At 42.0% G+C, this 144,179-nt stretch overlaps 1 pseudogene across 1 annotated transcript; it reads left to right on the forward strand.

Annotated features, from left to right (window-relative positions):
- Positions 1 to 21,091: 21,091 nt before the first annotated feature.
- Positions 21,092 to 79,273, forward strand: LOC308279524 (adhesion G protein-coupled receptor A3-like; annotated as a pseudogene). Its single transcript has 8 exons — positions 21,092 to 21,253; positions 47,403 to 47,660; positions 47,706 to 49,524; positions 49,922 to 49,982; positions 57,976 to 58,224; positions 61,389 to 61,410; positions 75,734 to 75,867; positions 79,037 to 79,273. The product of its transcript is annotated as an adhesion G protein-coupled receptor A3-like (transcript).
- The last annotated feature ends 64,906 nt before the right edge of the window (positions 79,274 to 144,179 follow it).

Consider the following 144,179-nt stretch of genomic DNA (forward strand, 5'->3'; position numbering starts at 1 on the left):
AACTACATCTTATTTTTTGGGGGAGGGGTTGTGGGTCTGGGGATGAAACCCAGGGTATTTGACCTCTGAGCTATATCCCCTGCCCTATTTTTTTATTCTTTATTTTGAAACCAGGTCTCACTGAGTTGCAAAGGGCCTCACTAACTAGCTGAGGCTGTCCTTGAACCGTGAACCTCCTCTCTCAGCCTCCTGAATGCTGGGATTTACAAGCATGCGCCACCATGCCTGGCCTAGTTTGTAGTTTTGAAAACACTACTGAAATTATAATTTTAACTTGAAGGTCTTAGTTTTCTTTGCTGTTCCAATACATTATTTATTTATTTATTCATTTATTTTATTACCTATTTATTTTTATTAGTGCATCATAATCATTTATCTTAGTGGGGTACATGATGGAAAAGGCACATACAAACATAACTCACTTAGTACTCCCCAAATTCCCACTGATTTCCACACAACTTTTTTTCTCATGTTAAGCTTAATTATTGATTTTGATATGTTTGTGCATGTAACTCCTGCATATTAGAAAATTTTCCTCTTCTTCTCTCAATCCCCTTAATTAGGCTGCCTTATTTGTCTAGAGTTCCTCCTCTGACCCTTTTTCTGAATAAATAATCAGAGAGCATCCAATTATTTATTTTTTTGTGAATGACTAATCTCACTTAGTATAATGTTCTCCAGTTTCATCCATTTCATCTTTGCTGGCTCAACTCTTGGGCAATTGTGAATTATGAGGCTATGAACAGAGATATGCATATATTAGTTTGGTATTTTGGATTTCATTCTTTTGGGTAGATACCCAGAAGTGGTATTGCTGGATAATGTGGTAGGAAAAATTATACTCAGCAATATAGATAATAAATTATGTCATTTGGAAGAAGATAGGCCTGGAAAACATAATGTTAATTAAAATTAGCCAAACAAAAAAGAGAAGGGACATGTTTTCCTGAATATGTCTGAACTAGAGATTTTTTTGGTATCCATCAACAGTTTAGTAAACTATAAAATTATAAAATAAATACACAATGAAATTCTACTCAACAATAAAAAATTACAAAATTATAACATATGGAAAAAAAAAGGCTGGTACTAGATTATATGTTAAGTGAGATTAGCCAGTCACAGAAAGTCATATATTTGTTTCATATGTGAAAGCTAGGTAGTAATCAGGTTACAAGCGAAACTTTAGACAATGAAGGAGCAACCCCAGTGGATTAAACCCCAGTGGATCTGTTGAAAGGGGTAGGTAGAATGAGTGAAGAAAATGCTTCAATAGACATTATGCACATATTTAAAATTATTAATTGCCAATTTTTTTGGCAGTACTGAGGTGCCTGGAACCCTTCTACCTCCGGGCTATACTCCCAGACCTATTTTATATTTTTATTTGGAAACAGGTCTCTTAAGCCAGCGTGGCTGGCTTTGAACCTGCGTGATCCTCCTGTCTCTGCTTTCCAAGCTTGGGTTGTTTCTGGAAGCCCTACTACCTCCAGTCTACACTCCCATGGGCTACACTCCCAGACCTATTTTATACATTTTTTGGTGTGTGTGTGGAAACAGGGTCTCTTAAGCCAGGGCGGCTGCCTTGGAACCTGTGCTATCCTCCTGTCTCTGCCTCCCAAGCACCAATATTCCAAGTGTGTGCCACCATGCTGTGGTAGAGAGCTTATTTTTTTAAACTCAAACTTTTATTTTATTTTACATTTTTTTACCAAGGAAATTTTTTGTAAAATCAAAAATTGTTTTGTAGGACCAAAATTTTCTTCTTAATATTGGAACTTCCTTTTTTATATCAGCTCTTTGTTATTATATTGGAGCTTTAGGTGCTGAACAGCTTTAGCTATTCTTTCTTATTAAGAAGGTGCAAGTGAAAAATTGTGAATACAACAAGGGAAAGTATGAGGAAAAAGCCTTCCATCTTTGGCCCAGAACTGAAAAAAATTGTGAGTTTTAAAAGTTTATTATTCTCTCTCTTGCTGTGAACCCAAGCTGAACTTACAAGGGTTTTTAAAGGTGAAAGTCATGCACAGGTGGCTGAGGGTAGGGAGGAGGCTCATTGTTTTTGTCTGTCAAAACTGCAACTTTGAAGAGTGTGTTATTCTCTGATTGGCCTGTGTCCGGTGTGTGGGGGTGTTATTTCTGGAGTGGAGCTCAGTGTTTCAGGATGTTGACCATAGGGTAAGCACAATGTTGGTCTATGCTTGCTACATTTAAAATAATACTCTCCACTGATGTTATACATTCTTCATGAAAAGTGTTTAAAGGCTGGTGTATAATGGGAAGCAAACTAAACAATTTTGGCTTTGGGGGCACAGTCAGGGAATTCTAGTAACTGGTAACTGTGGGGTCATAGCTGGATCAAACATAGAGTCTCTCTTTTTACTAGATCCTAACACCTAATACTCCCTAGTTTGGGCATATTAGAGAAAACATTGAGATTTCATTTAACCCCAAGCAGAGTTGCAAGCATAAAGAAGTCAAATAACAACAAATGCTGGTGAGGATGTGTGGAAATAGAAACTCTTTTACACTGTTGGTTGGAGTGCAAACTAGTTCAGCCACTATGGAGAGCAGTGCAGAGATTCCTTAGGAAATTGGGAATGGATCCACCATATGATCCAGCTATACCACTCTTGGGTATCTTTTCAAAGGAGTTAAAATCAAAGAACTACATTAATATATGCATACCCATGTTCATAGCAGCACAATTCTCAATAGCAAAAATATGGAATCAACCTAGGTTTCCATCAACAGATGAATAGATTGAAAATTTATGGGAAATACACACAATGGAATTCTACTCAGCTATAAAGAAGAACAGAATCAAGTCATTCTCGAGAAGATGGAAAGACCTGGAGAACATTATATTAAGTGAGATCAGCCAAGCACAGAAAGAGAAAGGACATATCTTTTCCCTATTATTCTTTGTTTTGAAACAGGGTCTCTTTGAGTTGCAAAGGGTCTCACCAAGTACCTGAATTTGGATTAGTTGCCTACTAACCCAATTTCTCCTTTGTCAGCATTCCAAATAACTGAGATTACAAGACTGCACTACTATACACCAGGATTTATTATTAATTTTATGATTAGTATGTTAAAATAAAATTTGAGATCAAACTAAATTTGGGGGAAAAATTAGAGCTTAGTCATGCAATAATTCTTTGCAATCTCTAAAAATTAAAGTAGTGTTTTTAAGCCTAAAATATTTAAAACCATTCTGCTGCCACTATATTTTTTGCAAAAATGTTTACTTTAAATACCCCTTTAGAGTATTCTGCATTTATTTATTTATTTATTTATTTATATATTTATTTATTTATTTATTTATGTGGTACTGGAGTTCCTAAAAGCCCTTCTACCTCCTGGCTACACTCCCAGACCTACATTTTATATTTTTATTTGGAAACAGGGTCCCTTAAGCAAAGAGTGTGGCTGGCTTTGAACCTGGTCAATCCTCTTGTCTTCACCTTTCAAGTGCGGGGATTACAGGTGTGCGCCACCATGCCTGGCAGAATTCTGCTTTTAAAAACATCACTATAAGCTGGGTGTGGTGGCGCACACTTGTAATCCCCGCTCTTGAAAAACTGAGACAGGAGGATCATGCAGGTTCAAAGCCAGCCTCAGCTGGCTTAAGAGACCCTATTTCCAAATAAAAATAAAAAATAGATCTGGGAGTGTAGCCTGGCAGTAGAAGGCCCCTGGGTTCGATCTCCAGTACCACCAAAAATAAAAAGTAAAATAAAGTAAAGCATCACTATGAAACCTTGAGTCAGTGTAGTTATATATTCTGTTCAAGATTTTTTATAAATTGTTTAGTTTTTAAATGCTTAGTACATCTGATATTGTTTTAAATATTTGTTCCATCTCAATTTTAGAACAATGATGGCAATAGGCATTCATATGGCTGAATTTTCAGAATTTTGTCTTTTACTCTGCATCTAGTACTAAATTTAATTAATTAACATAAAATCCAGGAGGAAACCTTTGTGCAATGTGAAGTTTTAGCATCCTGTACAAACCTCCAACTGCCACCAGAAAGTGAAGACTAAGTTGTCCAGAACCTGCAGCATCCCTGGCAGAGGCACAGAGTACTGGTGGTCAGCAGAGGACTGGTGCCATCTTCCTTGATTGTGCAAGTACTTGAGGACCGAGACACAGAATTCATTGAGGATCAAGATTCATTCTTGAAGTTTGATCACAGAGCCCCCCTCATCTGCTGTGTGAAGGCGAATGAAAAATTTGCAACTACACTCTGACCACAGAGAGAGAGAGAGAACATAGGGAACATTGCAGATAAAGTGAACACATGTTTAATTCAAAAAGCACATGTATGTTTGTTTGCTTCTTTTCAGCACTAGGGATGGAACTCAGAGGCATTTTACCTCTGAGCTACACACCCACACTAATTTTTTCTTATTTTTTATTTTGAAACAGGATCTCACAGAGGCCTGTACCCTCCTCCCACATTCTTGAGTGATTCTAGACTTCTGCTATCAGTTATTTATTATGTAAATCTGTTTTTAGAATGTAAAGGCTGTATGTCCCAACTCTTCTGTCTACTTGCTAATTACTGTTAGTGAGGAAATTCTGCATTATAAAAGCTACCTGAGTGCCTGGTAGTAACAAGGCCCTGACTGCTTTTTACATTTTAAAACCAATTTTTGATACATTAATACCAAATTCATTGTATTTTTTTGGTGGTACTGGGGTTCCCAGAAAGCCTTTTCCCTCTGGGCTATCCTCCCAGACCTATTTTATGGTTTTTTAAAATTTGGAGACAGGGTCTCTTAAGCCAGCATGGCTGGCTTCAAACCTGTGTGATCCTCCTGTCTCCTACTCCCAAGCAGGGATTACAAGCATACACCACCACTCCCAGCTCAAATTTATTTTTAATACATTAATACTAAAGTCATTTTCCAATACCAGCACATTAATATCAAAGCTATTTTCAATACATTTTGAAGCCATTTCCCAATATCAGCACATTAATACCAATGGTATTTAGAAATACATTTTGAAGCCATTTCCTGGTATTGGCACACTACATATCTTATTTGTGAAAGACCCCCGAGTGGTCTTTCCCTCAGAAGTGGGGACCCCGAGACCCAGAGATCAGTCCGAGACCACTGGCTGCAAAAGCACGAGGATTTTATTGCGGGACACAGGTACCTGTGGGCGACAGAGTCTGCACAGAGACTTGCGCACCCTAGGTGAGTTTTAGGTAACTTTTATAGGGGGTAGGGGGCAGAAGCGGGGGTACAGAAGCGGAAAAGCATAGTTACAGGAGGTTTATTGGTTCAGGTTAATGAGGAGCTGAATTACCTTTGCTTGCCTCCGACTTTTCTGGTACGGGCCTGGTGGAAAGTCCCGGAGTTATCTCGTAACTGCCTTCTCTTATCGGTTAAGCCGCAGGTATGCAGTTAACTACCGACCCCATCCTGTTTTACAGGCTTACTGAATTCTGTAACTTTCCCACAGTTACATTTTAACTTCCTGGTACTTGGGGGGGCCAGTAAAACATGGCGTCACTTCGGCTAAGCTGAGTTAGGTCTTTCATTTGTTCTAAGACTAGAATTTTCTAAGACCTTTTATTTTTTAGAAGTAAATTAATTTACAACACCTTTTCTTTCATTAAGTCAGTTTAGTTAGCAGTATATTCATTATGAAATCCAAAATACCTGCTGCATACACTTTGACATCTTACATCTTTGATTGTAAATTATAAAACAAATTTTAAAAAATCACATTTTAATTTTTGTTTCAATTTTTCTTTTTAAAATGAAAGTAGAATTTATTAATTGTTACATATTTAGCTATAAGTTTTTATAGTTCTAAGATGCATTCTAGTGGCTAGTGGGAGATCATCAAGCCTCTTCTAATTTAGATGGTAATTCTATTCATACTTTCATTATTTTATCATTATTTTAATATGTATTTTTGTAGAAAATCTCCAACTAGATACATTGCTAATCCAACATTTTCATTTATGATTAGCTATGTTGAAATAAAATTTAAGTTTAAAGCAATTTTGGAAAAATTTTAGTCTTCAGAGTGGAGGGAAAAAGATGATTTTGGACCAGTCTTTATTTCTGAAGACTGACAATGGATGCCCTGTGTACCAGTATTGGGAATAGCTTAGGAAGATTTGAGAAATCTCTGATTATTAATAGATGTATTTCAGAAATAATTGTGTCAAAATGGCCGACCTGGAGAGAGAAATGCTTGGCTTAGGTCAGGAAGCAAACAGCTATTGAAACTTAGATTGACTTAGCTAAAAGTAATTAGCAAGTCAAGAGGAGATGGTAGCTAGGGCTTCCTCTTTCTAAAGACAAATCTACATAATAATCTACCTAGGATAAACATTCTTGAAAGTGAAAGGAGATACCTTGCCACACCTTGCTGGGGAAAGTACTTTACAGGGTAAGGGGAGGTACCTTACAGGGACATTTACTATGTCAGGATTACATGAGCAAAATGGAGGTCAAGTGTATAAAAAGAGCCAGGTCCATGTGTGGTCCCTTTGGTGTATTTGCTCGAAACACCCCCTGTGCCATTCTGGAATGGCATAGGGCTGTAACTATCTTCTGTATTTCTATCTTTTTAATAAACTTTTTAAAATCTAAAGCAAGAGTCCAGGCTACAGTGTATTGACCCTTAGCTCAGGACAAGAACCTGCAGTTTTTCTGGTTTTTGTTTTTGTTTTTGTTTTTTGTTTTTTGTTTTTTGTGGTTTGAGGGAAATTGTGTTTGGAATCCTAACAGGGGTCCTCGGGGACAGTTTCCCCCAACCATAACATATTTCACCATAACATCCTGTCCACTGCATGAAAGTGAGTAACTTTGCATCCAGGCCCTGACCACAGGTACAAAACTTTTATGATAGTGTTAGGTTGAGAGTTAGAATAAGGGTTAGAGTTAGGAGAGGGTTCAATTTGGGCTTAATATGAGAATTTGGAAAGGCTAGATGGTTGGTTTTGTGGTTAGGATTTAGTCAGGGTTAGGAATTTGGGTTGAAATTATTATGTGTACTGTTAGAACTTTTAGGTTTACTATTAGGTTGGATTTATTTATAGTAGGGTCATAGTGTTGTTTGGTTACAGTATGGTTAGGAGTAGAATTAGTGTTAGGCATAGAGCTATGACTAGGCTTTGGGTTTGTGATAGGCTTGACATTAAGACTAAGTTTGGGTATAATTCAAGAATTACTGGTTACTATTATTGTATTAGGATAAATATTAGGATAAATGTTAGGGTTTTTTGGTGTTTTTGGTTTTTTTTTTTTTTTTTTTTTTTTTTTTTTAGTTAAACTTAAAAATTTAGGGTTACTATATTAAGGTTTTGCCGCTTTCAAGCACGACACCGGAGACGATCTTCTTCGGACTCTTTATTATCCCAGGCTCTTACATACTCTCCTCCTCTCCGCTCCCCGCTCCCCGCTTATATATCCCAAGCAGCCAATCAGCACTCAGATCACTCGCTCCATGCAAAATTAGCTCATTTGTTACAAACAGTGGTATGTTGTGTTCCCATGCGCCCCATGCTCCGGTTACCGGACTTCCTGAAAGTTGTTTACTGCTTAATGGGCCTCACAGAGCTTCCGCTCGGCGCTATTTTTAGGTCTTCGAGCTAGCAGGCAATGGGTGGGGCTCTTCACAGTTCCCCCTTTTTGTTTTTAAGCAGAAGAGGATAGAGGACTCAACCCCTGCTATAGTTTATGCAATTATTTGCCACCACCTTTTTTGCAGGGACGGGCGAGCAATACAGTGGTAACCCGTATGCAGCTGAGCATATCCTCCTTGGGATGCACCCTCCCGGGGTCCCAAGTGCAGTCCTTGCTGACATTCTGCTTTATGATTTTTCCATTGCGGCTAGCCAAACAGTAGGCGATTGTCCTGCTTCAACCGCCATGAAAGCCTGAGCTAGGAGTATCTGATCCTTGGCCCTCTGCAGAAATAAACGTCTCAGGCAACAGAGACATAGAATGCACAGGAAAACAAAACAAAATCCCAATGCTCCCAACCCGGCCCATTCTTTTAGATGGAATGCTGCCTTCTGGATCCGGGACGCCAGCGTTTGGGCCACTTTGGGGTCGATTCGGGTGGTGTTGACCTTGATGATTTCAGCACGTAATTGTTCGGTCGATTCGGGTGGTGTTGACCTTGATGATTTCAGCACGTAATTGTTCGGTGAGTTTATCAAACTCCCAGCTCCAGTTGCCTGTAAGATGTTGGGAAAGCTCCCGAGAAGTTCTAGAGATGCATTTGTAGTAAAATTTCTAGGGAAGGTCTGGGAGGAGCAACTCAATGGTAATGGAAATGGAAAAGCTGTAAAAATACCCCATTGTTGCTCACTCCATACTGGTTTTGTCCAGATCAGCATGGTGATCAGGTGTATCCATCCCTGAGGCGCCATCTTGCGATATTATTTGACGAGTCAGTCTCTCTGGGATCCAAATCGGATCGGTTCCGTCCTGTGGGAAAACACAAACAGAGCCTCTGGCCCATGTGAGTACCGGATCAGGTCCCTTCCATTTTCCGGTGAGGACATCTTTCCATTTTACCATATCATGGGGAATACTAGAAGGACAAAAATGGCGATCTGCGGCCGATTTGCCATTAATATCTAAATTTAAAAAATTTAAAGTAAAAAGTGCCAAAGATAATCGCTGCCTTGGTTTCAGATTCTCACCTATTCCCCCTTTTTGTTTTATTAGACATTCTTTTATTGTGCGATGGGCGCGTTCAACAATGCCCTGTCCTTGAGGATTATATGGAAGGCCATGTTTTAATGTTACGCCCATCTGTTTACAGAAAGACTGAAATTTTTGTGAGGTATAAGCCGGACCATTATCAGTTTTTATTTCTTTTGGCACATTCCATGCTGCCCAAGCTTCAAGACAATGAGCGATAACGTCACGAGCTTTTTCCCCTGTGTGAGTAGAAGCATATATAATTCCAGAAACAGTATCAACAGAAACATGTACATACTTAACAGAGCCAAATTCAGGTATATGGGTCACATCCATTTGCCATAAATGTAAGGGGAGCAACCCACGTGGGCAAACACCAACATTAGAAGAGGGGATAAAGGGTGCACAAGTACCACAGGCCTTGATGATGTCACGGGCTTGACAACGAGGAATTTTAAATTTAATCTGTAAAGTTTTAGCATTTACATGAAACTGGCGATGAAAATCTTGTGCCCGTTGAAGTGGGGTGAGAGAGAAAATCATGGGCATCTTCGTAAGCTTATCTACATAATCATTACCTTGGGCAACAGGCCCTGGTAAGCCTGTATGTGCCCTAATATGTTGTACATAAAAGGGATTTTTCCTCATCAAAATTAAATGTTGAATTTTAGATGCCAAGTAGTGGATGGGCGTATGTGTTGATATTTGCCCCGCACATTCAAGGGACTTTATCATCTCTACAGCATAGGAGGAGTCCGATAACAAATTAAAGGAAGAATCATATCTCTCAAACACTTCTAATATAATATTTAGTTCAACTAGCTGAGGTGATATATGCTGATATTGAACAACTATGGGTTTTTGTCCTTCTATCATAAAAGCTCCAAGGCCAGATTTTGATCCATCAGTAAAAATATTGATAGCGAAGGGTATAGGTGTTCTTCTGGTTATGGTTGGAAAGATAATAGGATGTTGAGTTGCAAAATGTAATATAGGATCTTTAGGTAAGTGATTATCTATCTCTCCATTAAACACACATCGTAATATAGCCCAATCATCCAGGGAGGTTTGTAAAATTAATATTTGGTGTTTACTATAGGGAACAATAAGCTTATTAGGGGTTTGGCCAAAATGTTGAATACATTGCTGTATGGCAAGAACAGCAACCTTTGCCACCATAGAGGGATAATACTCAATAACCTTTTGAGGAGATAGTTTAGGATGAATCCATAATAGAGGTCCTTGTTGCCATAAGACCCCAGTGGGTTGGAGCTCAGTAGCCAGTATGCATGCCCAAATAGAATCCCTCGGTGAAATGCGCTTAAGGGAAGCCTTAGTTAAAGCTTGTTCTACCAAACTTAAGGCTTCCCGGGCTTCAGCAGTCAGCATTCTAGGAGAGGTTAAGGAAGAATCTCCTTTGAGGATATCATATAAAGGTTTTAGCATAAAATTTGGGATTCCTAAAGCAGGATGTATCCAATTAATATCTCCTAATAACTTTTGAAAATCATTTAAAGTGTGTAACTGGTCTGTACGAATGGTGACCTTTTGAGGCGTGACAAAATTGGGATAAAGAATATTTCCCAAAAAATGGGTGACGGTGCCCTTTTGAAACTTTTCAGATGCTATAACTAAACCCTTTTCCTCAAGGGCTTTAACAAGCACACAATACGCTTCATCCAGTACCTTTTCATTTTCACAGGCTAATAGGATATCATCCATATAATGGAGACAACGCAATGGAGGGAATTTATCCCTAACAGGTTGTAAGGCAGCATCCACATATAGTTGACAAAGAGTGGGGCTATTACCATACCCTGGGGGAGCACTCTCCACTCATATCTCTGGTCAATTTGCTCTTGGTTTAGGGATGGCACAATAAAAGCAAAACGTGGGGTATCTAGAGGATTTAATGGTATAGAGAAAAAGCAATCTTTTATATCAATCACTATAATTGGCCAGAATTTTGGAATAGTTGAGAGAAGGGGGAGTCCACGTTGGACTGGTCCCATAACTTGCATTTGTTCATTTATGGCTCGGAGATCATGTAATAGTCTCCATTTTCCTGATTTTTTCTTTATTACAAATATAGGGGTATTCCAGGGTGATGTGGATGATTGGATATGTCCTAATTTTAGTTGTTCTTTTACTAACTCTTTTGCTGCTTCCAATTTTTCACGGGGGAGAGGCCACTGGGAAACCCATACTGGATCCCCCATCTTCCAAGTGATGGGAATTGCCTCCCCAGTGGCTACTCCACAAAACCCAATCCCTGTTTAGTGTTTTGTCCTTCAGTGGGGACAGGGCTCCTCCGTCCCTGTAGGTTTCGCCCTAATCCAAATGATGGATGAAAACCTTGCTTGTTAAACATATGTAGCGCCTGGGGAGAATATTCATTATGTAATCGGAATCCCATGTCCAGAAGTAGATCTCGACCCCACAAGGAGACCGGAATTTCCAGCATATAGGGTGTAAAGGTCCCAGAATGTTTTTCTTGGTCCTCCCAATGAAGGGGTCTAGCACTAATATCAGGTGTTTTAATGTATCCTAATCCTCTAAGCTGTGTGTCAGCCTTTTTTATGGGCCAGGCGGGGGGCCAATCCTTAGAAGCAATCACACTAGTATCTGCCCCTGTATCAAGCAATCCTAGAATCGGCTTTCCCTCCACTTTCAAAGTAATTAAAGGTCGTTTTCCCATATCAAAGGCGAGAGATATTATATTAGTACCAGAGGACCCAAACCCTTTTTCTCCTCGCTGTTCCTTTTTTGAAGGGAAGAGAGAATGTAGACTAGGTAATAATAACAGCTGCGCTATCCGATCACCAGGAGAGATGGCAACAATTCCTCTGGGGGTGGAGACCATAACCTTTATAACGCCCTCATAATCTTGGTCAATAACTCCAGGATGATTTATTAGGCCTTTCATGGTGGATGATGATCGCCCCAAAACTATGCCCACCGTTTCTGGGGGTAATGGCCCTGACATATCAGTCGACATAATTTGAATTCCCATTCGAGGGGTTAATACCAGCCGGGTGGTGGCACAGAGGTCCAATCCCGCTGAACCGGGAGTGGCTCTCCGGATTCCTTGGGCGGTTGGAGATTGGGCCATTGGGGTGTTTGGTGTGTCTCTATAGCATTGTACATTTGTTGGCCCCCATACTTGTAAGGGCCCTGGGGATGGGGGCCCCGTTTCCCGTTTTTTGACAGCGGGCGACCCTGTCCCGACTGATCATGGGATGGTAGGATATTGCCGTCAATATCCTTAACGGACCGGCACTCTGAGGCGGGATGTCTGCCTTTTCTACATCTCTTACATAGGTCTGGTGGGCTCTTTTGAGAGAGAGAGCCTCATTTTGGGCAGTCTCTTTTTAAATGCCCTGCCGCCCCACATGAAAAGCAATTTCCTAGTCGGGTGTTGTTATTGCCCTTTTGCCTGCCAGATGCTTGCATGATAGCCGCAGCGAGCCCCGATTTGGTTAAAGGTCCGCCGAGTTCTCTACATAACTTCATCCATACTTCTAAACCTTTACTTTTATATGGATTTATAGCTTGTTTGCATTCAGTATTACATTGTTCGAAAATAAGCTGTTTAACAAGTGGCATGGCTGCATCGACATCCCCGAATATTCGTCCAGCAGCTTCTACCATCCTAGCCACAAAATCAGAAAAAGGCTCAGTGGGACCTTGAATTATCTTAGTAAGATTGCCTGACACCTCCCCTTTATTAGGCAAACTTTTCCATGCCCTGGTGGCCAAATTGTTTATCTGATCATACACTTGTTGAGGGTAACAGGTCTGGTTGTTAGCAAATTGTCCCTGTCCCAAAATCATATCCAAATTCCAGGCAGGTTGTCCTGCGGCCTGATTCACCGCTGCTTGCTCTGCTGCGAACTCAATAAGGAAAGCCTTCCAATCTAAATACTGTCCTGGGGTCAAAGCCGCTCGGGCCAAGTTCTGCCAATCTCCAGGGGTCATGGCATACCTGTAAATGCTTTCTAAGGTGGCTACGGTGTATGCAGCATTGGTACCATAAGTCCGCACGGACTCAGCAATATGTTTTACAAGCTTATAATCTAAAGGCTCATGATACCGAGGTCCTCCTCCTTGTGGTTGAAACACGGGGAAAGCCTGTCTGGATAGTAACATTTCCGGCTCACGCCATACCTTTTCATTAAAGGAGCGGCCTCCGCTTTGTCCTGGAGCTGAGGGATTATAGGGCGGAGGAACAGAGCCCTGCGAGGGGCCCGTAGCTAGGGTTAATCTGCTGACTTCCTCCTCTATTGCCGCAAGTTCCTCGTCCGAGTCCCCCTCCCCTTCAGAGCCTAGTTCACTAGCTGGGTGAGAGGAAGTGGACCGTTCCTCTTTTAACAGATCAAATGCCACTTGTCCCTCTCGCACTAGCGGTTTGTAGTATTTCTGCTCCAAACATGCCCTGACGAGGCGCCACAAAGGATAAGTTCCTCCCGTGACTTGATTGTTTTTCTCTGCCCTTTTAATATCCTTCCCTAACTTATCCCAACTTGCCAGGGTCAAGTTTCCTGATAGTGCAAACCAAGGGGCCACCTCATCCACTTGGCTCAAAAAACCCTGAATAGTCTTATCCCTAAGTTTTAACCCCTTTCCGTTTAATAAGGCTTTTAAAGCCTTTTGTATTGGATGAGATGGATTATTTCCCATACCTATTCAGCCTCAGGTCCAGCCTGAGAGTATACTACCCTATAAATCCTCCCCTCAAAGGAGCTCCCCTTCGTCCTCAAACGGAGTTGGGAAAGAACAATCTTATGATCCTCTACTTTGTAGAGCCTCCCTCTTCACAGGAGAACTTACCAGCCGGCTGCCCTGGAAAGTCCAAAGTTCTGACCGTCTCGTTGAGAGAGATTCCCCGTACGGGCCACCACTTGCCGCTTTCAAGCACGACACCGGAGACGATCTTCTTCGGACTCTTTATTATCCCAGGCTCTTACATACTCTCCTCCTCTCCGCTCCCCGCTCCCCGCTTATATATCCCAAGCAGCCAATCAGCACTCAGATCACTCGCTCCATGCAAAATTAGCTCATTTGTTATAAACAGTGGTATGTTGTGTTCCCGTGCGCCCCATGCTCCGGTTACCGGACTTCCTGAAAGTTGTTTACTGCTTAATGGGCCTCACAGAGCTTCCGCTCGGCGCTATTTTTAGGTCTTCGAGCTAGCAGGCAATGGGTGGGGCTCTTCACAAGGTTTGAGTTCTGTTGAGGTTTAGGGTGAGAGCTGGGGTTGGGGCTGAGTCTTAGTCTGTTGAATGATTGGGATTGCCATTTTAATTTGGGTGAATTTTAAATTATGGATTAGGGATTATCATTAGAATTTAATTTGGGATTTTGTTTTGGTTTGTATTTGGAGTTTGGGTCAGGTTTGGATTAATGACAAGGTTGTTGTTAAGAGTTAGCTGGGTGTGGTGGCACATGCTTATAATCCCTGCACTTGGGAGGCTAAGACAGGAGGATCATCAGGTTCGAAGCCAGCCTGAACTGGTTAAGAGACCCTGTTTCCAAATTTAAAAAAATATATAAAATAGGTCTGGGCATGTAGCCCAGAGATAGAAGGCCCCTGGGTTCCATCCCCAGTACCACCAAAGGGAAAAAAAAGTTAAGAGGGGAGGATCATTTCTGTTGTTAATGTTAAGGTGTGGTCATGGTTTAGTTGATTTGAAATTTAAGTGGGTTGGAGCAAGGGTTAAGTTTAGTTTATAATTAGGTTTATGGTTAGATTAAGGGTTATTGTTATGGTTAGGTTATTGTTATGGTTAGGGTTAAGGTTATTGTTAAGGTTAGGGTTGTTGCTGAAGATAGGTTTTAGGTTCATGTTAGTTTAAAGCAGGGTTATAGTTATAATTAGGGTTCAAATTACTTTTGCAATTTGTGTTAGGTTTTGTTAAGGTTTGTTTTAGGTTTGTGGCTTATTTTTAGAGTTAGGGCTTTATTGATATTTGGATATTAAAGATAGGTTTAAATTAGTGTTAGTGGTAGGTTTAGGGTTGGTTTGCATTTTTAATTTGGAATGTGGTTATGCTTGGTGTTGGTATAAGGTTGACAATAGAGTTATAAGGTTCACATTGACATATAAGGTTAAGGTTTATAAGGTTAGGGTATTTTGAAGGTATAATTATGGAGGCATAAGGTTGACACTGAATATAATGTTAAGGTTGACATTGGAGTTAACATTATTTTCAGATCTAGTTTGCTAGGTATAGTGCCATTGTTAGTGTTTAGAGTGAGTTTAGTAGTTGAATATGATATGTTTAAGTACATTGTGTGTTTTCAGAGTTTGAAATATGTTACTCCAAGCCCTTCTGGCTTTCATGACTTGGTTTGGGAAGTCTGGAGTGATTCTAATTGGTTTGCCTCTGAATTTCACTTGGATTTTTGTTTTTGTTGCCTTTAAGATTCTCTCCTTGGCTTCCACATTGGTCATTATGAAAATCATGTGGCATGGGAAACCTCTTCTCTGATCCTGTCTAAAGGGAGTTCTATAAGTTTCCTGGACCTGTATTGACCTCTTGCTCTATGTTTGGAAATTTTTCTACTATTACTTCCTTGAAGAGATTTTTGATCCATTTGGTTTTACCTTCTTTTTCCTCCTCTATTCCAATTATTCTTAGGTTATCTCTCTTAAAATGGGCCCATATTTCTTCAATGTCAAGTTCCTGCTCTCTGATTTTTTTTCTAAATTATAAACTATGCATTCATTTTTGGAGTGATCATCTTCTAGGAGTAAGATTTTTTATTTTTTTATTTTTTATTTATTTATTGGTGGTACTGGGGTTCCTGGAAGCCCTTCTACCTCCGGGCTACACTCCCAGACCTATTTTTACATTTTTATTTGGAAACAGGGTTTCCTAAGCCAGCGCACATGGCTGGCTTCGAACCTGCGTGATCCTCCTGTCTCTGCCTCCCAAGTGTGGGAATGACAAGCGTGCGCCACCATGCCTGGCTTTTTTTATTTTGAAAGAAGGAAGGGCTAGAAAAATTGCTGACAGTTTTGTTAAGTTGCTTAATCTGACCTTGAAACTGTGACCCTCTTATCTCATTTCCCAAATATGGAAATATAAGCAAATGTCACTCTTTTGTTTTTGTTTTTTATGTGTTTATTTTTAAAATTATTTATTGATGCAATACATTCATACATCATAATGGGATAAAAACTTGTGTATACATACATGCACACATCACCCAGTTAGACCCTCTCTCTTCCCCCCATTCCCTCCCCTTCCCTTCTTCCTATGCTTGGTTTAGTAGTTGACATGTATATGTTTGTTTAAGTATATCTTGTAATTTAGAGAGTTTTCTTCTTCCATCCTCCCATCCCCTCATATAGGTTGCCTTCTTTGCTCTTCTATAGGATGGCCTTTTCACCAGAAGCTCCTCCTATGACCCATTTCACCTTAGCTTTCACATATTAGGGAAAGCATCTGATTTCTTACTTTTTGCGACTGACTAATCTTGCTTAGCATAATTTCCAACAGCTCTATCCACTTTCTTGAAAATGATGAAATTGTGTTACTTTTATGGCTGAATAAAATTCTATTGTGTACATACCCCACAGTTTTGTAATCCATTCATCTGTTGATGAACATCTTGGCTGGTTCCATAGTTTGGAAATGGTGAATTGTGCAGTTATGAACATAGATATACATGTATTAGTTTGGTAGTTTGGTTTGTTTCTTTTGCATAGATCCCCAAAGTGGTATTGCTGGGTCAAATGGTAAATTAGTTCCCATTCTTCTTTTTTTTAATTTTTTTAAAATTTTTTATTTATTTATTTTTTATTGGTGCACTGTATTCATACATCATAGTGGGATAAAAAAAAACTTTTTTTTATATACATGCACACATTGCCCAGTTAGCCCCTACCCAATTCCCACCCCTTTCCCTCCCCATCCCTCCTTCCCATGCTTGGCTTAATGGTTGACATCTAGTATTATAGCAATTTATACAAAATTAACAATAATAATCTAATATAACAGTTTCATTTGTCTGATACAAAGCTTTTGATGACTTAAAGATAACATTCAATATTTCTTTTTGCTTTCTTTCTTACCAGAGAATATTTTTCTTTTTTTCTTTAGGTGAAACTATCATACATTTATTTATTTATTTTTCAGAAAAAAATATATCCTATAATGGAATATGGACTCTAGATACCCAAAACAATCTCGAGAAAGAAAAAAGCTAGAAGATGTATATTTTCTGATTTCAAACCTTAAAAAGCTACAATAATTGAAACAGTGTAGTACTGTTATAAAGGCAGATATATAAACCATTAGAGTTAAATAAAAGCCTAGAGATAAATTCTTCCATATATTGTCAAGTTATTTTTGACGTTTCCATGAACCTATTCATGGCAAAACTCTTCTCCCATTCTGTTGGCTCTTAGTTGAAGATCTTGACAGTTTCCTTTGCTGACAGAAGCTCTTCAGTTTCATGCAATCCCATGTATTGATTCACCTTTTAATTTGTTGTGCCTTTGGGGTCTTGTTGAGAAAGTGTTTATCTGTGCCTATGTGTTGCAGTGTTGGACCTATGCCCTCTTCAAGGACCCTCAAGGTCTCTGGTCTAATTTCCAAGTCTTTGATCAATCTTAAATTGAATCTTGTGCAGGGTGAAAAAATGGGATTTATTTCCATTTTTCCACATATGGATAACCAGTTTTGCCAACACTATTTGTTGAACAGACTATTTTTCCCAGCATATGTTTTTTACCCCTTTTTCAAAAATAAATTGGCTGTAAGTGTGTGGATTTGGTTCTGTGTCTTCTATCCTGCTCCATTGGTCTATGTATCTGTTTTTGTTGCAGTACCATGCTGTTTTTAATACAGTGGCTTTGTAGTATAAAGTCAGGTATTGTGATTCCACCTGCATGGTTTTTGTTGTTGAGAACTACTTTAAATATTCTGGGCTTTTTGTTCAACCTAATGAATTTAAGAACTGATTTTTCTATGTCTGTAAGGAATGATCTTGGTTACTTAATGTGTATTGCTTGAGATCACTTTTGGGAGTATGGTCATTTTGATAATATTTATTCTGCCTATCCATGAACATGAAAGGTGTTTCTGTCTTCTAAGATCTTCTTTTATTTCTTTTTTTCAGTGTTTTTAAATTTTATTTGTAGAGGTTTTTACCTCCTTTGTTAAGTTTATTCCTAATTACTTTCTTTTTTGTGGAAAATCCTGATTAGAAGTCTTTTCTGAAATTTTTTCAGTAGATTTATGGTTGCTAAGATTTCAATTCTAATTACATTCTTTTTTCAAAATATGATTATTTCAAGGTGTATGCACATATTTTGGGTTTTACTGTGAATGTAAAATGCCAATAAAAATAATACCTCTCTCAATAATCATACCTTCCTCCTATTTTTTTTTTTTGTTCACAGAATATCTTTCCATGCCTACATTCTCCTTTTACAGTACCTCACTATTCATTTAATTCACTTTAGACCATCACCTCTGATATTTTTCTGCATTTGATGATCCCAGACATTGACCCCACTAACTCTATAGACTTACATACTCAATGAGTCAATGTGATAGAAAACAAAAACCTAGTATAAATCTTGGCCTAAAGGCTAAATACAACATCCAATCATTTTTAAACACATTATCATCCTGGAATATTATTCTAATTAATTTAGCCTTGCAGATTTAAAAATATTTCAATACTTCTACCTGCCTTTTACATTACACACAAGCAGTTGCATCTTAGTTTTGGACATTTTTGTGACCATAACTTAAATAAACACATATAATATTTTTATAATGCACCTATACTAAACAGGTCTAAATTTTTTTCTTGTATCTCCTTTAATTCTTGTTATTTTTCAGGAGAATGAAACAGGGGGACCACAAGTTCAGGCCAACTTGGATAATACCCTATCTTAAAATAAAAAGTTAAGGAATGCAAAGCATGGTGGCATACCTTTAAGCCCAGTGCTGAGGAAGCTGAGACAAGAAAGTTGCAAGTTCAAGAACAGTTTCAACAACTATCAAGACTCTCAGGAACCAACCAAGATCCTGTTTTAAAATAACAATAATAATAATAATAATAATAATAATAATAATAATAATAATAATAATAATAATGAGCTGAGGATATAGCTCAGAGGTAGAATGTACTTGGTTTCAATTCCTAATCTAATACGCACGCACCCGCGTGCGCACACACACACACACACACACACACACACACACACACAGGCTGGGAATGTAGCTAAGTGGTAGAAATATAGGGTTCACTAGACTGGATGTTGACCAGCTTCAGGTCACATGGCTGAGGCTTTGGAAGACCCAAAAGGAACTTCTATTAAGGTCAGTTCAAACAGTTTAAACTGCAGAGGAAAGTTAAGAAGAGTTTTTTGTGAAAAATATGTGCTTATCAATGAACACTTTGCTGAAGTTATTGACAGAAGCATTTTGAGTTTGGGGGAATATATAGCAGTTTCTTTTCTGGGGTTCACTAGTAATATAGAATAATAAAGTGTGTAGATGGGAGAGATAAAAGGCAGAGTTCATAAATCTTTTATATGTGTTTTTAATTTGTTTTAATTTTTTATTTATTTATTTTTGTGGTTCTGGGGGTGGAACCCAGGGCATTCAACACCTGAGCTACACCCCCTACCCTATTTTTTATTCTTTATTTTGAAACAAGGTCTCACTAAGTTACAGAGGTTCTCACTAGGTAGCTGAGGTTGTTCACAATTCATGATCCTCCTGTCTCCGCCTCCCAAATGCTGGAATTATAAGCATGAACCAGCAAGCCCAGTTATATGTGTGTTTTTTAGATGTTACTGAGCATAAAAATGTGCCAAATATTCTGATAGAAGTTTGGAATGCTTAAAACAAATTTGTTAGAGTGATCATCTCTAGGAGTTAGAATTTTAAAAATGCCAAGTAATGCAGAAATCAAGAAAGAAAAAAAAAAAGAAAAAAAACCCTCTTGTAGACACAGTGTTTAGTGGTAAGAGTTAGACTTGGAAATGAGTGATAATTGGCTTGGAGCCTTGAGAGTCACCTGAGAATCCAGAAAAGAAGCACAAAACTGACTTGTGAGAATAAGGTCAAAATCAGGAGTGGTAGACACAGTAGGAGATTCCCAGGGTCTCAGCTTCAGCATCTACCTGTCTTTCTCCTGTGATATGTGTGGGATTGCTGGATCAGCTGGTACATTCATTCCCATTTTGAGAATCCTTCATACTGTTTTCCAATGTAGTTGTACTAATTTGCAACCCACCAACAGCGTGTAAGAGTTTCCATTTCTCCATATCCTCTCCAGAATTTATTATTGTTTAAATTTTTGATGACTGTTACCCTAATTTTAGTTTGATAGAACCTCAGTTTAGTTTTTTTATTTGAATTGTTTTGATCACTGATATTGTTGGGCTTGTTTTTATGATTTTAGCATTTCTATTTCTTTTCTGGTGAAGTGTTTATTTAACTCAGTTTACCATTTCTTAATTGAGTATTTTTAATAGTTAAGTCTCTTAAGATCTTTGTATATTCTGAAAATTAGTCTTCTATCAAAGAGCAGCTGGCAAATATCTCCCTTTCTCTATGATCTATCTGTAAACACTTGATTTATTTTGCTGAAAAAAACTTTTTATTTTAATGCATATCCTTATTACTTTTTGTTTTAATTTTTCAGGTTTGTAGTTCTTAATGAAAAAGGCACTGCCTGTGCCTTTATAAATATTGGTTCTATGTCCTCCTTTAAAAATGTGAAATTTTATTTATATAATTTTAGATCAGTTGAAGAGGACTTACTTGTCATGGGTTTGGTTTAGTTTTGTTTTCTTTCTTTTATTGGTGTGTTATACTATTTTACTTTAGATAATGTTTTCAAAATAATGCTCTCCAATTGGATTCAAAATGGTAACTCTGGGGCATAGTACATCTCAGTAGTTGTAACAAATCAAATTTAACTACCAAGAAGGCAGTGTCTTAAAAAAAATCAAAGCAGTGGAAGATACTTATGGACAGAACAAAAACACAAAAAAAGGAAACCATGCAGAATGAAGTCCAATCTTCTGAACATGAGATCCATTGCAAAGAGTAAGGGTATGCAATTGACTTGCTGTAGTGGTTGGTGCCATCTCAGGCTTATGGCCTGAGCTGAGATGGCCAGATCCATCTCCAGCTCTGCAGCCCCAAGAAATCCAGACAAGTAATCCAAGAACTTGAAGTGCAGAATGTGGCAGCAGAGCTCCAATATCTTAAATGACAAGCACCACACTTCAGGGATGCAAAAAAAAGATGCAACAGCACTCACAAGAGGCCAGCACTTTCAGTGGTGCATTGTACCCTCCAGAGACCCATTCTGCAAGAGAGAAAGGTAACCACATTGCATTACATGGCAGACTGCCCAGAGCAGCTATGGGGAACTTGGTGAACAAAGATCTGTCAGCCCATTCTGGAGATAGTTCAGTTAGAACCTCTACAGACACAGAAAAGGCCCATAGTGCTCAGTGTGTTGTACCTACAAAGGGTCACAGTAGTTTGCTCCAAGACTACACTGGATGCCCACTTCTAGTGCAGGTAGGGAGATGCAAACCCAGGGCTGGAAAGGCACAAAGCTCAGTGTGTGAAAACAGAACTTTGAGCTCACACAGAATTCATTTTCACTGGCACCTGACATCCTAACACCTGAGCATAAAGGTTTCAGAGCTGAGAAAATGGCACACTCATAATGTGGGTCCAAAAGCTGATAGTATGTTTTGGAGCAAATGAGAGACATTGAAATATACTCCAGAATCTACCACAGTGAACAGACATACAGATATTATAAAGGCCTTGGCCCTATGTATGTAAATTAGTAGGACTGCTGTTTTAGTTTTTTTTTTTTACACTGTCACTAATCCTTTTTATTCTTTTCATTTTTTGTCTAACTTATAATTATTAGTTTTTGTAAATTGATTTTTTACTTTATGCATGTTTGTTTGCACCCTCCCCATTCCTTTTATAAGCTTCCTCCCTCTAGCCTATCTACTCTCTTCTCTCAAAAATTTTCTCCTACTATATCTTCCTGTTTTATGTTCAAGCTATTTTATATTTCCATGCCTGAATACTCTGTACTAACTACAATAATCCTAGTACCTAACCTCTTATTTTCAACCAGATACTACCTTATTTACTTATTTTTTTACTCACTATATTATATTCTTTACTTTACCTGACTCCTGTGCCGATCATCCCAGTTCCTCTCTTCTTACCCGTCACCATTGAAAAAAACACTGCTTATCCATGTATGAACCTGCTGATGCCTCTAAATTTCTACTGTTAATATTGGATCAGACAGATTATCCACAGTCACACACAACAAAGAAAATGCCAAGACACTATAACAACAAACCTGAGAATCCTGAAAATATGAGAACTAAAAACAGTGAGGAAATAAGGGAAAACATGAACACTGACCTACAAGAAATGCAAAAAGTAGAATTCCAAATCCTGATCTTCAATAAGATGAAAGGCCTCACAGTAAGTGTAAAAGAATCACACCCAAGTCAATAAGAAATAAGTATTTGAATTATTTGTCTTCCTTGTTGCCCTACTTCTGGCTGTCTCTCTCTTGGCTATTTACTATTTTAAAAGCTTACATAGCACAAAGAAAGGAGAAGGATACTAGAAAGAAGTTTAGGGGCAAGGCTGGGTAAAGAAATGATAGTGTAATACTGGGTGTGTAATCCCAGTACTTGGTAAGCTGAGATAGGAGGATCGCAGGTTCAAAACAGCTTTAACAACGAGGTGAGACAGTGACTTTGACTCTGTTTCCAAATAAAAACATAAAGTAGGGCTGGGGATGTAACTCAGAGATAGAATAGTACGAAAAAAAAAAGAAATGAAAGAAGAAACAGACATTAAGAAATGAGAAGAATAAGAATGAGGCCAGGAAAGAAATGAAAAACTCAATAAATGAAATGAAGACAGCAATAAAAAGAAATTCTAGAATACTAAACAGAAAACAGAATATCCCTGTTAGAACACAGTTCATTCAAAACTGAAAGCATAGTCAACAGCATACAGAAGACATTACAACAAAACCTAAACCTCTAGCAACTATGGAACAACATGAAACATCCTAACTTATGAATAGAAGGCATTGAAGAAGGAATAGAGGTACAAACCAAGGGTGTTTATAATCTCTTCAGAACAATAATTTCAGAGAATTTCCCAAACATGGAAAGAAACTTGTACATATACATACAGGAGACATATAGAATACCATTAAGATAATATCAATGGAGGACCTCCCTATGCCAGGGAATAATCAAAAAGACCAACATAGAGGCCAAGGAAATAATCTTAAAAGCAGTGAGAACAAAAGAACGGGTGACATACAGGGGCAAAATAAAAAATCACCCCAGACTTTACAACCCATTATGGGTGCCAGGAGAGACTGGTATGATGTAATCCAAACCCTGGAAGAACACAATTTTAAACCAAAACTGCTATATTCAGCAAGGTTATTATTCAAAATTTATGGAGAGACCAAAGTGTTTCAAGATAAGCAGGATCTCAAAAAACTCATGAGTACAAAGCCAACACTAGAAAAAATAAAGAAATCATCCAAAAAGAAAAAAAAATGACGCTTATTTCAGAACCAGAGAAGAGATTAATTTGATCAGCATGGCAACTAAGCAAAGAAGAAATAAAATTATGTCAAACAGAAGATAGAGCACTAAATGGCAGGAAACAAAATCATATTTTAATAAAACAACATCAAAGGACATAACTTACCAATTATAAGACATAGAATGGCAATGTAGATTTAGAAACATAACCCAAATATATGCTGCTTGCACAAAACTCACCTTACAGCCAAAGACATTCATAGGCTGAAAGTGAAAAAATGGAAAAAGATATGTCATGCAAATGGAGACCAAAAATGAGCAGGGGCAGCAATGCAGATAAAAACAAACAAACAAGACAGACTTTAAGCTAAAACACATCAGAAAGACAAATCATATAACTTTCTACTTTCTCTAATTAAAAGGAAAATTTCATCAAAAAGATAGGATACTAAATATTTATGTCCCATGTAGGTTCACCCACATTTGTAAAACAAACCCTTCAGTACATCAGATCTCAAATAGACATAAATAGACATAAATACAATGTACATATACACACAACATATACACAACACACACACACACACACACACACACACACACATATATATATATATTTTTTCTTTTTCAGAAATATATATTATAATATATATAATAGGTCCAGGAGTGTAGCCCAGAGGTAGAAGGGTTTCCAGGAACCCCAGTACCACAAAACAAACAAACAAACAAACCACAAAAAACACTGGTTTTTTAAAAACATTAGTAAGATTGACAAACCCCTGGCCAACCTAACAGAGAGAGAGAGAGAGAGAGAGAGAGAGAGAGAGAGAGAGAGAGAGAGAGAGAGAGAGAGAGAGAGAGAGAGGGAATCAACTCAAATAATTAAAATCAGAAATAAAAAAGCAGATATCAACAGAGTGGTGAAATTCAAAGGAATATCAGAAACTATTTTGAAAATGTATACTCCAAAAAATAACTGAAAACTATGAAAGAAATTGATGGATTTTTAATCTACTAAATTAAACCATGAGGACATATCAAGCATAAATCAACCAGTAGCAAGAAAAGATATAGAAACAGCAATAAAAATTCTGCCATTAAAGAAAAGCCCAGACCAAGATGGGTTTCCAGCTGAATTCTGCAGAACCTTAAGAGAAGAACTAATCCCAATACCTCACCACTTGTTCTGGGTAATCTAAAGATAAGGAACACTCCCAAACTCTACTACATGGACAGGATCACATGAATACCAAAACAAAATAAATATACCTCAAGAATAGAAAATTACAGGCCAATATTTTTGATGAACATAGATGGAAATATTCTAATAAAATACTAACTAAAAACATTCAAAGCCCTATCAAGAGAATTGTACACTAAGACCAAGTTGGATTCATCCCAGAAAAGTAAGGCTGGTTCAACATATGCAAATCATCACATGTTATTTGCCATGTATGGGAATGGGTCTTCTCCTACTCTGTAGGCTTTCTCTTTAGGTTCTTGATGATTTCCTTTACTGAGCAGAAACTTTTTAGTTAGGTGCCATTCCACTTATTCTTGTTTTAATTTTCTGAGTTCTGCAAGTCTTGTTAAGTTACTGTTTGTTACTATATGTTGAAGGATTGAACCTATACCCTTCTCTAATGACTTTAGAGTTTCTGGCCTAATTTTTATATATTTGATCCATCTCAAGGTGATTTTTGTTGCAGGGTGAGAGAAAAGTATTTAGGTCTTTTTTTTTTTTTTTTTTTTTTTTTTGGTGGTACTGGGGTTCCTGGAAGCCCTTCTACCTCAGGGCTACACTCCCAGACCCATTTTATATTTTTATTTGGAAACAGGATCTCTTAAGCCAGCGTAGCTTGCTCAAACCTGCACAATCATCCTGTCTCCACCTCCCAAATGTGGGGATTACAAGCATGCACCACCATGCCCAGCAGGTCAATTTTTTTTTTCCTAAAAATGGACAGCAACTTTTCTCAGTACCATTTGTTTAAAAGGCTATCTTTACTTCAGCATATGTATTTGGTCCCTTGGTTGAAGATCAATTGACTTCAATTGTGTGGATTAGATTCTGTAACTTTTATTCTGTTCCATTGTTTAGTGTGCTTGTTTTGATGCCAATACAATGCTTTTTTGATGACTATAGCTCTGTAGTATAATTTGAATTCAGAAACTGTGATGCCTACTGCATGATTTATAATGCTGAAAATTGTTTTGGGTATTTGGGGTTTTTTTATTGCTCCATATAAAACTTATGACTGATTGTTTTAGGTCTGTGAAGAGTATAGTTGGAATTTTTATAGGCATTGCATCGATTCTGTAAATCACTTTTGGTAGAATGACCATTCATAAATGATATTTATCCGATTTTCCAAGAGCAAGGCAGAACTTCCCCTAATCCAAGGACTTCCTTAGTTTATTTTTTTCAGTGTTTTATAATTTTTTATTGTAGATGTGTTTTTACCTCTTTGATAAGATATATGCCTAGGTATTTTATTGGTTTTGAGGTTATTATGAATAAAATTATTTCCTATATTTTTTCTTCATGGATTCATGGTTGGCAAATAGAAAAGCTACTGAATTATATAGGCTGATTTTTTATTTTGCTACTTTGCTAAATTTGTTATTTAGGTCCAGAAGCCTTTTGTTTAAATTTTTTTGTTCCTCTACATATAAGATCACACCGCCTGTAAACAATATAATTTTATATTTTGTGCTTTTATTGGTGGATTATAGTCTCACAACATATGTAAATGATTTTACTTTTGTTTCCCCCTCCTCATTTTCTTTTCTCTCAATACGGAGTATCCAGATTGACATTGTTATATATTTACATGTACACACATAGTAATATTATTTATATTAATGAACTTAAGTATTCTTCCACCCCTACCCTTATAACTTCTCACAGGCTCCTCTGAGATGTTTCTCTATCTGTAGTCTCTCTTGTATAACAATTACTTCCTATCCTGTATATATTTTAAAAAATGCATATGCCGGGCATGGTGGTGCACGCTTGTAATCCCCGTGCTTGGGAGGCGGAGACAGGAGGATTGCGCAGGTTCGAAGCCAGCCGCACGTAAGAGACCCTGTTTCAAAAATATAAAATAGGTCTGGGAGTGTAGCCCGGAGGAAGAAGGGCTTCCAGGAACCCCAGTACCACCAAAAAAAAAAAAATGCATATGACTCATCAATTTCTTTAATTAACTATTCTCACATAACAATGTTTTTCAGATCCTTTCATTAAAAACATACTTTTAAAAATTTTTATAGAAATTTCTTTTTTCTAATTGTTTATGGGTAGATTTTAGTCATATATCTAAATGGCATACAAAATGGTAGAGTCATACATGTACATCTCACCCATTTATCCCTTTTGCAATTTCTATCCCATTTTTTCTCTCTCCATCCCTCTTTCCTTCTTATGTTTGGCCTAGTGATTAATTTTGATATGTTTGTGAATGTACATCATGTACATTGGGGAATATCTCTCTTTCTTCTCCCATTTTTCCCATTCAATATCATGTTGAGCATTTTGTCATAAATATATTGGTTATTTGAATTTCTTCTCTTACATAGTGTCTATTTAGTTCACTTGCCTAGTTTTTGATTGGGTTGTTTTCTTAGGACTGAGTTTCTATAGTTCTCTGTATATTCTACATATTAGTCATCTATGGGAGAAATAGTTGGCAAAAATATTTTTCATTCTGTCAGCTCTTTGTTGAAGTTCTTGATTGATTTCTTTGCTGTACAGAAGCTCTTGTGTTTAATGCAGTACCATTTATTGATCTGCCTTTTAGTTTATTTTGTCTTTGGTGTCTTGCTAAAGATTTTTTGCCAGGTGTGGTGGTGCACGCTTGTAATCCCGTCGCTCAGGAGGTGGAGACAGAAGGATCATGCAGGTGCAAAGCCAGCCTCAGCTGGCTTAAGAGACCCTATTTCTGCCGGGTGTGGTGGCGCACGCTTGTAATCCCGGCGCTTGGGAGGCAGAGACAGGAGGATCGCGCAGGTTCGAAGCCAGCCGCGCGCGCTGGCTTAGGAAACCCTGTTTCCAAATAAAAATGTAAAAATAGGTCTGGGAGTGTAGCCCGTAGGTAGAAGGGCTTCCAGGAACCCCAGTACCACCAAAAAAATAAAATAAAAAAGATAAGAGACCCTATTTCCAAATAAAATATAAAATAGATCTGGGAGTGTAGCCCGGAGGTAGAAGGCCCCTGGGTTCCATCCCCAGGACCACCAAAAAAAAAAAAAAAAAATTTCTTTTTACCTGTCCCTGTATGTTAAAGTGTTAAAGCTATGCTCTCTTCAAAGAGTTGCAAATTCTCTGGTCTCACTTTCAAATCTTTGATACATCTTGAATTAACTTTCATGCTGGGTGAGAAAGTGGGGCTTATTTCCATTTTTCTTAATATGGTTAACCAGTTTTGCCAACTCCAGTTGTTAAAGAGGCTATTGTCAAGTGTATATATTTGGTCTATGTGTCTGGTTTTGTGCCAATACCATGCTTTTTTTTTATCACTATAGCTTTGCAATATAATTTGAAGTCAAGTTTTGCAATGCCTCCTGTATGATTTTGTTGCTGAGAAATACTCTGGATAGTCTGGGTTTTTGTTTTTCCAAATAAATTTAAAAACTGATTGTTCTTTTTCTGTGAGAAATAATCCTGGAATGGCCATTCTGAAGAGGATGCAATGAAGAAGGAGCCACAGGGAAAGCTCACCAAGTGCTGTGTACATGTATGTCCTTACCACTCTGAACTATATAATGTAAAAATACATTGAACCAATAAAATTATATTAAAAATAAAAAAATAATAGAAGAAAAGATGGCGAGTTTTAAAAAGATAAAAATGAACCTCAGAACTAATTTGTCTACTTCTGCCATTGCTGTCTATATCTGATAGAAAACATAGGTGATTTTTTTCCCTCCAGCATATGTGTCTTTATAATGTTCCACCAAAACTTTAGGAACTACTACATTCTCAGACACAGGCCCCAACACCATGTTTTCTATAAAGGTTCTTGAGTGGCTGTATAAGATACCCATTCTGCGGAACTGAATGAGCTGGTGTTGGGATCAACAAAATATTCAATAGCTTATCCTCACATGATATTTTACTGAGAAGGTTAAGGACCAAGGTTCATCATACATGAACTTCTCTTAAACCCATAAAATATTTATTATTTTTAGGTGGTACTGGGGGTGGAACCCAGGGGCTTTTCTACCTCCAGGCTATACTCTCAGACCTATTTTCTATTTTATTTGGAAAAAGGGTCTCACTAAATTGCAAAGAGCCTCACTAAGTAGCTGAAGCTGGCTTTGAACTGTGTCAGCCTACCAAGCACAGGCATTACAAGCATGCACCACCACTCCCGGCTTTATTATTATTTTTATCCCATGTGTTACTGGAATTTGAACGCATTAGTGTTCTATCTATGAGCTTGAACCCTGTTTTTTAACAGGTCTCACTAGGATGTTGAGAATATTGCTACATTGCTGAGGCTGGCCTCAAACCTGAAATAAATGAGTAATGTGAGTATGTATGCCTCTACTGTCTTGTATTCCATTAAGATATATGAATACAATGCACAAATAAAAACTTATAAAGCAGTATATACATTCTATTCATTTTATACTAAAGAGTTTATTGCCCAGACAATTTTTTGTACTACTGGTCATTAATGTCTGAGTGATTCTCCCTGTAAGCAACACTCCTAGAAATTTGTAATGTTTATTTAAAACAGGATCTTTCTAACATATATAGGCTGGCCTCCAGTTTTTGAACTCCTGTCACAGCCTTAATAATAATAGATTATAAGCATAGGACAATATTCTTGACTTTTGTGGACATTTTTAAGTCAAGTCAGTAAATATAAAGAGAACCTCAAAACTTTAAGGCAACACATTATATATACACAAATGAAAGACATTGTATTTCCATTTTATTTTGCTTCATTTGTTTTGTTCATGAAAGTTATGAGTATTATATATTCTAGCAAAAACTTTACTAGTCCTTAAATACTCAATTATGTGCCTCTGAATTTTTTTTAAAAATGACTAAATGAACAGGATGATTTATTTATTTATTTATTTATTTATTTATTTATTTATTTATTTATTTATTTATTTATTTGTGGTACTGGGGTTCCTGGAAGCCCTTCTACCTCCACGCTACAATCCCAGACTTATTTTATACTTTTTAAATTTGGAAACAGGGTCTCTTAAGCCAGCGTGGCTGACTTAGAGCTTTTGCAATCTTTCTGTCTCTGCCTCCCAAGTGCGGGGATTACAAGTGTGCACCACCACGCCCAGATTTTTATTTTATTTTATTGTTTATTATTTTTTTAATTAATTTATTTTTTAAATTGGTGCATTGTAGTCATATATCAATCACATTGGAGTACAAGACCTGAGAGGATATACAGGCACACATCATCCAATTAGCCCTCCTCCAGCCCCCATCCCATTCCCTCCCCCTCCCTCCATCCCACGCTTCTTTGGTGATTTACTTTGATACATTTGTTTATGTACCTCCTGCGTTTTAAAGAGGCTCCATCCTCCAGTATTACATACCCTCTGAGTGGTCACATTTGTTGCTTCACTATAGGGCCCTTTCTATAGCTCAACCTCTTCCTGTTGCCCTTTTCCTCCTAGTTATTGCTAATTAAGAGAAGCATCTGATTTATATTTTCTGCGATATTTCTCTGTGCATGCTGTGTTGCAAGTACCGATCCCACTCTTGATGGTCCCAGTAGTGACCTGGCTACTCATTGGACTGATCCAGACCTCGCTGGCTCAAGCAGCAGCCTTGCCTCATGGGAGGCCCCAGTTCTGGTCTCGCTGCCCCTGCACTGGTCTAACCCCTAAGCTGGCTTTGGTCCCGGCCTTGGAGGCCGCAGGAGTGAATTTGCCTCACGCCAGGCTCCGATGCTGGCCATTGGCCCCTGCACCGGCCTAACCCCTTGGCAGGATTCCAATCCCGGCCTCGAATGCCCCAGCACCGGCCTAGCCTCACAGCAGGCTCCAATGCTGGCCTCGTTGGCCCCAGCACCGGCCTAACCCCTCAGCAGGTTCTGTTCCCGGGTTAGGAGGCCCCAGCACTGGCCATGTCTCACGGCAGGCTCCGATGCTGGCCTCGCCTCATAGCAGGCTCCGATGCCGGCCTTGCTGGCCCCAGCACCGGTCTAGCCCTTCAGCAGGTTGTTATCCTGGCCTCGGAAGCCCCAGTACCGGCCTTGCCTCACAGCAGGCTCCGATGCCGGCCTCGCTGGCCCCAGCACCAGCCTAACCCCTCGACAGGCTCTTATCCTGACCTCGGAGGCCCCAGTACCGGCCTTGCCTCAAGGCAGGCTCCAATCCCAGCCTTGGAGGCCTCAGCACCGGCCTTGCCTCACGGCAGGCTCCAATGCTGGCCTTGCTGGCCCCAGCATTGGCCTCACCCCTCGGGAGGCTCCAATCCCGGGGTCAGAGGCCCCAGTACCGGCCTTGCCTCATGGCAGGCTCCGGTGCCAGCCTCGCTGGCCCCAGAACCGGCCTAACCCCTCGGCCGGCTCCAATACTGGCCTCGGAGGTCCCAGCACTGGCCATGCCTCACGGCAGGCTGCAATGCCGGCCTCACTGACTCCAGCACTGGCCTAACCCCTCAGCAGGCTCTTATCCTCGCCTAGGAGGCCCCAGTATTGGCCTTGCTTCACGGCAGGCTCCGATGCCGGCCTCGCTGGCCCCAGCACCGGCCTAACCCCTTAGCAGGCTCTTATCCTGGCCTCGGAGGCCCCAGTACCGGCCTTGCCTCAAGGCAGGCTCCGATGCTGGCCTCACTGGCCCCAGCACCGGCCTAACCCCTCGGCAGGCTCCAATCCCAGCCTTGTAGGCCCCAGCACTGGTCATGCCTCAAGGCAGGCTCCGATGCCGACCTCGCTGGCCCCAGCACCGGCCTAACCCCTCGGCAGGCTCTTATCCTGGCCTCGGAGGCCCCAGTACCAGCCTTGCCTCACGGCAGGCTCCGATGCCAGCCTCGCTAGCCCCAGCACCGGCCTAACCCCTTGGCAGGCTCTTATCCTGGCCTCGGAGGCCCCAGCACCGGCCTTGCCTCAAGGCAGGCTGATGCCAGCCTCGGAGGCCCCAGCACCGGCCTTGCCTCAAGGCAGGCTGATGCCAGCCTCAGAGGCCCCAGCACCAGCCTTGCCTTACGGCAGGCTCCAATGCTGGCCTCGCTGGCCCCAACACAGGCCTAACCCCTTGGCAGGCTCCGATCCCGGCCTTGGAGGCCCCAGCACTGGTCATGCCTCATCGTAGGCTCCAATGCTGGCCTCGCTGGCCCCAGCACCAGCTTAACCCCTCGGCAGGCTCTTATCCTGGCCTCGGAGGCCCCAGTACCAGCCTTGCCTCAGGGCAAGGTCCAATCCCGGCCTCGGAGGCCCCAGCACTGGCCTTGTCTCACAGCAGGCTCTGATGCCGGCCTCGCTGGCCCCAGCAGCGGCCTAACCCTTCGGCAGGCTCTTATCCTGGCCTCGGAGGCCCCAGTACCGGCCTTGCCTCAAGGCAGGCTCTGATCCCGGCCTCGGAGGCCCCAGCACTGGCCTTGCCTCACGGCAGGCTCCGATGCCAGCCTCGCTGGCCCCAGCACCGGCCTAACCCCTCAGCAGGCTCCGGTCCTATCCTCGGGGGCCCAGGCACTGGCCTTGCCTCATGGCAGGCTCCGATGCCGGCCTCGCTGACCCCAGAACCGGCCTAACCCCTCAGCAAGTTCCGGACCCAACCTCGGAGGCCCTAGCACAATCTTGCCTCATGGCAGGCCCCAATGCCGGCCTTGCTGGCCCCAGCATCAGTCTAACCCCTCTGCAGGTTCCAATCCCGGCCACGGAGGCCTCAGCAGTGGCCTTGCCTCACAGCAAGCTCTGATGTCGGCCACTGGCCCCGGCGCCCGCCTAACCCCTCAGCAGGTTCCGATCACTGTCTCTGTGGTTATTATTTCAAAGGTTCCAGGTGTAATGTATCAGATCTCTGCCTCCCCTGAGTATTGGCCACTGGCATTGCCACTGCCTCCACCGTTTCAAATCCTTCCCAGGCTCTTTTTCCACTCTGAATGTTGTCCAGTGTTCCTAAGCATGCATGATGGTAGCATTTGACATTTGGTGTAATTTCTCCAAAAAAATAAAGTTGGTAATATCCGGTTTCTGCTTCTCCTGAATACAAGTCTCCACCACCATTGCAGAGAACTCTTTCAACACGGCATTTCTCCTTGGTCTCCGCTAAACTCTCTCCTTACATGTGATGTCTGAGATTCTTAACAATATAGAGAAATAGCAGTCCTCTTTCACGGCGAATTTTTCCATAAGTTCCAGTGCATTTAGATAAGTTTTGTCTGCATCTCCAGTGTCCTGGCATCCATAACGGCTTTCTTACCTCCTCTCCGATATTTTTCTTTATCTTTTTCTGTTCTGGGCCCAGTTTCTCCAGGGGTCTGGCGTGCTACTCGCAGTTCAGCCTGGGGCCCAGAGTCCCATGTCCCGGGCCCCAGCTGGCATGCCCCACGCGCGACCCCTGCCCAGAACCCAGCGTCTTACTGGGCCTGGTTTCTCCAGGGGTCTGGCGTGCTACTTGCAGTTTGTCCTGAGGCCCAGAGTCCCGCGACCCTGGCCCCATCTGGCGTGCCCCGCGCGCAACCCCTGCCCAGAACCCAGCTTCTTACTGGGCCTGGTTTCTCCAGGGGTCTGGCATGCTACCCAGATTTTTATTTTAAACTGTAATAATTTGTTTTTTCCTAGTCTCTGCCAATTTGTAACTTTTTTATTAAGCATTTATACCTTAGTATCTTCACTATATTATCTGAACATCCCCAGGTGTTTATTAAAGGCATTTGCTTTTTGAATAGTGACTTTTACCACTGAATCTCAGCCAGTTGAGAAACTGCCACACTAATCCAGACAGAAGCTCCCACAAAGAGAGAGTAGAAAATGCTTCTTTTGAGCTGGAAGATCATGGTTTTCCTGTTGGTAGTGGAAATTTTACTATTTTCCCCCAAATGTTCAAAATAGATATTAAGGAAATCACAAGAAAAAAACTTACAAAAAAGCATTTTGGCAAGAAAATTTAATTATGAAAAGAAGGATGAAAGTACCCTGTGTGGGCATCCAATCAACTTTTTATCCTCTAATGCTTAGCCCAGTGAATTGTTTCCATTGGTTAAAGTATTCAAAATCTAGAAGCTGCATACTAAAAGCACTTGTTTCAGGGCATATTTTGTCCCTAGTGCCTGTGGTTGAGGGTGACATGGGGTGATTCCTGCATTGCAAAGTCTTGGCTGAGAACAGAAGCTATAAGTCCACTCCAGAAGACAGCACCAGGCAATCCCCTTTCCCACACAATAATCCCACTGTCCAGTTTTAGCCTTATATACCGAGGTAACTCATGCCACTGGAATTAGAAAAAAGCAGTAGTATCAACTATGATCAACTATGATCAACTATGATATCAGACCAAGCTTATCATGAGAGACTAAACCTGCCATTTTTATTGGTAAAAGAAACAATCTAAAGATTGGAAATAATGATAGTGAACATTTATGTCCCAAATATAGGTGCAGCAGTGTTCAAACAACAAACTCTTTGTGACATTAAGTCACACACAAGTATCAATACAAAAATACTAGAAAACTTCAACACCCCCCCCAAAACCCTAGAATGATCTTTTAGACAAAAGGTCAGTAAAGATGTCTCAGACCTAAAGAATACCAAAAACCAAATGGATCTGTAATACACATATAGTATATTCCACCCAACTACAGAAGAGTTCATATTTTTTTTTTCAGCTGCCTACAGAACCTTCTCTAAAACAAATCACATTCTGGGCCACAAAGTGATCACTAGCACATTTAAAAAACTGTGACACAGTTCTCTGTGTCTTTTCAGAGCATAATGGAATGAAACTAGAAATCAACTATAAATATACTCAAAGAAATCACATAAAAATGTGGAGACAGACCACCACAGAGCTGAATAAAAAAATGGGTCATAGAAGAAGTCAGGGGTAAAATAAAATAAATCCCCAAACAAAACAGAAGTAAACAAAAATAGAGAGACAACATATCAAAACCTCTGAGATGGCTTTAAGCAGTATCAAGTGAAAAAATAATAACACTGAGTGCCCACATGAGAAGAACCGAAAATCAACAAATAACCTAATGAAACACCACAGACCTCTTCTAAAACAAGAACAATCTAACCCCAAAACATTATTAAAGTAAGACTAAAAATCAATGATGTAGAAAAAAATCAGAAAATCAACAAAACCAAAAGCTGGTTTCTGGGAAAAAAATTAACAAATAGATAAATATCTAGCCAATTTAACCAAAAAAGAGAGAAACATAAAATAAATATGATTATATTATATTAAAATTATATATTTTATATATAATATTATTAATATTACATAATATTGTGTTGTATTAATATATTATTATTAAATAATATTATATTGCATTCATAATATAAATTATGAAGATAAGAAATAAAAAAGAAGATATTACCACTGACATTGTAGAAATCCAGAGGATTATTAAGAAACTACTTTAGAAAACAGTAGAACAAAGTGTAAAATCTGGAAGAAATTGAAAACATGCTAGATAAACAAAACATTCCTAAACTGAATCAAGAATAGAAAATTTAAACCAAAGAATATCAATCAAAGAGATTGAAGCAGCAGTAAAAAAATCTACCACCACAGGCCGGGCGTGGTGGCGCACGCTTGTAATCCCTGCGCTTGGGAGGCGGAGACAGGAGGATTGTGCTGGTTCGGAGCCAGCCTCGCTGGCTTAAGAGACCCTGTTTCCAAATAAAATATATAAAATAGGTCTGGAAGTGTAGCCCAGAGATAGAAGGACTTCCAGGAACCCCAGTACCGCAAAAAAAAAAAAAAAAAAAATTCTACCACCAAAAAAAAGCCCAGGACCAGATGTTTCCCAAGTGAATTTTATAAAAACCTTTATGGAAAATTAATTTTTAATATTTTAAAATTTTATTTTGTGAGAGAGAAAGAAACAGGACTTTTGCCAAAACATTCTTTGAAATCAATATCACATTAATACCAAAACTAAATAAAGACAACTAAAGGAAGAAATATTATAGGCCTACATCTTTAATAAACTTAGATTCACAACAGCTAAACACAATACTAGAAAAGCACATTCAAAACAACATCAATAAAATCATACACCATCACCAATAGGGTTCATCCCATAGATGCAAATGTGGTACAACATACAAAAATCATTCTATGTAATTCATCACAGAAACAGAAACAAGGACAAAGATCACATGATCATTTAAAAACATGCTGAAAAAAGAATTTGAAAATCCAACATCCATTTATGCTAAAATCATTGCAGAGAATCAGAATAGAAAGAACATACCTCAACATCATATAGGAAATATATAATAGGGTCACAATCAATATAAAATCAAATGGGAAAAATCTGCAAGAATTTCCCCTAAAAACAGAAACAAGAGAAAATATGCTTTATCACTGCTTCTATTCAATATAGTAATTGAGACTCTACACTGAGTAATAAGCAAAAAAAGAAAATCAACTTTTGCTATATGTAGATGATAAGATATTTACCTCATAGACACAACAAACTCAGCTGACAGGTTTATAGAACTGATCAACAAAATCAGAAAACTACAAAATCAATCTTAAAAAATTTAGATGCTTTTCTGTATGCCAACCATAAATTCACTAAAAAAAATCAGAAAACACTTCCTCTCAGGATCACCCACAAAAAATAAAATATTTAGGAATAAACTTAATCAATGGTGTAAAAAAATCTTTACAAATAAATTATAAAACAGAGTGAGGTGTGGTGGCACACACTTGCAATTTCAGAATTTGGGAAGCTGAGTCAGGAGAACTGTTGTTTGTGGAAAGTCTCAGCTACTTAGTGAAGCCCTCTGTAAAACAGTAAGACCCTGATTTACAATAAATAAAACAACACTGGGGGTGTAGCTCAGAGGAAGAATGTTCCTGGGTTCCATTCCCAGTACTGCAAAAAAATATGATAGGGAAGCGATGAGAAAAAGGCGATGAGAAATGCAGCATATCTCACTAACTAAAGCAAATTAAGTTCAACTACTGAGAAGGCAGTGTCTTAATCAAATTAAAGTCAGCTTATGACCCAAAACAGACTCAGGGTCTATGGCAGGAGAAATCCAGTAACTCTGATCTGTGAGATTCACTGCAACACAAAAAAAGCACAAGCAAGCTGGAGACATGGCAGCCGCTGATGCCATAATGGGCCACTGGCCCAAACAGGGTCTTTGGGCATGGCAGCCCCAAGAAATTCAGAAAAAAATACCCCAAGAGTCTGAAAGTGGCCATAGAGCTCCAATATCTTAAGCTGCAAGCTCACCCGAGAAGCTGAGCAGCAACATTTGCTCACCAGAGGTGGCACCCACAAAAGCATAGGGAGACTTTCAGGAACCCAGAACTGGACCTGCTAACCATCTGCATAGAGAATCAGTGGGATATGAAAGAATTGCCAGCCCTTCAGAACTCCAGACTAAGCTGCCACATAACAAGGTGAGCTCAGATGAGCTATGGAACCCAGCAGGCACACAGTGAGTGCCACCAGACACGGTGATAACTGTGTGTGCTGAGGGGGGCAAGTTAAAATACAGTGCCACAAGGGGTCACTCCAAGTAAATACGAGACATTGGAATATACTCCAAAAACTATCACATCAATCTGACATTCAGAAATTACACTAACCCTCCCTATATTTGTAAAGTAGTAGGACTATTTTTTGTTGTTGTTGTTGGTGGTGGTGGTGGTGGTGGGTTTTTTTTTTTTTCTGTTTTTGTTTGGTTTTGGGGGTTTGGGGTTTTTGGGGGTTTGGGGGGTTATATTTTTCTTTTTTCTTTTTTTACTTTTAACTGAGTTTCTTGTTTGCTTGGTTCTTTCACTTTATCTCACACAGTTGCTAGTTTGCTTATTTCATTTTATTTTTATCCTGTTTATTCACTTAACCCTTTTTGTTCTCTCTTGGTGGTCTATTTTTGTTTTTGTTGATGTTGTTTATATTTGAGGTATAATAGTTAGCATTTGTACCTTATTTTACTTTATTCATTTGTGTTTGCTCCTTCCCCCCACTCCTACAAAAGTCATCAATTTAGACTATCTACAATCTTCCCTCAAAACTTTTTCTTTGTCCCCTAACTGTATCTCTTTGTTTAATACACAAAGTTTCTCACAGCTCCATACTTAAGTATTCTAATAAATATGAGTCCTACTATCTAACCTTCTCCCATTTTAAACCTTAAACCTTATTATACTAAAATTCTTCCACAACCTAATTATATCCTCTACCTATTCTGACTCCTGCAGCCAACACCCTAGCTAATCCACCATCACCCAACACTCACCACTCAAAAAAGTACTTCTTACCTGTTGACTCTTCTAAATTCCTACTTCTAACACTGGACTAAACATAATACCCACAAATGATGGGAGGACATCAGAAAAAAGGCCTGAGAACTTTTAAAATATGAGAACCAGAAATAGTGGAGACATAACAGAAATCATGAATACTGACCTACAAAAAATGCAAGAAGGGGAGTTCTGAATCTTGATGTACATTGTGATGAAAGGATATAAAACAAGTCTAGAGGAGATGAAAAATGAATTAGAAATACTAAGAATCAGAGGGAGGTCTGCAATGAAATGATAGAGTCAAAAAATGAAATAAAGACAGCAATAGAAAGGAATTCTGGAATATTAGATGAAATGGAAAGTAGAATATCACTATTAGAAAACAGTTCATACAAAACCAAAACCACAGTCAACAGTATACAGAAGTCACTATAGCAACTATGGGATAACATGAAGTATACTAACTCATGGATAAAAGCCATTGAAGAAGGGATAGAGGTATAGACCAAGGTCATCCATAACCTCTTTGGAGAAATAATTTCAGAGAATTTTCCAAATATGGTAAGAGACTTGATTCTTCTTGTCCAGGAGACATACAGAACACCATTAAGACAGATCAAAGAAGGACATTCCTATGCCACATAATAATCAAAATGACTATTATAGAGGTCAAGGAAAAAATCTTAAAAGCAGTGAGAACAAAATGAGAGGTGAAAAGTAGAGCAAAACAATAATAATCACCCCAGATTATACAGCCCAGGTCACGAATGCTAGAAGAGACTGGTATGATGTGATTCAGACCCTGGAAGAAAACAACTTCCAAATAAAACTACTATATCCAGCAAAACTACTATTCAAAATTGATGGAGAAATAAAAGTATTTTAAGATAAAATCTCAAAAAATTCATGAATTCAAAGCCAACACTTGAGAACATACTTAAAGAAATAAACCATAAAGAATAAAAAAGAAGTAGAATTCAGAACCAGAGAAGAGAGGAAGTTGATCAGTAGGGCATTTAAGTAAAGAAGAAAGAACAAGCTACCAAACAGAAGACAGGACACAAAATGACAGAAAACAAAAATCATATTTTAATAATAATTTTTAACATCAAAGGACTTAGCTCACCAATCAAAAGACATAGACTGACAATATGGATTAAAAAATATAATCCAAATATATGCTGTTGGCAAGAAACTCACCTTACAGCCAAAGATGATTGAAAGTGAAAAGATGAACAAAGATATACCATGCTATTGGAGACCAAAAAAGGGCAGGGGTAGTAACCCTAATATCCAACAAAACAGACTTTAAACTAAAACACTATCAAAAGAGACAAAACAGGGTATTTCCTTATATTAAAAGGAATAACACACCAAGAAGATATAATGATAGTAAATGTTTTTGCCCCAAATGTGGGTGCATCCACATTTGTAAAATGAACCTTTCATTTCTCAACCATCAAATTTCAAATAGACCCAAATACAATAATTCTGGGAGATTTTAACATGCCTCTCACACCACTGGATCAATCTTCAAGGCAAAAGATGAGTAAAGACTTTTTAGAACTAAAGAAAACTATAAACCAAATGGACCTAATAGACAAATACAGAATAGTCTAACCAGGAACTACAGAATACACATTCTTCTCAGCAGCCCATGGAATATTCTCAAAAATAGATCACATTCTGGGACACAAAGAAGGCACAGCACCAGCATATTCAAAAGGTGAAATATAATTCCTTGCATCTTTTTAGACCATAATGGAACAAAAATAGAAATCAACAACAGGAAACCCAAAAGAAACTATTTAAATGCATGGAAATTGAATAATACATATTGAATGATGAATGTGTAAGAGTGGGAATTAGGGAGAAGTAAAGAAATTTATAGAAATAAATGAAAACAGAGAAACAACTTACCAAAATCTATGGGCCACTATGAAGTCAGTAGCAAGAGGAAAGTTTACTGCATTGAGTGCCCCCATAAGAAGAACAGAGAATCACCAAGTAAAGAACCTAATGACACAACTCAAGGACCTATAAAGACTGCAAGAGTCTAATCCCAAAGCCAACAGAAGACAGGAAATTATTTAAATCAGAGCAGAAATAAATGAAATAGAAAAAAAAAAAAAAACTTCAAAGAATCAACAAAACAAAAAGCCGGTTCTTTGAAAAGATTAATAGAATTGATAAACCTCTAGCCAACCCAACAAAAGGAAAGTGAGAATCAGCTCAAATTAGTAAAATCAGAAATGAAAAAGTGACATCACCACAGATAGTGGAGAAATTAAAGGGATTATTGGAAACTACTTTAAAATTTTATACTCCAAAAGACTAAAAAACATGGAAGAAATTGATAGATTTCTAAGCTCATTTAACCTCTCTAAAATGAACCAAGAGGGCATAACATGCTTAAACTAACAAATAGCAAACAAAGAAATAGAAATGGTGATAAAAATTCTTCCATCAAAGAAAAGCACAGGCCCAGATGGGTTTCCAGCTGGATTCTACAAAACCTGCTGTGAAGAATTTATACCAATACATCATAGCTTGTTCCAGAAAACTGAAATTCCTTCTAAGAGGCTAGTATCACAATAATCCCCAAACCAAATAAAGATAACTCAAGAAAGAACAACTACAGACCAATATCCTTAATGAGCATAGATGCAAAAATTCTAAACATAATACTAGCTATATGTAATCAAAACCATATCAAGAGAGTAAGTCAACATCACCAAGTTTGTTTCATCCCATAAAAACAAGGCTGGTTCAACATAGGCAAATCAATACATGTCATTTGCCACTTAAATAGAATCAAGAACAAAAACTACATCATCATAGCAATAGATGCTGAAAAAGCATTTGATAAAATCCAACACTCATTTATGTTAAAAAAAAAAAAAACTGCAGAAAATTGGAATAGAAGGAGCATACCTCAACATCATTACGGCAATATACAACAAAGACAAAGCTAACATTATATTGAATGGGGAAAAATGCAAGAATTTTCTCTAAAATCAGAAACAAGACAAGGATGCCTATCACCACTCCTCTTCAATATAGTTCTTGAAACTCTTGCTACAGCAATAAGACAAGAGAAGGAAATCAAAGGAATTCAAATAGGAAGAGAGGAATTAAGATTATCCTTATCTGCAGATGACATGATCCTTTATCTTCAAGACCCTAAGAACTCAACCAAAAGACTTCTGGAGCTGATTAACAATTTTAGCCAAGTTGCAGGTTAACTCAACCTAGCCAGGCATGGTGGTGTACACTTGTAATCCCCATGCTTGGGAGGCAGAGACAGGAGGATCGCGCAGGTTCAAAGCCAGCTGCGCGAGCTGGCTTAGGACACCCTGTTTCCAAATAAAAATGTAAAAATAGGTCTGGGAGTGTAGACCGGAAGTAGAAGGGCTTCCAGGAATCCCAGTACCACCAAAAAAAAAAAAAAAAAAAAAAACCTCAACCTAAAGAAATCAGTGGCTTTTCTTTACACCTAAATGAATCCACAATGAAAGAAACAAAGAAAATAATTCCATTTACTATAACCTCAAAACCAATAAAAAATACCTAGGAATAAACGTAACCAAAGATGGAAAAGACCTCTACAATAAAAACTATAAAACATTAAAGGAATAAATTCAAGAAGACCTTAGAAGATGGAAAGATCTCCTCTGGTCATGGATTGGCAGAATAATTATCACCAAAATGGTCATTCCGCCAAAAGTGATCTATAGATTCAGTGCAATTCCTATTAAAATACCAATGACATTCTTCATAGACCTAGAAAAATCAATCATAAACTTTATGTGGAGGAAAAAAAGACCCAGAATAGCCAAAGCAATTCTCAGCAATAAGAATCATGCAGGAGGCATCACAATCCCAGACTTCAAATTATACAATAGAACAATAGTAGTTAAAACAGCATGGTACTAGCATAATAACAGGTATACTGACCAATGGAATAGAATAGAAGGTATAGAAACAAACCCACACACCTATAGTCAATTAATCTTTGACAAAGGGGCCAAACTCAAATGCTGTAGAAAAGACAGCCTTTTCAACAAATGGTGCTGGGAGAACTCAGTATCCATTTGTAGAAAGATGAAACCAAATCCTTACCTCTCACCATGTACAGGAATCAACTCGAGATGGATCAAAGACTTGGATAGGCTCAACACTCCAACATATAGGTAAAGGCAGTAACTTTCTCAACAAAACCTCCAAAGCTCTGGAAATCAAAGCAGAATTAACAAGTGGAACAGCATCAAACTAAAATGTTTCTTCTCATCAAAGGAAACCATCAATAACAAAAAGAGGAAGCCAACAGAATGGGAGAAGATCTTTTCCAGCCACAACTCTGCTAGAGGGCTACTATCCAGAATATACAAAGAGCTCAAAAGTCTCTATGCTAGCAAAACAAACAACCCAATCAAGAAATGGGCAACAGAAATGAATAGACACTTTACAAAAGAAGAGATACAAATGGCCAATAGATACATGAAAAGATTTCTACCTCATTAGCCATCAGGGAGATGCAAATCAAAACTATGCTGAGATTCCATCTAACCCCAGATTGGCAACCATAAATAAATCAAATAAAAACAAATGCTGGTGAGGATGTGGGGAAAGAGGAACTCTTTTACACTGTTGGTGAGAGTGCAAACTAGTTCAGCCATTATGGAGATCTGTGTCGATATTCCTTAGAAAACTGGGAATAGATTCATCATATGATCCAGCTCTACCACTCCTGAGTATTTTTCCAAAGGGGTTGAATTCAGAGAACTACAGCAACATATCCATACCTATGTTCAGCAGCACAATTCGTAATAGCCCAAATATGGAATCAACCCAGCTCCCCCTCAACAGATGAATGGATTGTAAAATTATGGGAAATGCACATAATGAAATTCTATTCAGCTATAAAGAAGAACAAAATCATGTCATTTGCAAGAATAAGAAAAGTCCTGGAAAGCATTATGTTAAGTGAGATCAGACTGAAAGGCTCCATTTAGAAGAAAAAATCATAAGCCCCTAGCAGCCAGCTAATAGTTAAAAAGAAAAATATATTTTACTGCAGCTCACAGCTTAGGAATGTAAAATATGCAATAATCCCACCCCATCTTATCTATACTGACTGGGTCAGAGCGCCTTGACCCGGGAGCTTACTGACTACACTTGGTATCTTATCTAACACTTGACTACAGAATGTACTTTTCAAATGATTCTGTAATTTTCTGTAAACACATGCAATCTGGCCCAAACCCCTACCCCCCCTAACTGGTGGTCTTTTCCCTATAAATATCCACACTTTCAGTTGCTCGGGGCCAAACTCCTATATGAGTTGGCCCCAGTGCACTGGCTCCTTAATAAACTTTTACCTTTTGCTTTTGCATCAAGGAAAATAAAGTCTCTCGTGGTACTTGACATCGCTTATCCCGAGGTTGATTGAGGGTCTCCCCTCGGCGGGGGTCTTACAAGACAAGCACCAAAAGAGAAAGGACATATCTTTCCTTTAATATGCTCAAACTAGGGAGCATTGGGGATACCAGAGCAACTCCAAATATTGAAATGGAAATCTCAGCAAAGTTTGAATGGAAGGATAGGAGAGGAAGAAGGCTGAACTTGATTAATGAGGGGCTACACCTGAATATGTGTAAAAGCATGGTTACCTTGGACATTCATTGTTGGGAGTGGGGAAGGGAAAAATGTGGTGGTGTGGAGAGGGAACCAAGTACAGTTCAAATATATACCATTTATTTTCAATAAAAATATATAAAAATATTATAAAACATTGAAAAAATTGGAAGGCCTTTGAAGTTGAAAAGATCTTTCTTGTTCTTGGATAGGCAAAATAAATATAATCAAAATGTCCATTCATTCAAAAGTGATCTATAGATTCAAAAGATTTCCCACTAAATTACCTAATTCATTTCTCAAAGACATAGAAAATATATTCTTTAAATTCATTTGGAACAACAAAAAAACAGAATAGCCAAAATAGTTTTAAGAAATAAAACCCAAGTAGGATGAATCACAATACCTGACTTTAAAATACACTACAAAATCATAGTAATAAAAACAGCATGGTACTGACAGAAAAACAAATACATAGACTAATGTAGCAAAATAAAAGTCTCAGAAACCAATCTGCACAATAAAACCAATTGATTTTTGAGAAAGGAGGCACAAACATGCACTGAAAAAAACGCAACCTCTTCAGTATATGGTTTTGGCAAAACTGGTTAACCATATGCAGAAAATTAAATAAAACCCAGTTTCTCACCTTGCATGAAAGTCAATTCAAGATGGATTAAATTAGTCCAGAAATTTTGGCACAAATAAAATCTTTCTCAACCAGACACCAAAGGCACAAGAAAGTAAAATGTGATTAAAACATTGGATTTCATTAAACTGGAGAGCTATTATAGGACAAAGAAAACTATCCAGGACCTCAACCGAAAGCCAACAGAATGGGAGAAAATTTTTTGCCAACTATTTCTCTGATAGAGAATGAATATCTAGAATATACAGTGAGCTCAAGAAACTCAGCACTAATAAAACAAATAATCAAAAGTGGGCAAGTGAACTAAATAGATACTTCACAAAAGAAGAAATTACATGTCCAATAAATGCATAAAAATGCTCAACATCATTAGCACTCAGAGAAATGCAAATCAAAATTACCCTGAGATTTCACCTAACTTCTACTAGAATAGCAATCATTCAAAACACAAACTACAACAAATGCTGGAGAGGATGTATAGTAGTAGAAACTCTTAGTACATTGTTGGTGGGATTGCAAATTAGTGCAACAAGTTTGGAAAACAGTATGAGGGATCCTCAGAACAATGAGAACTAGTCTACCATATGATCCAGCAATACCACTTCTGTATATCTACCCAAAAGCATGAAAGCCAAACTACAAAAATGCATACATATCTAAGTTCATTTGGTGCACAATTTACAATTGCCACACTATGGAACCAGCCAAGATGTCCATCGACATATGAATAGAAATCTATGAGACAGGTAAGGAATGGAATTTTACTCAGTCAAAAAAACACAATTATGTCATTTATAGAAAAATGGGCTGAGCATGGTGGCACATGCTTGTAATCCCAGCATTTGGGAGGCTGAGACCAGAGGATCGCAATTTGATCACTTAGTGAGGCCCTGTTTAAAAAATAAAGAATAAAAAATAGTGCATGGGGTATAGCTCAGAAGTTGAATGCCCTTGGGTTCCATCCCCAGACCCACAAAAAAATGGGTGAAAGTGGAGAACATTATGCTAAGTAATATTAGTCCGTCACAAAAAAATTTAAAAATGGATGCTTTACCTAATATGTGGAAGATAAAAAGAAAATTGGTCATAGGAGGAACTCAAGACAAAGAAGAAACTAAGATGAGTAAACAAGGCAACCTAAGAAGATGAAAGGGAAAAATATTTCTTAATGTATATGATGTACATTCACAGACATAGTAAAGTCGACCACTAAGCCAAACATGAGAATGAGGATAGGGGAAAGAAATGGGATGAGAATTGTGAAAATGTCAATTGAGTAATGTATGCATGTATGCCTCTACCATCTTGCACTCCATTAAGATGTATGATTAAAATGAACCAATAAAAAGTTAAAAAAATAACATGAGTATCATAACACAAAAAAGAATAAAAAGCAATACAAACAATTAACAAAACAAAAAGTTGGCTCTTTAAAAAAATTAACAAGACTGATAAACTCCAAGCCAACTTAACTAAAGGAAAAAATTAACTCAAATTATTAAAATCAGAAGTGAAAAAACAAAAATAACCACCGACAGTGGAAAAAAATTAGAGAATCATCAAAACTATTTTAAAAAATTATACGTCAATAAACAAGAAAACATGAAAGAAAAAAAAAACAAATTTCAAAGCACATGTAACCTACATAAATTGAACCATTAGGACAGAGAAAACTAAAACTAAACAATAGCAAGCAAAGAAATAGAAATAACAATAAAAATTCTTCCATCAAAAAATTCCAAGCCCAGTCAGGTTTTCAGCTGAATTCTGAATAACTTTTAGAGAAGAATGAAACACAATATTGCAGAACTTGTTGTGAGAAAACAAAAAAGATGGTATTTTTACAAAATCATTCTATGAAACCAGTATCACATTAATAAAAAATAAAAAAAATCCTCAAGAAAAAAATTGACCAATATCAAAAATTCTAAAAAAATGCTAGCTATGTACTTTAAAACGATATCAATAATATTGTATACAACAATCACATTGATTTTATCCCAGGAAAGCAAGACTGGTTCAACATATGCAAATCAACACATGCTATTTACTATTTAAATAGAACTGAGAACATAAATTACTTGATCACATCAATATATGCTACAAAAACATTTGACAAAGTCTAACACCAATTTATGATAAAATAACTGCAGAAAGTTGAAATACAAGAAATTTATCTCAACATGATTAAGGCTATATACAATAAACTGATAGCCAATATCATATTGAATACAGAAAGTTGCAATAGGTATCTCTAAAATAAAATACAAGACAAAGATGCCCACTATCAGTGCTTTTTTTAAATACAGCCATTGAGACTTTTGCCAGAACAATAAGATAAGAAAAGAATGTCAAATAAATTCAAATTGAAAAAAGAATTAAAACTGTCTTTGCAGACAACATGATCCTATATCTAGAAGACCCAAAAATCTCAAACAAAAAACTACCTGAACTGATTAGCCAATTCTGCAAAGTACTGGGATACAAAGTAAACCTAAATAAATCAATAGGTTTTCTATATGCCAACCATAAATTCATAAAGAAAGCAGTTCCATTTACAATAACTTCAAATTTCATTAAAAATAACTTCAAAACCAATAAAATCCCTAAGAATAAACCTAACCAAAGATGAAAAGTCCTCTAAAATGAAAATTATAAAACATTTTTAAAAATTACAAAAGACTTCAGAAAAGGAAAATTTTTCTTTGCTCATGAATAGGCAGAATAAATATCATCAAATGGCCATTCTGTCAAAAGTGATCTACAGAATCAATGGAACCCCTATCAAAATACCAATGACATTTATCATAGACCTAGAAAAATTCACCACAAATTTTATATGGAAGAAAAGACCAGAATAGCCAAAGTAATTCTGAGCAATAAAATCATGCAGGAGACATCACAATTTCTGATTTCAAAAGATACTACAGAGATCTAGTAATTAAAACAGCATTGTATTGGCAAAAAAGGCACACAGATCAATGGAACAGAATAAAAGATCCAAAAACAAACTCATACACTTATAGTTAATTGATCTTTGACAAAGAAGACAAACTCAATCACTGACAAATGGTGCTAGGAAAACTGGCTATTCATTTGTTGAAAAAAATAGGACTAAATCCTTACCTCTGAGACTGAACAGAAATCAACTTGAGATGGATGAAAGCCCTGAAAATCTGACCAGAGATTTTAAAGCAATTAGAGAGGAGTATAGGTTTAACACACCAAGATATAGGTACAGATAATAACTTTTTCAACAAGACTCACAAAGCTCAGAAAATTAAAACATTAATTAACAAGTGGGATGGCTTCAAACCAAAATGTTTCTCTTTATCAAAGGAAATAATCAATAAACTAAAGAGAAAGCCTACAGAATGGGAGACTCTCTCTCTCTCTCTAATAGAAGGATAACAATCTCATCAGCAATATAGATCCGGGTTCCTTTTGGGGACTGTCATCACTAAAATAATTGGACATGATCAACAATCTGATAGAATATCTGAATTCAGACATATTTGGAGGACTCACCAATCTAGTTTGGCTAAACTTTTCAGGGAATTTGTTTTCTTCATGGTCTCAAGGAAATTTTTATTATCTTGGTTCATTACTCTCTTTAGAACTTCAGATTGAATATCATTTGTGTGACATTTTATTATCTTGGTTCATTACTGTCTTTAGAATTTCAGACTGAGTATGATTTGTGTAGATGCATTGCTGGGTCAAGGAAAGGAACATCACTGTATAAAACACCAGATCCTTCTCTGGAATTGCCATCCTTCTTCATGAACCCATCTCACCATCCAGCGTTTGAAGGAGACAGTGTCTCTTTCAGTACATGGCTTCTTATATTGATCAGGATATGAAATTGTTATGGTATCAGGATAGGCAAAGAGTTGCAACGGATGAATCACAAGGTTCATTGAAAAGAACATGATTCACAACTGCTCCTTGATTGCAATTGCCCTTACCATTTTTAATATTCAGGCTGAATCTACTGGAAATTGGGTCTGTCATGTCCAGGGCAAGTGTGGGAACAGTACAAGAACTGTCGATATAGTGATTTTAGAAAGCTCTGCACATTACTGTCCTCCAGAGAGAGTAGTGAACAACAAAAGGAACTTCAGGTGCCCCAGGACCTTGGCGGGCATTACTGCCTATCTGCAGTGCACTCGGAACACCCACAGGAGTAGGATATATCCTGAGAACCCTCAAGATGAAAGAAAGGATTGGCACAGATGTGATAGTGGTGGCTTTTAGGAAGATTATGATTATTCTCATTGCCAGTATGCAAATGATGTATGAGAGTTATTTATATGTTTCATCAGATGCCCCTCAACCTCACAAATGCCATGTCCACAGCTCGGCAGCTGCTGGCTTACACCGTGGAAGCAACCAACTTTTCTGACAAAGTGGATGTTATATTTGTGGCTGAAATGATAGAAAAATTTGGAAGATTTACCAAAGAAGAAAAATCCAAACAGCTGGGTGATGTGATGGTTGACATTCCAAGCAACATCATGTTGGCTGATGTGTGGCTGGCACAGAGGGAGGCAAAAGCCTGCAGTAGAATCGCCCAATATCTACAACACATTGTGACTTACCAGCAGGCCAAAGGGGATCATGTGTATTCAACATATTCGCCCAATATTGCTCCGGAAGCCTATGTCATCAAGGCTACGGGCTTCACTGGAATGACCTACACTGTGTTCTAGAAGGTTGCAGCCTCTGACCACACAGGACTGTCTAACTATGGGAGGTGAGAATCCAGACAGAAACCTGGACAAGCAGCTGAGCTTCAAGTGCAACATCCCTGTTAATGTGACTTTGCAACATTGCACATGGAGCAGATACTGTCGTGGCCCAGTGGGATTTTGATTTACTGAATGGACAAGGAGGCTGGAAGTCAGATGGATGCTGTATACTCTACTCAGATGAAAATATCACCACAGTCCAGTGCTACTCCCTTAGTAACTATGTGTTTTAATGGATTTGATGGGATCTGAACTGTACACACAGTCAGCCAGTCTCCTGCACCCAGTGATTTACACCATGGCCATAATTCTCCTCTTATGTCTCCTGGCCATCATTTACAGCTACATGTACCATCACAGTTTGATTAGAATCAGACTCAAGAGTTGGCACATGCTTGTGAACTTGTTCTTTCATATTTTTTCTGATCTGTGTAGTCTTCATGGGAGAAATAACACAAGAAATGCCTGTGTCTGCCAAATTGTTGGGATAATTCTTCATTATTCCACTCTGGCCACAGTCCTGTGGGTGGGAGTGACTGCTTACAACATCTATAAACAAGTGACTAAAAAAGCCAAAAGCTGTCAGGATCCTGATGAGCCACCCCCTCCACCGAGACCAATGCTCAGGTTCTACCTGATTGGTGATGACCTCAGCACCTCAGAATGGAGCATAGGAGGCCAGTTATGTGACTCTCGACTTGGACTTGTCCTATCTACTACTTCTGAGTTGAATCTCCCTAAGGATATATTTCTAGAGAGCACCTGTATTGCAGAGTGTGAGGCAACATTTCCTCAAATATCCTAAATTTTATGTTTCTGCCATCCCCAGCAATGAGCCATAAGATATATTTGGGGAAGTCTCCATAATTTCAATCTGTAAATGCCTTAAGACCTTTCTGCATTATTGTGTGTTACTTGAGTGAGGTTATCAATGTTTTTGTAAATATATACTATGTTTTTGTATGTAGCTTAATTTCAACAATTTTGTACTTAAATAAAATCTTCTAAACATTGCAAAAAAAAATAAGTTCAAACTAAATTTAGAAAAAAATAGATTTTTCATGCAATAAATTTTAGTAATCTCAAAATTAAAACAGTTTTTGTTAAAACTAAAACATCTAAAACAACTCTGCTTCCACTTACATTTTTCTGATTTCATCATTTTCTGCAGAAATTTTACTTTCAATGCCTCTTTAGAGGACTCTGCTTTAGAACCATCACACTTCTACAATGTGAGATTCCATGACAAAGTTTGCCTACTAGCTTCTCATTAAGTAAAAAATGCCATTGTCAAATAGGATCTCCCACTAATAAACTCTGGAATCCATAAACCTAGAAAGAGCAAATAATCCACTCAGGTGTGTGTGTGTGTGTGTGTGTGTGTGTGTGTGTGTGTGTGTGTGTGTGTGTTGCTTACCTGCACAATGTGGTTTTTTTGGCTTTTGTGTTTTGACTTTTTAGGTGTAACCATTTGGGATGCTGCCAAGTGTTTTTGTTCTTAGGTATTTTAGAAAAAAATAGTCAAGCCGGGCATGGTGGGACAGGCTTACAATCCCCATGCTTGGGAGGTGGAGACAGGAGGATCACACAGGTTTGAAGACAGCTGCGCTGGCTTAAGAGACTCTGTTTCCATATATATATCTATAGATATATAGATATATATAGATATAGATATATATATATAGATATATAGATATATATAGATATATATAGATATAGATAGATAGATATATATATATAGATATATATAGATATATAGAGATATAGATAGATATATATAGATATAGATAGATATATATAGATATAGATATGTGTATAGATATATATAGATATAGATATATAGATATATAGATATATATAGATATATATATTAGATCTGGGACTGTAGCCCGGAGGTAGAAGGGCTTCCAGGAACCCCAGTACCACCAAAAAAAAAAAAAAGATAAAAAAAGATAAAAAAATAGTCAAAACTGCACTGCTGTAAGTCAAAGTTTTATTTTTATAGGTAGAAAGGGGAACAGAAAAATTAATGTACTATATCAGAGGTTACACTGTGGGGTGCCTTTTGTGCATCACAAAAAAAAAGGTTGATGTCTCAACTCAGGATTTTCTAGATCATTGGCTACTGTAAAGGAAACTAATTTCAGCTAATAATGTCACCAGATATAGACAGAGATTAATCTAGCAAAGTAATAAATATATATTCAAGTGAAATATCAGGTGCTACCTGCCTGTTAGTATTGGAAGGCTGAGAAAGGGGATAAAAATTTCTTGGACAGCCTCAGAAACTTAATGAAACTCTTACCAAATTAGAGTGGTGATAGTTTTAAATAAATAAAATAGGACTGGTAATGTAGCACAAATGTAAAATGACTTTGGGTTTATTTCACTGCACTCCTTGATAAAATAAAAAAAAATACTTATTCAGGAGAAAATGCAGGTAGAAGAGAGAGAGAGAGAGAGAGAGAGAGAGAGAGAGAGAGAGAGAGAGAGAGAGAGAGAGAGAGAGAGAGATCATCCTCTAATTACCACATAGAAGGACATTGAAAACCAAGACCAATCAATATCATGCAAAGAAATAGAAACAGCAATAGAAATGCTCCCACAAAAAAAATTCTAGGCCCAGACAGGATTCCAGTTGAATTCTAAATAACTTCTAGAGAAGAATTAAACCAAATACCCCCACATTTGTTGTGTGAAAACTGAAAAGATGGAAGTCTTATAAACTCCTATGAGGACAGAATTGTAACTGCATTCTGATCACAGAGAGGGAGACCATGGAGAATATTGTAGAGAAATGAACACATGTAAAATTCAAAAGGAGCATGTGATTCTTAATATAAATGTAATGTCTATACTGTGATATAATATCTGCACAATGTATTGGGTTTTTTTTTTGCTTTTCTGTTTTATGTATTTAAATAGGTATTTGAATCTCCCAAATTTAATGTGACTTATCTGATAAACAACTTTTCTTTAGTATTAGCTTTTTTATTAATAAACATCAGCCTTCTTCCTCCCAAACCTTTCTTCCTGGGTGTGCTAAGGTTTCTCCTTCATTATCTGAAGTCCCCCTGGTATCTTTAATACTCCTAGCTTGAGCATATCAGAGAAAATATGTCTCTTCTCTTTCTGTGGTTGGATAATCTCACATAACATGTTCTCCAGGTCTTTTCATCTTCTTACAAATAATATAATTTTGTTTTTATTTATTGCTGGGTTGAATCACATTGTGTGGCATTAGAGCAGTTTAAAACATTACTCACACTTTACATTTACCCAGCTTAATAAATAAGTTATAGATTATCATAAAAAAATTAAGAATCAGGTAAGCATCACTAGTGCCTTAAAACATTTTTTGCCAAAGAAATAAAACTAAAGGCAATGAATATTGTATTTTATAACATCTCACAGAGGTCAAAGTATTACAGTGGCCTGGACAGCTTCTTAGATGTTTACATTTTAGCTAGAAATGGTTGAAATAATAATAATAAAACTTGAGAGTACCTTGTCTTAGTATAGCCAGCAAAAGAGACAAAAAGAACAGCTTAAATTCTTTTCTTTTGTGGCTTTCCTGAAAGGATGAGACAAAACATGGTATAATTTTAAATAAGAGTAAGGGAGAGTCTTACACCCAAGCTAGTTTGATTTCCTGACATCATATCACCCTTTTAAATAGAGGAGCTGGAGTCTAATAAAGAAAGAATGGAGACGTGGAGGTTACCCCAGGAGCAGCCTAAATCTTGAATAAAGAAACAATTTGGGGGCTGGCATGGAATGCCCCAAACTGGTCACCAGGATTTTTCATGGTGTTTTTCTCCTCATTTTTTCTTTTTTAAGTCTCCATTATCGTAGACATATTTAGCAGCCTGCATTAATTGTTCCAGTGTGTATTCTAGCAAAAGTGGCTGATGGACCAGTTTGGCATCTTGTTTTCTTTGTTTTAATTGATCTTTATATTCTATTTTAGCCAAGACTGCCAAAAATGTCTTTGTATCTTTAAATAAATCTCTTCATAAAGTTTAAAGTAACACAAGTCTTTTAAATGGGTTTCTAAATTGTGTAAAAACAACATTGTAAAATGGTATTGTTTTGGGGTTAGCTTTTATGCAGGAACAAAAGACAGATGTAGAGAGTATTAGTATAGAAAGTTTTGGTGAAGGAAGGATATAAAGGAAGAAAATTTTGTAAAAATAAGAAAGCATTTTGTATAAAGTAAGGTTTATCCTAAGATTGTCCCAAATGGAAAAAGGACTAGGATAAAAATCAAAGTATTAAAGCAAGTTGTAGAAAATTTTGTGAAATGTTTGTAAAAGGATAAAGTTTATGTCATATGATAAAGATGGTTTTACATAAAATTTAGTTAAAAGACTTAGAGTGTTTCTATTAAGCCTATCTCTTTTAAGACCTCGGAGGCCACACTATTATATTTGGCCCATGGCTGCAAAATTGTGTGGTTAACTTTGTCTTCAACAGAGTTAAGGCCAGCAAGTTCCATTCATTGATTCATGTTCTGGGATCTGTTGTCTTGTAATGGAGTTGAACATGACTTAGTAACATTGGGTTTCCTCCATGGAATCGGTGAAAGGAAAAGTCTTGCACTGGAAAATTTTTGAGGCTTGAGTAGCATCTGAAAATTGGTTACAACAGTGAAAATGAATCTCTTTGTAGGATGATGTTCTATAGGCTGCAGGCTGGAAGCAGAATAAGAGACACTTGCCTGAGTAGAGTTTGAAAAACCCAGAAGGCTTTATTCATTAATGCTGCAACCTTAGACTTGACCTATGTTAGTAGAAGCAGGTTGGGCACAGTAAAGGGCCTTCTTTGAATCAGTGCCTGATCTACTTAAAGTTTGTCAAGATGCAGAAAAGACCAAGTTATCAACTTAACATTTTTATATGGTGGCAGCTCATACTGGAATGGAGTTGTACATTCTTTTTCAGAACTGCTCTCTAGTTTATGGGATTTGGCTTGAAATTGCTCAGAACCTCTAAATTCATGTTGGAGTATCTTGCTGTAGTTTGAGAGCCAGAAATGTCTGGAGGCTTTTTTACTGCTTGTCTTTTCCAATGTCTGGAATAAAATGAGCCCAGTTTGCTTATCATTCTTCTCCAATGCAAACCTGTACAGACTCCAATGTCTTTGAGACCAGAGAATTTCAACGCTTTTTAAAAGTTTTGGGGCTAAACTAAGGTTGATTTATCTTCTTTTTGGTCTTGGAACAATGCTCAGTGTTGATTCAGGCTTAACTTTGTTGCTTGGCTAATTATTGTCTTTGACTTTCTTGAGTTTTTTACTCTGGTTCTTTTGATCCTTTTCTGATAATGGAGTTTTAACTTTGCAGGTCCTTTTGAATCCAAAATTTTTAGGTAATTAGACTAAACTGTGCTCAAAGCATCAAGCTCTTTTAAAAAACATAGAACTAGGAAAGATGAATATCTTCCACCAATATTATTAATATATGCTAGTTCACTGCTGTACTTACAGTCTCAAGTATCCATTGAATTTCCAGACTCAGGCATTTTCCCCTTAACTATCCCACAGTAAGCTTCTCTTGGCATACAGATCAATGCAAGTCAGAGGATGATATATGTCATGTATTTTTATTTACTTAGGGGAATTATTTTTTGGTGGTACTGGGTTCCTGGAAACCCTTCTACCTCTGGGATACACTCCTAGACCTATTTTTAATATAATTTTTAATTTGGAAACAGGGTCTCCTAATCCAGCAAGGCTGGCTTCAAACCTGTGTGATCCTCCTGTTCCCACCTCCCAAGCACGGGGATTACAAGCATGCACCACCACGCCCAGTTATTTGGAGGAATTTTAGTCATACATCAAGAGGTACAGAATGGTAGAGGCATACATGCACACATCACTCATTTAGCCCTTCATTTATTCTGGAATGGATTTGGAGAATTACTCACTATTACCATATTTAGCAAGCCATTCCAGTGGGAGACAATTCTGCATGGCCAGAGAGACTTTCATGACAAGGGAATAGTCTCCCAGGCATCTGAGACTTTGAGAACCCCACCCCTTTTAGAGATAGGAGTGGGGGCTACTGTTTGAACATAGCAAAAATGAAAATGAATTTCTCTTAAATGCATTCTAGTAGTAGGGACATGCAGTCCACGTTTTCCTAAGCTCTTGTATGACCTCCAGGGAACATCACAAAACACCCAGCTGTGTTATCTGAGGTAAATAACAGCCTACTAAACTGCAGGCTTAAAAAGCACTAAGTCTGTGGCTGACCATGTTAAGGAGCTACTAACATTATAGCCAGAGCCCAACAAGGGCTCATATGATTATAGCCATACAGAGCAGCAGCCATGTTCCTGGGGCTAAAAATTAGCCATCCAAGCCTAGGCTTGGATATATACATTCTCTTTCTGCTAGACCTTTGGTCTTGAGCAAAGAGAAATAAGGCTTCTGTTTGGCCAGGCTGTGCCTGGGGGCTGAGAGGTTAGGGGATCTTCAGGGTTACTGAAATACAGCTACAGGCTGGAATTCAACATTGTCGTCATCAGCAGAGCTTATGCATGATGTGCAAGCATGCTAGTGACTGTATCTCATGTGATTGTAACAAGTAATTCAGTGGCTATTAAAGCTTAATTAGCTGGGCCAAAATATCAGAAAATAAAAATCACTGGATTTGCTGAGCCTTAGCACACTGGTCACAGAGGTTAGATGTTAGTGATTTGCAGTATTGAGGCAGGGCAGAGAACCTGGGAATGGAAAGAATTAAAGCAACAATCTTTATTTTTCTTTTTAAGACATTGGGGACATAAGCAAAAAGGCAAGACTAAATGGCATCAGAGAATCAGACCCTGAACATTCATTCAAAATAAGAATCAAAACTGTGAAAAGTCATTGGTCCTCCCAAACTGAATTCAAACCAGTCATAAAAGAACATATAATAAAAACCTCAAGAAAGTTTAAAATCCCAGCCCTCAAGGGCTTCAAGGCCATTCTCTTTCTACCTGCCCTTTTGGGGAGAAAATGCCCTGTCTTTCATCTTTTCACAACTCAAACTTTTATATATCTATACTTTCATTAGTCCTTGAACTTCATTCATAGAGATACTCTGGACAAGATCCCTAATAAGTTCACATTATGTGCTTACAAACATTAAAATAACACCTGAACCTGTGGAGCCATAAATTGCAACCAGCAGGCTTAAGGGTCTAAATAGAACATCACAGTCTTTGGCCTAGCATCTAGGTCAACTCCATGGCCTAACTGCCATGGAAAGCATGGAACTTCTAGCAAATTAAAGACCCTTCTCTGCCTTCACTAGGAACTATATCTAATTATAGAGGCTTCAAGGGATAAACTCAAATTATTTGTTATAGAGTCAGATTGATAGAGGCAAATATATACCTCCATAATAGATACTGTTATAAAGGTATACCAAATAGAACAGGAAAAGATCAAGCACACAAAAAGTAAGATGATAAGACAACAGAAACATAAACCTGAGAACTCTGAAAATATGGAAGTGAGAAACGGTGAGGAAATGATTACACAACTCAATAAGAAATATTACCAATATTGATCTGCAGAAAGTGTAAGAAGAATAATTTCAAATTTTCAGCTTCAACATGATAAAAAAAACTTCAAAAAGTATATAGGAGATTAAAAAATTGAGACTCTAAGAAAAGGAAAGAGACTGTGAATAAAATAAAAGAATCAATAAATGAATTAAAGACCATGATGGAATCCAAATTTGGCAGGCTAGTCCAAATGAAAAAACAGGGTATCATTTATAGAACACATTTCATTCAAAACTAAAACTGCAGTCAACATTATACAAAAATCATTACAAGAGCTCAACCTGAACATTGAAGAAATATGGCACATTATGAAACATTTTACCTTATTGATAAAAGACATTGAAGACAGTATAGAAGCACAAACCAAGTGTATCAGAAATTTCTTCAAAGAAAAACTCTAAGACTTTTAAAACATATAGAAATACTTAGCATTTCATATATAGCAGACATACAGGGCACCTGAAGTCAAGATCAAAGAAGGACTTTATCATGCAATTTGCTAATCAAAATGAATAAAATAAAGGCCAAAGAAAGAATCTAAAGTAGAAATTATGCCAGGCGTGGTGGAGCATGCTTGTAATCCCTGTGCTTGGGAGGCTGAGACAGGAGGATCGCACGGGTTTGAAGCCAGCCTCAGCTACTTAGTGAGGCTTTCAGCAACTTAGTGAGACCCTGTTTCCAAATAAAATATAAAAAAAGGTCTAGGAGTATAGCCCGGTGGTAGAAAGCCTCTGGGTTCCACCCCCAGTACCACCAAAGAAAAAAGAAAAAAAAAGAAAGTAGAAATTAACAATAGCAAGACCAAAAGAATTACATGGAGACTGAATGACTCTTAAATAAGAACTAGACTATAAAACAAATAAGGGGAAAATTTTTTAAATTGCTTATAGATGTCCAGAAAGATGAGAATTGAGTAAAGCAGCACATCTCAGTCCTGCCAATATTCAATTTCCATTACTGTGAAAACAGAATCTTGACAAAAGAAAAAAATTAAACAAAGCAACAAAAAATTTAAATGTGGTGAACACAAAGCTAGGACAAAACAGAAGACAGAAATGTCCCCATCTTCCTCCAATGTCTGCAGCCATAGAGGCCACAATGGCCTAGGTGGTGCCATTTTGTCTAACCAAATCAGAAATGCTGGCACTGAAGTCTCCAGAGACCCCAAACAAAAAAGCCAATGACTTGATGCAAAGTAAGCAGCTGTAGTTCATTGGAATTGTAAGTAGTCAGTAACTTGTTTTCTACTTTATAGAAATCCTATTGCCTTCATGCCCAGCTAGAACCAGCTGCAGCAGCAGTTGAGCTCACTGCATCCTCCAGATATCAAAAATGGTGCTTAACAATATTTCATTGGTATTCATCAGTGAACTAGCAGTCCGCACAGAAAACCACCCATCATGGCCATAGGCAATCATGCAGCAAGCATGAGTGTTGGTGAGTGTTGGGGTGGAGTCTGTCATTGTACACAGCAGAGGAATAAATAAGCAGACAATCTCCAGAGTAAATTAGGCAAAGAGGCCTACAGCCCAAAGGGTTTAGCAACCTATACAGACCTCCAGAGATCTCTATGGACTGCATAATCTTGGAGATTAGGGAGAATTCAAACCAACCCAGACCTATGTGTGAAAAACTCAGGCTTCTATGTTTATAATTGGTTTTTTCCAAGCTGCACTCACCACCTACCAAGGTGGAAAGAGATGTAGACTTGGTATTTGTGGAAAGCATGAATATATATTCTTATACTAGAGCCAATACCAGTAATAATGACCACATGCATAGACAGAGACTCCAGAATAAGCCCTGTGGAGAGTTCAAAGACACAGGCTTGCAGCAGGAGAGGGGACAGTGGGATTCAGTGTCTACACAGAAAGAAATAAACCAGGCTAAGATTCAAATCATTGAAGGAGACCAAAAAGTGGGGCTATAAACTGACATTATTGTTATAGGTTACATAGCAAATGAGAGCACTTGTAACCTACTTAAGCACCAATGTAGAATTTAAACATTAAATGGATGAATATATCCATACAAACTCAAGAGGACTGTAGAGACCAAGTCTGCTCATCATTTATATACTTGTAGGGTTAACTCATTGTGTTGTTGATGTGTATATGTGTGTGTGTGTGTGTGTGTGTGTGTGTGTGTGTGTTTATATTCTTGTTTGTTTTCTTTTTTGCCTCTTTTACAATCTTTTGTTTTTCATATCTACTATATTCTACCCATCTCTTATTTTCTTTTTTTCTCTTTTTTATTAAATTCACTTTATATCTCTTTTTTATTAAATTCACTTTATAGCATTTCTGATTTGATTCACTAAATACTATACACTGGTTAGTTAAATCCTCCTATATATTTCTTATCTCTTATCCCTGGTGCATACTACCTTTCTACACTTAAAATTTAATTCTACTCAATTCTACCTGCTACATTACCATATTCTTGCAATTACTTTGCCTCCTGTGGAGTCTGTGTGACCCTGCACACATGACGTGGCACAAGCTTCAAGGAAGCAGCCCTGAGGAAGAATGGTTCCTGGTCAGCGTAATCCCTGTTCTTGGATGTTCTTTCATAGCTATTGTCTTTTTGGTAATGATTCTATTAACTTTTCACAAACATGACTCTAGTAATGCAGGACGAGGTCCCAGAATCAAGACTGTAGGAACATGTGAAACTGATTCCGTGATAAGATAAAATTTCTGATATGTCTGAGCTCTCAGACACCCCCTGCCTTGGTCCAAGCTATAATAAAATTGGCTAGAGAAGAAAAAGGGGGGCTCCAGCACATTAGTGGATGCATTGCAACAGCAAGATATACTTCAGGAAAGCCCCAAAGAGAACTTAGTCATACAAAAAGCTTAAGCAGTTAGAAGAAAGAAGGAGGCTAAGGAGAAAAGGCCCACGCCTCCCACTATTATGACTAAGTTTGGTCCTGCTTACATTATGGGGAATTGGCTGTGGAAACCCCCTAGGGAGAAAGAAGCTAATTGGTACCATTTACTGGAGTTTACAAAGATAGGGGATAGATGGGTTAATATTGATGGTAAAAAGGTATCCTATTGTAAATTACTAGAGCAAGACCGGTTTGGTGTTTATTAACAAATGCCCAGAAGAAAAGCATAACAAAGCAATTAGAAGAGGAGGTGTAAGCCGGGTGTGGTGGCGCACGCTTGTAATCCCCAAGCTTGGGAGGCGGAGACAGGAGGATCGCGCAGGTTCGAAGCAAGCCGTGCTGGCGTAAGAGACCCTGTTTCAAAAATATAAAATAGGTCTGGGAGTGTAGCCCGGAGGAAGGAGGGCTTCCAGGAACCCCAGTACCACCAAAAAAAAAAAAAGAAGAGGAGGTGTTTACTTACTAGAAAAGGAGGCCATAAAAAGCTCCCTGATTACATTGGACTTTTTTTTTTTTTTACAATGTTTGAAAATAGAATGGAAAGAGATATTCAGATATATATAATGGAAAGGAGCTTATTGCAATATATGAAAAATATATAAAATAAATCTTAACGATCACTTCTAGTTATAGCTTTGACCTCTTCATACAGGAAAAATGTTGTACCACAAGTCTAGCAGCTGGTCAGCATGTGCTGCCAAATTGAGACGTGTGCAATGATGGGTATCCTAGTCAGACTGTGCATTAGAAATCATTGATCTAAAAACAATAACTTGTATATAAGCCAAAGTTATCCAATGATGTAATCAATTTCTTTAGACTGTATATATTCCTTGCCCACTACCTTGCAAATTACACTCAGATACAACATCCTAGAGTTGTCTGTGTCTGTTTGTCACTCATCACCGAATCCTTGCTCACCTTCCAAGACCCATGTCCCAGTGGTCCCAGTGCTCCAGCCAAGCTGGTTCATTGCAACTACATAAGCACTTTTTTCCTTACTAAACCTTTACCATTGAGTATAGCACAACTTGCCTTTTTATAGACGTGCTGACACCTACAGAGTGAAAGAAAGCTATCAAAAGCTAAAAAGCTAAAAAGATAAGAAAACATATCATTAGAAGGAATAATAAAAGGAAGTATTGAGATCTCTTAACCTCACAATAACAGAATAAGACAACAGAATTGCAGATATTGAGAAAAAAACATTTCAGAACTTTAGTAGTAGAAACAATACAGAAATTCCATACAGAATTTAGATACAGCCTGAAATAAATAAACAAAAATAAAATCTAAGCCCTGAGAAGAAAGCAGAAAAAAGCTCAGAAGAAGGTGAATAAGTGAATGCATCAACACAATACATAAAAAATAAACTAGAGCCAGGTGTGGTGGCACATGCTTGTAATCCTCACACTTGGGAGGTGGAGAAAGGAGGATCACGCAGGTTCGAAGCCAGCCATGCTGGCTTAAGAGACCCTGTTTCCAAATAAAACCAAAAGTATAAAATAGGTCTAGGAGTGTATCCCAGAGGTAGAAGGGTTTCCTGGAACCCAGTACCAAAATAATAAATAAATAAATAAATAAATAAATAAATAAATAAATAAATAAATAAATCCATTTAAAAATATTCTTCTAGATAGCTGAATAGAATTCCATTGTGTATATTACCCATTCTTTTGAAATCCATTCATCTCTTGATGGAGATTTAGGCTGGTTCCATATTTTGGCTATTACAAACTGTGCTGCTATGAACATATACATATGTTAATGTAGTTCTCTGATTTCAACCCCTTTGGAAAAACACCCAGGTGTAGTATAGCCAGATCAAATGGTAGATCTATTTCCAGTTTTCTAAGGAATCTCCATACTGATCTCCATAGTGGCTGAACTACTCTGCACTCCAATGAACAGTGTAAAAGAGTTACTCTTTCCCCACATTCTCGCCAGCATTTGTTGTTTGATTTCTTTATGCTTGCCACTCTGATTGGGGTTAGATGGAATCTCAGCATAGTTTTGATTTGCATCTCCCTGATGGCTAGTGATGTTGAACATCTTTTCATGTATCTATTGGCCTTTTGTATCTCTTCCTTTGTGAAGTGTCTATTCATTTCTGTTGCCTATTTCTTGATTGTGTTGTTTGTTTGGCTAGTGCAGAGTCTTTTGAACTCTTTGTATATTCTGGAAATTAGCCCCCTCTCAGAGTGATGGCTGGTAAAGATCTTCTCCCATTCTGTAGGCTTCCTTTTTAGGTTCTTGATGGTTTCCTTTGATGAGAAGAAACTTTTTAGTTTGAAGAGATCCCACTTATTAATTCTTGCTTTAATTTCCTGCACTTTGGAAGTCTTATTGAGAAAGTTACTGCCTGTGTCTATATGTTGGAGTGTTGATCCTATGCCTTTCTCTAATAACTTCACAGTCTCTGGTCTAATTTCTAAGTCTTTGATCCATATCGAGTTGGTTCCTGTGCATAAAACCAGTCTTTTAAACAAAGTCAGTAAAAATGCCTATGACCTAAAGGACACCATAAAACAAAAGGATATGTTACCCAAATACATAGTATTCTACCCAACTAATGCAGAATTCACATTTTTTTTTTTTTTTACTGTTCAAGAACTCATATCAAAAAAAACAAAAATCATGGGCCACAATGTTAGCACAAGCAATGTCAACAAAAGTTACATACTCTCTTGCTTTTTTTTAAACCACATGGAATTAAACTAGAAAACTATAAGAGAACCCAGAGTAAGGATTGGGTGAGAAAAGAACTAAGGGGTAAAATTAAGAAATTTCTAGAAAGAAATGAAAGTAGAGACACATCATATCAAAATCTCTAGGATACTTGCAGGCAGTTTTTAAGACAAAAATTTATAGCACTAAGTGTCCATGAAGAACAGAAAATCATCAAATATATAACCTAATGGCACACCTTAAAACACTTGAAAAGCTAGAAGAGTCTAATCCCAAAGCCAGTAGAAGGAAGGAAATTAATTAAATAAGAGCAGATAATGAATTAGAGAAAAATATTAAAAATTAACAAAATGAAAAGCTAGTTTCTTAAAAAAATTAACAAAATAGATAAACCACTAGCCAACCTAACTAAAAGGAAGCATCAAAATAAATTACTAAAATGAGAAATAAAAAAGATATTACTTCTGACAGCTTTAAAATTCAGACCATTATAGAAAACTTCTTTGAAAAACTATACTCCAACAAAATATAAAATATAAAAGAAACTGACAAATTTCTAGACACACACAACCTTCCTAAACTGAGTAAGAAGATATAAAAATATAAACAGACCAATAGCAATTGAAGAGAGTGAAACAGCAATAAAGAGCTGAAAAAGCATTTGATGAAATCTAACATAAATTTATGTTAAAAGAACAGCAAAATATCAGAATAAAAAGAACATATATCAACATCAATAGACAATAGGCCCCCGTCAACATCATACTTAGTGAGAAGAAATTGGGAGAATTCTTTCTAAAAACCGTATAAGAAAAGGATGTCCATCATCACTACTGTAGCTAGAACAATAAGGTAAAAGAAAGAAATCAAAGATGTACAGATAGATATTCCTCAACATCATAACTTCAACATCAACATACAACAAGAAAAGGATGTCCATCATCACTACTGTAGCCAGAACAAGGCAAGGGAAAGAAATAAAAGATATACAAATAGAAAAAATACTAAAACTATTTTTACTTACAGTTAAAATATTTTAATAGAGTACTCTAAATTTTCAACCAAAGGCTTATAGAACTGGTCAACAAATTTAGCAAAGTATTTGGATACAAAATCAATCTTAAAAAAATCAAAAGTTTTTTGAATGTCAATCATATATACACTGAAAAAAGAAATTCAAAGAATACTTCCACTCACAATTTTACACAAAAAACTTTTATGAATAAACCTAACAAATACAGTAAGAGACCTCCACAAGAAAAATTATAAAATATTGAAAATAGAAATTGAAGAAGACCTTAGGAGATGAAAAGATCTTTAATGCTCTTGGATATGCAGAATAAATTTTATCAAAATGAACTACAGATTCAAAGCAATAACATATTATATTACCAATGTTATTTCTCACATATATAGAAAAGTCAGTGTTTCAATTTATCTGGAACAACATCATAGCCAAAGTTTTCAGCAACAAAAAACATGCATAAAAATCACAATATCTAACTTTAAATTCTAATATAACACCATGGTACTAAAAACAGTCTCTTTAATAAATGGTGTTGGCAAAACTAGTTAACTATAGGCAGATAAATTAAAATAAACTCCACTTTCTCACCCTGCCCAAGAGTCAATTTTAAGATGGATCAAACTTTGGAAATTAGACCAGAGACCTTGCAGCTCTTTTAAGAGTGCATAGGTTCAACACATAAACACATAGCCACAAGAAATTGTTTTCTCAACAAATGGCAAAAGGCACAAGAAATTAAAAGAAAGATTAATATGTGGAATTGCATTAAGCTGAAGAGCATCTGTACATCAAAGAAATTACCAAGAACCTCAACAGAGAGACAACATAAAAGAAAAAAATTACAAATACTTCTCCAATAGAGAACTAATATCTAGAATATAGAGAGAACTCAAGAAAATCAGCAATAAGAAAACATTAACTCAATTAAAGAAAAATGAGCACATGAACTAAACACTTGACAATAGAAGAAATTCAAAAATTAATAAATTAATGAAAAAATTTCAACAATACTGATGATCAGAGATGAAAATCAAAATTATTCTGAGATTTTACCTAACTTCAATTACAATGGCAATAATTAAAAACTCAAACAACAAATGCTGGTGAGGGGGTGGAGAAGTGAGAACTCTAGTACTCTTTTCTAAAGTGGTTGCACTAATTTTTAATCCATCAACAGAGTATGAAGTATCCTTAGAAAAACTGGAATGAAGGTACCATATGATCTATTAAATCTACTTCTGGGTATCTTTCTAAAAAATGCAAACAAAACTGCCAAACTAATGCATGTTTATATATGTCCATAGCCACAAAATTCACCATAGCCAAAGTATGGGACCATCAACAAATGTCCATCAACAGATGAATGGATTTTAAAACTATGAGATATATATTTGATTAAATTTTACTCAGCCATAAAGAAGAACAAAATTATGTCATTTGAAAGAATATAAATAGAACTTGAGATCCTTATGCTAAATAAAATTAGTCACAAAAAGAAAATGAGATGTTTTCTCTAATATCAGGAGTTTTATCTAATATGCAGGGGGTAAATGCATCAGAGGAGAAAATCTAGATGAAGAAGAGCAAACACAGATGAGCTAATATGGTAGCCGAACTAAGGGTGATAGAAAGGGGAAGGTGGAGAATTTCCTAAAATAAAAATGTAAATTCAGAAAACATATCAATGTCAATCACTAAGACAAAGCTGAGAAAGAGGGAAGGGAAAGAAATGAGGTGAGAATTAGGGAAAGGTAAAATGAATGATGTGTGCATGTATGCCTCTACCATCTTGTAACTCATTAAGATATATGACTAATATTCAACAATTAAAAAAATGAGCTAGGCGTGGTGGCACACCTTATAATCCCAATGCTTGGGAGGTGGAGACAGGAGGATCACGCAGGTTCAAAGCCAGCTGTGCTGGCTTAAGAGACCCTGTTTCCAAATAAAAATATAAAATAGGTCTGGGAATGTAGCCCAGAGGTAGAAGGGCTTTCAGGAACCCCAGTACCACCAAAATAAATAAATAAATAAATAAATAAATAAATAAATAAATAAACAAACAAACAAATAAATAGTAAAAAATAAATGAATACTTTATTTTATTCAATTATTTTCCAAACTTCTTCTACTACAGGCAAATATCATTTATGAACATTGATGAAAAATGTTAAATATAATAGTACCCATGCACATTCAAACAATATCAAGAAAACTGTACATCAGGATCAAGTTGGTTTCATCCAAGAAAGCAAACCTGGTTCAATATACACAAATAAATATGTTATTCAATACACAAATAGAACTAAGGACAAAATTTACATGATCATCTTAATAGACACCAAAAATAATTTGATAACATCCATTTATGTTAAGACACTGTGGAAAATTAGAATAAAATGAATGAACTTCAATATCATTAAACCAATGTAAAATACACATCAAAGCCGACATCATATTGAATAAACATACAACTGTGGGAAACCTCTTTAAAATCAGGAACAAAATAATAATTTTCACTATTACTCCTTTTTAATATAGTTCCTGAAATTTTGCAAAAAAATTTTAAGTAAGAAAAGAACTAAAATTATTTTTATTTGCAGATGCCATGATCCTATAAGACCCCCCCCCAAAACTCAAAAGACTACTAGAGATGACTAAAAAATTTAGAAAGGTAGCAGATTAAAAAATCAAGTACATAATGTGATTTAGAGTACTTGATATACTTGAACAAACATATCAATCACTAAGCCAAGCATGGGAAGGAGGGAGAGCAATGGAATTGGGTGGGAATTGTGTAAGGGCTGGCTAATTGGTTGATGTGTACATGTATGTCTTCACCATCTTTTATGCTATTAAGATGTATAACTACTGCTGGGCATGGTGGCGCATGCTTGTAATCCCCATGCTTGCGAGGCAGAGACAAGAGGATCGCACAGGTTCGAAGCTAGCCGTGCATGCTGGCTTAGGAGACCCTGTTTCCAAATAAAAATATAAAATAGGTCTGAGAGTGTAGCCCAGAGGTAGAAGGGCTTCCTGAAACCCCAGTACCACCAAAAAAAAATGTATGACTACAATGCAACAATAGAAAAATTGTTTAAATATTTTAAAAATACTTAGTGCACATAAGCATATTTCTACACTTAAAATATGGCTTCTAAATGTATTTAAAATAAATTAGCACTGATGAAAAAGTGGTATCAACTCTATAAGAACATGAGCCTTGTCATTCTTGTAACAAAGAATGGTGTAAAAAAATATTTTAAATATTTTTGTCCTAAGGGAATAGAGATGTATCTCAGTGGTAGAGCACTAGCCTAGCATGATTGAGGACCTTGGTTCAAGCTAAACAGGAAGGAAGGAAGGAAGGAAGGAAGGAAGGAAGGAAGGAAGGAAGGAAGGAAGGAAGGAAGGAAGGGAGGGAGGAACAAAGGAAGGACAAGGAAAAGGAAAGGATGGAGGAAAGAAGGGAGGGAGGGGGGAGGAAGGAAGAAAGGAAGGAAGGAAAACATTAAAAAGATAAGGTAATAGGGAGGGTGCATATGATCAAAACCCATTTTATGCACTATGAAATAGTCACAATAAAATCCATTATTTTGTAAATTAATATGTCCTAATAATTATAATAAAAAGGGAAAAGCAGTTTTTTACTTCTAAGGAAAAGTGTATTAGTGCTTTTTAAGGGACTGTTCAACATTTCCACTAAATGAAACTGCCATTTTTAACAACATATTATGAATTAAAATTTTACTCACATTTATCACCAAAATAAGAGTGTATATAATAAAAAAGCTAACGATTAAAAATAAAAAATAAATCTAAAAATTAGTGGCTTTTCTATATGCTCATCATGAATCCAATGAGAAAAAAATTCCAGAAAACAATTCCTCTTGCAACAAACTCAAAACCAATAATATACCTAGGAATAAACCTAACCAAACAGGTAAATAATCTCTACTAAAACTTTTAAGATGTAAAAGAAATTACAGAAGATCTTAGAATATGGCAACATATCTCTTGCTTTTGAATAGGCAGAAATGGTGCCTGACTCAATGTCTATTGGCATGAAAACAGCATCTTGACAACAGAAAAAAAGCAAAAAATAAAATTTTAACAAATAAACAAAAATTAAAAGTTGGCAAAAACAAATTCAGAAGACAGAATAAAGGACAGAAATATATTCTGCCTGCCTCCCTTGGGAAAAGCTTGTGGCCACCAGGGCTAAAGCAGCACTATCGTCTTGCCTAACCATGTTGGGAATACTGGCACTATTCCCCCCCAGAGACTGCCAGCAAAAAGGCCAATCACTTGATGTGAAGTAAGTGGATGCAGCTCAGAACTGTAAGCACCACACTCCACAGAGATCTTATTGCCAGGACACCAGGCTAGAACCTGTGGCAGCACTGGTCAAGCACTGGTCATCCTCCACAGATCCAAAGGGGCACTGAACATAGGGACTCATTCAGCAAGTGATAGACTCAAAAGGTTTGAAACTTGGTGTTTCATGCTGGTGAAGGTGGGGGTGGAGTCTGCTTTCAGACACAATAGAGGCATAGATTATCAGACAGTTCCCAGGACCAATCCTACACAGAGGCCTACAGTCCACAGGGCCAGCACTTTAGTAGGTGTCTACCACCATAGACTACTCACTTGTTGTTACCAGGAAGAAATCAGACCAATTCAGCTTTATCTGTGGAGAATACATACCAATATACATATATACTAGGTTTGAACTCAAGTGACATCGGCTACCAATATAGGCCAGAAAAGACACAGGCTAAGTGTGAAAAACATTAAGACTTGGACCCTCATTGGATCCTGCTGCCTGTATAGACAGAGAGAGAGACTCAAAGATAGGCCCTGAAGAGAGATCAAACATTTTTGTGGAAGAAGCACCAGTGGCACTAGATGCCTGTACAGACAGAAGGAGACAATAGGCCAGAATCCCAATTATTGAAGGCGACCAAAAAGAGGAGCTACAAACTACATCATTGGTATAGTTACAGAGCAAATTAGAGTGTTTGAAAAATGTTTCAGATTCTACTATAAACAGTAAATTTTAAATGGCTAAAAATCTATGCAGACCCAGGAGGACTGCATGCAGAGAAAAAGTCTGTTCAGTTTTCATATATATATATATATATATATATATATATATATATATATATATATATATATATATATATGAATGTTTTATTTGTAGTTATTTTTTGTGAATGTGTGCTTAGTTTTTTTTCTGTCTTCCCCATACATTTTACAAGCTTCTACTCTCTTTCATGTATTCTCTTTCTTCATTTCTTTTTTCTTGACTTTGTCATGTCTTAAATCAACTTCATCACTATAGCTAAATACTCTGCATAGGTTACTCAAATCTTCCTATATATTATCTGTAATCTCTACTATATATTAGCTAATGACACAAAAAACTCTCTTCTTTATTCTATCTGCACCTTTATATATTCTTGTATTTACTACTTCCGTATCTTCCTCCTCACTGAACCTTCACCACTTAAAACAACACATTTTTTCCTTGAATACACCAGCAGACACCTCAGAGAAAAAGGGAGCTTTCAAAAGCAACAAAGAGCTGGGTGTGGTGGCACACACTTGTAATTCCCATGCTTGGGATGAGGAGACAGAAGTATCATGCAGGTTTGAAGCCAGCCTTGCTGGCTTAAGAGACCCTGTTCTGGGAGTGTAGCCTGGAGGTAGAAGGGTTCCATTCCCAGTACCACCAAAACCAAAAAAAAAGCAACAAAGATATAAACTTATGCAATCTAAAATTATGAAAAGGAAGAATAGCAAGAAAGCAATGAGCACCCACACTACAATAACAAAACCCATCAAAACAAAATTGCAGAGATCATCAGAATGACAAAACAGAACTTTAATAATAGAAATAACACAAAATATCCAAAAAGAATTTAGAGAGAGCCTTAAGCAAATGAAGGGACAAGTGAAAAGGAATTTGACACTCTAAACAAAAGTCAGAAAATAGCTCTGAAGAAAGTGAAGAATGCAATAATTAAAGTGAAGGCATCCATATAAACTATTCACAGTAGACTAGACCACATAAAAAAATAAAATCTCACTGTTAGAAGATAACCACTCCAAAAATAAATGTATAGTATATAATGTAGAACTAAACATTTGACAGCATGAATTGAACATTCAAGAAATATGGGCTTATTTTTACAAAAAGCTAACTGAGAATAATAGGCATAGGACACTGAAACTAAAAGGACCAAAAAACTTTTCAAAGAACAATATCAGGAAAATGACAAAATGTATAAAAAAGGTTGACACATATTTACAGAAAACATAAAAAACTCCCTTTAGACAAGGTCAGAGGATAGCTAAGTTTGGTGGTACATGCTTGTGTTTCCAGTACTTGTGAGGCTGAGACAGGAAGATCACATTTGTTTGAAGCCAGCCTGAAACATAGTTGCAAACAATTTCCTAAAACAAACTTCTTTTGACATTAAGTCACACATAGATCCCAACACAATAATATTGGGAGACTTTAACACTATTCTCACACCACTAAGCCAATCTCCTGGACAAAAAAAAAAATCAATAAAGATGCCTCAGACCTAAAGAACACTATAAACCAAATGGATTGATTAGACACCTGCAGAATATATCAACAAACTAAAGCAGAGTTTTCAGTTTTCTCAGGTTCTCACAGAGATTTCTCCAAAATAAACCACATCTTGGGTCCCAAAGTGAACACTAGCAAAATAAAAAAAAAATGTGACATACTCCTCTGTGTTTTCTCAGACTACAATGGAATAAAACTGGGAATCAACTATAAGAAAACCCAGGGTAACCACATAAATACATAGAAACTGAACACCACACTGCTGAATAAAAACTGGATGATAGAAGAAGTAAAAGATGAAATTAAGAAAATCTTAGAAACCAACAGAAATAAATGCAAAATAACAAGACCTCTGGGACAGATCAAAGGCAATATTTTAAAAATATATAGCACTGAGTGCTCACATAAGAATAGAAAATCATCAAGTAAATCACCTAATGACACACCTCAAATTTCTTGACAAAATGAAACAGCCTAATCACAAAGCCAGGAGAACAGAAAAGTATCACAATCAGAGACTGAAGGGATGGGAAGGGGAAGAGAAAAATTCCCTAATGAACATGATGTACTTTAACATACATATCAAAGTCAATCACTAAGCCAAACATGAGAAGAAGGGACAGGAAGGGAATGGGGCAGGAATTGGGTAAGGGCTAATTGGATTATGTGTGCATGTATGTTTTCAACATCTTGTATCCCATTAAGATGTATGACTACAGTACACTGATAAAAAAAAAAGTAAAAAAAAAACAGAAGCTTTTCTTTATGCTCACCATACATCTAGCAAAATGAAATCCAAAAATTACATCCACTCACAAAATTACACAAAATTAAAAGACTTAAGAACATACCTAAGAATATAAAAGACCTCTACAAAAATATAAACCATTAAAAATAGAAATTAAAGAAGACTTTAGGAGATGAAAAGATCTTCCATACTATTGAACAGGGAGAATATATATCATCAAAATGATTATTTTTCCAAAAAAGATCTACAAATTTAATGCAATATTCATTAAATTACTCAGGTTATTTCTCACAGACATTGAAAAAATTACTCTTAAACTTATTTGGAAATAAAAATTACCCAGAGTAGCCCAAATCCCTCTTAGCTACAAGAACCATACAGGAAGCATCTCAAAATATGACTATAAACTATACTAATAAATCATAGTAATAAAAACAGAATTGTATTGGCACATAAACAGACACATAGCCCAATGGAGCAGAAATTCACATACTTAAGGCAGTTGATTTTTGACAAAGGGGCCAAAAATATACTCTTTAAAATAAATAGCATCTTCAACAAATGGTGTTGGCAAAATTGACTATGTGCAGAAAAATTGAAATAAACTCCACTTTCTCAACTTGCACAAGAGTCAATTTAAGATGGATCAAAGACTGAAATTGAACAGGAGACTTTGCAAATTCTTGAAAAGAGGCTAGAGTCAACACTTCAACACATAGGCACAGGTAAAATCTGTCTCACCAAGACCAAAAGGCACAAGAAATTAAAAGGAGGACCAATAAATGAGATTACATTAAACTGAAGAGCTTCTGAACAACAAAAGAAACTATTAAAAACCTCAACAGGCCGGGCATGGTGGCACAAGCTTGTAATCCCCATTGTTGAGATCGGCGCCCCGCGCAACAACCAAGGAGGACCCCAAGCCACTCTCTTCATGCAAAAGCAAAGGTTTTATTCTTCCAGCATGCTGGGGCTCAAAGCATGATCAGCAAAGCTGAACAGAGGCTGAGAGCCCCGAGCTTTGGGCGCAGGGGTTTTTATAGGTCTTACAAACAAAGGAATGAAGGTTTGGCAAACATCAGCAACCTTGTGGTTGTTCCAAGAATACAGTGATCCTTACACCAGATCCAGCTTCAAGCACGTCTGCATCCTTAGTTTAGTCTCAAGGCTATCTCCAGGTTGTAACTGTCGAGGTCAGCCGGCTATGCAGCTGGAGCACAGTTCTCCCTTTGTTAACCACAAGTGTGGTGTCAGCACAAGCAGGATAAGGGGAGAGGAGTGGGGGAGAAACAGGGGAAAGATCCTGTCCAGCTGTCTTAGTTATGTCTGATTCCCCTTTCAAGAGCAACACATACTTTTCAGAAAAAAATTATACAAGCATAAGAGGTGCAGAAACTTATGCTTCTAAGTCAAAATTAACAATATCTTATTTATCAGATATCAGGATTTTAAAACTTCTACATATGGGCTACATGTGTCAATTCTACAACATTCATTCTGTTTTGTTGTTGTTTGTGTGTTTGATTTCTTGCAGCTTTGGCAGATCGAATTTCTCTGAGATATACTATGCCTTGGCAGGCCATGATCATAAGCTGTGGTAGTCAAATTTGCAGTGGCTCCATAATTAGCAGTTCTTGGGTTCTCACTGCTGCCCACTGTGTCAGGAATATGTAAGTTTATGTTCTATCACTTCCATATCATACAAATCATTGCCTTAGATTAGACTTGTAAAGACTTATTTCAGTAAATTCATTTTCATAATTTTTTATTCTTGTCTCTTACCCTAATGATATCTTTGTTTCAGGCTAAACAAGAAATTATTTCACTGTCTTTGGTTGATTATTATGTCGGCTCCCTCTGCAATGCTATGGTTTATAAACTCTGACTTCCTCAATAGGCTTCTGACTTCTCTGGGGGTGAACTAGAACCTTTTGTACCAAAGTTTTAAAAATACCATAAAAATGTGGCTATAAGGGCCCAGAGTGCCAGATGAATCTATTCTAACTAATCTTTACCTACAAAATAGGAATCCTGAAGACACTGTGGTGATACTTGACCTTAGGCATCCTGGGGCACCTCTGAGACTGGTTAAGGTGTCTACTATTCTACTGCATGAGAAATTCCGGTTGGTGAGTGGGGTAGCAAGAAATGATCTAGCACGGCTTCTCCTTCAAGAGGCCACAACTTCCATTCAGATCTTAGCACCGCTGGGCCATCTAAAGAATCTAAACAGATCAGAATGCTGGCTATCTGGGCCACAAATTCTTAAACCTGGTTAGTAATGACTTTTCTTATGATTGTTCTAAAACAAACAAAATTATACTTTTAATATTAAACTTTAATGATGAGCTTTAACCTTGATTTCCTACACTACAGATTTTAAGATTTAAATTTTTATCCAAATCATAGACCTACCATGATATTTATTTTTGGTTAAAAACTTTTGGTGCCTGGTGTAGACGCTTGTAACCCCAGCATTCAGAAGGCGGAGTCTGGAGCATTGCAGTTTGCTGGCAGCCTCAGGCGAGGCCCTTCGCAACCCAGTGAGACCCTCTATCAAAAATAAAGAATAAAAAGTAGGGCAGGACGTGTAGCTCGGAGGTTGAGTGTCCCTACTTCCATCCCCAGACCTGCAAAATAAATAAGTAAGTAAGTAAGTAAGTAAGTAAGTAAGTAAGTAAGTAAGTAAGTAACGAAAGAAAGAAAGAAAGAAAGAAAGAAAGAAAGAAAGAAAGAAAGAAGGAAAGAAAGGAGGAAAGAAAGGGAGAAATAAAGAAAGGTAACAAAGAATCAAGGAAAGAAAGAGTGGTGTGTGGTTTGTACGCTTGTAATCCCAGAATTTGTGAGGCTGAGACAAGGAGGATCTGGGTTCCTGACCAGCCTCAGCTACTTGTGAGGCCCTCTGCAACTCAGTGAGACCAGGTTTCAAAATAAAGCATTTTTAAAAAGGGCTGGAGCTATAGCTCGGAGGTAAAATGCCCCTGGGTCACATCCCCAGACCTGCAAAAAAAAAAAAAAAAAAAAAATAATAATAATAATAAAATAAAATAAAATAAAATAAAATAGGACTGGGGGTGTCTCTGAGGTAGAATGCCCCTGGGTTCTATCCCCAGTACCACACACACACAAGAATTGTTTTGGTGATGATTACACAGGATTTAAGACGTAAAATAGTAATAGAAGGGTTTTTCTATGGGCAAAATGTATAAACTAGATAGAGATGATGTACCTCCTACTTATAACCGTGAAACAAGGAAAAATTACTTTATTTTGAGATCATTAGGAAAATAAAGGTATTTAAATTGAAACGTGAAATTTTACAAATCAAAATAGACTTCTTAGCTGGGCACACCTGTAATCCCAGTAAGATTGCAGGTTCAAGGACAGCCTCAGCAATATTAGCGAGACTCTCAGCAACCAGACAAGAGACTCTATTATTTCTTTTTTCAAATTTTTTATTGGTGCATTATATTCATACACCATAGTGGGGTAAAAGACTTGTGTAGACCTACATGTACACATCGCCCATTTAGCCCCCTACCCATTCCCACCCCATTTCCTCCCCCAAAGAAGACTTTTTCAAAACGACGACAACTTTTTCAAAGCACGTGGTGGCACATGCTTGTAATCCCCGCGCTTGGGAGGCGGAGACAGAGGATCGGGGAAGGTTCAAAGCCAGCCTCTGCTGGTTTAAGAGACCCTGTTTCCAAATAAAAAATATAAAATAGGTCTGGGAGTGTAGCCCGGAAGTAGAAGGCCCCTGGGTTTCATCCCCAGTACCACCAAAAAAAATAAAATCAATCAATCAATCAATCAATAAAATAAATAAATAAATCAACAACAACAAAATAAAAGGCTTGGGGATGTAGCTTGGAGGTAGAATGCCCTTGGGTTCAATCCTAGTACCAAAAAAAAAAAAAAGAAAGAAAGAATAAATAATAAAATTTAAAAATAGCCTTCTCTTCCAGGCATGGTGGCACAATACACTTGTATTCTCAGTAAGAAATTGGGAGGCCAAACTAGGAAGATCAAAGGCTCAAAGTCAGACTTGGCAACTTAGCAAGTCTGTTTCCAACTAAAATGTACAAAAATCACGCTGGGGCTACAGCTTAAAGATAGAATACCTTTCGCCTCCACCCAAATAGACTTCTTAATTTTGAAGAAGTGGCACTGAAAATGTAATTAAGTCATGTATGGCAAGCACGTATAATCCCAGTACTTGTAAATCTGAGACAGGAGGATCACAAGTTCAAGGACAGCCTCAGCAATGTAGCAAGACTCTCGGCAATTGAGGGAGATCCTGTTTCAAGTTAAAAAACAAAATAAGGCCGGGGTTGTACCTTAGAATTAGACTGTCCTTGGATTCAATCCCTACTAACAAAAAAATACAATAAAAATTTAAATAAAATAATTAAACTTGTTAAGAAAAAGTTAGTAAGGATTTGAAAAGGAGCTGGGCCTGGTAGCATATGCCTGTAATTCCACTATTTGGGAGGCTTAAACAGGAGGTTCACAGGTGTAAGGCCAGTGTATATTAGCTCAGCAAGACCTGTTTCAAAATAAAAAAAATTAAGGTGAATTCATTCGAGTCACCCCTCCATGCCAGTCTGGTATGGAGCTGTACCTATCCTCTGTATTTCTATCTTTCTAATAAACTTCTTTAAATCTTCAAAAAAATAAAAATAAAAATAAATTAAGGAGCTGGGATATATCTCAACATTAGAACACCCCTTGGTTCAAGCACAAGTAAATTAAAAAAAAAAAAATTAAAGCCGAGCCTAAAGGCTCATGCTTATAATACCAGTAATTGGAGGGGGCTGAGACAGGAGGATCCCAGGTCCAAGGACAGTCTGAGCAAGCAGTGAGACTCATCAACCTAGTGCCACCCTGTTTTCAAAATAAAAAAATAGGGCTAAGGGCTTAGCTGAGAAGTAGATTGCCTCTGTGTTCAATTCCCAGTACCCCCCCACACACACAATAAATTTTAGATTGATGAAATCAAATTATTAAATTTTAAAACTTATTTTAATTATAATTTATTATATTTGTTTTTAATTATTCCATAATTTAAAATATACAGAATAAATCTGGGGGATAAGATACTAATGGTTAAGATGAAATACAATTGCCGGCCATTATAAATTGGATATAAATATGATTGTTGATACAAATCATAGTTTTTATTTTTATTTTTCCTGTGGCACTACTGGGGATTGAATTTAGGGGCATTCTACCTCCACGTTATACCCTCAGCCCTATTTTTCATTCTTTTTTTGAAACAGGGTCTCACTAAGTTGTGGAGGGCCAGCTGAGGCTGTCTGCTAACCCTGATCCTTCTGTCTCAGCCTCCCAAGTACTGGGATAACAAGTGTGCGCCACCACACCCGAACAGATCATGGTATAGTTTAATGTTAGCTGTTTCAATATAACATTTGTACTCTAGGATTTTCATATCCCTTCTGTTTCCTAGGAGAGACAGATGAGAATCCAGAAATGTTACAGATTCAGGTGATGGGACCTTCACGCTGTTCTTACCTCTACCCTGGCATAGGTAGTTCTATCCTTTGCTTCATGATTCTTGCCAAAGGCCCCGACACAAGTATGGTGAGCAGATCAGTTATTTTCTTTCCTCTTTTTTCTTTTAGCGTGATAGACATAAAAGCTTTTCCTTATGTAACATGGCAAATCACTTGTCCTTAAATGATAACAATTAAATGATGATAATACTGTGCTTACCTCCATACACAGAGGCATGCTTCCTCTCTCCCGTGTGTGTGTGTGTGTGTGTGTGTGTGTGTGTGTGTGTGTGTGTGTGTGTGTGTGTGTGTGTGTGGTGTATTCCTACTACTTAAAACTTTAATATGTTGTTTTTAACATATCTGACAAATTTTATTATTCTCTGTCCACACTGAAAAGTTGAGTTGGTATCCTCAAAAAAGGATAAGCATTTTATATAATCTATATCCTTAATAATACTATCTTTCTTCTTACGGCTGGCTAAATTCAAGTGTTTTATATCCCCCTGTTGTAAAAGGCAACTTTATACTTTAAACCTCAAATATTTTATTTGTTCTAGTACATGGTATAATATAATTTGGTAATAAGGATGATATAGTTATGTACCTGCCTACCTTTTTGTTTTTGTTTTTTAAAACTTCCTGTTTTTTTGTTTCGTTATTTCCCACACTACAGAATCCAAGGTTATATAAGAAGTTGGTATAAAGATTTATTTCTAATTCTGTGCTTGTCTTCACAGGAGCCAGTGAGTCCAGGCAGTGCTGTTATGTGCAGACCAGTATCTGGTAATGGCAAATGGACACAAATAGGAATCACCAGTCTCAAAGCCCTAGGAACCGTCTTGAACTCACACATCTCCTGGATCTTATCCACATCAGCAAAAACAGGAAATCCCCTAAACCAGGAACTCATGCCTTGGGTGGAGAAGCCCAAGTCCTCTAGTATCCTTAAAGAGCCAACCATACTGCCACTTTCTTTAATAATGATTATTACAGCCCAGACTTTTCTGTAGTCTAAGCCTGGAGTAAATATTGCTAAAAATCTGTTCATATTATAATAAATAAGACAACACACGAGAAAGAGAAATTACTGCGTTATGACCGTTAGGATATAATACCAATATCTTCCTTTAATAAATAGTATTTCCCTCCACAGTAACTATCTTATGCTAAAGAGTACCTTTCACTTTGTTATATTTGAATAATTTAAAAAGTGCATATTATACAAGAAGTTGAACACAATATGTATCTGTTGAATATAAATGTATTTATTTTTCTATCAACTGAATACTTGATAGGGTGACAATGTTAACTACATATACTAGGGAATGACAATATACACAAATACAGTTTTATTTTTTTGCAGTGCTGGGGATAGAACCCAGGGGCATTCTACCTCTGAGCTACACCCCCAGCCCTATTTTCTAGTCTTTATTTGAAACAGGGCTCCCTGGGTTGCAAAGGGGCTCACTAAGTAGTGAGGCTTCTGCGAACCACGCTCCTCCTTCTCAGCCTCCCAAATGCTGGGATTACATGCGTGTACCACACACCTGGCTTAGAAAATAATTTTTTGAGTGGTAGTAGGGATCGAACTCGAGGGCAGTCTACTTCCAAGATATACCCCCATATTGATTTTGTTTTTTATTTTGAAACAGGGTCTGGCTGAGTTGCTGAGGCCACTCTCGAGCCTGTGATCTTCCTGTCTCAGCCTCCAAAGTACTAGACTTACAAGCATATGCCACAATGCCCAGCCTGGAAACATTTTTAAAAATATACTTGATTTTGCTGGGCGAGGTGGTGCACGCTTGTAATCCCCGCGCTTGGGAGGTGGAGACAGGAGGATCTCGCTGGCTTAAGAGACCCTGTTTCCAAATAAAAATATAAAATAGGTCTGGGATTGTAGCGCGGAGGTAGAATGGTTTCCAGGAACCCCAAGTGCCACCAAAAATCAATCAATCAATCAATCAAAAATTAAACCCACTGTTTAAAAAAAAGAAATAATAAAATTACTCGATCTCAATGAAGACCTGACAAAATGTACAAAAGATAGAAAACTACATATAAATAACTAAATACATAAAATATATGACAAAATAAAAATAAGAAATGAAGCACACAACACATAAACGAACAGAGAAAAATCCCCTCCCCAAAAGGTGAACTCTGCAAAATATTTTATTGTGAAATAATGATACACAGAAGAGTGACACACAGCACAAAGGAGGAGTTTGAAATTGTGGACATATATGTGATTGATATATCATGAAGAAAGAAACCTGAGTACAACAATAAAGACAAGAATTATACTATTATCAAACATGCAAAAAGTAATTGTGTGTGTGTGTGTGTGTGTGTGTGTGTGTGTGTGTGTGTGTGTGTGTCAGACAGACAGACAGACGGACGGACGGACGGACAGGGGATGGAACCCAGGGGCATTCTAGCTCTGAGCTACACCCCCAGCCCTACTTTTTTATTTGAAACAGGGTCTCACTAAGTTGTGGAGGTCCACCAATCTGTACACTTCTGTCTGTCTTGCACTTCTCATAGAATGCGGAAATATACATGTTCATATACTGCCAAATGTCTAGTACACCACATGAAATTTTGTATCGTCAGAGCAGTCCACATTTGGTCCACATCAGCAAAAGCAAAGTCTTACTTCTCTGGGTTGCTATTCATACAAACACAAGACCACCACAAGCAAGTAAATACCCTAGATAGAATGACATGCTGGGTATGTGTGGGCGAGTGACTGTGTGGATGGGCATACGATCACATATGTTTGGGGGTACCAAGCAATACATACCAAGCATGTATGTGCATGCACACTGAATTCCAATACAAGACATGGGTAGATACACAAATAAGCTCCAGTAGCATGCTCTCTTTGGGCACCTCCTGAACTTTTCTCTGATCTGAATATGACCATGAATAAATTTGTTCCATAACATAAACCCTGATTAATAGGGGCTCACCTACCCTTCTACACAAGCAAGCAAGCAAGCACCAATAATCACCATGACCAACAACAAAACCTGTTGGTTTTACCACTGTCCTTGGGCTAGGCCACAAAAGGGGAAAAAGGAGGTTAGGCCCATAGCCCTGACTGAAATCCAACAACCTTCCTCTGTATTTGGTGAGATGGATGGGGAAATGCTTACGGGTGGGTCTTGGTTTGCTAGACTAAAAAAAATAAAATAAAAAAAAAAAAATCTGCACACTGCACCGTGTGCCTCACGCAATGTGCCCTTCTGCAGGCCTGCCGAGGACAGTGGCACATGGTCCAGACCTCAGGCACAAAACCTCCCAAGGCCAGCCTTTGTGCTAACCAACCATATCCCAAACAGCATAACCGATGGACTAACCAGGCTGGAATGATTCAGATCACATTCCAAAACTGGCTCACCTTTTCGGACTGCAGCCTGGTCCTCTTGAATGGCTACCTCCTTTGTTCTGAAAAGCAAGAAGAAGCATGGGTTGGATCCCTGATTTGAGCAAAAGGCATCCTGAAATGGGACAATACTCCTATTCGTTTTCTGTCCCGACCCTCCACACTTCTCCTTCCATGTGCTGTGCATGGAAAAGGGCAACCTAACTAAGACCAAGTTGAGTGCGCCTCCCAGGTGCCCTGTGGTGGTGACAGTCTCCTTGCTGGCTCACAGTTAGGAAAACGGAGGAGTCCAAGAAAAGGCCAAGAGAGCTAATGCTAAAGACTACCGCCTGCACAAAAATCCAGAGGTCCAATCCTCCTGCCAACCCAATCTAAGAGCCACCTGATTTTCCCCTTGCAGCCTGCCTGGAGCCGAGACTTCTGCCATAGGCACCGATTAAAGTTAGGCCTTCACACCTAGGAGAGGGGGCAACTGGATCTGCTGCAAGTCTCTGGGCCTCCTGTCACATGCACACTCATCCACTGCCTCCATCCCAGCCCACACCTGACCCAGCGCCATTCCCGTCACAGGTCCTGTGGGAAGGCGTGGATGCCAGGCTGCAAATGCCGGAGAAGCAGCGCGCATGGGCCCACGCCGAGCCCTTCCGTGGCCGAGGCTAGGAGGAGTGAGGCCACGCACAGTTGATGGACTGCAGTAGTTCACCCAGAGCCAAGCATTCCGTCGACCTGCATCCTTTCACCGCACCGCAGCGGGGACACCGGGAGTGTGAGTTTCTCGAGAACTACTTGGGGGAGGGCGGGTGGTTGGCAGCCTCGTTGCCAGCATTCCTTCTGCGCTTGGGCAAAGAGGCTAGCGAAACGGGCAGCTCATTTCTTAGAGGCTTTCCCCAAGGACAACTGACCGTGTCGGGGGACAGGTCTGCCTGGCCGCACCGAGGGTCCTCCACCTACAGGCTGCTCCAGGATAACAAGACAAGTACTAAAATAAAAAGGCCGGGGATACCTGGGCGCGGTGAGTGGGGGTCTGGGCTGGGCACTGGCAAGCCCCCCACGGCCCGCGTCCTGCCGACCGTCTGGACAGGCGACCCAAGGTGGGCTGAGTCCCCCTGAACTGACCTTTGTTTGTTTGTTCTCTGTGGTCCTGGGGGTGGGACCCAGAGGCTTTCTACCTCCGGGCTACACTCCCAGACCTATTTTATACTTTATTTGGAAGCAGGGTCTCACTAAGTCGCAGAGAGCCTCCCTCAGCAGCCGAGGCCGGCTTCGAACCTGCGCGATCCTCCGGTCTCAGCCTCCCAAGCGCGGGGATTACGCGCGTGCGCCGCCGCGCCCGGCCTGAACTGACTTTTGACAGGCCAGGTGCGGGGCTGTGCCCGCAAAGGCCTCGCCGGGGTGCCCGCGCCGCTCCGCCGGTGACCCCGCTTTACTTCACGGGTCCTGCAGTTCCCTGGTTTCCCACCGCCGCCCGCAGGTGTGTAGGCAAACCTACTCCTTCTTCTGCCCGCTGCACCCCTCTTGGCCTCTCTCCTGCACCCTGGGGCTTTATTGTCCAGGGTCATCCCAGAAAACTCGGAGATTCAATTAAATAATTCCAGTTACGCCGGTGCTCCTACTGCGTGCTTATTGCAAATATTTCCTTCTTCGAGTTCTTAAAAAGAAAGGCGAAGGGAAGAAAACAAACCGTGTTTTCGCTTTCACTGCGCAAGGGGTAATTGATAGGCGCCACCGAGGTCAGAATTTGCATAAGAATTAAGAGCAGTAAATTAATTTAATATTCCGTGCACATCTCCAATTATTCCTGAAGACCTTTGTCTCTGCGGCTGCCAGAGAGGGGATTCAGCTGCTCTTCAGCCAACCAACATGTGTGCGGTTAATAATTTGATAAACAGCTCATACAAATAGTTTCTGAATTATCTGAAGACAGCCCAATGTCTATTCAGTTTGGAAACGGTTTGGCAGGGCCTCCGGAGTCCTCTGAGGGCCTTGGGCCACCGAGGCTCTGACAAATGTCTTCTTATCTTGTAAACATCAGCAGATGATGATGTGTAAAATAAGCCTTTATCATTAATAACCTTAACCCTTAAAACAACAACAACAACACAACCTGGGCCCTCAGGGTGTGGCAGGCCCTGGGTTAGAGACCTGGGGATGTGCAGGCTGGGGTGTGGGGCTGGGCTTAACAGGCTGCAGAAGGGACAGCCTGGCTGTCAGGAGCAACTGGCTTTGGTAGGGGCTATTTCTCTTTAACTCTTGACACTGAACGGCTGGATGTGTGCACAGAAAAGCCTGCAAGGAAGGGGGTTCTTGGGGATTGCTTCCGGAAAGGCACCAAGGTAGCGGGCTAGAGGGAGACCAACTCTCTACCCCATTGCTTCCTGGACCTTTCGCGTTCCCCCTGACATGAGCTATTCCTTAGCCCCAAATAAACCTGAAAACCAGCTCAGCGGCCAGAACACAGGGGTGAGTTATTTTGGCTGGCAGTAGTCCTTCACGGACTTGACCTGGTCCTCCTCTTTGATTATACTGCCCCCCCCCAGTGCCCTCATCCTGAAAGCAGCTCCCCATAGGCACAGGTAGGAGGGAGGCATGTGGAGAGGGCACGCGTAGGACCACCGTGCCATCGTGCATCGAAACGGGCCCAGGTTGAGACACCTTGCGATTGCCATCTCTAATACTAAAGATTCTCTGACTCTGATTATGCCCTTTCATCTTTCTGCCACCCCGGCAGAGCCTGTTCCTGGTAGAAAGTCTGGGAAGGGACCGTTTGATCTTGAATGAGACTTGGGCCTCTCTAATTCGTGCAGCCTGTGCCATAGCTCTGTCTGCGACAAATCGGTATTTGCGCTGGAATTGTTGAGCAGCAGCTTCAATAGAGCAGGATGCCGGTAGAGGCTCTTTATCTCTACACATTCCCACCTGTTTCATGTGTACGTCTCACACATTCAATATCCTGCTTCCTGCTCACAATCTAAGCACTTGAAGCCCCTGAACACTACCCAGAAGTTCCAAGTAGTGTCACAGCAGTAATAGGACTGAGTTTCATCCTTGTACTCTAATGAGCCCGGTAGCACTGAGCTGTAAGGACAGGCAGCCCTCAGGATACAGGCCTAAGCACACAACTTTACAATGAACACAATGTGAGCCTGGGCTCAGTTGAAGAATTACTTTTTCAGAAAAGAAGTCATTGTATCCCACAAACAGGACAATGGTATGTCTACCAGGCACACCCATTTCTATATGTAACATTTTCTTCTTGCATTTCATTACACCCCCCTGTAGAACTATAGCCACTGCAGGGCTTTGCAGACTTTTATATGCATACAAATCATCTCTGTTATTTATTTATGATGGGGGGGTCTCTGTCTGTATCCTTTTATTAATTTCTGACTTTGATTCAGACTTCTCTAGTCTAGAGAGGGATCTGAAAACATTTCTTTTCTTAAATGGAACGTTACCAGTTCTTTGGGGAGCCATTCCAATTCAAACACCCCACATTCAGTTTCTTAATCCGCCGCTCTGGCGTTAACTCATTTTTATGCACACGACCTGCCCCCTTTGGCGCTACCTCATTTATGCTCCATATTTATCTTCTTTACATTTGTTTGACTATTTTTCAAAGCAGTATATGGGCAGGAAATGGCTATTAAACAAGAAGGCAAGGGACTCTGATTATATTTTTTGACTGTAACTAAAACCACAGAATATGAACATTCTGAGAATTTTTTTTTCCTGCTAATGAACCCTCTCCAGAGGCCGTCTGGATACCATTAAAGTTGATGAGTTTGGAAGGATTATCTTGATAAATGCTGGTTTTTATTTTTGGTGATTAGACACATATTTTTAACAGTCTATGGAGACTGAGGTCTACATGTCGGGGGAAGTTTGTTGAGCATAACAAGAAATTATTGAAGGGTGGGTGAGTAGGAGTAAAATGCAAAGTGCCATCTTCCTGTATAGGGCTCAAATCTGAGGAAACTGCCCCTTAGACTCACATGGACTAGAAATATTGGGAATATAGTAAGAGGCCTTCAAAAATCACACAAACCTTGGCAAGTTCCAGCTTATCTGTAAGAGATACATATTTATTTTTTGCAATACTGGGGATTGAACCGAGGGACATCCTACCTTCTAGCTACACCCCCCAGTACTATTTTTTATTCTTTATTTTGAAACAGAGTCTTACTAAGTTGTAGAGGGCCTCACTAAATAGCTGAGGCTGGTTGTGAATTTGCAATCCTCCTGTCTCAGCCTCCAGAGTAATGGAATTACAAGCATGTGCCACCTCGCCTGGCTGACACATACTTTTTATCTTGGTGAAGATTAAAGAATGCCCACGGGAAAGAGTAATGTTTTAAAGACACAGAGCAATCTCTGTAAGGATAAGGGTAATTTTTAAAAAGTACTGGGGCTTTATGCATGAATACTCTACCACTGAGCTATATTCTCAGCCCTAGAATTTAAGAGGTACAAGAAGCTCAGATCCATTAAACAAATTCTTTTTAACACATTCTTCCAATTTGTTTATTTTCATTGCCATTAAAAAGTACAATTTCGCCGGGTGTGGTGAGCATGCTTGTGATCCCAGCATTCGGGAGGCTGACGGGAGGATCGCGGTTCGCGGACAGCCTCAGCTACTTAGCGTCTTTATTTAAAAATAAAGAATAAAACATAGGGCTGGGGTTGTAGCTAGGAGGTGGAAAGCCCCTGAGTTCAATCCCCGGTACTGCAAAAAAAAAAAGTCTCTGATCCCCGTGGGTGTCAGCGAGCTGTGGGTCCTTGGTCCTTCACTCCCTCTCCTTGGCAAGATCACAGCCAGGCAGGCTGAGCCTCACACGCCATACTCAGTGCAGATTTCTAAGGTTTGCAAGCCATCATTCTGTATGAGGCAGTAGAGTTCTTTGGTGAACAGGTGCCATTTAAACATCTGTACCCAGATGCTGAGCAGGCAACCATGGTAGCACATGCCTGCAGTCCCACTACGTGGGAGGTGGAGACAAAAGGACCATGGGTTCAAAGCCAGCAACAGCCACTTAGCAAGGACCTCAGCAACTTAATGAAATTTTTTTTCCAAATAAAAATCAGAAGGGCTGGAGGTACGGCTTGGAGATAGAATGCCTTGAGTTCAACCCTCACTACAAAAAAAAAAAAAAAAAAAAAAAAAAAAAAAAAAAAAAATCTGTACCAAGGAATAACTTGGGCCAGGAGGGAGGCGGCTGCTCTACTTAAAAGGAAAGGTTTGGGGTAACAGGGACTGTGGCCCTCCTGTGCTACTTTGCTTTGGTCAGAAAGTCTAATTCCATTGACCCAACCTGAGAGGAGCCCCAGGGGCATATTCCACTTTGCTGCCACTGCAGTGAGAAAAGGTAGACCCTACAGAACCCCAGAGGCTTCACCATGACGCTCGAGACCCGCTGTGGTCTGGTTAAAGTCAAAGGAAAAAAGGAACAGTGAGCAGAAACATTGCAGGTGCGGGGGCAATTGCCTCATTTCTCTGTGTTAAGGCTCCCGTCTTCCACTTCTCACGAGTTTATTTTCCTCTTTTGGGGCATTTTCCTACCTCCTCTGCTCTGTACTGTGTCCATGTGACTGAGCCCCCATGGCACGCAGCAGGAGGACGTGCAGACTTATCATCATATATGCGAGCTCTTTCTTCCGTCTTGCGGTTTGGGAATGATGCCAATGGAAATTGTCTATTGAGGATGAGTTCCTGGGGCAGAGGCTGCCCTCCCACTCTGGATTGTTCAACGGAGACGAGTACAGTTCCACTTTGATGCTTACAGCACCCAGTCAGAGGAATCTACTTCCCCTCCCTCCCTCCCTCCCTCCCTTCCTCCCTCCCTCCCTCCCTCCCTTCTTTCCTCCCTCCCTCCCTCCCTTCCTCCCTCTCTCTCATCCTTCATTCCTTCCTTCTTCCCTCTCTTCCTTCCTCCCTCTTTTGTGGTACTGGGGATTGAACCCGGGGGCATTCTACCTCTGAGTTACATCCACAGCCCTTTTTTATTTTTTATTTTTTGAAACAGGGTCTTGCTAAATTGCTGAGGCTGGCCTTGAATATGCAATCCTCCTGTCTCAGTCTCCCAAGTTCTGGGATTACAGGCACGGGTCACTGCACCTGGCTGCTAGCTTTATTTTTCTTAACAGTAACATAAAGGGATCTTAGTTTGAGTTTCTCTAAGAGCAAGCAATTCTTCTGGAAGGTAATCCGAGGAAGAACTAATAGGGTTGAGAGCACAGAAGGAAAGGAGGCTGTTGCTGTGCATTATAAAGCAGACCACCGCTGGAGGCCACTGGAATTCAATTCTATGGGGCAAGCTCTGAGAAATAGCGCAGAACACCCGCCTTACAGTGAGTCCATCTGAGCTGGTGTGGGGGGCATTCTGCCTCTGAGCTACACCCCTAGCCTTTTTTATTTTTAATTTTGAAACAGGGTGGCACTAAGTTGCTGAGGCTGGCCTGGTTCCTGCAATCATCCTGTCTCAGTCTGGGATTGCAGGCGAGCACCAGCATGCCAGCTCTGAGCGGGGATGTTTACATGTCAACTCCCCTCCGTCATTAGCCGAGAGTTATCTTTTGCAGGCAAGCATGACTTCCCCAGCACTGTCGCATGGGCAGAGTGAGCTTCCAGGGCCCCATACCCAGAAATCCCCCAGGCAATGAAACGCTGGTGCTTATGGTTGCACATTGAACTGGAACATGCTGGTATACAAGGAGCCAGGGACAGGCCACCAACAGCACCTACTGCAGAGGACACAGGGTAATGGTTGGAGCTCTCCTTTCTATGTGGGCCCAACGTGTCCATGTATTCTTGTGCTTGTTAATGTGAAATGGCTGTGCCAGCCAGATGGTTTACTCAGCGTAGGACTCTCCTAATGCCATACACATCGACTCATTGGATTTACGCTCCCCTCTCTCCTGCGCTGTCCTTGATTCTTACTGTATCACTCACCTTCCGCTGCCTGGTCACCTGCCCACGACTTAGTGGCTTAGAGCACAATGTGCTTTACCACAACTCTGTGGGCCGAGGATTCAGTCAGGACTTGCCGGGCACTTCTCCGTGGAGGGTTAGCTGGCCTTATTCAAGTGGAAATTCCGGGATGGCCGTTCATCTCCCGGGGCCTGAACGCATGTGGCTTTTAATTATTCCATGACCTAGCTTATGCTTCTCATGGCGCAGCTCCGAGAGGGAGAGAGTGGGAACTGCTAGTCCTTTGAAGGCCTGTGCAGCCCCAAATCCACAGAGTCACCTGGTCTCATCCGATTGGCCAGAGCAAATCATAAGGTTGGACCAAGCTCAAGGGGGAGGGGAAATGGGTTCCATCTTGGTAGGAGGTGTTTCATGGCCTGGGAGGGGCTGAGAGTGGCCACACCGGCATGTTGTAGCACGCCTACTCACCTGTCTTTCCACTTATTCAAACCCCAACACACATCTCCATCTTCATGTTGGAAGCCTCTCCCCCCACACGGGCCCCAAGGAGCCTTCTGCTGAGCTCTCCACCCCAACTCCCGGGTCACCTCTTAGCTCACACACTTGCCATTTTGTCCTCGCCCATTTACTGGCTCTTGCGACCCTCTTTGTTGCTTCTCCTTGGCTCTTGGAGGACGGGGAAGGCAGGTTAGAGAGCTTCAGGACATTTCCAACGGCTAGGAGCACGTGGTGGACACCTAATGCCGATCCATGCAAAGATAAAGGACATAGAAGAAAGTGCTGGAGACAGGGTGGCCAGCGTGCGTGTGCCCTGGCGTTAAGGCCCAGGTGAGGAGAGCTCACTTCTAGTACGATTCTCTAGACACCTCAACTACATTTTCTGAAAACCAGATATTTCTGAAATCCTCCCAGCACAAGTGAGACTCAGGTGACACATATATCTCCATGCAGGTGTGTCCATGCATGCGAACGGATGGAACCATCTGGAAGGCTTCCCCTTCCAGGTACCACCCTTGTCCCCACTACATGTGTCAAGAATTGCCTTCTCTGAAAATGCAAGCACTAACTATTGGTGATGTAATTGGGAAGCAGAGACATTAGTAGTAGTAGTAGTAGTAGTAGTAGTAGTAGTAGTAGTAGTAGTAGTAGTGAGGATTGAACCCAGGGACATTCTACCTACAAGCTACAGCCTCCAGCCCTTTCTATTTTTTATTTGAAGCAGCCTCTTCAAGTTGCTGAGGCTGGCGGTAAACCTGTGATCCTCCCGCCTTAGCTTCCCAAGTACTGGGATTACAGATGTTCTGTAAGGCACCCAGCTCAGAGGGTGTAAATTTGAACCTGTGTCTTAGTGCAGATTAACTGACAAGAGTCTTGGTTTTTCTCACAGAAGAAACGGGGTCAGGGAGAATGTGCTGGAAGATGAGAAGTCACTGATGCTGGAGAGAGAGGAAGGGGCATCTCTATGGGCCAGGCATCGCTCCTCATTTCAGGCCAGTGGTCCAGGGTACTGAAAGATGCATCAGCCTGGGCCTTAGAAAGTGGGTACCGTTTTCATGGATAGCAGGGACAAACTGGAACGTGAGGCAAAGGAAGAAGATTCCAGAACCTATCTGTGTGGGTTTTCAGTCATTGGATAGCTGTCCCTTCCCAGAGTCTTTGGAATCCAGTCTCCTGTATAGTGACTGGACTCTGAGTCATTGGGTTTCCAAAGGCCTGTGGGGAAGTGCATCGTTCAGTTTGTTGCTTTTCAGCAGAACCACTAAGAGAACATGGGCAGACAGCTGGGCGAGCAGAAGAGCCACCGTCTCACAAGCCTTGCTCCTGCTCACCGCGGGCCTTTTCTAGACCTACCTGAATGTCTTCTCCCTGCGATCCCCCATCCCATTTTTGTATTAAGTGGCTTGATTTACCCTTCTGGATCAAAATTTTCTTTATTACATCAACCAAAGAAGGCTCACTTCAGACCGCTTTGTGGCGGAGGGTATTAGCTGTGTCAAAGGTGATGGATTTGACGTTTATTATCACAGCTAGCAGCTGTGTGTACACTGATGGCTGCCATGCAGAAAGTGCACCTTTCTGGGCTCTTGGAAGTCCGTGACTGATGCTTTGGTCTAGGGGAGGCAGAGAGAGGGTACGGGTGCCGTGGCCACATCCTGGTTAAATTTTTCCTCTGGCGTTAGCCATGTGACCATGGGCACATTGAAAACTTTTGTTAGTTTGTGAAAAGTTTCCTGGTCTGTAAAAGGGAAATAGCAATACCTAAGTCATAGAAGTAATAAATAAGCAAATGTATGCTAACATTTCTCGAAAGTTCCCTGGCACAAAGTTGTATTTAATAAGTAAATGTTTGCTAAGTTTCTAGAAAGTTTCCTGGTACAGAGTTGTTTCTAATAAATGACTTTTAAAGTAAAGTCCTTTGTTAGTAAGTTATCATCTAAACATTTTTACCACATCTCCATGCTTATAGACTATATGTATGTGTTTACCATTAACTGTGAGAAAATATAACTTGGCCCCTGAGACTTTTATAGATAAGGAAGAGTCCAGAAGTCTAGGCTTATTTGCCATCGAATTAATGGAGGAGAATCTTTTGGTGCCAGTTTGGAGAATCCATGAAAAAGATGATGTGTTAAAGCCCTAACAGAGAAGGGAATTCTTTTTTATGGTTAAAATAACATATGAACTGGTTATAAAAATTGGCAGAAGCTTCTAGATGGAGCTGTCTTTTCTGCCTAGAGCCTTCTACCCACAGTTGCCTATGGACTGGATTCCCACCGCTACGTCCATACAGTCTTCTAAGTCTGTCAAGGCTTACGTCGTTCCCTTTTGGGCAACTCTGAGTTATCAGGAGCCATCCTTTCTGTTATTCTCTGAGTCCCAATCACACTGAGTTTTGCTCCTCAGATGGGAACCTTTGTAAACAGCCCCTCTTGTTCCCTCTTTATCCCTTGACCAAACTTCTCCACGAGCAATCAGATCTCCAGAAATAAATCGCGAGTAATCCTTTTAAGCATCGTTCTCTCTTCCGCAGGCTATTTGTTGGCTGGTGATACTACACGGTTTGCAGCGCCCTTAAGCACTCGGTGGAGAAAACATCTCTACACTGACTCCAATTTAGCTGAAGCGCCCGATGGGAGGCCTTTCTTTGCTCTTTTTAGTCAGAAAGCCAAGATGGAGGGATTTCTAAAAGAATAAAAACTCACTCAGTATCTTTAGAAAACTTTTCTCTGAAAACTGAAAAAGGAAAAGGCAATCCTGCAGAAAATTCACGGAAAGAAAGAGGAACATACCACACAAATCTGGGGACTTGCTGGAAAGGAATATAGATACAGGAGCCACTTTTTTGATGGCACTTGGAGAGGTAAGTGGATCGGCCCCTCTTTTCGTCTTCAGTTAGGATGACACACATGTTTGGCAGAGTCATCAAACCTTCTCCAGCCGGTATTTATAACCAGAAGCGAAAGCTGTCAGTTCTCAGCATTGCCAAAGTGATGTCGGGGGTGGCCGCGGAGGGAGACGTAAATCAGGCCTACTTGCCGACCGCACTCAGTTGCAAACTCTGGCTTTATCTTCGCTTTTTGGGGGTGGAGGGCTTGCACCATGTCTTTACTGAGTTTTTAATCGAGTTGCTATTCACTCTTCCTTTTATGGAGCCATAGAAGTGTCTTGATGAAAGATGAAAATGGTCCTGAGCAGTGGTTTGCAGTGGCTCTGCTCGCATAAAATATGACGGCTCTCCTGTAGGGCCCGTGAGTGAGCGGAGGCGCCGGGAAGGGGGTGCTTCAGGCTCGCGCCGTGCATCCTGATTGCAAATTGTGTGGCTTATTGTGGGTGCCATAAAAAAGTAGGTGTGTGTATGTGAGAGAGGGGGGGGATTTCTTTCTCCCAAATGATTATAAACCTCATGCATAACAAGTAATAGAGCAAGGATGCTCAGATTTCCTGTAACAGAATCACACACACACACACACACACACACACACACACACACACACACACACACATTTAGACACTGACAGGCTAATGGCTACTTTCCCAAAGAGTGGTTAGAAAGAAGTAGTAAATGGGACTGTGTTGATGCCAGGAGAAGACCGGGCAAAGATCAAGATACCCAGCAACATATCGGATAACACATAATTGGCGGGTCACAGCCAAATGAGTGTAGTCACACATCTCCGGGCAGGCCTTTGCCTGCGATAAAGACACTTGTAAACAATTCAGTCCCCGAACATGGCAATAATATGTTGATCCGGCGTGTAATGAGGTGTTCCTGGAATCAATAAGCAGCCATGGAGAGCAGGGAGCGAGGGCAGTGGCTGTCTTTTTTGATGACCTTCCTCACCACAGAGGACCTCATCTCCCCTGAAGAGGACTTTTCTCATTTCGCAGCCAGCTCGGGGCGTCAGAACTTCCATTCGCAGCCAGCAAATAAACCACCAGGCCCTGCATGCTAATGAAACCCAGGCTGTTTTGCACCTTTTCATCCACACATTATGCTCTTGACTCTGGAGAAGGTGGGAATTAGGCCGGACCCCGGTATCAGACTGCCTGATGGCTCGGCTCTGGAAAACTGGTAATTGAAGCTGATGACTGATGCGAGGGAGGCCTGAATTTGGAAATAAACAGTTTCAAGCACTGCATGTCATTTCTAGAGAGACTGCTGAGAGAATGGAAATGAGGTCCCTTTCTTGAATCTAATGCAGTTTCTCAGCGGGAAAAACACCGTCTTTTAGACAACAATGCCAGTCATTAAGATTTAAATGTTCTGGCAATAATAGACAACTGGCCTCCAAACAGCACTTATGGAAATGTCTTTCAACAACCAGATCTGCATTTAATCCCCACCCAAGAAAGGATGTGTGGGAAAGCGGGGCCAAATGCAATCCAGAGTCTATAAATATCATCCGGAAGGAGAGAGAGGAAAACAGTGAAATTGCGGGACAACATGTGACATCTCCCTGGCTGTCAGCACCAGCAGGAGCGGCCGCTCTGTGGAGACAATGGAAGGGCGTTCAGAAGCCTGTGGACAGCCCGGCTCTGGCTGGCCACTACCGCACTGTGGTGTCCGCTCCCAATATCACACCGCCTTTTTTCAAAATGTGGAAATGGCACCAATCTTCTCCCCCCAGATGCAGAAATGATGGGTGGACAGTGACCCCTCAGGTTTAACGAATCTCAAATCTGGACCCCTTCGCTTAGAATTGATGATTTGCTTTTCTCTTAACAATACCAGATTGTCACGAAACCCCAGGCCACACATGGCAGGCTGTTTTAGTCCTGTCTCCCTGGTTTCCTGCGATTAATTGGAAACAGCTTATGCAAAAAGAAGGCCCCCATCACTGAAACACAGGCGTTTGCCTTTTAAGAGGCCTTAAAATCATTTTTACTAGACATCCCTCCAGCCCTGTTCTTCCTGTGCAGGTGGAACACCGTCAGGAGGACGTTATGAGCCCGGTGGAGAGGAGCAGGAGGCCGCTGCTACTCATCACGGTAGGCTGGGAGTGATTCATGAATAACCATCCGTTTGCTCTTTCCACGCTTCTCTTCCCTCGCAGAAGCGAGGTTTTGATATTTCAGGCCTTTTTCAATTTAATGATGACACCCAGGATTCTCACAGGCCGCCTCTGGTTTGTTAGCGACATCAAGGGAAGGAGCCCAACTTGAGAGAAGCCGAAGCTGGGCTCGGGTGTTATTGTCACTTTGGTTTAAAGGGAGCGAGCCTATCTCGCAAAGGATCAACACTGAATTATTTCACCGTTTCAAAAATATAGATAAGTAATGCATTTCTAATAGCGTACTTGTGGATACTAGGTAGATCAATGAATATTCAGTCATTCTTTGCATGAAGTGTATGAAGCTCAATGTAAAATAGGTTAAATCTCAACGCACGCGGGTACAGGCACATGCACACACACACATGGGCACGCACGGAGGCATGCCTGTCCCCCTCTGTGACAATGCAGCTCCATCTTGACTTTATTTCTATGTCTCATGAGATCTCCCACCACATAATGGCTGAAAAAGAGGGAGAAGATTGGGGTCACTAAAATCTGATGATAACTGCAGGCTCTCCCTGAGCATGGAGACACATACACTAGGAGGTCAATATTGATCCAGTGATTCCTTCAGGTTCAGAGCAGCATCGACGCCATTTTGTGTGTCTTGGTCATGGCACACCTAACATAAACCTGTGGCCCAAACATCGACATTATCTCCAGGTAAGAAAGGGGAGACAGAAATGATGTGATTTTAAAAATAAGACCAACACAAGCCACGCGTGGTGGGCACACTTGTCATCCCAGCATTTGGGAGGCTGAGACAGGAGGATCGCGGTTTGCAGCCAGCCTCAGCTACTTCTTGAGGCCCTTTGCAACTCAGTGAGACCCTGTTTCTAAATAAAGAATAAAAAATAGGGCAGGGGGTGAAGCTTGGAAGTATAATGCCCCTGGGTTCCATCAGTAAGTAATAAATAAATAAAATAAAAATAAGACCAACACAAAGTTCAATGGATACTCCAGGGATGATCCCGGTGAAGCCAGGATCGAGCATTTTGTGTTTAAACACTGGTCATATGGTTCTTTTTTGTGTATGTGGTACTGGAGATTGAACTCAGGGACATTCTACCTCCAAGCTACACCCTCAGCCCGATTTTTTTTTTTTTTTTGAAACAGGGTCTCACTAAATAGCTGAGGTTGACCAGAAACCTATGATCGTCCTGTCTCAGCCTCCTAAGTATTGGGATTACATGTGTGTGCCACCATGCCTGGCCCCCCTTCATCACCACCCTCTTCTTCTTCTCCTTCTTCTCCTTCTTCTTCTTCTTCTTCTTCTTCTTCTTCTTCTTCTTCTTCTTCTTCTTCTTCTTCTTCTTCTCCTCCTCCTCCTCCTCCTCCTCCTCCTCCTCCTTCTTCTTCTTCTTCTTCCTCTCTTCTTCCTCCTCCTCCTCCTTCCTCCTCCTCCTCCTCCTCCTCCTCCTTCTTCTTCTTCTTCTTCTTCCTCCTCCTCCTTCTTCCTCTCTTCTTCTTCCTCCTCCTTCTTCCTCTCTTCTTCCTCTTCCTCCTCCTCCTCCTCCTTCTTCTTCTTCTTCCTCCTCCTCCTTCTTCCTCTCTTCTTCTTCTTCCTCCTCCTTCTTCCTCTCTTCTTCCTCTTCCTCCTCCTCCTTCTTCTTCTTCCTCTCTTCTTCCTCTTCTTCCTCTTCCTCCTCCTCCTCCTCCTCCTTCTTCCTCTTCTTCTTCCTCTCCTCCTCCTCCTCCTCCTCCTCCTTCCTCTCTTCTTCCTCTTCTTCCTCCTCCTCCTCCTCCTCCTTCTTCTTCTTCTTCCTCTCTTCCTCCTCCTCTTCCTCCTTCTTCTTCCTCTCTTCTTCCTCTTCTTCCTCCTCCTCCTCCTCACCCTCCTCCTCCTTCTTCTTCTTCTTCCTCTCTTCTTCCTCTTCCTCCTCCTCCTCCTCCTCTCCTTCTCTTTCCCCTTCTCCTTTTTATAAACCCACACTTGTGTGTGTCGATCTTTCAAAGAAGGAAGTTACACAATGCTAGGTGATTTTTATTTTATTTTTTGTGGTATTGGGGATGGAACCCAGGGGTATTCTATTTCTGAGCTACATTCTCAGCCCTATTTTATATTCTTTATTTTGAAACAGGGTCTCACTGAGTTGCAGAGGGCCTCACTAAGTAGCTGAGGCTGGCCGCAAACCATGATCCTCCAGTCTCAGCCTCCGGAACGCTGGGATGACAAGCGTGCCTATCACGCCCGGCGAGCTAGGTAAGTTTTACTTTCTTCTTTTTTGAGCACTGCCTTTTGGGTTACTGTTAGGAGGTTGAAATTGTCCTTACTTAGAACCCCCACTATTCTAAATAAGAATTGCCAGAGCAAGGATTTTCCAGTTTTATTGGCCACAGATGGGGACTTTGGGAGTGATGCAATCCCTTCTGAGTGGCAACTGTTGCCTGGGGAAGATGGAATAACTCCATCTAATTCTAGAGTCAGGGCACTGGCTAGACTTTGGGTTGAAGCCTGGCTGTGCCAACACCAGAAACAAAAGAAAAGCAGAGTTCCATGTCACCAGAGTTCCAGAAGGAGTTGGTATAGGGTGGAAGAGAACAGGCTTTCTGGTACCCGCAGGGCCCTGGGTTCCTGTGGGCGGTGATTTTCTCTACCCACCTCCCTCAGAACCTCGGCGCCATCTCTAAGTTGTCTCATGGTGTTATCCTGACTGCAGTGACTCCAGTCATCTCACAGGAAGGAGGAAGAAGGAGGGATGGGAAAGCAGAAGAGCCAGGGGAGTCAGCAGCCCTTCCTGGAGCTTTGTGAGGAGCGGCTTGGTGAGAGCCTAACCACGGGGACTGTGGCTTTGAGGCTGGACATGTTTGTTGCTCCCACACAATATGGGCTTTTTGTTTTCTTGGACTGGGAATTAAACCCAGGGCTTCGTGCACAGTAGGCAAGCACTCTACCCCTGAGCTAACCCTCAGACAGCGTTTTTACTGAAGAAGAGCAGAACAGATTTTGTGAAATGACTCTCTAGGAAGAGGCTGCTGCCACAAACTCTAAGTGTGTGGATTTAACTAATTACCTATGTCTTAGTTCATTCACTTGTTACGCGGAAAACAAGAAGGGCCATTCCTCACTTCCATAGCAGGGTGGGCTGGGCTTTGCTGGACCTAAACCGTCCATCAAAGGCCCATGTGTTGAATGCTTGGTCCCCAGCCCTGCTGCTCTTGGGAGGAGCTGGAACCCAGGGGAGGCCTGTGCTCCTTGTGGGTGTGCCCTTGAAGGTGACAGGAAGTGGGGGGGGCGGCATAGGTCTGTTTCCTTCCCCTTGCTCTTGCGGGGCGGCCGCCTCCTCAAGTTCCCACCATGATGTGATGCCTCGACACAGGCCCAGAACAGTGGGGCCCACTGGTCATGGGCAGAAACCTCCCAAACTGTGACCTCAAAGAAGCCTGCCTTTCCTCCTCCTCCTCCTCCTCTTCTTCCTCTCCTTCCTCTTCCTCCTCCTCCTCCTCTTCTTCCTCTCCTTCCTCTTCCTCCTCCTCCTCTCCTTCCTCTTCATCCTCCTTCTCTTCTTCATCTTCTTTGTGTTACTGAGTTTGAACCCAGGGCGTCTACCTCCAAGCTACACCCCCAACCCTATTTTACTTTCTGTTTTGAAACAGGGTCTTGCTAAGTTGCTAAGGCCGGCTGTGAACCTGCAATCCTCCTGTCTCCGCCTCCCGAGTGCTGTGGTCATGAGCGTGTGTCACCACACTGGGCAAGCCTTTCTTCTAATTCACAAGCTCATGATCTCAGATGTGTGTGACCCCAGTGGGAAGAAGACTGATGTGGGTGTGAAGATACAGTAACGTGGCCCACGCAAAGTGCCCACTGCGTGTGAAGATACAGTAACATGGCCCACGCAAAGTGCCCACTGCGTGTGAAGATACAGTAACGTGGCCCACGCAAAGTGCCCACTGCGTGCCGTTCCTGGCCTAGAAATGCTAAAATACGGCAATAAAAGCTGACTATAAAAACATACTTAGTCTTACCAGAATCTGGAAAAAACTAAAACACCGAGAGGATATCAATGAAGTCATGGTTCTCTTTATCCAATCGACGGCATTTGAAGTGAACAATGACGTGTGATGCTGGCCCACCTGGAGGCCACGGGCACTCTCACAAATTACCCGGCGAGGTGGAGCCTGGACCATGTTTTTGGAGGGCAATATGGCAGCAGTCCTTCTCGGAATCCACTCTAGGCAAATATTTACGCACATTTACAAAGGGCCCTGCCTGACAGCGGCCCTGAAGCGCTGTGTGTAATGGGAGGCGGGCAGGGCAGGCGACCAGAACACTTCCCAAAAGGAAAGGTTTGGCCACACTGCATCGATGCCTGGCACTATGGAGCAGATCCAGAAAGGGAAGATTCGTGGCATGAAGGGGCGGGGAAAGAAAGCAAAGAAACGACGAGACCCCGCTGAGTGAGAACCAACTGTCTCTCTCTCTCTCGTGTGTGTGTGTGTGTGTGTGTGTGTGTGTGTGTGTGTGTGTGCATGCGCGCATGCAAACATAGTGTACATGCATGTGTAATGTATCCACACATAGATACAGGCAGGCAGAAAGATAGATAGATGGACAGATAGATAGAGGTTGTAATTGCAGAGCTGATGATCTGGGAAGGCATTTACCACAGGCTAAGAATCTTCAGCATCTTAAAATACGTTTGGATTTTCTGTTTTGTAGTAGTTACCTCCACTGGGGATTGAACTCAGGGGCATTCTACCTCTGAGCTACACTTGCAGCCCTATTTTATTTTTTATTTTGAAATAGGGTCTCACTAAGTTGCGGAAGGTCTCGCTAAAGTTGTAGTGCCTGGCTGTGAACCCGTGATCCTCCTGACTCAGGCCCCCCAGTACTGAGGTTATAACCATGCACCACCATATCCAACTTCCAAAGTGCTATTTAATGTGATCTCTTGCCAGTTCTTAATTTTTTTCTGTTCATATTTTCTACCAAATTTGTTATATTGAATGAGGACTTGGTTCATGTACGCCCTTTCCACCTCTTCCCTGCCTATGTTTTCATCTATGTAGGTAGATGTTTTGTATTTTCTTGCTGGCTGCCTCTTTTAAACTTTTCCTAATATAAGCCATTCTGCATGTATTGCTGCTACTGTAAGTTAAAAAATGCTTTATGTTATGAGGCCAGACACTGACATGTCACTTCCCTGGATGTAGATATTATTTCCTGTTTGGATGTAAACATATTTCCCCATCTTTGAGCCAATCTGCATCACTTAATCCACATTCAATGAAAGGAAATAAAAAGCTGGGCACGGTTGTGCACACTTCCAGTGCTTTGGAGGCTGAGACAGGAGGATCGCAGGTTTGAGACCATCTTTGTCAATTTAGTGAAACTCAAAGCAACTTAGTGAGACTGTTTCTAAGAAATAAAGGGGGTTGGAGATGTAGCTCAGAGTTAGAACACCCCTGGGTTCAATCCACAGTATCCTTCCCCTCAAAAACTGTAAAGGGACAGAAAACTAAAACCTACATGAGAATCCTTGTGTGTAGGAGAAGGAAGCCTCATCAAATATTAAACCACACACATGTCCATGTACACCTACACATACACACAAGTGCACAAAGCTGAACTCAACACCTGAGTCTTCCTGTTATCACAATGACAAGCTTGAGAGGCTCTGAAATCCTTCCTGGATTCCAGGTAAGTGCCCCAGATAGTTAGGTAGCAAATGATCTTCAAAGAAGATAGCCTTCTAACAGTGTTTGCATTGATTCCATTATTTCCAAAGACTGATTGATGCCAGGAAGAACAAAGAGAGAAGGCAAGAGCCCTTGTCTTTGATTGGCCCCTCGTCCTGTGTTGTGGAGGGAGGACACAATATTGGACCAATCCCAGGGATGTTAGGGAATTGTAGACATCCCCCCTTGGTACTGGGATAAGAGCTGGAGCTTTCCGAGAGATTGGCAGGTGGGGTAAGAAGAAACTTCATCATGGGGTTACGGTCCAACGTTCTGTCTTCTGGGTGTGGATTTTTTTTGTGTGTGTGGTACTGGGGTTACTGGAAACCATTCTACCTCTGGGCTACACTCCCAGACCTATTTTTTTAAAATATTTTTAATTTTTATTTGGAAACAGGGTCTCTTAAGCCAGCAAGGCTGACTTCAAACCTGTGCGATCCTCCTGTCTCCACCTCCCAAGCGTGGGGATTACAAGCGTGCGCCACCACGCCGGGCAGCTGGGTGTGGATCTTTACAGCATTGGTGGGCTAAGCAGCTTTAGTGGGGGTAAGCATTCACTCTACCTCGGGAAGCCCAGGATTCAGTTCTTATCACTACAAACAAAAACCCAAACACCAAACCAAACACAAGAAAGGGTTAGAGACCACGAGCTGGTTAGTTTGACCTATCATCAAACCGTTAGGTTGTGAGCATCCCAGCCATGGTGGGACCCAGTGTCCTTCTCAAATTCATGCTGAAGCTCTAGCCCACTGTAGCTCAGAAAGGGAGACTTAAAGGTGATTAAGGTCAGACAAGGCCACAGCGGCAGGCCCTAACCCAACCTGACCAATGTCCTTATGAGAAGAGGAAATTTGGACACACGGAGGTCACCCCAGAGATGCTCCTGCCTAGAGCAAAGGCCACAAAGGAAGCCATCCGCAAGGTGAGAAGAGAGGAGAGGCCTCAAGAGAAACCAGGCCTGCTCATGCCTCCATCTCTGACCAAAAGCCTCCAGATTCCGAGAAACTCACTTCCTCTGGTTAAGCTGCCTGTGTTGGCTGTGCTATTTTGTTATAACCGCACTAGCGAACTAATACAGTGATGCAATATGTAGAGGGGTAAACAAAACTCGGGTAAGCTCTGTGCCACTTAAGAGGTATTCCTCCTCTGGTTTCCTGTTTTAACATCCCACAGGTCCTAAATGTTTGCTTTTTGGAAAACCAACCTAAGGAAAATACAAATCCAATGGGTGTTTTGTCTTATTTGACCTGGCCTTGGGTACAAGTTCTTTTTTGGCTGGCTATCCGGGAGGGTGTGTGTCTTTTCTACTTAGAAGACGGACAGTGAATGAGTCATGCCACGAGCCCACAAAAACACAGATTTAAGGTGCAAAATGAAGCGCCTGTCCCTCTCAGGTGGAGCCTCTTGCCTTCGTCCGTCACAGATACCCAGCCTCCCTGTGACTGCCAAAGTTTGTTAATAAGGTTTGTGTCTATGCTCATACAATCAGAAAATTATGCAGGCCATCTCTCTCCTCCCAGAGAGAACAGGGTGGTCAGCCATTAGCCACGCACACTGATGAGCCACACACACACACAGGAGAATCTCGGGTTTTCAGCCAGCCTCATCAACCTAGTGAGATCCTGTTTCAAAAATAAAGAATAAGAAAGAGGGCTAGTGGGTGGAGCTCAGAGGTAGAGAGCCCCTGGGTTCCATCCCCAGTACAGAAAAACAACAACAACAACAACCAAGTGTTCTAATATAATTGTCCAAAGCTCTGTTAGAGCAGAGTTTTGGAGGTTTATTTTATGGAATAAAGTTTTAGAAGAAATAGCGCAATTAATTGAATATTGTTCATCTAAATTGCTTGGAACCAGAGTGTTTGGGATTTTTATATTTTTTCTATATTTTAAAATATCTACATCTATATATCTTTTTTTTTTTTTTTTTTTTTTGCAGGTCTGGGGATGGAACCCAGGGGCATTTGATCTCTGAGCTACGCCCCCTGCCCTGTTTTTTATTCTTTATTTTGAAACTGGGTCTCACTGAGTTGTAGAGGGCCTCACTAAATATCTGAGGCTGTCCACAAACCACGATCCTCTGGTCTCAGCCTCCCGAATGCTGGGATTACAAGCGGGTGGGTATCTATCTATCTATCTATCTATCTATCTATCTATCTATCTTAGGGATGGGACCCAGATCTAAATTCTTAAGTCGTTTATGTTTAAATACACTGGGTACACATACACTCAAGGTAATTTTTCTGTGTGTGATCCTGGGGATTAAACCCAGGAACATCCTACCTCTGAGCTACACCCTTAGCCCTTTTTTAATTTTTGTTTTGAAACAGGGTCTTGCTAGGTTGCTGAGGGTCCCACTGAGTTGCTGAGGCTGACTTAGCACCTGCGATCCTACTGCTCAGCCTCCCGAGTGCTGGGATTCCACGTGTGCACCCTACGCCAGCTTCAAGGTCATTTGAAACGGTCCTGATGCTCTGCGTGTTGACTGTGACCTGTCCCAGGAGGCCAGGGGGTCGCTTCCACTTGTGGTGTCATGCCAGCGCTTAAAGAGTCTAGAATTCTGGGATATTTTGGATTAAGGATGCTCCACCTATGTAAGGCCTTCAGCTTCCTGTAACAAATAAAAGTTGGTTATAAAGTAGATTCACATGACCACATTTATCACATCCTGAGTCAGAATAGATTGCCTACCTGCCTGCCCTCCTTCCCCTTCCCTTCTCCTTCCTTCTCTTTCTTCTTTCCCTTCTCCTTCCTTCCTTCCCTTTTCCTTCCTTCCTTTTTTCCTTCTTTCATTTCTTTCATTCTTTCTTTCTTTCCTTTTCCTTCCTTCCTTCTTCTTTCTTTTTCTTCTCTCCTTCCTTCCTTTGGACATTCTACCTTCAAGTCACACCTCTAGTCCTTTATTTTTTTTATTTTGAAACAGGGCCTTGCTAAGTTTCTGAGGGTCTCAACCTTACTATCCTCCTGTCTCAGCTTCCCCAGCACTGGGTTTACAGGTGTGCACTACCACTTCTGGCTAGATTTTAACATTTGCAGCGGATGCTGGGATGGCTCGCCTTGTCCCTCTGCAGCCACCGAGCTCACCTGCAGCTGCAGGGCACAGTTCTCATAGATCTTGTAAACCTTCCACCTAAAGCACCTTCATCTTTCTGCTGTCCTTCTCCATTTTCCTCCATAGACCCCGTGACCTTGACCAATACCCAAGTTGAGCAGCCTGCAAATGCCAAGGCTTTAACACCTCAGAGGTGAGCCTCTGCTGAAGGGGTGGGAGTGGGAGTCTGTGAATAGAGTCCTCATCTCCGCACCCCTGGGTGGGACAATTCTCTGTCTCTCTGTCACTCTGTCTCTCTCTGTCTTTCTCTCTCCCTCTCTCCCTCTCTCTCTCTCTCTCTCTCTCTCTCTCTCTCTCTCTCTCTCTCTCTCTCTCTCTCTCTCTCTTGCTGTACTGAGGACTGAACGCAGGGGCATTCTACTTTTTTTTTTTTTTTTGGTGGTACTGGGGTTCCTGGAAGCCCTTCTACCTCCGGGCTACACTCCCAGACCTATTTTATATTTTTGAAACAGGGTCTCTTACGCCAGCGTGGCTGGCTTCAAACCTGCACGATCCTCCTGTCTCCGCCTCCCAAGCGCAGGGATTACAAGCGTGCACCACCACGCCCGGCGGCATTCTACTTTTGAGCTATGCCCCCCCCACAACTCTTTTTTATTTTGAAACAAGGTCTCACTAAACTGCTCAGGCTGGCCTTGAATCTGTGATCCTCCTGCCTCAACCTCCCAAGTACTGAGATTACAAGTTTGCACCACAGTGCCTGGCTGTGGCCAGTCTTTTTCTGGCCTTGAGTCCTGGTAAGCTGTACTGACACGAGCCCTCATCTCAGAAACTATTTCTAGAGAAACAGCCTAGGACAGAGCATAGAAAAAGTTTCCTGAGAGCCGGGCGAGGTGGCGCACGCTTGTCATCCCAGCATTCGGGAGGCTGAGACAGGAGGATCACACTTGGTGGCCAGCCTCAGGTCCTTAGTGAGGCCCCTTGCAACTCAGTGAGACCCTGCTTCAAAATAAAGAATAAAACATAGGGCTTGGGATGTCACTTGGAGGAAGAATGCCCCTGAGTTCCATCCATAGTACCACAAAACAAATAAATATTAAAAATAAATAAAAATCCCCTGAAAGGTAAATCTGCAAGATTAGCTTCAATTGGAAACAACTTAATCAGCCTTATCTGGGTGTGGTGGTGCACACCTCTGAACCTGTAATCTCAGTACTTGGGAGGCTGAGACAGGAGGGTCACAGGTTCGAGGCCAGTGTACAGTAATTTAGTGAGATGCTGTTTCAAAATAAAAGGTAAAATAGGGCTGAGGGGGTATAGCTCAAGGGTAAAATGTGGCTGAGTTCAACCCCTAGTACCACACCAAGAGGTTCCTTTCAAAACCAGCTGAGACTCTAAAGATTACATTGTGGTGCGCGCATACACATGCACACATACATGCGTGCACACACACACACACACACACACACACACACACACACATGCACACACACTTGCTTTCTGGAAGAGATTCTGTGTGGAACTACCCCTGGGGCCCCAAACTCTAGCCCACAAGTCCTTGTAGCATTGTACCTGTTTGTCTGGATGTCCCTGGGTCCCCAAGGAGAATTCCCCTCTGGCTTAGACTGATGTGGTCTTTCCTTTGTGTCTATCAATGACAGATTAAAAACTACAGGGCACCTATATCGAATATGGACAAACTTTTTCTTTGTCATTATTCCCTAAATACAGTACGACAGCTATTTGCATAGCATTCATGTCGGTCGCAGTGACGACTCTTACACGATCTTCCTCAAGCAGTTTTATTACCCCAGCTTCTTGTACAGTTCCCGTAGATCTTCTCCCCCTCTCCCCAGAAATCCTCCCCTTATATAGAGCCCAACAGCCAATCAGCAGACCGTTCACGTGTACAACTCAGGGGCACAGCCAGTCCATTGGCTGTTGCCCTATGGCATGCGGTGTTCCCATGTATCTCATGCTCTTGTCGTCACTTCCTGAAAGTTGTTTACCACCTAAGCGCTCTGGGGAATTTCCGCTCAGCGCCATCTTAGCTCTCGGACTTACTGGCTGATGGGCGGGGCCCGTCACAGTTCCCCCTTTTTTGTTTTTCCAGACAGGAGAGGACAGAGGACTCAACCCCTGTATGTTTGGAAGGGGCTTCTAGGCCCACCACTTTTGCCAGGGACGGGACAAGAATCAGTGGCAACCCGTATGCAGTTGAGCATGCCCTCCTCGGGATGCACCCTCCCGGGGTCCCGAGTGCAGTCCTGGCTGGCATCCTGTCATTAAGACTTTCCCATCGCCGCAAGCCATATTTGAGGGGATTGTCCCAACTCCATGGCTGCAAATGCCTGAGCTATGAGCACTTGATCTGTAGCGCGCTGACGGATTAGTTTTCTAAGACAGTAGAGACATAAGATACACAGTAAGACCAGACAGAGACCAAGAGCACCCAGTCCAGCCCACTCTTTTAAATGACGAGCTGCTTGTTGGATCCAGGACATCAAGGTGCGGGCCATCACCGGGTCAACTCGAGTAGTATTGGTTTTGATGATCTCCAACCGCAACTGTTTTGTCAAATTGTCAAATTTCGATGACCAGTTATCTGTAAGATATGCAGAAAGCTCGCGAGAAAGATTAGCGGCAATAGACGCGTTATCATAGGGAATTCCGGTTAGACACAGAGCCGTGGAATGCCACTCACAGCCAAGCTGTGCCAACCGCCATAGCACATCAATTTGTTCTTGTATTAAATCAACTATTTGATTTAATATCATTATAAACAAGTAGTATTGGAACAAGACAAGGAATCATTTTGCAATGTACCATTAGACATAAGAAACAGGAAAGGTGAAACAAGACACACTAGAGTGGAACCAAATGTAATATTTAGGCCTGAGCGATTAAAGGAAGCATGATCCTCAAACGTCTCAGAAGTGTTCCATATTATTTTAGTATGGCCCAGGGAACCACCATCAATCATGGCAAGGGGAGCTAAATCCGTGCAACTGCCATTTATCCCACAAAGAAGCCACAGATCAAATGGGTTAGAATGAAAGGCCATGGTCGGGCTCTGATAAGTAAAATTATAACCTGCAAAAGTAGAATTTGCTCCTGTGCCAATTTTAGGGGAAAAGGTAAAAAGATTAGTAGTCCACTGTGTAAGCCTAGATTGGCATCCAGTTCAGGGTGGAGAGATTGTTTTGTCAAAACGAGAGCCTTGGCAGCGAGGGGCCCAATATGGCTGCCTTGACGGTCTAAGACGGGTAGAATTTATTTTGTTAGAAAAATTAATGGGCCAAAAGTCTTCTATTCAAAAAGGAGGTAGAATTAGCTATACCATTGGTAACATTCGGTCTAGATAGCCAAGCAGCAGTTTAATTATACAAGCTAATGCAAGGAGGGGGACCAACATCAAGCAGGGAACGATTATGAATCAAGGAAAAGCGATCAAGAGAGCGCTTAGGTGGTGAATAAGCGGGGAAAAACTTGAGCAGAATGACTCAAAGGCAATGGAAAAGGAAAAGCAGTCAGAAGCCCCCATTGTGGATCACTTCCTATCCTTGGAATCCACAGTATCATGGTCCCCAGAAGAATCAGTCGATGGCTCATCATCCTTTTGTTTCACCAGACGAGTCAGCCGCTCCGGAACCCAGACAGAATCGGCGCCGTCCTGTGGAAACACACAAACAGAGCCTCTGGCCCATGTGAGCACTGGGTCAGGTCCCCTCCATTGCCCTGTGAGGGCATCCTTCCAACGCACGAAACCCTGGCTTGTACCCGAGGGGGCAAAATGACGATCGGCAGCAGTCTTGCCATTGACATCTAATTGCAAAAAATTCAAAGTAAAAAGGGCTAAGGATAGGCGCTGCTTCGGTTTCATATTGGTTCCAATTCCCTCTTTTTGTTTTATCAAGCATTCTTTAAGAGTACGATGGGCGCGTTCCACAATACCCTGTCCCTGAGGGTTGTACGGAAGGCCATGCTTTAGAGTTATTCCCATCTGTGAACAAAAGGATGTGAATTTTTGGGAAGTATAAGCTGGGCCATTATCAGTTTTTATTTCTTTAGGCATATTCCATGCTGCCCAGGCCTCAAGGCAATGATTGACAACGTCATGTGCCTTTTCCCCGGCATGAGCAGATGCATGAATAATTCCAGAGACGGTATCTATGGAAACATGGATATATTTCAATTTTCCAAATTCAGATATGTGAGTTACATCCATTTGCCAGAGATGTAGAGGGAGCAAGCCTCGTGGGCAAATGCCCACATGTGGGGGGTGTAAAAAAGGGGCACAGGCATTACAGGTTTTTACAATTTCCCGAGCCTGATGTCGAGGGATTTTAAATCGCTGTTGTAATGTTTTAGAATTTATATGATATTGACGGTGAAATGCCTGTGCCTGTTGCATTTGAGTAAGAGAAAAAATCATATGTATCTTGGTGAGTTTATCTACTAGATCATTTCCATATGTAATAGGGCCAGGTAATCCAGTATGTGCCCTAACGTGCTGGATAAAGAATGGTGTCTTTCTTAAATGTATATAAATCTGGATTTGGCTAGCCATAGAATGAATAGGAGTATGTAAAGAGAGTTGACCCGCGCATTCAAGCGATCTAACCAGATTAACCACATATTGTGAATCTGATAATAAATTGAAAGGAGAAGAAACTCTCTTAAAAATTTCTAAAACAATATTTAATTCAACCAGTTGTGGAGAGGTATGTGAATATTGGATGACAACGGGATTGCTTCCCTCTATTAGGTAGGCCCCCACACCAGTTTTGGATCCATCAGTAAAAATGTTAATTGCATTAGCCACAGGTTTGTTTTTAGTGACCAATGGGAAAATGAGAGGATGTTCCAGAACAAAATGTAACAATGGATCTTTAGGAAGATGATTGTCTATTTCACCACTGAAAGAGCACATAAGTATAGCCCAATCATCAATAGTGGCTACCAGCGTTTGTACTTGCAGAGCAGTGTACGGTACCACCAACTTATCAGGCGTTCTGCCAAAATGTTGGATGCACTGCTGAATGGCTTTAAGGGCAAGGCTTGCTACACTGATGGGATAATATTCAACTACCTTTTGAGGGGAGACTTTGGGGTGAATCCAAAGAAGGGGTCCTTGTTGCCAAAGAACACTAGTAGGCTGTTTTTCAGTGGCCAGGATACAAGCCCATAATGGCTGTCCAGGGGTCACTCGACGGAGAGACGCTTTCGTAAGTGCTTGTTCTACTAATTGTAACGCATTGCGGGCCTCATCGGTAAGGACGTGAGGAGAATCTAATTGAGGATTGCCTACTAGTAGATTATATAAAGGTTTCAAGGCATGGTTAGGAATTTGTAAAAAGGGTCGAACCCAATTAATGTCTCCCAACAGTTTTTGGAAATCATTGAGGGTTTTTAATTGATCAGTGCGGATGATTAATTTTTGAGGCAGGACTGCATGGGGGAGAACAATGTTGCCAAGAAAGTGTATATTTTCTCCTCTTTGTACCTTTTCTGGGGCGATGAATAATTGATGAGTTTCCAAAATCTTTACAAGGTGACAATAAGCCTCCTCAAGTATGGAGGGATTTTTTGTGGTCAACAAAATGTCATCCATATAATGAATACACCGAATTTCTGGAAATTTGGTTTTTACGGGCTCAAGAGCACTATTTACATATAATTGGCAGAGGGTAGGGCTATTGGCCATTCCTTGTGGGAGGACCACCCATTCATATCTACTGTCAATTTCCTCTTGATTAATAGAGAGAACAGTAAAAGCAAAACGAGGAGTATCCGCAGGATTTAAAGGGATGGAGAAAAAACAATCTTTTATGTCTATGCTGATAAGTGGCCACTCCTTCGGGATAGCAGAGAGGAGTGGAAGCCCTCGTTGAACTGGCCCCATAATCTGCATTTGGCTATTTATGGCTCGGAGGTCGTGTAATAACCTCCATTTTCCAGATTTTTTCTTTATCACAAAAATCGGGGTATTCCAAGGAGAGGTGGATGGCCGGATATGGCCTAACTGTAATTGTTCTTGTACTAATTTCCTTGTTGCTTCAAGCTTTTCACGGGAGAGAGGCCACTGAGGAACCCATACTGGATCTCCCGTCTTCCAGGTAATGGGAATTGCCTCCTCAGTGGCTACTGCACAAAACCCAGTCCCCCGCGATCACTCTTTTCTTTAGTAGGAATTGGGCTTTTACATCCCTGGAGGTGTTTTCCCAGCCCGTAGGAAGGGTGGTAGCCCTGGCGAAGGAGAATATTATGGGCTTGGGGGAAATAAGATGTATTTTGTAAGGAATATCCCATGTCCACTAATAAGTCTCTTCCCCAGAGGGAAACTGGCAGCTCCAGCACATAGGGTTCAAACTGCCCCTTATGTCCCTCCTGATCTTTCCAATGTAGAGCCATAGCACTGAGGTCAGGGGTTTTAGCATAACCCAAACCTCTAAGTTCTCCGGCAGCCTTTTAAGTGGGCCATGAAGATGAACAGTCTTTACGGGCAATGACACTTTTATCTGCCCCAGTATCTAAAAGTCCTAGGATTTGCTTGCCTTCCACGTCCAAGGTTATCAAGGGACGAGTTCCCATATCAAAGGCAAGAGATATTAACTCATTTCCTGAAGAACCGAACCCACCACTACCGCGTCGTCCCTTTGCTGAAGGAAACATACCATGTAGACTGGGAAGCAAAAGTAACTGTGCCACTCTATCCCCAGGGGAGATGGCAACGATACCCCGGGGCGCTGAAACCATCACTTTGATAATTCCAGTATAATCCTCATCTATAACCCCCGGATGGACTACAAGTCCTTTCATGGTAGAGGAAGACCTTCCAAAAAGTAAGCCAACAGAGTTAGGTGGCAAAGGACCTTGAAAATCTGTTTCAATAATTTGAACTCCCATTTGTGGCGTTAATACCAGCCTGGAGGTGGCACAGAGGTCCAATCCTGCCAAACCTGGAGTGGCTCGCCGGACTGTCCCGGAGGCTGTAGATTGGGCCACTGAGGTGGCTGTGTCTCCATGGCCCCGTACACCTGAGGGTTCCCATATTTTTGTGGGCCCTGGGAACGGGGGCCCGCCCTCCCGTTTTTTGTCTGAGTATTTGATGATTGCTTTCCATTATAGGGCAAGGGGTTGCCATCGATATCTTTAACCGAACGGCACTCAGAGGTAGGATGCCTTCCTTTTCTACATCGACGACAATACTCAGGAGGAGAAGGATGAGATTGGGACGCCCTACGCTTAGGACAATCTCGTTTTAAGTGTCCTGTCGCTCCACAGGAAAAACAATTGCCATTTTTGGTACTATTTTTACTTTGTTGTCCGGAGGCCTGTATAATGGCTGCAGCAAGTCCTGAATTGGTTAAGGGTCCTCCGAGTTCCCTGCACACCTTCATCCACACCTCTAGGCCTTTATGTTTGTAAGGGGTAATGGCCTGTCTGCATTCTTTAGTGCATTGCTCATAGACCAATTGTTTAATGAGCGGCATGGCCGCGTCAGGATCCCCAAAAATTCTTCCCGCAGCCTCTACTAGACGGGCAACGAAGTCTGAAAAGGGTTCAGTCAATCCTTGGGTAATCTTTGTAAGGTTACCAGATACCTCTCCTTTGTTAGGGAGGGCCTTCCAGGCCTGGGTAGCGAGTCTGTTGATTTGTTCATATACCTGTTGTGGATACCGAAGCTGTTGATTAGCAAATCGTCCTTGGCCCATCAACATGTCTATATCCCAGGCTGGATTTCCTGCTGCTCGATTACGTGCAGCTTGTTCAGTGGCATATTCTATATAATAAGCTTTCCAATCCAAGTATTGGCCAGGATTTAAGGTGGCCCTAACTAAATTTTGCCAGTCTCCTGGGGTCATGGCATAGCGATGTAAACTCTCTATTATTGCTATAGTGAAAGCAGCTGATGACCCATATGTGCGAACTGACTCTGCGAGATGCTTAACTGTTTTAAAGTCCAAAGGCTCATGATAACGATTTCCCCCCTCCTGCGGCTGGAAAACTGGGAAAGCTTGATTTGCTAGAAAAATTCCCGCATTTCTCCACATCTGACTACTAAAAGAGACACCTTCTCCTGCTCCGGGCGCAGAAGGGTTATACGGAGGAGGCGGAATTTCCTCTTTACTCAGTTCAAAAGCTTTCATTTGTTTGCAAATGGCCTCTAGTTCCTCCTCAGAGTCATCCTCCCCCTCTGACTCTGAATCCTCCTCACTGGCCACTTTAGAGGAAGTTGAACGTTCCTCTTTTACACCGTCTAAAGCTGCCTGGCCCTCCTGCACAAATTTTCTAAAGCGCCTTTCTTCCAAACAGGCACGAATCAGCCGACAAAGCGGCCGAGTCCCTCCTGTGACAATACCTTGTTCTTCAGCGCGTTCTACGTCTCTTCCCAATTTATCCCAGCTTGCTAAAGAAAGATTCCCTGATACTGTAAACCATGGCGCTACCCTATCTATTTGTTCGAGAAAATCTTGTATTGTCTTGTCCCTAAGCTTTAGGCCTCTACTTTTCAACAAAGCTTTCAATGCTTTATGCAATGGGTGAGATGGACTATTTCCCATCTTGTCGAATCAGGACCAGCCCGATTCTCTAACTTGCTTACACTGAAAAATATCCTCCTTAATGGAGCCCCCTGTTGATGGAGGAAAATAACCCTCCGTAAACGGAGCCTCCTCCTCCCTTTTCGGAGTCAAGGAGTACTTACCAGCCAGCTGCCCTGGACTGCCGAGGTTCTGATCAAAGCGAAGGTCCCCATACGGGCCACCACTTGTCGGTCGCAGTGACGACTCTTACACGATCTTCCTCAAGCAGTTTTATTACCCCAGCTTCTTGTACAGTTCCCGTAGATCTTCTCCCCCTCTCCCCAGAAATCCTCCCCTTATATAGAGCCCAACAGCCAATCAGTAGACCGTTCACGTGTACAACTCATGGGCACAGCCAGTCCATTGGCTGTTGCCCTATGGCATGCGGTGTTCCCGTGTATCTCATGCTCTTGTCGTCACTTCCTGAAAGTTGTTTACCACCTAAGCGCTCTGGGGAATTTCCGCTCAGCGCCATCTTAGCTCTCGGACTTACTGGCTGATGGGCGGGGCCCGTCACACGTTCACACTGTCTGGGAATTATAAATCATCCGGAAGTGATTGAAAGTGTGCAGGAAGACGGGCACATATTGTATGCAAATACTACTCCATTTTAGATAAAAGATTAGGTGTGCATGGCTTTGGTTATCCAAGGGGTTCCTGGAGCCACCCCCATAGATACTGACGGACCACTACAGAGCAGATGACTTTTAGCTAAATACAAACTGGGCGCGAGCTGATGACAAGCAGCCCAGGTCTTTCGGCGTAGCATCTCCGAGGACGAAGGAACGTTCGCGTAACGTGGGAGCGAACATGTTAAAACGATCCGACTGGATTAAGGGTCTCCGGCCTGCAAGCTCGCCAGCAACAGCCACTGTCTTTCCTTTGTCTCAGAATGCCCCCAGCTGGCAGTCAGAGCTCACAATTTGCTTTCAAATATCTCTGCCCAGCCCGGACATAGGTCCTGGTGTTAAAAGGGAAACGAGGTACACGGAGATTTCCTCGTGCTGCCAACCCTCCGGGCCAATGACTAATCCTCTCGGGGTGATCTCTGGGCTGTCTCGACACGTGAGGATTAACTGTGCCCGTACAGTTTCCCCTCTGTTTGAGAACAAGCAGTTCATTCACCCCTGGTTCGTCTGGTTGGCGGTGGTCTTTTGCATTTCCCACTGCCTCCATCTCTCCCCCACCCTCTGGGCCTCAGAGGAAGGGACAGAAATTACGGCCACGGTCCCAGTGGCTGCTCTCTCTCAGTCTGACTGGTTCTGCTGGTGGGCCTGTCATGAGCTGGGGATGATCTTCATTCTGCATTAGGGAAGGTGGGAGAGGAGCCTGGTACGGGGCACCCTGCCCACGTTCCCTTGGCCTGCCCCAGAGGCGGCCTGCACACACTCCTCTCAGTGTTGGGCCTTGGATTGGAGTGGTCCCCAAAGCAGGGACCCCAAACATCAGGACTCAGCAGCGGGGCTTCAGGCAGCGACTGGACCGGTCCTCAGGGTTCTGGCCTGGACCAGGGCTCAAGCTCACGGGTGGGCCTCCACCCTAAGGAGCCTCTCTAAATTTAGTCGCTCTCCCAAGGCCCACCTGTAAACATCACTGTTAGATTAAGCTTCTATTTCCTTAATACTGCAAAGTGGGGACCGAATGCCAACGCACGAAGCCTTGGTGACACAAACTCTATTAATGCATACCAGCCACCTTGACCAAAGGACACGTAAAACCCCTGGAGGAGCAAGGCTACTTCTCACTCTCACAGAGAAGCTGTGGGACAGTACAGGTGGCTTTGAGTTTGAGGACATTGACTTGTTTAACTAATAAGCATATGTTATTGCAAGGTAAATAACGTGTAATCTTTTGTGCAGTTTCTACTACAACTGAGTATATGTAATCACCCACGCGCTGCAGTACATAGACTCAAGAGGAGTATTTGCATATGGCTACAAGAAGACAGTCAAGACTCATATTTCTCCTTTGTAAAATACACCACAAAGTGAGTCATCAAATCAGTGTGGTGTGATATGAAGACAGACATATAGACCAATGAACCAGTGTTGAGAGCCCAGAGGTGGAGCCCTATGTCTGTTGTCAACCGACTTTACCAAGGGTGCCAAGACCATTCAGGGCGAAGGTTAGCCTTTTAACAAATTCAGCGACAATTGACTAGCCACACTCAGAAGACCGAAGTTGGGCCGGGCGCGGTGGCGCACGCTTGTAATCCCTGCGCTTGGGAGACAGAGACAGGAGGATCGCACAGGTTCGAAGCCAGCCTCAGCTACTCAGTGAGACCCTGTTTCCAAATAAAGTATAAAATAGGTTTGGGACTATAGCCCAGAGGTAAAAGGCCCTGGTTTCAACCTCAGTACCACAATAAACAAACAAACAAACAAAAGACCCAAATGTAAGTACTAAAACTCTAGAATTCTTAAGGGTAACAGATTCATGGCCTCAGACTTTGCAATATTTATTTATATATGACACCAAGATCACACTTTGGGATATAGTCTGGCAGTTTCTGAATAAGTTAACACAGAATTAACATATGATGAGCAATTTTATGAAAGCATGTGCCCGCATCTAAGCTTGCGCAGTATACATGTGGTCATAGCAGCATTACTCACAATAGTCAAAATGCAAGAACAACCCAAGAGTTTATCTCCTAATAAATGGCTAACCCAAATGCAGTCTGTCCACACAATGGAATATTAGCTGGCCATAAAAAAACCTGATTCAAGCCGGGCGTGGTGGTGCACGCTTGTAATTCCTGCGCTTGGGAGGTGGAGACAGGAGGATCGCACTGGTTTGGAGCCAGCCTTGCTGGGTTAAGAGACCCTGTTTTCAAATAAAAACATAAAATAGGTCTGGGAGTGTAGCCCGGAGGTAGAAGGGTTTCCAGGAACCCAAGTACCACCAAATAATAATAAAAAAAAAAACCTGATACATACCACAACCTGGATGAACCTTGAACATGTGAGACTAGCTGGGCATGGTGGCACACACCTGGAATCCCAGTACTTGGGAGGCTGAGACAGGAGGATATAGGTTCAAAGCTAGCCTCAGGAACATAGTGAGGCCCTCAGCAACTTAGTGATACCCTGTTTCAAATAAAAAAATAAAATAAAGCCGGGTGTGGTGGCTTATGCTTGTAATCCTCCCAGCATTCAAGAGGCTGAGACTGAAGGATTGCAGATTTGTGACCAGCCTCAGCTACTTAGTGAGGCCCTCTGAAACTTAGTGAGACCCTGTTTCAAAAATAAAGAATAAAATAATAGGGCTGGGGGTGTAGCTCAGAGGTAGAATGTCCCTGGGTTCTATCCCCAGACCCACAAAATAAATAAATAAATACATAAATACATAAATAAATACATAATAAATAAATAAAAATAGGGCTGGGGATATGTCTTAGAGACAGAATGCCCCTGGGTTCACACACACACACACACACACACACACACACACACACACACACACACTCACACACAAAATTAAAAAAAGGAAAAGAAAAAACAGAAACATTGAACAAAGTAAAAGAAACCAGGCACAAAATACCATATATATGATTCCACATATATAAATGTCCAGAGTAGGCAAATCCAGAGACAAAAAGTCGCTGTGTCGTTGATGAGACAGGGGTGTACATGAGGGGGAGAGCTAAGGGCGCAGGAATCCTTTCTTTTTCTTTTTCAGATGAGTTCTTGCTGTTTCCCAGGAGCGGGTGGAGCTCACAGTCCTCAGCCTGAGCCTTTCACCTCAGTGGATCGCAGAGCAGAGCACGCGCCCTGTGTATTTTTTCTTTTTTTCTTTTTTTTTGGTGGTACTGGGGTTCCTGGAAGCCCTTCTACCTCCGGGCTATACTCCCAGACCTATTTTATACTTTTTTAAAATTTGGAAACAGGGTCTCTTAAAACAGTGAGGCTGGCTTCAAACCTGTGCGACCCTCCTGTCTCCGCCTCCCAAGTGCGGGGATTACAAGCGTGCGCCACCACGCGCGGCTTACGTTTTCTTTTTGAGGATGAAAATGTTCTAAGATCGACTGTGGTAATGAGTGGACATATCTATGAATATACTAAAAATTTAAATGTGTGCATTGCATGTTAACAAAAATCTCAATAAAGCTCTTAGCAAAGAGACTATGCATAGCACTTCCTTTGTAACAGCTACAAATGAGAAACACACCAAGCCACTCTGGGCAGTGTCATAAGTATCATATTTATATAGCATCTCATATCATAATTGTATAATTCAACTGAATCCTGCTTAACCATAAGAAGAAATGCACCATGGTTGCCGGCCATGTTATGGACACTTTTACTGGGTATTCTGTTAGAAGCAAGCCGTATGCCAAGGCGTGCACACTGTAAGAATCTTTTATATGACTATCCTAGGAGTTCTGGAACCACCCAGGTCCTGCTCCCCAGGATGGAAGCACCCATTGCCGCGGGCCCAAGAGTGCTCAGAGCTGGCTGACGGGCTGAGTCTGCCTTCTCTGCTGTCGGCCTTGTTGAGAAGAGCCACCTTGCCCAGGCAGCAAGGTTGGGGTGGGGTACACAGCTTGCCTCATTACTCCAGCATGGACCCCCAGCCATCCCAGCTCTGAGGTTCCTGTAGGACAGATCCCCCAAGGCCTGGTGACCTCATCCTACTTAGCTCCTCCTCCTCCTTTCATCCCCTCACAGGTGTTGATACAGAGTACTTCCTTAAAAACATCCTGAATGGAGCCAGGCATGGCCGTGCAGGCCTGTAATCCCAGTCTGTGGGAGGCTGAGACAGGAGGATCACAGTTTTGTTTGGTTTGGGTTTTGTGGTGCTGGGGATTGAATCCAGGGGCATTCTACCTCCGAGCTACATCTCCAGTCCTTTTTTTTTTTTTTTGGAAACAGGGTCTCATTAAGTTGCAGAGGGTCTCAATAAGTAGCTGAGACTGGCTGCTGGCTGCGAACCTGTGATCCTCCTGTCTCAGCCTCCCAAGGACTGGGATTACAGGCGTGTGCCACCACATCCAGTTTAGAATCACAGGTTTGAAGCCAGCCTCAGCAACATAGCAAGACCCTGTTTTAAAATAAAAATTAGAAAGAAAAATAAAAAATAGCTCAGAGATAGAATGCTCCTGGGTTCCATTTCTAGTACCAGAAAACAAACAGACATCAACAGTTTCCTGCACACACTCTCCATCGCTTTCCGGAGAGACTGACCTGCAACAAGGAGGTTCAAGGCTAAGCAAAGCGAAGTGTCCGGCTGCCTGGGACAGAGGGCAGTGGCAAGTAGGGACTGTCTGGGTCCAGATGCTACGCCCTTTGTCTCAGTCCTTCGTGAGCTGCACCAGCCACGCTGTGCATCACCTGCTGGGCGGCAGCTGGGTAGGCAATCCCTTTACATCCTTGGGCTGGGCAAGCTACAGTGCCAGGCCAGGCAGCCTCCCAGTCCCAACCAAGCCCATGAGCACTGCTCTAAGTCCCATCTGCTCACCTGTAAAGCAAGGACTCAAACACGATGCTTTCTTCTTTTGAGATAGCCTTATGGTTTTGTTTTGCAAAGAAAACTGCAAACTCGGTATAAAAGAAAGAAACAGAAGAGGAAAATACAGCAAGGGAATAAAGCGTTTTGCTTCCAGGGTGACCACCACAGACCGCCTGGCGCAGATCCTTCCTGACACTTCTACACGTGGCCGGCACGCCTTCTGAGCCTCCTCTCAGCACCTCGGCCAGTTTACTCCAGTTGTGGCCCTGGCTGCCGGGGTGCAGGCCAGCCGCTTACCTCTTGGCCCAAGACCCCCCATACTGTGGGTGGGGCGCCTGCCACCTCTGCGTCAGGCGCTCAGCTGGAGGTGCACACTCCACGGGGCCGGGTCTAATGGACAAAATGCCCCTCTCTGGCTGTGGTCTGCATGTCCCCTCAAATCCCTGTGTTGAAACTTAATGGTCAGTGGGGAGGTGGCTCACTTTTATAATCTCAGCATTCGGGAGAGTGAGACAGGAAGATCACAGTTCACGGACAGCCTCAGCTACTTAGGCCCTCTGCAACTCAGTGTGACCCTGTTTCAGAATAAAAAAGAGGGCTGGGGTGTAGCTTGGAAGTAGAATGCCCCAGGGTTCCATCCCCAGAACCGCACGCACGCACGCGCGCGTGCACACACACACGAGTTGGGGCTTGTGAGGAGGTTTTCAAGCCTCAGCAGGGAGGGCGGATGGAGTCCTTGCAGTCAGTCTCCTGCTTGCCTTGGTTCATGTTCAAAAATGGTCTCTCTTCTCTCTTATTTTCTTATATTCACATGCAATTAAATGTGTTTGGTTTGCCGAGGTCAGTGGGCGAGTGCCAGGCCACTCCTACCTCCATGCAGGTGTTCGGGCAAGCAGGAGGCTGGGAGCCAGCTCCCCCGAGTCTCGGGCATCCCGCCGCTAAAGTGGGAAAGCAATATGGCGCTTTTTATTAGTGACCAGAGAGTTAGATTACTTTAACTATCATTGCTAATAAGTCTTAGCTCCTAACTATTAGGATAAAAACACGAAAAGGCTGAGAGATTTTTAGCAGAGTTTAATCGGGATAATATAAAACATTAGTTGTCATACATTTTTGCCTCATAGATGAAATAATGCAAATCCTCCTAAAATTAAACTAGAACGGTATCGTTTCCAAGCTGACCGGTCAGGGAAATTGTGTACTTGTTTATTCTGTTACCACATGGCTGCTAATCAGAAATACCTCCTTCCTTGGGATTAAGGTTAAATTATGCAGGGTTTCCATTATGCAATTTCTTCAGGAATAACACCCTTTGCATACAGCGCTACCACCTTGCATATAAACAGCCCTTGGACACTGTCCCACGCAGGGGAAGCGCCTAGGATTGGCAGTCACTATGAGAGGGTAATCTTCCGTGGGTACCAGGCAAATAACTCAAGTTCCCAAGAGCTTGGTCGGCAGTGTCCTTGTCCGCCACCCATGGAGACTCCCAGAAGCAGTAAGACAGGCGATAGCACTACTCTGGCCCCTTTGGGCTTCCAAAAAACGCGGTAGCCTCTGGGCCACTGGGATTGAAACTCTCTAAGGGCATTGAAGCTTCCAAGATAGGAGGTGTGCGTGTGTGTGTGTGTGTGTGTGTGTGTGTGTGTGTGTGTGTGTGTGTGTGTGTGTTGGGGATGGAACCCAGGGGCATTCTATCTCTTTTACTTGTTGTTTTGTTTTGAAACAAGGTCTCCCTAGATTGCTGAATTGCTGGGGCTGGTCTTGAACCCGGGATCCTGCCGTCTCAGCCTCCCAAGTACTTGAATTATAGGCATGTGCCACCATGCCCATAGCATTACTTTGTATGACCTTGGCTTGAAGGTCACTTTCTGTGGGACTCTCGTTGGGTGTGGGTGGATCATAAGACGGTCGAAAGTCAAGGGCAGTTGAATCAGACTCCATTTGTGGACAGAGGAACGAATGGTACGGTTCTGAAGTAGTGAAGTGACTACCTTTGGAAAATACAACCTGCTGTGTGCATCTGTGCATTTGTGTACCGGCCAATCCTGCCATCTTTCAATACCTAGGAAATAAACAGCGTCCGCGGAATAGCAAATGAGCACGGGGCGGCACAAATGACTGGACTAATAAGATCTGCAGAAATGGGCCAGTTTGGTGATGTTGCAAGCTGTCCACCCACAGCTGCTGTCAGTGGCCCTGCTTTATTTTTTTCAGCTGGCTAGGAGTTGGTATGTGGGCATGCACACGCACACGCGCACACACACACTCGCACATGAATGCTTATGTGTTCTTAGATGAGACGGCATTGGCTAATGATTATCGGCAGCTCCGGAAATGAAGAAAATCGGTGACACAATAAAAACTAATTGCTTAGCAACCGTGTTTAGGCCTCATTAGGTAGATCTGTAATGGTTTCAAGAGAAATAAACTCCTGTCTCAGCAGATAACATGGCAAGAAATAGGTTATTTGCTTTTTGAAAGGTATGAAAGCTTCCAATTGCCTGATAGACTCACTTAGTAGATGATTTTCTGTCATCTTAGTTAATTGAATTTTATCCCTGGCTCTTAAAATACTTTTCTTCAAAATAAGCTATAAAGTTCAGAAAAGTCATATTTGAAATCATGGCCTCAGAAGGCAGAAATCAGCCTTATCGAGACCAAGTGCTCCAAGAGGAGCTACCCCCCCAATCTTTGAAAGATCACCTTCCCTTCAAACTTGGGTGAGTTGGCATTCACATAATATCTTTGTAATTGAGCAGCTAATTTAGAATTTGAAATGAAAAGTAAAAAATTATTTTTGGGTTTTCTCTATATTCTTTCTAGAGAATTCCTTCAAAGACTTGTTAAAAAGCTTTTATTTTTGTCAAAATGGGAGGAAAAAAAATCAGGTTTACTTCAAATACAAATTTAGCTTGCAATGTCTTTAGTAGGATCACTCTGTGACCATATTTCAGGTCTGTGTTCTTGTTCTTTTTGAATTTATATTTTTGAGTCTATATTAGCAGATCAGGTGCACAGGCACACCTCCACACTAACAGTTAGACATAATATGGTACATAAAGAAGGTCATCTTTTGCTTTTTGTATGCATGTGGGGGTGCTGAGGATTGAACCCAGTGCTATTCTACCTCTGAGCCACACCTTTCCCCTGTCCCAATTTTTGTTGTTGTTGTAGTTTTGAAACAGGGTTTCACTAGATTGCTAAAAGGCTCACTACTTGCTGAGGTTGTCCTTGAACCCTTGACCCTCCTGTCTCAGCCTCCCAAGTGTTGAAATGACAGGCATGTGCCACCATATCCAGTTAATCTTTTGCTTTTAAATCTTAAAGAAATGCCATAAAATATTTGCCATAATAATATTCCAAACCAAAATTTTGTTGCCAATGGGTTCTTGTTTTTATGTCATAAAATACCCAAATTCTGGAGCTCAGCTTCTGCAGGACTTAGCTCTCCTGAGAAGGAGAGCGTTTCATTTGACAATCTCTTCAAATTTCATATTTGCAACCGAACACTCTGGAACATTTCTAATCATTTTTGCAATTTGAGGCAGAGTGATTTAGCAAGATTACCCGTTTGAAAGGTATTTTCACCTAAAAATCTTTTAAAACTACAGGCTTTTCCCCTCTTCTTTCTCCAAATAATACTCCCATCTGACACTTGTTCCTAAGAACAAGGGAGTAACATACTGTCTTTGGGTGGAGAATTTATTGCACTAATTTTACAATGGTCCAGATGAGCAACCAGACAGGGCGGAAGCTGGGCTGTCTGGGGAGCCCCCTCCACGCCCCGCCCAGCTCACCGCCAGCCCCCTCCTGTCTTGCTCAGCGCTCGCATCCTTCCCCGCCAAGCTCACGGCTATGGTCCTTTGACATCAGTCAGAAGATGGCCTTGTTCAACCTGCAAGGGTGGAGGAGAGCCGAATTCCCCTGCCTGACTGCGTGAGCGAGACAGGAGTCCTCTTTTGCCCTGGGGGCGAAAAAAGTCTTTTGGACTTGGATGGGGACCTCCGCCACCAGCTCTCTAGCTCTGAGCTTTTGAACTACTGCACTGGCTCTGGGTCTGGCTTGCAGATGACAGACTGTGGGACTTGCTGGCCTCCATGATTGTGTGAGCAACTTCCTGTCTGTCTATCATTTATCCATCCACATATCCTTCCATTCTACCTTTTCCTCTATCTTATCGACATCTATCCATCTACCACCTATCTACCTTTCCATTTCATCCATCTACCCGTCTACCTACCTTACCTATCATCTGTGTATTTATCTATGTATTCATTCCATCCGTCCATCCATCCATCTGTCATCTCCAATTGGTTCTGTTTCTTTGGACAGCCCCTCCTTTCTGGGAGGGGAGGAAGAAATTTAAAGCCAAGATGTAGTCATATGAGAAACCCCCTTTCTAGAGGACTAAAATGTCAGTTTAAATCCAACAATTCCCTCTCCCAAGGTCATTTGCATTTTAATCCTCTGTTCAAGGAACTGCAGGCATCTCTGAGCAGATGTGAGGAGACCACAGAAACTTCCACTGGCTCTGCAAGTGTTGCCCTGTCTTGAGTCAATAAAGGCCGGTTTAGAGGCTACCGCTCTGCGGCCCTGAAGTAGCCCTGCCTGGAGCTGGCCCGGAAGTGTCTGGAGGGTGGACAGATTAGCTCTCCTTATCTCCGCATCGGCTCACAGCGAGTTGAATTGAAGGTCAATACCGGGGATTCTCCTGCCGTAAGCAGGTGTCTGGAGAGTATAGATTTTCTGCTCTGTAAGCGCGCCTCACCCCTTATTGTTGCCTCCATCAGGCCAATTTCAAACCTGTCGAAACGCATTATGGAGAAGCCAACCTTGAACAAAATCCCACGTGCGCACCGCGCTTCTGGAGTTCAGAGCAGGGACTGCGCAGCACAACCTCTGCCCCGCAGGCCACCTGCCCGTCCTCATTTTGTGCTGACCACACGGCCCGTCGGACAGCAGCACCCAGCCATGCCACACTCTAGAAAACCCCAAGGCTGGATGGTGGTAAGCCGCCTGTTCCCAGGGGCTCGCGGCCCAGGGAGGGCACACTTGGAGCATGTGGGTGCCCATAAAACCAGTGTGACCGTCCATTTTGTGTCACCTGGACTGGACTTGGTCAAACACCATCCTGGGTGCTTCTGGAAGGGTGTTTTTGGATGTAATTAGCATTTATAGCTGTGGACCAAGTATAGATCACCCATCCAATCAGTCAGGGGCCTGAACAGTCAGTGGGTGAGCCTCATCCAATCAGTCAGAGGCCTGAACAGTCAGTGGGTGAGCCTCATCCAATCAGTCAGAGGCCTGAACAGAATTACAAAAAAAGCTGTCCTTCCCCAAATAAGAGAAAATTCTCCCAGTCTGAGGCTCTTTGGACTGGAGCCGTAGTTCTGCCTGCCGCTGGACTTCAACTGAAGAGCTCGGCTTTTCCCGAGTGTGCTGCGCTGGCTTAGGACTGGAGCTGAGCCCCTGCTCTCCTGGGTCTTCAGAATGGGCCCGCAGTTGAACATCAGCCCCCCTGGATCTCCAGGGCCTGGGTTCCCTCTGGACCCAGAGACTTACCAGTAACCATAATCATGTGAAGCAGTGTTTTATAATAAACCTCTTTGGGTCTATGTGGGGAGCCATTAAGGTTTTCCCCTAAAAGAATATTTCAGACTCAGCTGACTGTCCTTTGCCCAGAGTCAATAAGGTTTGGGGTCATGGAAGGTTCAAAGTCATCAAGGTCCGAGAGAAGCTCAGGTGGTGATGGCACGAGGGATTGATTGCCCTGAAACTATAAATACGACAAGAGAAATAAACCTGGGATCGGCCAGTAGAGATATCGACCCGGGAGTGGACTGGCGATCCTTCTGTGTTTGAATTAAAATTCTTTGAATTTTAATTAAATTTCTTAGAATTGAATTCTCACTCCTCTCTTCAGAACCTGTATTTTTGCCGGCTGGCTCCGGCAGGACTATATAGTTATCATGCAGATACATTCATCACACACGTTCTGTCTATCTGTCTATCTATCCCATCCTATTGGTCTGTTTTCCTGGAGACTCCTGACTAATATAATCCACATCACACAATAGGCGTTGAGCGCTGGTCACGGTGAAGCAAGAGGGTCACAAGTTCAAGGTCAGCCGGGGCAATTCGGGGAGACCCTGTCTCAAAAATAATAAAAAGGTCAGGGGCCAAGCATGGTGGCGCACGCTTGTCATCCCAGCATTCGGGAGGCTGAGACCGGAGGATCGTGGTTCACAGCCAGCCTCAGCTACTTAGTGAGGCCCTTTGCAAGTCAGAGAGACCCTGTTTCAAAATGAAGAACAAAAAATAGGGCTGGGGGTGTAGCTCGGAGGTAGAATGACCCTGGGTTCCATCCCCAAGACCACAAAAAGAGAAAACAAAAAAGGACTGGGGATGTAGGTCAGAGGTAGAGTGCTGACTCGTGTGCTCGAGGCTTTGGGCTCAACCCCCAGCACTGACTGGGGGAAAAAGGCTTGGCGTTTCCTCAGTGTCCTCCTTTGTCGTGAATTCATTCATCTGATCATTTATTCACTCAACAACCCTCCGTTCAGTATTGTTACTTGGTAGACATTATGCCAAGTGCTGGATGTAGAGTTAAGACAGAGTCTCTGCCTTCGTGGAATTTAGTGTATGTCAATTAGTGATTCCCATACATGCCGCCTGGCCCATGGCCACAGGACTTTAGGGTGTGCGGTAGAGTAAGCTCGTCTAGCTCAGCTGTTTGTGGGGCGGCTGGAGGTGGGCTGGTCTCAGCTGGCCAGCTCTGCTGGTTGGGCTGGGCTGGTTTACACATATCTGGGATTTGCTTCAGTGATTGGCTTGGCTGGCAGCTTGGGCGAGTTACCTTGGGCTGCCGCGACATCGCATCCCTGGGCAGCTCCAGCAGTAGGAACTTGTTTCTTACAGCTCTGCAGGCTGGGGCTGCAAGCTCATGGCTGCAGTGGACCCAGCGGACGAGGGGTCTGTTCTGGGCTCCAGGTGGGCTGTCTTATCACTGGGTCCTCACAAGGAGGGGGAAAAAGGAGGAGGAGGAAGAGAGGGAGGAGGAGGTACAGGAGAAAGGAAAAGGAGGAGGAGGGGGAAGCGGGGAGAAAGAGGAAGAGAAAGGGGAGAGGAGATGAGGGGGAGGAGGGGGCTCTGGCCTCTTCATCTTCTTACTGTCCAAGGACAGTAAGCCTATCATGGGACTCTACGCCTCATGCTCTATAAACCCCAAAGCCGGCTTCCAAATGCCATCACACTGGGGCTGGGTCTTCCACGGAGGAATTATGGGGAGACCCAGTTCAGCCTATGACACTCCTCTACTTCCAGACATGGACCTGGGCTTTGGGCCCCTCCCTGAGGGCCAGGCTCAAGCTAACTCCAGGCACTCGCCCAGAGCCCCGGGAGCAGCTCCCCTGATGGCCCAGGTACTAACCAGCCCGCGTGACAGCGCACGGCTGCTCACCAGGAGGGGTCACCTGGTCCCCTAGCAGCAGACAGTGGGAATGTGCTCCCCTTGTCTGGGGTGGGGGGCTTCCGAGTCACGTGGCGGGGAGCGCTGCCTACTGCCCAGTCACTAGCACTCTCTCTTGGGGCACCCAAGATGCAGGCAGAAATCCATCCCAAGAGGCTGGAGTCGAGGGCGGAGTGGGGAGCCGGGTCAGACCAGGCCCCCGCGGGGAGGATGGCTTGTGGGGAGCCAGGAGACTTGGCAGATGGAAGGACCCTGACTCTCATGCCGGGGAAGGGCTGAAGGCACCTAGTACTGGCATTCGGGATACGCTTGTGTCCTGGGTGTTGCAGGGGATAGGTTGGGGGGGGGAAAGGTGTGTGGTGTGAAATAATCCCCCCACCACCACCAGACACACAGAGACAAACAGAAAAACCATGGATTCTTTTCCTAAGCTAAGAATAAGTATTCATCGCTTGGACAGCTGCTGCAGATTTAAAGAAGTTTATTAAAAAGATAGAAATATAGAGATAGTTTGCCAAGACATCCTGCTGCCTCGGCATCTATGTGTTGAGACCCCCACTCCACATAGTTAATTGGCAGAACGCCCCGAGAAAGAGGTATCGTCTCTGGCCAAAATATCCCCCACTTTTACCCTTCATGACTATTAATATTTCCTTTAACTTTCTACACGAATTGCTCCAGTGATGTGAAATTAGGACTATAAATAGAAACTGAGTCTGTGGAAATAAAACCTCTAATAATTTGCCTAAACGTCCTTGGCTTTGTTCAATAATAATAAAAACTGGCCAGAATTCAGATGCTGTGATAAGCATTCCAGCTGCAGCAATTACAAAGGGTCTCTGACCCTCACTATCACTAACTTAGGTTAAGCTATTAACTCAGGTAAGGTAGTTCAGTTTAAGGAAACTTTGTTTACCCTTGAGATCCTGCCTAGAGACAGAGAAGATAAAAACCTTGTGTGTGACCTTAAAGCAATTTAGTTGATAAACAACTTAGTTGCCCAAATACAATAGACTCAAGGAGAAAGATTGGTGACTTTTACGCCCAGTGTAAATATTCCTGAAGACAGAGAGGCTGACCGCATGGTTAATGAATATGACAAAATAAAGGACAGACGTTCTAAATATATATGTATGAAGGAAAGGAAATACCGTGTAAGAGTAAGAAAAGCATTTTTGCATGAAGAAGAGCTTATCATAAGAAAGTCCCAACTGGGAAAGAAAGGAATTAGAAAGTTAGAAGCAGGTTGCAGAGGGTTTGTGACAGAGAAATGGATTATTAAAGATGGTTAGACTTTTAATAGGCTTATTGTCTAAAGAAGAGTGTTCAGCAGTTAAGGAAATATATCTGACAATTAAAACCAAGAACTTTGTGGTGTTGTTTGTGGTATTTTGTCTGCAAAACTGTGTTGTGAGTTTGCTTAAGCTTTCAGATTTAGGAGATAAAATGCCAACACCTGGAGAAACTTTATCACATCCACCTGAATCACCACGTCTCCCCACACTTGCTATATGAACTGAGCCCAAAAGATGGAAAGTTCCAAGAGAGCCAAAGAAGATTCCCCGAGAAACCCCCAAGCCTTGGCCATGCTTGTTTATTTTGGGAAGTGGCCCCCTGGGACTGCTTATCTGCAAAGACCTTGGAAAAGAATCAGGAGTCAGGAGTCAATCTCTCGAAGATCAACAGCCAGCTGAAGGACTAGTTTTATTACCTTTGTTTACATGTCATTCATTATTACTTCACAATGATTACACCCACCTCCCTTTTCTCTTATTATTAACTTTACTGGTGAAAGGTATAAATTTCTTGGAGTTTTTGTAATAAAGTGTCATTGGCTCAAGAAGCCTTTGTCCACCTCAAATTCTTTCCCAAGCGCCGTACCTAAAAACTTAGGGAATTCATAGAGGGGAAGGAATTGCTGCAGATAAGTTTCTGCAGAACTCCACCTGCCTTTTGTCCCATCTTTCTGAGGATTTGACCGGGAGCTGACAATAACGACCCAACTGAGATTAGTTGGCGACAATAGTTACAGCCCTGTGCCGGAGCAAGGCACAGGGGGGCAATTCGAACGAAAATGCCAACAAACTCCGGTTTCCTGAATTTTTATCCTGTCTAAGTCCAGCAGGTCCCTCTGATTTTGGAGATCATGTTACCCCTTATCTCCAACCCCGGCTCTGCTTCTGTTATCTCTCCAGCAGAATTTATGGCCTAAAGGGGGAGACATCTCTGTCTCCAAACACAGGCCCAGATTTATGGCCTGAGAGGGAGGCATCTCTGTCTCCAGACACAGGCTTTTACCTTTCGTCTTCTCCCCCAAAATGTGTTAAATTGTTCTTAGGAATGCAAGGACATGTTAGCTTAACCCTGGCTTTCTTAGTAAAGAAGACATATTTCAAGATTGGACATCTTTCCCAGTATTGACACATTAATACATTTTAAACTCTCTTCCCAATACCAGTACACTGGGTGTATCCTGGGAGGTTGTGCCTGAGTGAGGGAATGGATTGAGGGACTCCTATGATATTTAGTTTGGGAAGTAATTTGTAAAAAAGAAAAAAATGGCCAGGTATGGTGGCACATTCCTATACACGCAGTACATGGGAGGCCGAGTCTGGAAAATCTCAGGCTTGAAGTGAGCCTCGGCAACTTAGCGAGAGCCTCAGCATTTAACGAGACCCTGTTTTCAAAACAAAATAAAATGAAGCCAGGTGTAGCTCAGAGGTAGAGCCCAGAACACTCCTGGGTTCAATTCCCTAGTATCAAGAAGGAGGAGGAAGAGGAGGGAGGAGGAGAAAGCCAGGTTATCATTTCTCCTTTTGTTGTGTATCAGTGTTTAAAAAATGTGCCTGGCTGTGACCAACCTGTGGGGTTTCTGAGTTAGCAGTGCCAGGAGATCCTTGAGTTTGATATAACCAGTTTAAAATATTGATGTATTTGGCTCTAACCCCATTCTTTATGCATCTGTATAGTAAGGCTGTATGTTAAAAACCAACACCCAACACGTATCCTACTGTGCTCATGTGGTTATTTAGTACTCAACAGAGTGTTAAATACAGGGCAGCACAATGCTTTCTCTACCTTTTGAATAGTTCTCAAGAGAGACTCTTTGCTTCAAGGTGAAGTTGGGGGCTGATGTCTGGGGGGACCTGCTGGTCTCCATAAAAACTTTAAGACACTGGTTCTTAGCCTGCACATTAGAAATACCCCGGACGCTTTTAAAACTCCCACTGTCCAGGTTGCACCTGAGACCAATTAAATCAGACTTTCACGGTGGAATCGGGGTGCTGCTGCTCCTCCTCCTCCTTCTGTTTTTAAACTTTGTCTCTTTATTGGATGACAGCTTGTGAAGCGTGAGCACTTTTCTTTTTTCACACTCTTTTTGATGCATGGTGACTGCGCATGATGGGGAGGTTCCAGGCCCAAGCGTGCGTGCACCGCACGGGGGGGGGCTTCCCTCTGCACCCGCCTGGCCCGCCCCTGCTAACCCATTGAGTGATGTCATAACATTTGGGGTCCTCCTTTTCCTCCCCCACCTCATCTCTTCCGCTCCAAGTAGTCCCTTGATTTATCTAAAGTCTCTTTGTTTTCTGTTACCTGTCTAGCTTCCGCCTAGGAGAGAAAACACACAACTCTTGACTTTCTGAGACTGGCCGATCTCCCCTGGTGTAATGTGCTTTAGTTCTATTCATTTTTCTGCAAACGGTGTAGTTTTGTTTTTTATGGTTGAGTAAAAATCCACTGTGTATATATATGCTTCATGGGGCTACTGAAGATTGAACCTAGGGGCATTCTACCTCCTCGCCATCCCCCCAGCTGTACTTTTATTCTTCATTTTGAAACAGGGTTTCATTGAGTTGCAGAGGAACTCATTAAGTAGCTGAGGCTGGCCTCAAACCTGTGATCTTCCTGTCTCAGTCTTCCAAGTCCTGGGATTACAAGTGTGTGCCACCCCTCCCAGCTCTTAGCCCACGTTAGGTCGGGTGAAGTCTGTGGAGCTCAGATCATGGCTTGGGGGAGACAGAGGAGAGAGCAAGCACTCTGCTCTCATGTCTCGGAGGCTGTAAACACAAATAGACCCCCCAAGGCCAGACCCCAGCATGGCTGCCTCATCTGACACTGCATTCGCTGTCTCCACGGCTTTGCCGGGTTCGTAGTGGCTGGCCGTGGGAGGGCTAGTCTAGAACTCGCTCCTCCACCATGGCCGGGAGCAGAGATGAGCCTTCCTGCTGTTCTGATGCCCTTGGGTGTAGAAGGCATTGGTCATCCCTTTGCCCTCTTCACGCTCGATATCTGCTGTGGTGCACTTGACTGAGGGGTTGGAGCAAGCCCCGCGCCATGGACAGGGTCAGAATCCCGGGGCAATGGCATCCTGCAAGGGCCTCCGCACTGCAGCCCACCTCCCCTGGTAGCATGCGGGCTGCTGTTTTCTCTTCTCTTCTTACAGAGGACTGGGAAGCTAGGAAGAGGAGGAGGAGGAGAAGGAAGAGGAAGAGGCGGCGGAGGAGGCAGCAGCAGCAGCTCAGAGCAGGAGATCTGCGAGCCAGACCCAGGTCTACCCCAGATAAGCCGTGGGGTGCCAGACAAGCCATTTGGACTGTCTGGACTTTGATTTCTTCATCTGCAAGCCAGGAGGGAAGGCCCTAGAGCACAGGACTCTGAGCACGTGGGTGAATGAACACAGCTGGTAAGCTACAGCAGCTCATCGACCTGGAGGTCCTCCTCCCAAGAGCCCGCGATTTGCTCAGGCCCCCGGTACCCCTCTGGAGAACGCCCACATTACCGGAAGAAGCCAGCCCTGGGAAGAGTAAGGGAGAGAGGCCCTGTCAACACCCCCCTCTGGCCTCATCGGTCCATCTGTTCCTCCGGCCAGCAGGAAATCTTAGCTGTGCGTCTGTGGTTGTTGTTGGCCCCACAGAGTAAGTGGGTAGAGGACGTCCTGTGCAGCCCCCAAGGAGCTTTCTGAGGCCCACCTAGCCTGAGTGTGCTTCACAGAGCTGCTGTCCCCAAGGCTCCGGCTGCTTGGAGGTCCCCAAGCCGTGGCAGCCCCTCTCTCTGTGCAGGTTTGGGCTTCTCTCCCTCAGCCTACTGCAGCCCACAAGCTCCGCACCGGGGCAGATGCACAATTGGCTGCCAAGGAGGGCTTGGTAATCTCCCTGGGCCCGGGCTGAACAATAGAGACCACCAGGGAGAGGGGCCTGGAGGCCGACCTCCAGTTTAGCAGCAGGATCATTAATCCAACCTTTGGGTCACAGTGTGGAGGAGAGCACAAAGCCTGGTGAAGCCGCAGCTCCACTTCACTCCCACTCGGGACCTGGACACCCAGGCAGAGAGAGTTCAGTTATGGAGAGGTGCCCGTGGGGACGGAACGCAGAAGAGGAAGCAGATTAGGGGCAACGGGCCTGTTTAATTTCAACTGTGGGATCTTGAGAGCATAATGGGCCAGTTTTCATATCATCCCATCGCTGTCCCCAAAGATTGAATGAGACGGAGCCGGGACGGGACGAGAGAGGGCGAATCTTTGTGTGTATGTAGTACTGGGAATTGAGCCCAGGGGCTTTCTACCTCCGAGTACGGAAAGAGGTTGCCGGGCCTGGTGGCGCACACATGTAATCCCAGCATTCGGGAGGCTGAGACTGGAGGATCACAGTTCTCAGATAGCTTCAGCTACTTAGTGAGGCCCTGTTTAAAAAAATAAAGAATAAAAAAGTAGGGCTGGGGGTGTAGCTCGAAGGTAGAATGCCCCTGGGTTCCATCCTCAGTACCACAAAAAAAAAAAAAAAGAAGGAAAGAAAGAAAGAAAGAGTAAAGAAAAAGAAAAGAACAAAGGAAAGACACTGACTAAGTTGCTGAGGCTGGTCTCGAACCTGCAAGCCTCTTGTCTTGACCCCAGTGGCATTTCAGGAGCGCGCCACCATGCCCAGCTAGAGGACGATTCTTTGGGGAATTTTGGACTGTGATAAAGGAGTTTATACACTGCTCGTGGACCTTCCTCAAACCCAAGTTAGAGCCACACCCTACGACCAGTCATATTTTGTTGTTTTTGTTTCAGAAGTGAAGGTTATAGTCACACCCTACTACCAGTCATATTTATTTGTTACACAACCCTGGGCAGCTGGCACTAATAGCTGGCTCTGAGGGGGGAAAAATTTTGAAAATTAAAAGGATAATCAGGCGGGACGTGGTGGCGCGCGCTTGTGATCCCCACACTTGGGAGGCAGAGACAGGAGGATCGCGCAGGTTTGAAGCCAGCATCTCTGGCTTATGAAACCCTGTTTCCAAATAAAATATAAAATAGGTGTGGGAGTATAGCTCAGACGTAGAAGGGTTCCATCCCCAGTACCACCACCAAAAAAAAACAAAAAAAAAAAATCAGGACTGGAAGAGGACAGATAGTTGAGTGAGGATTTTCAGATCTAGTAATTTTGATTACTTAATCACCGCTGCAAGTCCACATGTCCCGTTCAAGTTCATTGTGCACTGGAGCAAGTGCATTTAGTGGCTCCCCCTCTGCAGCGGCCTGAGGAAATGGCCCAGGCTTGCAGCGCTGGCACGGACGCTTCTTGGCACGTGTGGCTTGGCCAGAGCATCTGTGCAGAAACACACAAATTGCTTGCTGTGCCTTCCTAAAATCACAAGTGTTGAGCTACTTGTTGGACAAGTGGAAAACCAGGATTTCTTTTCTTCTTTCTTCCTTCTCTCCCTCCCTCTCTCCCTCTTCCCTTTCTTCCTTTTCTTCTTCTCTTCCTCTTCCTCTTCCCCTTCCCCTCTTTCTTCCTCTTCTTCCTCCTCCTCCTCCTCTTTTTTTTTTCCTGTGTGTTTGTTTATACTGGGGATTGAACTCGGGGATATTCTACCTCTGAGCTACAATCCCAAGTCTGATTTTATTTTTTTATTTTGAGACAAGAGTCTTGCTAAATTGCTGAGACTGTGATCCTCCTGTCTCAGCTTCCCAAGTACTGGGATTACAAGTGTGTGCCACCGTGCTCGGCTGTGATATAGTTTAGAACAATACCTCAGAGCATCTAGTGACGGTTATTTCTTCTTTGTTGCAAGTGGGAGATTGGTGGCTTGTGATTCTTATTAAATAATTCCAGTCCAGCTGGGGGTAGTTGCCTGTAATCTGGTGCTTGGGAGGCTGCAGCTGCAGGATCACAGCTCTGAGGATAGCCTTGGCTATATAAAGGAGAGTCTCCGCAACCCAGCAAGACCCAGTTTCAAAACTAAAAGAGGGATGGGGTGTAGCTTGAAGGAAAAATGCAGAGAGAGAAAGAGAACCTCAAAAACCCCTTCCTCAAGAGGACCACGCAGGTTTAAGAGACCCTGTTTCCAGATAAAAATATAAAATAGGTCTGGGAGTATATTCCGGAGTTAGAAGGGTTCCATCCCCAGTACCACCAAACACAAAAACAAACAAACTAACTAACAAAAAAACAAAACAAACTCCCTCCTGAGAGAAGGAAGGTGGCTATAACTCCAGAGAAGAAAATATCTGGTTGGGATCCAAACTCAACTCTTATTTTCAAAATAGATATGTTCGTATATGAAGGTATAGCTAACAACCTACCTAGCACATATCAGAAGGGAGGAGAGGGGTAGCTGATGGGTTACTGTGTGGCTTAGAATGTTGCTGAGGTTGGCTTGGGACTTTCATTCTTTGTCTCATCCTCCCAAATACTGGAATTACAGGTGCATGCCACTTCATCTGGCTAATTTCTTTTTCCCTCTTTACCTTGGCTGAAGGTTGTGAAGAATTCAGGTGCTTCTTGTCTACCAAGGAACCGCGTGGGCGCAATGAAGCCTTTGGAAAGCAAAGACACTCTATTGGGGCCAGCCTGGGTTTCTCCTCAAGTTACTCCTAAGAAAGTTGTGAAAAAGAAGTAACTGGACATGGTTCAGGCCTTGGGTTCAAACCCCAGCACCCCCTCCCACATAACAATAACTGGCTCACTTCAGCAAGTGTGTAGTCAGCAGCATTCAAGAAGAGAAACTCAAAGAATCTCTTTGTGATACCAAATGGGAGCCCAGAGGGATAATGGTCATTTCCCCCTGATTAAGCACACATAATTATTCTTTAAGTCTCTTTAGGGGTGGAACAATGTTCTGGCGCTTCCCTCCCTCGATTCTTGAATTTTCTGCTTCTGTGCACTTGTGGTTTGGATATAGAGTATCCCCTAAAGAGCTCATATATTGATGCTCAGATGTGAAAGGATTAAATCACGAGGATTCCGGTCTCATCGATGGATAAGTGGATTTACTGGCTGGTAACCTGGGCAGGTGGGTTGTGGCTGGGTCCCTGGGGTGTGGCCTTAAAGTCTGTGCATGTGTCCTGAAATCCCCTGGCTGGCCAGCTCTTTTGCTCCCTGCCCCCATGATGTGAGAGCAGAACCCTTGTTTCCCCCCTCTCCTCTCTCTTCTCTTTCTCTCTTCTTCTTCTCCTTCTTCTTCTTCTTCTTCTTCTTCTTCTTCTTCTTCTTCTTCTTCTTCTTCTTCTTCTTCTTCTTCCTCCTCCTCCTCCTCCTTCTTCTTCTTCTTTCCTTCTCTCCCTCTCTCTCTCTCTCTCTCTCTCTCTCTCTCTCTCTCTCTCTCTCTTTCTCTCTCCACCCTGTCCTCTGAGCTCTATGTATGCTATACCCTGGCTTTATATAGACTGAAGCTGAAATCTCCAGAACTGTGAGCAAATAAATCTCCTTCCTCCATGTTGTGGTCATCAGGTTTTTGGATCACAGCAGTAAAGAACGCTGACTGAGATGTGTACCCTCATCTAACACTCGAGCATGTATTTCTTAATTTGAGACCTCCTCTTTGACCCTCAAAATCTCCCTCTCATATAGCCGGGTGTGGGGGCGCACGCTTGTCATCCCCGTGCTTGGGTGGTGGAGACAGGAGGATCGTGAAAGTTTGAAGCCAGCCTCGCTGGCTTAGGAGACCCTGTTCCCAAAAATAAAAAAGGTCTGGGAGTGTAGCCCGGAGGCAGAAGGGCTTCCAGGAACCCCAGTACCACCTAAGGGCTGGGGTTAGTCAGCTTCAGAAGCCTTAGTCAGCTTCAAATTGGGAATCTGGGTCAGGCCTGATAGTGGAGGCTCAGCCTCAGCACTTGGGATCAGAGGGAGGAGTGGACCCCAGCTACCTTCGCATGGTGAGCTGGCTTGGGCTGTAAGCAGAGAAGGACTCATGGTTGGGAAATAGGCAAAGGGCTGAAGTGGAGACCCGGCCCTCAACTAGCCTAGCAGGAATGAGGCAGTGGCTGGTGATGGCAGCCTGTGATAGACAGCTCCTTATTTGTAAGTAGTTAATGTTTCTTAGCGAGCACTTCTAAAAGAAATTGGTATGTAATGACAGCACTCACTGGAAAACAGGCCGATTAGAAAATGCACCAATTTATCTAGTATTCATTTGAAAAGTAAATGGATGCACGGCAAGGTGAGAGTTCACTATCAATTCAAATATTTTCCCTTAACAGGCTGTAGCACTCCTGCTTTAATTCAAGCAGAAACACAAGTATGAATAATCAAACTAGATGATGCTCATCAGGAACCTTTGTGCCTCCGCCGTTTCAAATGGTCATTGAAGCTTAATGGCGAAAAATTTACATTCTTCCTTTAATTTGTATTCTCTTCCTTCCTCCTGAGTAATGGTCTGTGGCTTGCTTTTGCCTGCTGTATTATTTTGATGCAAATGTTATGTTGTGTGTGCCTGAGTCCAATTTCCTGACTTTTCCAGGCAAGAGGAGGGACCAGGAAAGGAGCTGAAAATCAGGGTTATTTAAAGAGTTCATAACTACTGCTCCTAATGAGTCAAACAGCACCATTGATAAGCCCTCCGCCTGGGGCTACCTTGGCGTTCCCGAGGTTAACAGCTGTACATGTGGCAAAATAAAATCAACAGGAAAATCATCGTTTACTTGTCTCCCTTCCCCAGCCCACACATTAGATTTTATTCTGGTTGCCAACGACAAAAGAATTAAAGGAAATTGTAATTCAAGCGAAACCCCCTTTCCTGCCACGCGCACACCCGGGGAAGGAATGCTTTATTGAGATACAGGGGGCTGCCCGCCAGGCTGCAAACACGAAGCCCCGAGGGCCAACCTCCAATGTAATGTATGCACAAACTAATTTGTGATACTGTGACTAATTTCCATTTCTTGTGCTTGGAGTTGCCTGGCTAATTACAGAGATGTTTTCTTAACTTTGGTAATTACGCTCTGTGCTTTCTGCTGGCTACCAGAGCAAATGATGGAGGCCGCCTTGCGCGGTACTTGGAGACGGCGCGTGGCGAGCGCGAGGCGGGCGCTGCGCTGGGCCCAGCTCCCCTCATCAGAAGCCTCCAGGCTTGACCAGTGCCCACAGGCGCATTGGCAGCATCTGGAGAAATATTTGATGGAACACTCCGTAATTAGGCGGGCTGGCTTAATTAGGAGACATGGCGCGCAGAGGGCCCTGGCTGGCGGGCTGCTGGGTCTGGAGTTTTGCAGCAGTGTCCCGGGAGGCAGGAGCACAAAGCCTGCCCGCTGAGCGCACCGCGGGCGCCCGCACTTCCAAGGCAGGCTCTGCCATCCTGGGCGGGTCTAGGGGGCCAGAACAGCAGCAGAACCTGCTTTCTTTTTCCTCCTCAGGACAATAGGGAGGAAGACTGGGGCGGCACCTTGTGGAAGCTGGCCGCTGAAGGCACTGGGAATAGGAGGTGGTTGTTGGTGGTGGGGATTGTGGTGACTATGGCTTTTGTGTGTGTGTGTGTGTCACTGGGAATTGAACCCAAGGCACCCTACCCCTGAACTATGCCCCCAGCCCTATTACGCAATTTTTGTTTTTGAGTTTTGAAACAGAGTCTTGCCAAATGGCTACAGCTGGCTGGGCTCCATCCTGCCTCTCTCAGCCTCCCGAGTGTGAGTACTGAGCCGTGGACGGGCACGTGGTGTGCCATAGCTGTGATCTTTTTCTTTAAGCCTTCCTTCTGCTGCCCCGAATTCAGCATCCCACGCAGTCACTTAGCTCCTTAGGAACCAAGGTCTCAATTGCCCACCCCTGTAGTAAGGGCTTTCCAGCAGCTGGAAACACCTGGCGGAGACCCGGGGCAGCAGGGCAAAGGTAGCAGGCAGGGCTGGGCACAGCTCGCAGCTGGGAGGCATCACCCAGGATTCGGAAGCAGGTGTTTGTGTGCTAAACATTTGCAACAGGAGGCCCTGCGGATCCTGGGGATGGAACCCAGAGGATTCTACATCTGAACCACGCCCCCAGCCATTTTTATTTTGAAACAAGGTCTGCCTGTCCTCTAATTTGATGCCCTCCCGTCTCTGCCTCCCATGTACTGAGCTCGCCTGCCTGCATCACCACGCCCTGCTAACGCAGAGGAGATTGTGACCGCGGGTGAGATCTGAGAGAGGGATCCAGTGGGCCCAGCACACTCCAGGACCACAGTGACCAGGGGAGAAAGGAGGGGTGCTGGCCTCACCACCATCGCTCTGTTCACCCTCAGGGACCACTCTCCCTCCTTCCCGCAGGGACACAGGAAGGAGCGAGCTGCAGCGGCCAGTGTGCCAGTGTGTGTGGGAGAGTATGCAAGCGTGTGTAGGCGAGAAAGGGGCTTCTCTCCTCGCTCAGGGATATCTGATTTCTGAGACAGGAAGGCTATTTATTTCTGACATACTAGTAGAAAATGCAAAAAGATCGCAGTCACCTGTTCCCTCTTCACCAAATTAAAATGATTCCCTGCTTTATGGAGATGAGACGATTTGTACATCAGGGCATTGAAGATATATATAAAAAAGACTCGTCCCCTCTATATCTCATTAGGTATAAACATTCCACAGAATGCACTTCAAGACACTCATGATATCAATTTTAAACTAAGCCAACCAGGTAACCTGCATTGAAACGGGCACGCCGGGGACAAAGCTGCTGGGTTTTTAATGTGCCGTTGAAAAACATCCATGGGCTTTATTGTGAGGTTCTGAGAATGGATTTCAAATGCATTGGCACAGAATTCTCCACAAAATGGTGAAGCCCCGTTGGAGCTGCTACTGCTAAATCCCTTTTTAAAGTTTGGTGTCTATGTTAAAGAATTCGTGTTTCGCTGTTAGCAGGTAGAAGAAAAAAGAAAACTGTAGGAGTGAGTGGAGATGGAGGGAGGGGACATCGACTGGGGTGCTTGGGACATCACGGAGGGCGTTTGTAGGGTGAATAATTAATCCTGACCGCGGGAGGGAGGCACACGTGCACCCCAAGTGCACCCCAAACGGTGAGTAGGGTGGGCTGGCCAGGGCCTGGGCTCTAGCCAGCCATGGCAGTTTGGAGGGTTCCTGGCCGTTGGTGTGAGCCCCTCTTAGGCCCTCGCTGTAAAGAAGCCCTCTTTTCATCCATTCAAGTGAGGCCGACATGCCTGCTCCTGTGGTGTGCAAAAAAGGGACGCACCAAGAAATGTAATTATTTTGACACGTTCTTTTGACAAAGGTTATTATTCCTACTTAATGCAAAGTGGTTTACACTGCCATTATGAAGGAGAGTCCACTGTCCTTGGCCTCTCAGACGTGAGCACCCTGAAGATTCAGTGCCAGGCGCAATCAGCAGCTACTAATAGTTTGGTGACAAACTGCAGGGAGGGACCATTTCAGAGCCAGGAGAAAGGCAGACCTTCCTTCCTTCCTTCCCTTTTTTCTTTCTCTATGTCCTGCATTTTACAAGAAACAGTTCCTTTTTTTACCTGGTGAGTGAGGAGAAAATGATTTTGGAGCAATCCATTGTCCCCTTCCCCCAATAACTTATTTATTCCGAAATGCCAGGGCACGAGGCCTTGATTGTATAATTCCCAGGAAACAAATTCTGGGTGAGAATTTGACCTTTGAAGCGCCGCACCGCTGGCTCGTGTGCCCGTTAATCATTGCATGCGAGCGGGTTCCTGTGCTGAGGACAAGCGTTCCCGTTTCTGTCCCATTCTGTGTTGTCTTGGAGACTGTCTGATGCTGAGAGGGACCTTGGGCATCCCCAGCTCTGCTCCCTCTCCACCCATCACCCTGTCTCTGCAGAGGGGGCTCAGATGTTCCCCCACAAAACTCCATTTGTGGGGAGGAGATCAGAGGCGCTCAGCCAACCCGCCCGCCCGCTTTATCATGCTCCTTGGTACCCAGGGAAGAGATGGATCAAAGTCCTGCACAGAGGCTGTATCACTGATGAACAATTTACATGCACAGTGGGTGGGAATGGGTTAGGACATAACTTTCCTTTTGAAGAGGAGAAAAAACGGCTGTTTTCCCCAGTGAACACTGACCACAGCAGTGGCCTGTGCTGGAAGCCTTTCCACAGCGAGGTGAGGCTGTGCGGACGCTGGCCACAGCGCCCCAGTGTCGTCCGAGCACCTGGGACAGGGCTTGCAGGCTGGAGACGGTTTTGAAAGCCACCTGCTCACTGGCTTCCCGAAGTGATGTGAAAACTCGGACTCCGCATCTGAGCTCCGAACTCCAGCCAGAAGCCCGCGATGGAGGAATTCCTGTGCGGCTCAGTTTTCTCATGGTAATGGCTAGTTTCCCTCCTGTGTCCACTTTCGCCTCTCGGGATTCTAATAAAGTTATTAGAAATTAAACACAAGCTTAAAACTCCACCAAATCCAAAGAACCGCACCTGACTGTTCTGCAGAGTGATAATTATATCTGAAACAAAGTGTTTTCAGGTGTATGCACGTTTGGATTACGCGAGACTGCTGATCTTGTACTATACGTGGAAATTTCTCTCTTTTCAGGACATAGTTAGAAAATTGCCTTTTGAAAGCAGTCCGATTCACGATTTGAAAAGAAAAAAAAAACAGGAAAAGAAAGGATGCTTCCTTCAGCTTTTTGTTTAAGACCAAGCGTGTTGTTCCCCCCGTCTGCCTTTTAAATTGTACACGCCGTCATCGTTCATGCATTTTAAATTATTAGGCTGATAATCACTTCCTTAAAATAATTTCAGCACTCAGCTACAATAAAATAGATTTCTTTCAAAGACCCCCTTAGTTAAATGCGCTCAGAGCTACTTTCTGTATTGCGCAGGTCAATTGAATCCGGCGCGGTGCTCTCTCTCTCTCTCTCTCTCTCTCTCTCTCTCTCGCCTGCTAAACAATCGCTTTTCAGTCTCTGGAGAGCACGGTGAACGCAGCCAAGATGCCCATCTGGAGACGGCCTTGGACACTGGCTCATCAGAACTTGACATCTCAAGTCCCACTCTTTATGACTCTCTTGTCAAAGAGTTAGTCAAGATTCCTGGAGGAAAAAAAGTCAATGTCATATAAATTGCGATTAATTATTCAATAATGAGTGACATTAAAATGTGAGAGGGAAGCATTGAGAGGATCGTCATCCAGGTGCCCCCTTGACAAATCGCGCCCCGTGGCAGCTTCCCGGCACCACAGCAGCCAGGGCGGCCCGCTTTGCTCTGCAGCTCCAGGCTGGTAAACTGCCCTTGGGCCTGATGGTTTGAGTGAGAACGACACTCAGGCTCTGTATTTGTCTGTCTCTCAGGCGCTATAATATATATATATGTGTGCATATATACATATATATATATATATATATATATATATATATATATATATATATATATATATATATTATTTTTTTTTGCGCGGTACTGGGGGTGGACCTAGGGGCATCCTACCTCCGGGCTATACCCCTGCCCTATTTTTTATTCTTTATTTTGAAACAGGGTCTCACTGAGTTGCAAAGGGCCCTTTGCAACTAAATAGCTGAGGCTGTCCATGAAGCGCGATCGTCCTGTCTCAGCCTCCCGAATGCTGGGATTATAAGTGTGCGTCACCACGCCTGGCCACGGTGCTGTAATTTAAATATGGTTTCAGTACATCCCTATGGGTTCATCTGATAGAACCTTGGTCCCCAGTGTAGCAGTGCAAACAATACTTTGCTAAGTGTCCTGTTTGCCAAATCAAATAACTGGGACAAGTTTTGGGGAAGAAGAAATTGACTTGTCAGCAAATAGAAAAATGTTCCATGGACATGGCTTTCAGATAAGCTCCCTGGACTGGCCGGCCCCAGCTCCTCATTCCTGTGGTCAGTAAACTGATGAGAACGTGTCAGGAACTTGTTAGAAGCAACTTTTTTTTTTCTTTTTTGGTGGTACTGGGGGTGGAACCCAGAGGCTTTCTACCTCCAGGCTATACTCCAAGACCTATTTTATATTTTATTTGGAAACAGGGTCTCACTAGTTGCTGAGAGCCTCACTAAGTAGCTGAGGCTGGCTTCCAACCCATGCGATCCTCCTGTCTCAGCCTCCCAAGCGCGGGGATTACAAGCGTGCACCACCACACCTGGCAACTTTTTAACAGGAGGAGAAAGAGGAGCTTACAGAAGGATGTTAGGTTTAAAACAAGCCACTTGTGAACTGAGCCACAGGTCATAATGCAAGAAATGGACCCCGGTATGTTTTGAAATGTGGATAACAGGTCTGAGAAGGCCCCTCGGAAGAGAGAAAGTGACCTCAGCTGTGCAGGGCTTACACCACAGAAAGGGCAGGTCAAAGAGGCACAGAGGAAGGCGTTTTTAGGAAGGTAAAGAGGTTTACTTAGGAACACAGTAATAGAGCCAGACACACACTCGAAGGGAGAAGGGGTGCAGGGCTCCAGGTGAGACTCCCCTTCGGGGTCTCCGGTTCCTCTGTTTTGAGGGGGTTTCATAAGCGGTGAGCAGAGCAAGGGCGTGGAGGCTGACCTCGGGCTGGTGAGCTCCGTCCCCTGGGTGAAGCAGACAGGTGTGGCATCCGGTTCTACTCTGAGGCCGTGTGTGGACTCATAGGCCTCCAACAGGCTTTACTTAGCCTAGACAAAGTGCGCTGTGTAAACCAGCGACGTATGTCAACATTAGGCATCTGGCCTCATAGTGCTCCAAGATTCAAGGGCTTTTTAGGAATGTAGACCTGGAGGAACGCAGAGTTAGGGAGTGGGGGTGAGGGTGTTCATTCAGAGCCGCAGCGTCTAGCTTGGTGTGGTGGGAAGTGTCTGTAATCCAGTACTCGGGAGGCCGAGACAGGAGGATTGCAGCAACCTCGCAGTATACTCAGAACTCAGAGAGACCCTGCTTCAAAACAAACAAACAAAAAAGGGCTAGGGGTGTAGAACAGAGATAGAGCACCCTTGGATTCAAGCCCCAGCACCAAAATAAATAAATAAGTGACAGTTTCTTTTCCTTTCCCTGTTCTCCTTTCTCTCCTTATTTCCTCTATTCTAATTCAGCAATGTCAAGAGGCAGGGCCTCATGGAAGAGAGTTGGGGTGCACCCTTTGGAAGGGATTCCGTAATTCTTGAAGGACCTGGCCTAGTTCTGTTTCATCCTTGGTAAGAGCCCCGGGTCTTCTCGTATCTGGGACAGATCTCAAGGTCAGCTGCCCCGAGCCCACCTGGTCTGGTCTTCAGTCTCTACTTCCCAGTGTCTCTCTATGCCCTGGGCTCCTCCCTGTGATGACTTTGTCCTCCCACTTCCTACACCTGCAATGGCCTCAGTGGGTCCCGTTCTCTGCGACTAAGGAACAGCATTGAAAACAGAGGCAGCAGGTGAATGGACAAAGGAAACCCAGTCTATATACAGAACGGGATTTTACTCAGCTGTAAAGAACAAGAGTACGTAATTTGCAGGAAATGGGTGGTACGGGAGGATATTGCGCTACGTGAGACCAGCCGGGCTCAGAGTCAGGGGTGGTATATTTTCTCACAAGAGCCAATTAGAAAATCGGGATAGGAAGGACTAAAGTAAAGTGAATGGAAGAGGGACCCAAAGGGTAGGGGAAGGAATTGGAGAAGGGAAAGAGGGAGGACAAAGGATTAGAGAAGGAAGTGTTGTAAATAATATGATGGCAATACGTGAAGGTATCACTGCCGATTTCACTAGTGTGTGGGGAGAGAGGAGGAGTGGGCAGGATGTGGAGGGAGACACAGTGCTGTGTGCACGATGTTTCATCACTTTGAACATGTAAGTGACGTATAATTGCAATGAACTATTTTTTTTTTAATTTGGGTATTAATTTCAACCCAGGGACATTCTACCTTGAGCTACACTCCTGCCTGACCTTTTAAATTTTTTTTTTTTTTTTTGCGGGTCTGGGGATGGAACCCAGGGGCATTTGACCTCCAAGCTATACCCCCTGCCCTATTTTTTATTCTTTATTTTGAAACCGGGTCTCACTGAGTTGCAAAGGGCCTCACTAAGTAGCTGAGGTTGTCCGCAAATTGCGATCCTCTGGTCTCAGCCTCCCGAATGCTGGGATTACAAGCGTGCGCCACCATGCCCGGCTGCCTTTTAATTTTTTTAATTTTTATTTTGAAACAGGGCCTCACTAAGTTGCAGAGGGTCTTGCTAATTTCCCGAGGCTGGCCTCAAACCCTGAAATCCTCCTGTCTTAACCTCCCAAGATATGATAAAAGATGTGCACCACCATGGCTAGCACTAATAAAATAATTTTTAAAAACTAAAAGTCAAATGAAAAGACCCAGCCATCATTAAGCACACGCTCTCTACAACTCTTTTCCAAGCGTTTGGCCTCTGGCCTTATCTCGTGCCATTGGGAACTGCCCAAATGGTATGGTCCTCATGTCAGAGCACATTTGCTAAATAAATTGGGAAATGAGCGCCAGGAACTGAGCCACTAGTTTTACCGTAGGCATGCCAATTTTCTTTGGCTCTGTAACAAATCACCCTGAATTTTAGTGGCTCAAAACAATGACACATTGATTTTGCTCATAAGCCAGCAATTTGAGTGGGGCTTGGTAGGTGTTATGGGGTGACTTGTGTCCCCCAAATAAATTCATCTTGATGTTCTACTATAGTTCCTCAAAATATGACTGTTTAGAGTCAGGGTCTTTGTGAGGTTCAGTTCTAAGCCAGTAATACTGATGTCTTTGTAAGAACAGGACATTTGGACGCAGACACGCACGTCATGAAGAGACGCAAGGAGGAGATGGCCATTTCAAGCCACAGAGAGGGATCCAGAACATATCCTGCCTCCACTCCCTTCCAAGGAACCAACTCAGCACCATCTCGTCTTTTGGAGTTCTATCCTGGAGATGTGTGAGAAAGTGGATGACGTTTAAGCCACCTCTTTGTGGGCCTTGGCACAGCAGCCCTGACAGCTACCGCGGCAGAGGAAGTTTGTCCACCCTCTCTGGTGCATCACCTGGGTCGGCCCGAAGCTTGGGGGCTGAACACATTTCAAGACACTTACTTGTCTTCTGGTTGATGCTGGATGCTGGCAGGAGTACCTCCATTTGATCTTTCCATATGCCTGGGCTTCCTCACAACATGGCGGCTGAGCTCGGGGCGTAGAGGGCGAGGGGAAGGTGCTCCCTTATGAGCTGGCTCAGATGCTTCTGCGGAACTTTCTTCCTTAGACGTGAATCTGAGCTGGTCTCAGATGAAGGGTCACATGTTTCCTCTCATATATGCAAGCTAGAAAGAAACTGAGAGACAAGAGACTTCAAATAAACGAGGAGAGAGACCAGCAGAATAGTGGACAGGTTTGGGGAGGAAGATGAGGTTAGGAGGGAGGGGACTTGATGGATGGATCTGTTCAAACAATCCTGTGTAAACGGTGAAGCTATTTTTATTTGTGTGCAGTCCTGCGGATGGAACCCAGGGGCATTCAACATCCAAGCTACACCCCCTGCCCTATTTTTTATTCTTTATTCTGAAACTGGGTCTTGGTGAGTTGCAAAGGGCCTCACTAAATAGATGAGGCTGTCTGTGAACCGCAATCCTCCTGTCTCAGCTTCCCAAATGCTGGGATTACAAGTGTGCGCCACCACGCCCATCTTACTGTGAATCTATTAATACCAACTTTAATGTTATGAATGGGGAGGGGAGGAAATTACTCAAAAGCCAGAGGGAAATACACAAAGTACTATGTACACGTATGTCTCTATCACACTAAACCATAATATGATATGTGGTTATGATGTACCAGTAATAGCATATTTTAAAAAGTGGTGAATCAAGGGGCTAGTTAATAATAGGAAGGGATTAAAATTGCTATCTTTTGATGGGATGAGAATCAAAACATTTGAGACTTCCGGGAAGATGGCGACCAAGAAAAGCGGGGCTTAAGAGCCCCGCTAACAGCCAATCTCCACTACCACAAAATCAGCGCCTTTCATAGCCAGAAAACACCATCACCAGAGAAACAAAACAATCACCAGGCTCCAGAGGTAAAGCGGACTGAGAACAGAGCTCAGAGCCACAGAGGAGATACACCGGCCTCACGCCCGAGGACGCGGCAGCAGCGCCATACTGCCGGAGGCAGCGGCGAATTCACAGGACGGCTATAGCAAGCCAAGGTGAGCCACTGCGGAACAGCCAGGCGGGATTTCTCGGCGAAGGAACATCTAAAGCTCCCGTGGCTGAGCTCAGCACACGCCGCAGGGATTCAGAGTGGAAATCAAAACCAAGAAGAAATACGCCAGCCTCACGGCCGAGGGCATGGCAGCAGCGCCAATTTGCCACCGGCGGAAGCAGCAACGAATTCACCAATTCCAGTACGGCTACATCTGCGTACTCAAGAACAGTGAGTCAAATTGCGGGCCACAGAGGAGAAATCCCAGTACTTTACTCCCTGGGACTTGACCTAGTGGTGAAGTGGCGGTGGCAGTGATATCACACCATAGGAGAATACCCAACCTGGCACCCCCCACAGTCTAAAGCAGCCTCAATCGACTCTCTGGGTCAGAGACTCTGTGATACAACCCAGTACAGGAGTAGTGGGGTCTGAGATACTACTGACTTGAGATCCAGAACACCTTAAGTGAAGTCATAGTGACCCAAGGGAAGAACCCAGAGAAGGCACAAACTTCCGAAATCATGGGAAAGAGGAATAATACTAGAGCAATGAATGCCCACAACCCCACAACATCAGAACTCGATAAAACAGAAAATCAGAGATTTCTAGAAGATCAAATCAGGAAAATAACTGTAGAAATAATAGAGGTGCTTCGAAAAGAACTCAGAGAGAGCCAAAAAGAGATAAAGGATGCAATTAATGAAGTAAAGGCCTCAATTCAAAGCACAAACAACTGATTAGACCACATGGAGAACAGAATCTCGCTCTTAGAAGATGATCATTCCAAAAATGAACGCATAGTTTCTAATCTAGAAAAAAATATCCGACAGCAGGAATCTGATATTGAAGAAATATGGGCCCATTTTAAGAGAGCTAACCTAAGAATAATTGGAATAGAGGAGGGAAAAGAAAGTGAAACCAAAGGGATCAACAATCTCTTCAAGGAAGTAATAGCAGAAAATTTTCCAAACATAGAGCAAGAGGTTGATACACAGGTCCAGGAAACGTATAGAACTCCCTTTAGACAGGATCGGAGAAGAGGATCCCCACGCCACATAATTGTCAAAATGACCAATGTGGAAGCCAAGCAGAGAATCTTAAAGGCAATAAAAACAAAGGGCCAAGTGACATTCAGAGGCAAACCAATTAGAATCACTCCAGACTTCCCAAACCAAGTTATGAGAGCCAGAAGGGCTTGGAGTAACATATTCCCAATTTTGAAAGAAAACAACTTCCAGCCAAAAATTTCCTACCCAGCAAAACTTTCTATCAAATTAGATGGAGAAATAAGAAGCTTCCATGACAAACAGAAACTGAAGGAATTTATGTCTTCAAAACCAGCACTAGAGGAAATACTCAAAGAGATTAACTACAAAGAAGAAATAGTTAACACACACCAGAACCAGAGAAATAAGATTTTCCATCCAACAGACAACTAAGATTGGTTATCTGTGGAGATTCATTATTTATGTTAGTCTTTTACCTATCTGTAAAGGGTATTGTTTGCCTTTATTGTTGTTAATTTTTAGGATTTCTAGTTGGAATATTAATATACCTTCAGATATAGCATTTGGAAATATTTTATCCCATTCTATTAGTAACTGTTAACTCTGTTTACATTGTCTTTGGATATACAATATGTTTTTTATTTTTTAGGGAGTTTGTATACTCTTCTGTTGCCTGTGCCATTGAAATCATAACCAAGAAATCACTGCCAATTTCAATGTTGTGAGTTTTTATGACCCAGATTTTCTCCTAAAAGTTTATAGTCTTAAGATTTATATTTAGGTCTTTTATCTATTTTGAGTTAATATTTGTATATGGGATTAGGTAAGGGTCCAATTTTATTCTTTTCCATGTAATTATTATTTTTCAACAATATTTAGTTAAAAGATTATTATTCCCACCACCAAATGTTCGTGGAAACCTTGTCAAAAATAACTTGACAATATAGGGAAGAATTTAGCTCTAGGCTTTTATTTAACTCCAATGGTTTATATATCTGCCTTTAGAATAGTACTACACTGTTTCAATTATTGTAGCTTTATATGGTTTGAAATCAGAAAATATACATCTTCTAGCTTTGTTCTTTTTCAAGATCATTGTGGGTACCTAGAGTCCATATTCCATATTAGGATAGATTTTTTTCTGAAAAATAAATATATAAATATATGATAGTTTCACCTAAAAAATAGAAAAAATAGATTCTCTGGTAAGAAAGAAAGCAAAAAGAAATATTGAAATGTTATCTTTAAGTCATCAAAAGCTTGGTATGAGACAAATGAAACTGTTATGTGAGATTATCATTTTTAATTTTTGATATATTGCTATAATACTAGATGTCAACTACTAAGCCAAGCATGGGAGGGAGGGACAGGGAGAGAATGGGGTGGGGATCGGGTGGGGGCTGACTGGGCAATGTGTGCATGTATGTCTACAAAAGTATGTATCCCACTATGATGTATGAATACAGTGCACCAATTAAAAATTAAAAAAAAATAAAGGACCTAATTGATTTTAAAGAACATTCATTTGTCTGAGTGTTAAGATATTAGTAACCCAACAAGCATCTCCCAGGCTTTGCTATTTTATCTTTTTTTATTTCCTTTGTAAGAAGACACACATTTCCTCTCTGTTCTGTTAAATAGATATGAGCGGTGGCACCGTGCCCATCCCACACTATGGCCAGAACTTCCAAATTATTTGGTCACATGTGTGCCAACCCACTAGTCAATACCATCAGAAGACACCTGTAGCCGGGCGTGGTGGCACACATTGTCATTCCAGCACTCGGGAGGCTGAGACAGGAGGATCGCGGCTCACGGACAGCCTCAGCTACTTAGTGAGGCCCTCTGCAACTCAGTGAGACCCGGTTTCAAAATAAAGAATAAAAAATAGGGCTGAGAGTGTAGCTTAGAGGTAGTATGCCCCTGGGTTCCATCCCCAGTACCACACATACACAAAAAAAAACGTAAGTTTCCCTGCCCTTCACAA

The sequence above is a fragment of the Muscardinus avellanarius genome (assembly GCF_963383645.1).
Source record: "Muscardinus avellanarius genome assembly, chromosome: Y".
Classification (NCBI taxonomy): Eukaryota; Metazoa; Chordata; class Mammalia; order Rodentia; family Gliridae; genus Muscardinus; species Muscardinus avellanarius.